We start from the raw sequence: 120,380 nt of genomic DNA, 5'->3' as shown, positions 1-120,380 counted from the left end.
CTGAGTACTGAGTGAAGACAAAGTGCATTGCTCCTTAGTCAAGGGTTGCACCCACAAGAGTTGTAACCATACCAAGGCTGGAGTTAACGGTTGCAGTGGTCTCTTCAGCGGTCAGCAGTATGCTAAAGGAGGAGCTGGAGCTCAAAATTGACCAAGAGTATTTTTGGACAGATTCCCGGGTAGTCTTGGGCTACATTAATAGTGAAGCCCGAAGGTTTCACATTTTCGTTGCAAATCAAGTCCAAAGAATAAGAGAAGCAACTGATCCAGCACAGTGGTACTGTATCAACACAGATCCCATTTCCAGAGGCCTCAGGGTGGCAGAGCTGAATGGTTCAGATTGGCTTACTGGACCCAAGTTTCTGTGGGAAAGAGAGACTGTCACACTGGCACTCCAGAGCTTCTGGTGGGCGATCCTGAAGTCAACATGGCACAAGTACTACAAACAAGGGTGGTAAAAGAGGACAATTTCTTGGAGAGACTTAAACGGTTCTCAAAATGGCATACGGCATTGAATGTGGTTGCCTGGATCCAGCAAAGGGAGCCAAAACAGCAAAACCCATAAATGTCAAAGACAGAAGAAAGGCCAGTCAAATTCTGGAAAGATGTCTTCACTACATTATCGGGTATTCTGAATCAGCACCTAGAACCAAACCCCTTAATTGCTCTGTTCGGTTTTTGGGGCGAGACAGATTTATGTCTGGGTCCGACCAAATGCCGAATACTATCCTTTGCCTCTCTCCTGGCTAGACGCTTGATCCTCCTTAGATGGAGAGATGTTGCCCCACCCACTCATGCGCAATGGCTTAACGACATTATGGCCTGCTTGGACCTCGAAAAAATTCATTATTCAGTTCTTAATTCGGATCTAAAGTTCCATAAGGTCTGGGGACCTTTTATCGAGTACTTTCATAACCTTCCTCTTGACTAGGGTTTTTTTTTCTTCTTTTCGGTCCCTTGCTTTCAGCTCCCTTTTTTTTTCTCTGGTAGTAGGCATTATTATCCTCTGTTGCTAAGTGTATTCACAGTCTGGGAGTTTGACTGTCCTGACCTATACTCTTTATATTGTGTTGTGGTCGGTCTGGAGTTGTTTTTTTTTTTCTTGTGTTGTGGGGCTTGGGGAGGACACTAAGCTTACTTGTTTTTAATTTAGGTGCTTTTTTGTTAAATTCTCTTCCTTTGTAGCATATTGTTATTGTATGCTTAATTTTGCTCTGTATTAATGCTCCTCATTGGGATTTGGGGTTTTTAATTTGTAAAATGTTTTGAAAAACTAATTAAATAAATTTTTTTTTAAAAGGCCAGTCTTGTGCTTGTAAAATTGGCACAACCCTTTGCCTTCAAAAAGAAAATGCAAATACTGAGTGGTGACAAACTGCCACACAGCCATCCATTGTTCCAACTTGACCCAGTATTGCAAGGGGGTGTTCTCAGGGTGGGAGGACGATTAAAGAAGGCTTCCTTACCTCTCTACTTGAAACATCCAGTAATCCTATCAAGAGATGGTGTGGTCACACGTCATGAAAAAAAACTCAGCACCAAGGCAGAGGACAAACCCTTAATGAACTGAGAGCAAATGGTTATGGGTTGTTGGTGGCAGCAAAGTTGTGGCGAACTACATTAAACTATGTGTAACGTGCAGGAAAGCTCGCAGGCCAACAGAAACGCAAAAGATGGAGGATCTTCCTGCGAACCGTGTTGATCCCTCGCCACCATTTTCAAACCGTGGAATGGATTGTTTTGGACCATTTCACACTAAGCAAGGTCGAAAAGAGTACAAGAGATACGGTCTCATATTCACCTGTCTGTCCTCAAGGGCAATTCACATAGAAATGTTGGAAGATCTAACAACTGATGCCTTCATAAATGCTTTACGGTGTTTCATAGCTATCCATGGAGCTGTGAGACAAATCAGATCGGATCAAGGGACAAACTTTGTTGGGGCAAAAAATGAACTGACAAAAGCCTTAAAGTAAGTGGACAAAGACAGATTGACTGCTTACCTGGCTGAAAAACAATGTGACTTCACCATGAATGTACTGTACCTGATGCCAGTCACATGGGAGGTGTTTGGGAACAGCAGATCAAGACAGTTAAGAGACTTAGGAGTCTCAAAGTAGACTTATTCCTTTTACAATGGATAATCAACTTTTATATAACTGGTTTCAAAAAGCGATCAGATATATAGGTGACTGTTTTGAAGGAGGAATATTGATGTCATTTGATCAATTAAAGAATAAATATAAAATATCAAATAATACTCTTTTCTGTTATTTTCAATTAAAGGCCTATTTAAGAGATAAACTGGGTCAACCAATGTTAATGGCAAAACCTAATAAAATAGAAACTTTAATTCAAACAGGAAAAATTAAAAAATTTACGTCTTGTATGTATAATTTGATTCAAAAACAGACAATTAAACCAGGAATTCATAAGTCAAGACAAAAATGGGAAACTGATTTTAATATTAAAATTGATGAAAAAAATTGGTCAAGACTGTGTCTTGATAGTATGACAAATACAATAAATGTCCGACTTAGATTAGTACAATACAATTTTTTACATCAATTATATATTACACCACAAAAAATAAATAGATTAAACCCAAATTTATCTGACCAATGTTTCCGATGTAATCAAGAAATCGGTACTTTTTTACACTCTACTTGGTCTTGTTTTAAAATTCAACCTTTTTGGATAAATCTAAGACTTTTACTGGAACAAATTATTGGAATACAACTTCCACATAGCCCAACATTATTTTTATTAGGCGATATTGAAGGGATAATACCGAAACCTAAATTGAATAAATATCAGAAAAAATTTATAAAAATTGCTTTGGCAGTAGCCAAAAAAGCTATTGCAGTTACTTGGAAATCAGATTCATACTTAACTATGGACCATTGGAATAATGAAATATATAACTGCATTCCACTTGAAAAAATTACTTATAATTTAAGAAGTGAATATGATTTTTGAAAATTTGGCACCCCTATCTACAAAAGATAGGATTAAATATATAGGTCCTTTGAAGATAAAATTATTAGTTATTTGGGGAAAAAAATAAAGATATATACTGAAGTTATTTTGAACTCCATGGAGCATGTGGGGATCCTCCGATATCTAGGCAATACTTCTTTCTTTCTTTCTTTCTTTCTTTCTTTCTTTTTCTTTTTTTTTTAGACAGGGATGTTAAGGGGGGGAGGGCTAATATTAATTTTCATTGCTCTATTATTCTATACATTGTATGCAATTCTCTTAAAAATTTAATAAAAAATATATTTAAAAAAGACAGTAGTGTCCTAAGCTGGGTCCTCTCACAGAGCGCTGGAAGATTAGATGATGCTTCTTTGAAAACCTTCTTCTATGAGGCCATGTCAATTATAAACAGCCGCCCACTCACCACTGACAGTATCAATGATCCCAAAGGCCTAGAGCCACTTACCCCAAACCATTTACTTACTATGAAAACTTCTGCCCCGCTGCCTCCACCAGGAAAATTTATGGCAGAAGATCTGTATGCCAGGAAAAGGTGGCGCAGAGTGCAATATCTGACAGAGCAATTCTGGAGTAGATGGAAGAAGGAGTATCTAGCAAACATCACCCTCAGACAGCACTGGCACTCTTCAAGACGAAATGTGAAGATTGGAGATAGTGTCATTGTAAAAGAGGAAGGGATTCCTTGTAGTGAATGGAGACTTGGAAGAGTGCTTGGTGTTTGTGAAGATGAAGATGGACTGGTGCGAAGAGTCACAATACAATTAGGAAATAAAAAGCTAGGAAAAGAGGGTCAATGACTCATTAATCCATCCATTCTTGAATGTCCTATTCGTAAATTAGTTGTACTTGTAGAAAACAACTAAAATGTGTTCCAATGGAACCAATTTCTAAACACCTACCTGTGTGGAGAGTTTAAAGTATCAGTCTTGATCTCAGAGTTTGTTAGACATTCCAACTATTTGGTTCTGGAAATTACTAATTTATTCAAATATTTGTATAAAGGTTATCATAAATCATAGTAATTTGGTGAGAGTGTCACTGTCTCAGAGACATGTTTCATTGAGATGTTTATTTTATATGTTTCTGTCATAAATTCATGATTGAGTTCATATAGCTGTAAAAAATTAAAAGTGATAAATAAGATGTTAAAAGGTAACATTGATAAAAAATTTGTCTAAAACATATCACCTGAAAATATTTTGATTAAAAATTTTGTGCTCTTTATGTAAGGTTTTATTTAATGTAGAGTGTAAGAGCTTAGTAAGAGCATGACTGCGGCATTATGGGTCAGAACCAACATGGATGCAGAGAAAGACATATGGCCAAAATAACCATATACTGCATGTGGTCCAAAAGGTGCACATGGTAATTGCTTTAATTTGTTTTATGTTGTGTATAATGTTGTTGATGTGCCTTTACATGGACAGTGTGATACGTTTTCAGTGATTTTATTTGATTTCAGCACACTTCTGTTGTGCAAACATGTTTTGGTCCTGTTTATCAGCGCACACCAGCTTGAGAGACTTTAAAAGACTGAGAGATGTATGCTTCAAACCTTTTATCTCCTTTATTTTCTTGTAGTTTTCAGCTGCAGAAAGAGAGAGAGAAATAAAAATAAATCTTCAAGGACATCTGTATGATGTCTGGCAATTATTTCATTGGACCAGTGTAACAGGCAGAAACCATTCAATGTTATCTCTCAGTATATGCCACCACATTCCACATTTCCTTGCAACATATTCTGCCACAGGACCACCAACTCCAATTTGAATTCTTCTAAGACTTAAGATTATCAAAAAATACAAGGGGATTTTGATCAACTGTGTAAATGCACCAAGGAATGGCAACTGAGGCTTAATTTGGGTAAGTGGGAAGGGTTACATTTTTGAAAGTAAAATCAATGTAAAGACTTTCCACAGTGAACAGCAGAGTCCAGGGAATAATGGGCCTTGGAGTACAAGCATATGGTTCTCAGAAAGTGGGTTCACAGATATCAGAATCAGTTTTAATATCACTGGCATACAGCATGTCATGAAATTTGATGTTTTGTAGCAGCAGTAAATTGCAATAAATATTAATTAACACTATGAATTACATTAAGTATATATGCATTTAAATTAAAGTATGTCGTGCAAAGAGTGTTCATGGGATCACTCTCCATTCAGAATTTGATGGCAGAGGGGAAGAAGCTGTTCCCGAAATGTAGAGTTTGTTTCTTCAGGGTCCTGTATCTCCTCGATGGTAGCAATGAGAAGACATCATGTCCTTATTGATGGGGGTCCTTAATGATGGATGCTGCCTTTTTGAGGCATCACCTCTTGAAGGTGTCCTCAGTGCTGGAGAGGAAAGTGCCCATGATGGAGCTGGCTGAGTTTACAAGTTTCTGTAGCCTTTTCTGATCTTGTGCAGTGGCTCCTCCGTACCAGACAGTGATGCAACCAGTTAGAATGCTCTCCACATTATGTCTGTAGAAATTTGTGAGCGTCATTGGTGACATACCAATTCTCCTCAAACTCCTAATGAAATACAACCACTGCTTTGTAATTGCATCAATCCGTTGAGCCCAATCTGGACCTTTAGAGATGTTGATACCCAGGATTTTGAAACTACTTTCTCTTTCCACTGCTGATCCCTTGATGAGGTCTGGTGTAAAAGGCTTCTGGCAACTGGCCATCATAAATTGGGGCATTGAATACAAAATTGGGAGGTCACGGTGCAGTTGTACAGGATGTTGGTGAGGCTGCACTGGAGTATTGGGTTCAGTTTCATTTGTTCTGCTTTAGGAATATTGTTATTAGACTGGAAAGAGTGCGGAAAAGACTTACAAGGGCTTTGCTAGGACTTGAAGAACTGAATCACAGGGAGAGGCTAGACAGATTAGGACTTGATTCCTTGGAGTGTCGGAGACTTAGAGGTGATCTTATAGAGGTGTATAAAATCACAAGGGGCATGGATTGGATGCATGCACTCAAAGACTTTTTTCAGGGCTTGGGGAATCAAGAACTAAATGGCATGGGTGTAACTTGAAAGAGGAAAGATTTAATCGGAACCCAAAGGGTCATATCTATGTGGAATAAGCTGCCAGAGGAAGTGTATGGAGCAGGTAATAAAACTTTTAAGACAGTTGGACATATATTGGAGAGGATTAGAAGTTTATGGGCCAAATGCTGTCTGGCTTAGATGGTGAACATTGACCAGTTGGGCTGAAGGACTGAGCTGGATGTAGGTAGGGGTAAGTTGTGTGAGGGCCTGAGTCGATCTCAAGGAAAGAGACAAGTGGACAGAGGGGGAGCAGGTGACCTGAACTTGGTGAATTAAAGTTTATTCTGCTGCGTTGTAGATGGCCCAAGTGAAATATGATGAGAATTTGTTTGCATTTGGCCTCACCTTGGCAGTGAAGGAGGCAGAGATGAGTTTGGGAATTGGGAGGCCAGTAACTAAGATTTCCAGGAGGTCTTAATGCAAGCTCTCAGCAAAGTGGCATCTGAAATAGCTGTGACTGTGTCTCTGTTTCATGTTCCCATTCACAGGTGGCCCAAGGACCAGGCACAAGAGGTTAAAAAAAGTAGAAGGCATATGAGGACCACCTCTTTTCACATACGCATTACAGGTCTAACTAGAACTCTCTACTACTAGGATGGTGCAGTCAATCCAAGGTTCCAAAAGAGAACTTGATAGGCACTTGAGTGAAAGTAATTTGTACAGCTAAGTGACTGGTGTTCTTTACAAGCAACCTGCATGGATTTCTTGGGTAAAAAAAACATTAAAAAGGAAATCCTCCTCAAACTGCATAAAATACAAGTCAAAGAGCTACACCATTCATCTCCTCCCTCATCTCTATTCAGGGCCCCAAACAGTCCTGCAAGGTGAGACAATACTTCACCTGCAAATCTTCTGGGGTCAGCTACTGTGTCGGTGCTCTTGATACGGCCTCCTCTACATTGATGAGACCCTTCAACGAACACCACCGCTCCATCCGCCAAAAGTGGAGCTTCCCAGTGGCCAAACATTTTAATTCCGATTCACATTCCTGATTTCCTACATGTCGGTCCATGGCTTTCTCTTCTGCCACAATGAGACCACCCAGGTGGAGGAGCAACACCTATGTTCTGTTTGGGTGGCCCCCAACCTGATGGCATGAAGATCGCTTTCTCCATCCAATAAAACATGTTCCCTCCCCTTACCCTCTTCTTCTATTCTCCACTCTGGCCCCTTACCCCTTCTCACCTGCATAGGGCCATTTCTCCTGTTGTCTACTTTCCCCTATCAGACCCCTTCCTCTCCAGCCCTTTACTTTTTCTACCCACCTGGCTTGACCTTTTGCCTTCCAGCTATCCTTCTTCCAATCTTTCCTGGCATCTTCACCCTTCCTTTCCAGTCCTGAAGATGGGTCTCGGACCAAAACATCGACCATTTATTCAGCATTTTGCGTGTGTTACTTTGGATTCCCAGCATCATCAGAATTTCTTATGTTTATTAATAAGATGACTGCTCCATTATCTGAAGAGAGGCGGATTGTGAACATCGATGCTTACAACTTTCTAGGTGCACAATGGAGAGCATCCTAACGTGCTGCATCACTACGTGGTACAGAAGACTGCGCTGTGGCAGACAGGAGGGCTCTCTACAGTGGGTAATTAACACTGCCCAACACATCACTGGCAACAGCCTACCCACCATCACAGACATATACAGAAAGGTGCCAGAAAACAGCAATACTAGATCAGGAAGGACCACCACCCTGCTTATGGACTGTTTGGCCCACTCCCATCAGGGAAAAGGCTACATAACAGCCACGCCAGGACCACTAGTCTCAAAGAGTTACTTCCCCCAAGCTGTCAGGCTGACCTCTACCTCCACCCATCAACCCACCTCACCACCACTATATATACATCATCCAGCATCACTTTATGTGCATACCTCAGTCTATGTACGTACCAGTTAACTGTACATTCTGTTTTATAGGAATACTCTTCTATTTATATGTAGTGCTTTTTGTTTTCATTATGCTCTGTATGCTTGTGTTTTTTTAATGCTGTATTGGATCCGGAGTAACAATCACTTCCATTCTCCTTTACACTTGTGAACTGAAGTACGACAATAAATAAATCTTGTATCTTCAAGGGTAGCAAACAAGGTACTGGCTCACATCCCAGAATAAAAAGCTGATGGCACAGAGTGGAAAAGGAGGGATATGACAAAGTTATTTCCATGGTAGGGTAGTCTAGCTCAAGAGGGCACGACTTCAGGATTGAAGGATGTCCATTTAGAACTGAGATGCAGAGAAATTAGTCAGAGGGTGGTAAATCGGCGGAATTTGTTGCCACGAGCAGCTGTGGAGGCTAAGTCATTGGGTGCATTTAAGGCAGAGATAGATAGGTTCTTGATTACCCAGGGCATCAAAGGGCACAGGGAGAAGGCAGGGGAGTGGGGATGACTGGAAGAATTAGATCAGCCTATGATTGAATGGTGGAGCAGACTCAATGGACTGAATGGCCTACTTCTGCTCATATCTTTATGGTCTTATGATATCAAAACATCTTACAACTTTGCGCCCCCCCCCCCCCCAAGAACATGATAGGCACACATCCACTTTTAATCAGGGTATGTCTTATACAGTGAATGGTAGTGCACCAGTGAGTGTAGTAGAACAAAGGGACCTGTATTTCCAGATCCACAATTCATTGAAACTGATGTCACAAGAAACGCAAGGAAGCTTTTGCATACTGGCCGACATATATCAAAGTATTGAGTACAGAAGACAGGATGTTATGTCGTACAAGACATTGGTGAGGCCTAATTTGGAGTATTGTGTGCAGTGTTAGGTCACCTACTTACAAGAAAGACATAAATAAGGTTGAAAGAGTACAGAGAAAATTTGCAAGGATGTCGCCAGGTCTGGAGGATGTGACTATTTATAAAGAAAATCTGGATAGGTCAGGACTTTATTCCTTGGAATGTAGAAGATTGAGAGGAGATTTGATAGAGGTATACAAAATTATGAAGGGCATAGATAGGGTAAAATGCAAGCAGGCTTTTTCCACTGGTCATAGGTTAAGGGTGAAAGGTGAAAAGTTCAAGGGGAACATAAGGGGAAACTACAGAGGGTCGTGAGGGTGTGGAATGAGCTGCCAGCACTAGTGGTGCATGTGAGCTCAATTTCAATGCTTAAGATCAGTTTGGATATCGACAAGGATGGTAGGGTTATGGAGGGTAGTGATCCTGGTGCAGACCTACTGGAGTAGACAGTTTGAATGGCTCAACATGGACTAGATGGGCCAAATGGCCTGTTTCTGTGTTGTACTTTTCTATGACTTTATGGCCCTCACTTCACTTCCAGTGATCTGCTGATGAAAGGGGATATCAAACAAAGATGAACTCTTACCTACATTTCTCCTCCCCAGCCTGATAATACTCCTGTTGCTGCCACATTTGGCAAAGGTAACACAGTAGATCAGAGATGCAAACAGGTACTCACCTGGTTTTCACTTCTTCACTACACCAAGCTTCAAGCTGATTTGCAAAGGTACTTGCAATATTGGTTGGTAACACTCAGAATTTGAGTTTTGCTTTGCAAGATTATTTTTAATAACTGTAAACACTGAACCTAAAAGCAGTCTGAAGGTTTGGGGAAAAAAAACATAGCCATTGGAAAAAAGGTTAAGCACAGGGTACTTAACTTAAAGATAATTACTTAAAGATACTCTGGTATCTTTGTTCACAAGCTGATGAATAGAAGCCTCATTTGGTTGTGTTGCTTATTTGTCTACTGAAATTTCTGTGCAAGTTTACTGTGTTTAAACCTACATTAAAGTTATAGTGCACCAACCCATTGGCACTTGGCTCTCAAAATGTTACTTTACGAATAATCACTCGAGATTCACCAATGCAAAGAAGTGTCAGCTATTCTGTTTATTCCTCATGATTGTGTTTTGAAGTTAGATACCATACCAAGAACATGCACTAATCGTAACATGTTGTTACAAGAACCTGTCCACAGTGTACAATGCATATTATATACTCCATAGGGAATATTCCAGGGGTAAACTCAATTTGAATGGCACTCCATAATAACAATGGAGTGATAATTAGCTCATTCCCTGCTGAAGGTTAACACTTTAGACAGGAATGTGCCTCCATCTTCAGTACTGGACAGAATTTTACTCTCAGATAGGAAGTGGAACCATAAATACTTAAGTAAAATAATAACTGACTTATAAACACACTCGAGCATTTGGCATGACATAATAAAATTATAGTGATGATCTAGACACACAGGTGTTCAATTTGGCAAGAAGACAAAACAGAAAGCCATAAACAGACAATAATAGGTCATAAGAATCTTACTTACAAGACCAATTACTTTCAGAGGCCATTCTTGCTATGAACATTATAACCTGCAAATTAGGACAAGTGCATTTCGTGCATGCTACCAATTTATCTTATATTAAGCTTCATCAGCTTTGTAAATGCTTCTGTAGGGTGCAAGCAGAATGAATTGGAACTTGTGTAGGTACATTTCATGTTGCAGAGTTCTGAACGCAAACAGCAACACTTGGACACAGACAAAAAGCAGGAAAGGATTTTCATTTCTTTACCTTCATAAAACTTGCTTAAAGTTCCACTCCCACCCTATCCCAACTCCTCTCAGAGGATCAAGTATTTGCAAAATAAAAACAATACAAGCAGAGCCCCTTGCTTTCATTTTCAGGTGCATTTCAGAAAGCACTGCAGTGTAGATAATTTAAATGATAGTAGTGCATGGTGTCCTCCATGGGTTCCAAGGCATTTACAACTGCTGAAACAATACTACTGTATACACATAGTGAGATGTGCATTAAGGAGTTCGTTTCGGCCATGCGTGATCACAGTGACATCCATCTCTATGCACCACATTATGAACGATCTTGGTAGAATATGGACATTATGAAAGATGCCAACACTTCACTCGCCAATATTGCAGCATTCAAGCTGAAGTACTATGGAGTACCTCAATAAAACCTCTCAAGGTCCATAAGAGTAATCATATAATCCATAAGCAGATTACGTCAAGATAACTACCGTGCAATGCCTGGTAATCGTGTATAATAAACAGAGCAAGTGCTTGTCATATTTCCATAGTGTTTAAAAACAACAAATATCAGGTATAGGAACTCCTATCAGGGTTTGATTGTAATCTTCCAACAAGAGTCTCAAAGCTGTACACTCATTAAGATGTTGGTTCATACAAGTGATCAACCTTTGCTAAAAATTCTATAATTCCCTAATTGTTGTTCCATCATATCTGCACCAGATTAGTGTTGCTTATGAGCGGAATCTCTCTACATGATTTTAAATGCTCAGATGATACTGTTACATATATCATTGGTCTATGAAATTAATAGATAATGACAGATTCTGTTAACTTCCCAATTTGATGAAGACAGACTGTTGACTTGGCTTCTGTGACGAATCGCTCAATGGAAAGACACAGGAAATGGCTACGTCCACTATTCCTTGACAAAGTTCAGCGTAGAGCTTCCTGAAAAAAGCAAGCACAAAACATTTCAAAGATACAGCTCAGAGAGTGAACTGGTTCTAGCCAAACCTCCATAATTGAACTGGTTTCTATATATATGAACTGGTTTCCTGTACAACTGTTTTTTTATATATATATATATATATATATATATATATATATATATATATATATATATATACACACACACACACACACACACACATACATATATACACACACACACACACACATATATATATATATATATATATAGGACAGTTGTACAGGAAAGGTTACAAATGTGCCATTAGATTTCCTATTTCATGTAACAACTGTGTTTTTGCTACTTTCCCCCACTTGTCTCACAGCTCGACTCTTCTCTACTCCAGAGAACCTTGACTTGCAGGTGACCTTGGATTGCTATCACATACATATACAATAGGAAACTCAAGACTCGGCAAAGCTCCTTCTGTGTCACCAAGAGGACATGGCCACCATCATCATGAGGAAATGTTGGAGATAGATTGGATATGCGTTGAGAAGCGAGTTCAACTCTATCATCAAGATAGTACTTCACTGGACCCCTGATCAGGCGAAGCAGGAGACCAAAGACAACTTAGTGCCTTACTGTAGAGGCAGAGATGAGAACCCTGAACCACACCAAGGCCAAGGACAGACAAAAATGGAGGGCCTTCATTGCTGCCCTGAACACGAGGTATAACAGGCAATAACTAGATATGACACAGAATTCCTACAGTACAGACGGAAGCCATTCAATCAAGTAGCTCCTAGTAAAGCAATTCAGTCAGCACGTAATCCCCATCATTAACTTTGTATAAATATATTTAATATTTGGCTGCAACTGTCTTTTAACAGCAGAGTATTCCACAAATTCACTGTTCCCTAGAATTTTCCATCTTAACCCTACATGGACTATCCTTACCCTCAGACTGTGACCCTTAGCTCTGGACTCCCCTACATAAGAAACATCCTTCCTGTTCAGTCCCGTTAGAATTTTCTACATTTCCATGAGATTAACCCCTCATTCTTCCAGAGCAAATAAAAATCTAACTGAGTCAATCACTCTCTCTTCATGCCAGTCCTGCCATATCAGCAATCAGCTTCCATAGCAAGAACACCCTTCCTCAGACAAGACCAAAACTGCACACAAAACTCAAGGTGTGGTCTTGGAATGCAAGATGCTGCCTGAGCGTGGCGTCTTGTTGCAAGCTGCTCTCTGCAGGTTTACCCTTGACCAATTTATCATGGTCATGTACAATTGCAGGAAGAGGTCCATGTACCCGTACTCAAATCCTCTCAGTATGAAGACCAGCATATAAACGTCGACTTGTTAAAACAAGCACTTGCAGGCTTACTTTCAGTGACTGATACACAAGGACACTGAGCTCCCTTTGCCTCGCTCCCCTTCCTAAGCTACATGCCCCACCCAAGTTATAAACACCTGATGCAGAGATACCCTGTAAACGTGAATGTATGGTTGGGAGACTAGTGGGATGGGTTTGCCTGCTACTGCAGGCCCCTTTCACCAAGTAGGAGCAGGGCATTTCCACCTTCCTTCTCTGTGCTGCCACAGCTACAACAATGGGGGACTGGGATGGCTGAGCACTGGATCAGCAAGCCTAGCCAACAGCTGCTATTCCTGCGTCTGCTCACTCTCCCATTACAGCTGTTTCTGTCCATTTCCAAACTTACAAACAGTTCACCGGAATGAAACCCTGTCGTAATCCAAGGACTGCCTGCAATAAGTTATGTCTCACAAGAGGGCATGCAATGAAGGTAAGAGGGGGTAGGTTCAAAGGGGATGTGAGGGGTCAGTTTTTTTTTACTCAGAGCCTGGAATACACTGCCTGGTAGAGGCAAATACATTACAGGCTTTTAAGAGATGTTCAGATAGGCACATGGATGTGAGGAAGATGGAGGGATATGGACATTGTGTAGAAGGAGGGATTACTTTTTGGTTTTTAAAAAATTTACTTTTTAGCTGCTTTGGTACAACGTTGTAGGCCGAAGGGCTTGTTCCTGTGCTGTACTGCTCTATGTTCCAAATTCAAGCAACTTCATTCTGGATACCGTGTTGTGAAAATGCTAACATAACTCGGGTTACAGATCACACCGCCAAGAGCACCTCTATAGGCCACTATACCGTAAAAGTTCACAACACTTTGGCTTCACAACATGTGCAGCACTGGGCCATTTCTCAATTAGTCTACTGAACATACAGAAAAAGCATAACTTCAGACTCATCATCATTTTTATGTGCCATGTCGTATGATGTGGGTGATCATGGTCATGACCTATGGTCGTGACCATAACTGTTCTTTGAAAATTTTACTACAGAAGTGGTTTGCCATTGCCTTCTTCTGTTCAGTGTCTTCACACGACAGGTGACCCCAGCCATCGTCAATACTCTTCAGAGATTGTCCGCCTGACGTCAGTTGTCGCATAACCAGGACTTGTGATATGGACCAGCTGCTCATACATCTGCTCCCATGGTTTCACATGACTCTGATCGAGGGGCAAAGCAGGTGCTGCACTTTGCCCAAGGGAGACCTGCAGGCTAGTGGAAGGAAGGAGTACCTTACACCTCCTCTGGTAGAGACATATCTCTAGCCTAGACAACAAGGAAATAAAGACTGCCAAGGAACAGTCTAGTTTGAAGATGGAAAAATACACCTCATCCCAAAATAGAAAATTGCACACAGAAATAAAGCTTTGTACACTATCATTTAACAATACTGGTACTGGAATATTTTTAGAATGATCATTGTACTTTCATGCACAAATTAAGTTCATGCACAAAGAGTTGACTGTTACTAAAATGATCACTATCTATCAGGTGTTTTAAAATATCTTGGTCATGAAAGTTATTGCTTTTTCCCCCAGACGGAACAACCTAGCTGCTATTCAAACCACAAGATAAGGCAGACTAAGACATATTTAATACCTCAAAGAGGACCACAACTTTGTGGTGGTTTGGAGGCTTGCATGCTTCAACGACCCAGAGAGCTATGTTGGCTGGAGTCAGGGCTTTATGCTTTGGCTCTTGGTCGAGTCACCCATGCCAAACAGGTCAAAGGGTAGAGACCAGACCAAGACTGGTTCACCAGAACTTCAGGTTTGGAGGTTCAGCTCAGGACTAACAACCCTGACTGGTAAAACAAAGCTTACAGAAACAGCAACAAAGAATTCTTCTACATCTGATTGAGACAGTATTCCTGAGTCTCCACCCGGGACTTGCATGACCAACAGTAGTGAAAACTGAGAAGAACCTTCTGACATGATGAAGGAAGCCCTGAACCTTGAGAGATGGAGGACCCTCATCGCAGCCCTAAACGCCAGTGGCATAATGGGCACTAAGTCATGACCTATTTAATAAATGCGATGCGCTAGAGTATCACTTTCGCCTAAAGGCAAACAAATTGAGTTCATGCTTGGCTCACTTAGAATGAAACGCAGCTATATGCCGACCTAAAAAATGTGCCAGAGATCAATGAAAACAAATTATACAACTGCCAACCCAGCGGCACAGATTCTCTTAATATTGAGCAAAACATTTTAAAAACTACATCTTCAAGGAAAACTTTAGACTGAAGGCAATTGATGTGTAATTATAATAGTGGGCTCTGTTCTGGGACCCCTGCTCTTTTTGAGTTTTATAAATGACTTGGATGAGGAGGTGAAAGGTTAGATTAGTAAGCCTGGACATGACACAAAAGTTGGAGATATGGTGGATAATGTAGAGAGTTGGCATAGGTTACGATGGGACATTGATAGGGTGCAGAGCTGGACTGAGAAGTAGCAGATAGAGTGTGTAGTGATAACTTTGAAAGGACAAACGTGAAAGCAGAATACAAGGTTAATGGCAGGATTCTTCACAATGTGGAGGAACAGCAGGATCTTGAGGTTCACGTCCATAAATCTCTCAAAATTGCTGCAAAAGTGCATAGGGTGGTTAAGAAGGTATATGGTCTGTTGGCCTTCATTTGTCGGGTACAGTACTGAATTCAAGACCGCAAGGTAATAATGTTACACTATACAACTCTGGTTGGACCACATGGAGTACTGTATTCATTTCTGACTGGCCCATTAAAGGAAGGATGTGGAAGCTTTAGAGAGGTGCACAGGAGATTTACCAGGATGTTGCCTGAATTAGAGAGCATGTCTTATGAGGAGAGGCTGAGCAAGCTAGGACTTTTCTCTTTGGAACAAGGGAGGAGGAGCTGTGAATTAATGGAGGCGTATAAGATAATAAGAAGCAAAGGTAGAGTGATAGAGACTTTATCCTCCCCAGGGCAGAAATGGCTAATATGAGGGGGCAAAATCTTAAGGTGATTGGAGGAAAGAATGTCAGTAGTTTTGTTTTTACACATAGAATGTAAGTGCATGGAACTCATTATCAGGGTGGTGATAGGGATGGGTACTCTTAAATAGGCACACAGGTCAAAGAAAAATGGACGGTTATGTGGGAGGGAAGGGTTAGATTGATCCTGGAATAGGCTGAAAGAACAACACAACATTGTGGGCCGAAGGGCCTGTACTGCGCTGTATTATTCTATGTTATACCATAGTAGTGAACTATCATGTAAAAACTGCTGCAGAAAACCTTCCTTAGGAAATTGTAACTCACTGGGCACAGGCTGGAGCTCCATTCACTTCAATAAGCCAGACTTTGAGATCTTCATCAACCATAAAGTCAAACCCAAACAGCTGAAAGCTGTGGTATGGGAGAAACTTGGTGCCAATTGCAGGTTCTATGCACATTAAGCAGCTCCTAAAGATAAAGGCAGAAAATATTGTACTCAAAGTCCACAAAACTTAAGGGATTGCACACAAAATTGAATCCACAACCGCTCCCCCATCCCAACCATCTCTTTTATGCCTTACAATAAAAGTCCAAGTGTTGGTAAAGGTGACAAGTTTATATCCTTAATTTGCTAATGTCATAGTGGAATAATGTTCAGCAAGTTCTCATCCAGACCTGGATTTGGATCCCAAAATATTAACTTAAATTCATCAAATTTTGAAGACTAATATTCTCAGTGTGCAAGTAACCCAGGAGAAACATCAGGAAGGAACAAAAATGAAAATATTGGAGACTGGGAAACTAGGGGGTGTGGGAGATATATTCACCAAATGTTTATTAACCCGTTTCTGTTACATTAGGCCTGAGGGACGGATCAGTGGCTGGAGCTGGGTGATTTGATGAGGGATGTCATATAATCAAATATTCAGGAACACATCCGACCAGAACTGACAATGCTCCCAGGCCCATCATTGAGAAAGCTGCCAATAACTCTGGATTGATCAACCAAAAGAATGAACTGATCCACATGAACTGCACGTCTCTCTAAAGGAAATTATGGAATTGCACCTTCGTTCTTCCTCCCCTGAAGACAGGGACAAGGCAATAGACTTGGGAAAGGAAAAGAACTCTGGACAGTAAATAATATCAGCCAAACTTTATTACATCAAAAGCTGTTCTACCAGGATGTGAAGAACATAAAGATGACCACAGTGAGGCTAGGACTGATCAGAGGAAGAAACATGTGCCTAGAATTAGAGGAGATAGGGGTGGTCCTTAATGAATACTTCGCTACATTATTCACCAGCAAGAGGACAGCATAAAACAGGCTGATAGGCGAGAACATGTTGATGTTTAGAAAGAGGATTTGCTGGAACTTTTGAAAATCATTAGATGTCCCTGGAGCTACATAGGATATAGCCCAGGTTACTACAGGAAGTGAGGGAAGGGATTGCTATGCCTTTGGCCACAGGAGTAATACCAGAAGATTGGAGGGTGGCAAATGTTATTCCTTTGTTCAAGAAAGGGAGTAGGGCTAACCCCAAGAATTATAGGCCAGCAATTCTTACTTCAGTGGTGAGCAAATTACTGGAGAAGATTCTTATAGACAGGATTTGGAGAAGCACAGTCTTGATTAGGGGTAGTCAGCATGGTTTTGTGAGGGTCGAGTCATGCCTCATGAGCTTGAATTAATTTTTTTGAAGATGTGACAAAGTTCACTGAAGGTAGAGCACTTGATGTGGTGTACATGATTTTAGTAAGGCATTTGATAAGGTTCCCTTTGGTAGGTTCATTCAGAGAGTCAGAAGGCATGGGATCCAGGGAAACCTGGCTATGTGGATTCAGAATTGGCTTGCCTATAGAAGGCAGAGAGTGATAGTATATTTTGACCTCCGCTAGTTGGGGCATTGAGTTCAAGAGCCACAAGGTAATAATGCAGCCCTATAAAACACTAACTAGCTCACACTTCGCATATTATGTTCAGTTCTACTCACCTCATTATAGGAAGGATATAGAAGCTTTAGAGAGGGTACAAAAGAGGTTTACCAGAATTCTATCTCGGTTAGAGAACACGTCTTGTGAAGAAAGGTTAAGTGAGCTAGCACTTTTCTCTTTGGAGAGAAGGACGACGAAAGGAGCCTTGGTAGAAGTGTAAAAGATGATAAAAAGGCATAGATAGAGTGGACAGTCAGTGCTTTATCCCTCCCAAGGTGGCAATGACTAATACAGAAGATTAGTTTTAAGGTGGAGGGAAGTATTGGGCAGGGGAACAATATCAGGAGAAGTTTCTTCCTTTTTCTTTAAAAAAGCACAGTGAGTGGTAAGTGCATGGAACACACTGCTTGGGGTGGTGATAGAGGCAGATACATTAGGGACATTTAAGTGACTATTAGATAGGCACATGGATAAAAGGAAAAACAGAGGGCTACATCAAAGGGGTTAGATTGATCTTTGAGCAAGTTAAAAGGCTGGTACAACACCATGGGCTGAAGGACCTGTACTCCGTACAGATTAGGAAAATGGGCAAAGTGGCAGATTGAATATAATGTAAGGGAAGTGTATAGTCATGCAATTTGCTAGAAGGAATAAAGGCATAGATTATTTTCTAAATGGGAAGCAAGTCAGAAATCAGAGATGCAAAGGAACTTAGGAGCCCTCATGCACAATCCCCTAAAGGTAAACTTGCAGGGAAGTTGCAAGTTTAGGAAGGCAAATGCAATTTTAGCATTCATTTCAAGATTACTGGAATATGAAAGCAAGGATGTAAGGCCGAGGTTTTATAAAGCACTGGTCTGACTACACTTTAAGTATTGTGAGCAGTTTTTGGCCCATTATCTAAGGAAGGATGTGCTGGCATTGGAGAGGATCCAGAAGAAGTTCACAGGAATGATGTCAAGAATGAAAGGGTTAACTTGTGAGGGGCGTTTGAATGCTCAGGGCCTGTACTCACTGGAGTTTAGAAGAATGGGGTGGAGTGGTGAAAATCTCACTGAAATCTGTTGAATATTTAAAGACCTAAACAGATTGGATATATGGAGAGGATATTTTCTAAAATGAAGGAGACTGGGTGCAGCCTAGGAACAGGAGAATTTCCCTTTAAAACAGATGACGAGGAATTTCTCCAGCCAGAGGATGGGTGGATTTGTGAAACTCATTGATTAGTTAAGGTGTTAAATGTTACAGGGAGAAGACAGGAGAATGGGATTGAAAGATAATAAGTCAGATGTGATGGAATGGTAGAGCAGACACAATGGGCCAAATGGCCTAATTCTGCTCATATACCTTATGGCCTTGTTTTCTAATAATTTAAATTCTCAGATTCTCAGTTAAAGAAAGCTAACAAGAGCCCTTAGAATGCTATTTAACAAACATGCTGGAATCAGAAGAGTTAAAAAAAATGCACCTTATGATTTGTTTGATTTGCGGTAAAATACTGTTTTCCAAGGTAACATTGTGAGTATTCATTAAGTACTGATTGAATTCTTCAAAGAACATTTCATTGCCTTCTTCGTATTTCCCATAATTCTTGGAGAATTCTTTCTGAATACAGTGATTTGTCAGGTGACTAGTTTTATCCTGAAAATCAGTGCTATTGTATGGTTCAGAGGAAGTTCGCAATACTCCTTCCTTGTAGAGGTAAATGTTATATTGATGGTCAAGAAGAACCCAGCTTCTGCAAACACAATGAAGATAAAAAGGAATCATACACACTATAAGGATGGTACATCAGGTCAGCAGTAGGCAATACAAACTAAGTTCTCTGAAAATGCTGGAAATAGAAAATCCGCAGCATGCACGAAGAGAAACGCAGAGTTAATCATTCAGATTAATGACCTTTCATCAGAATTTCCTATCTGCTACTCTCACTTATCCATATTTAATGCTCATCTATTACATTGCAGATCTCCAGGAAGGAAACTATATTTAATTTTTTATGTTGCTAGAATGCTCCAAAGTGCTTTACAGAGTCTTAAATGATTTCAAGAAGCTGTAATACAGCTGCCAGTTTTACACATTATTTTGCACCACAACTCATCATGAAATAATGACCTCCTATTTATTACAATACGGGAGAAAACCAGTCAACCCACCGGGTCACATGAAGCAATCCTATTAGTCCCATTCCTTCCACTTATTTCTCTATAATCCACACATACAACCAAATCCCATTTCATTCCTTTGCCATAGACTATATATAGGAACAATTTACAGCAGTCAAGTGGGGCACCATTGTATTGTAGCAGTTAGCGTGACAGCTTGGGGTGTTCCAGAGTTCAATTCCAGTGCTGTCTGTAAGAGGATCGTACATTCTCCCCATGAACGTGTGGGTTTCCTCCGGGTGCTCTGGTCTCCTCCCACAGTCCAAAGACATACCGGTTAGTAGGTACCATTGTAAACTGTCCTGTGATTAGGCTTCCATTAAATAGGTGAGTGCTGGGCGATACACTCTTTGGGCCAGAAGGGCCCAACCATAAGAGCAGATCTTTGGGATGTGGGGAAAAAACTGCAGCACCCAGTAGTAACCGACACAGATCGCAGGGAGAACAAGCAAACTTCACATGGACAGCATCAGCGGTCAGGTCTGGAAATGGGCTCCCTGGAGCTCTAAGTAAACACCACCAAGCATTGGGCCACCCTGCTCCCTGATGGTATAGACTGAAGAATTAATACTCTCCCAGACAAGGGGGAAAAGTCAGCTGCTCTGTGATAATGCCAGTATCTGGGGCAGCGTGGTGGCCCACAGCTCAATCCTGAGCTCTGGTGCTGGCTCTGCAGAACTTGCACAGACACGTGGTTTCCACTTCCTTCCACATCCAAAAGGAGCGCTTTGGAAGATTAATTGGCCACCTTTGATTGCCCCTAGAGAGCAGGTAAGTGGCAGAATCTGCAGGATGTAGATGGGAACACGAAGGGAATAGGATCAGTGCAAAATGATAGCACAGACTTTGTGAGCACGCCGTGCAAGTTTGACAACATCCGAGAGGGAAGGAGTAAAAGGTGCTGAACCGCCAGTGGGGTCTTTCATTCATTTACTCCTCTAATGCACAAGCTTAGACTTGATGCTCAAATCCTCTGAACTACCATGGAGTTTTGATTGTTGGAGGACAACTGCATTCACTTGAGTGGAGTTTTACAGGCACCCACAGCCCTCTGATCGCCAATATCCATGGTCGAGCCCGGTTAAAACTTGATAGGAAACCAGGCCTGATACTAGATGACCCCAAGCTCAGTAGATGCACAGTTTTCCATAGTCAATATAGAGAAATTAGATTAGAAACATAGACATAGAAACATAGAAAATAGGTGCAGGAGTAGGCCATTCGGCCCTTCAAGCCTGCACCGCCATTCAGTATGATCATGGCTGATCATCCAACTCAGAACCCTGTACCTGCTTTCTCTCCATACCCCCTGATCCCTCTAACTTCCTCTTAAATATTGCCAATGAACCGGCCTCAACTGTTTCCTGTGGCAGAGAATTCCACAGATTCACCACTCTCTGTGTGAAGAAGTTTTTCCTCATCTCGGTCCTAAAAGGCTTCCCCTTTATCCTTAAACTGTGACCCCTCGTTCTGGACTTCCCCAACATCAGAAACAATCTTCCTGCATCCAGCCTGTCCAATCCCTTTAGAATTTTATACGTTTCAATAAGATCCCCCCTCAATCTTCTAAATTCCAGTGAGTATAAGCCTAGTCAATCCAGTCTTTCTTCATATGGAAGTCCTGCCATCCCAGAAATCAATCTGGTGAACCTTCTCTGTACTCCCTCTATGGCAAGAATGTCTTTCCTCAGATTAGAGGACCAAAACTGCACACAATATTCTACGTGCGGTCTCACCAAGGCCTTGTACAACTGCAGTAGAACCTCCCTGCTCCTGTATTCAAATCCTTTTGCTATGAATGCCAACATACCATTTGCCTTTTTCACCGCCTGCTGTACCTGCATGCCCACCTTCAATGACTAGTGTACAATGACACCCAGGTCTCGTTGCATCTCCCCTTTTCCTAATCGGCCACCGTTCAGATAATAATCTGTTTTCCTGTCCTTACAACCAAAGTGGATAACCTCACATTTATCTACATTAAATTGCATCTGCCATGAATTTGCCCACTCACCTAACCTATCCAAGTCATCCTGCATCCTTTTAGCATCCTCCTCACAGCTAACACCGCCGCCCAGCTTCGTGTCATCCACAAACTTGGAGATGCTGCATTTAATTCCCTCATCTAAATCATTAATATACATTGTAAACAACTGGGGTCCCAGCACTGAGCCTTGTGGTACCCCACTAGTCACTGCCTGCCATTCTGAAAAGGTCCCGTTTACTCCCACTCTTTGCTTCCTGTCTGCCAATTCTCTATCCACATCAATACCACACCCCCAATACCATGTGCTTTAAGTCTGCACACTAATCTCCTATGTGGGACCTTGTCAAAAGCCTTTTGAAAATCTAAATATACCACATCCACTGGTTCTCCCCTATCCACTCTACTAGTTACATCTTCAAAAAATTCTATAAGATTCGTCAGACATGATTTTCCTTTCACAAATCCATGCTGACTTTGTCCAATGATTTCACCTCTTTCCAAATGTGCTGTTATCACATCTCAGCTTTTTCCCCACCACCGATGTCAGACTAACCGGTCTATAATTCCCCGGTTTCTCTCTCCCTCCTTTTTTAAAAAGTGGGGTTACATTAGCCACCCTCCAATCCTCAGGAACTGATCCAGAATCTAAGGAGTTTTGAAAAATTATCACTAATGCATCCACTATTTCTACTTCCTTAAGCACTCTGGGATGCAGACCATCTGGCCCTGGGGATTTATCTGCCTTTAATCCCTTCAATTTACCTAACACCACTTCCCTATTAACATGCATTTCCCTCAGTTCCTCCATCTCACTAGACCCTCGGTCCCTTACTATTTCCGGAAGATTATTTATGTCCTCCTTAGTGAAGACAGAACCTAAGTAGTTATTCAATTGGTCTGCCATGTCTTTGTTCCCTATGATCAATTCACCTGTTTCTGACTGTAAGGGACCTACATTTGTCTTGACCAATCTTTTTCTTTTCACGTATCTATAAAAGCTTTTACAGTCAGTTTTTATGTTCCCTGCCAGCTTTCTCTCATAATCTTTTTTCCCTTTCCTAATTAAGCCCTTTGTCCTCCTCTGCTGGTCTCTGAATTTCTCCCAGTCCTCAGGTGTGCCGCTTTTTTTTGCTAATTTATATGTTTCTTCTTTGGACTTGATACTATCCCTAATTTCCCTTGTCAGCCACAGGTGCACTACCTTCCCTGGTTTATTCTTTTGCCAAACTGGGATGAACAATTGTTGTAGTTCATCCATGCAATCTTTAAATGCTTGCCATTGCATATCCACCGTCAATCATTTGCCAGTCTATCTTAGCTAATTCACGTCTCATACCTTTAAAGTTACCCTTCTTTAAGTTCAGAACCTTTGTTTCTGAACTATGTCACTCTCCTTCTGAATGAAAAATTCCACCATATTATGGTCATTCTTACCTAAGGGGCCTCGCACGACAAGATTGCTAACTAACCCTTCCTCATTGCTCAATACCCAATCTAGAATGGCCTGCTCTCTAGTTGGTTCCTCGACATGTTGGTTCAGAATACCATCCCGCATACATTCCAAGAAATCCTCTTCCTCAGCACCCTTACCAATTTGGTTCACCCAATCTATATGTAGATTGAAGTCACCCATTATGACTATTGAGTGTTGAGGTGTAACCCTCAATAAGATTCATTGTTCACCGGGGCACTGCAGTCCAGTCTTATCTAAAGGGTTAAAATAGAGAATCCAAAACCATACTCTGATAATCTCTATTCAATTATTTAAAATTCCCGATGGGTCATCATCTGGTGCACTGGGTACCAATTCCAACACTCACTGTAGCTCCAGTTCCCAACTCAGCCCACGACCACGATTCCCAGGCTCCCTTTAAACTGTCCGGGGTCTCAATTCCCAGACTCCCTACTTGCAACATTCCTTATACATTCTCCAGAGGCCTGGTTTACCACACTAACTTTAAACTCACTGGGGCAGTGGAAGCTGTGGCAAGGCAATGTTAACAATGTTCAGGCAAGGATAGATTGCAGATAGCCCTGGAAAGAAAGATCTTTGAAGAGCATAGTTTCTCTTTGCACAGAAGTTTATGCTTTCTGGATACGATATACGAAAGGATGGGAAACACACAGACCTGGTATGATTTGGAAGTTTCCTGTACATTTGTGGGAGGTTTTATAGCTCGCTGGTCTCTCCGTGCCTCTAAGGAAATATTGCTTTACTAACTTCGAATTGTCAACTTAATAGTTTCTATTGACTCTATCCACCTCTATTGTGAATGTCAATTGATCTTGCCAGTAAGCATTTCAAACATGCAGTTTACCAAATGGCCAACATGCGTTAACTGCTAGTTAATTCTGTATAAAAATGGCTTTTTTCTGTTCTGACTTCAGAACAGTGTGGTTTCAGGGGCCATGCTGTTCCCCTCAAGCACAAGTAAAATAAAGTACAGTTGAGAAATGAGTGCTTGTGTCCAGTTAATCAGCGACAACAAATCCCCTTTCCTGCACTCCCATTGAACTCACCGGGACCCCAATTCTCATACTCTGAAAATTTATCAGGCACACTGGAAAACCGTGATACTACTGCCACAAAAAAGTGAATTAAAATTGTGTTGGGGTATTAATTGGAACAGTATCCAACAGCATGAAAAATCTGGCAGTATGTCACCACCAAAGTCCTGGGCATGCGGATTAACAGAGTTTTACGTATTCTACATATTAACGACTGAGACAATGGTAGAAAGTTTGCTTCTATATAAATATGAATTGGCAGTTGATGATTCTTTTTCTTTATATATATATATATACATACACACACACACACACACACACACACACACATATATACATATACATATATATATATATATATATATATAAATGATGGTAAGACGTATTGCTCCGGAGGTTGATTCCTAATGGGTTTTTTCCCTTCCTTTTTTTTGTAGTCAGTGGGTTTTTTTTCTTAATTAGATGGGGTTCTTTTTTTTCCTTTTTCTTACATATAACATTTTTTTCATTTTTATATATTACAGTTTTTATTTTCTTCAGCTTTATTAATTGTATATTTGTATATATATTAATTTGTTGAAGTTTTGTATCATTTTATAGCTGTAGAAGATTATGTACCAATAAAAAGATTCTAAAAATGAAAAATTAAGAAAGTTTGCAAATAAGAAAAATCACAGTGTGGATGACAAGGAGGACACAAGCTTTTGACTTTGGGTTGATGTATACGGTCTGGTCAATTTGACAGAGATGTTTATGGAAACATCATTCAAGAACATACACAATAAATGGGAGGATTTTTGAGAGGCCCTGAGAGACTGGAGAGCAATAAAGCTTCCCACAGATATAGAGGAAACATACAAATCATACCAGGGTTGGAGGAGGTTTACTCATAAAAGTTAGACAAACAGAAAACAGTTCATCACCTACTACTGTGCACAGTCAGAGCAATGGGAAGCAAAGCCATTTTTAATTTCAGAAGCTGACCTTATATCAAATTTGCGGTGACCTGGTTCTAACAGTAATGGTCTCTCGAGGTATTTTTGAATCACATGAACTTGACCTTGATTATCTATATAGTCCAATAATTCATTGGCATCAGAAGAAATCAAAATTCCGGCACCTGAAGAAAGATTTTAATATATCAGTTCCAATGGAAACATATGACATGTAGAAACAAAACATTTCTTGTTCTGATCAGGACAAGGAAGAATCTATTTCAAAGTTCAAAGTAAATTTTATTATCAAGGTACATGTACAACCCTGAGATTCATTTTCCTGTGGGCAATTTCAGCAAACCTATAGAATAGTAACTATAGCAGGATCAGTGAAAGATCAACCAGAGTGCAGACGACAAACTGTGCAAATGCAAGTATAAATAAACAGCAATAAATAACGAGAGCATGAGATAACGAGATAAGAAGTCCTGGAAGTGAGATAATTGGTTGTATGAACATTTTAATGACGGGGCAAGTGATTATTCAAGAGCCAGATGGTTGAGGGGTAGTAACTGTTCTTGAACCTGGTGGTGCAAGTTCTGGGGCTTTTGTACCTTGGATTATAATCAGAGAGTTCTCAGAACATTCAATACCAAGTAAGAGTTTGGCCTTCAAAATAAAGTGGCAGAGACAAGTACAACTGCAGCATTTACAGATACAAGCATAGAATGGTTTTGAGGGAAATGGGCCAAGCACCAAGCACAGGCAAATGGGACTAACTCACTCAGGCAATTTAATCAGCATGGACAAATTGTGCTGAAGGGCTTGCTTTCATGCTGTGAAACTTTATAGCCAATGATTACAGTAGACAAAGTACACACAGTCAGAGACACACGTGCAAATTAAAATCTCAGCATTGACAGTATTTTCGTCAATGCAGCGTTCAATGATGGACTATGTTTTTAATCTAGAATATAGGTTATAAATATATTATTGAACTTTGAATATAGGATTAAATCCAAAATAGATTGTGAAGCTTCAGAGGTAGCTAAAAGCATCCTGCCTGGACTAGAGAGCCTAAGTTACAGGAGGAGGTTGGCCACCTCCTTTATTCCTATGAACATAGGAGAATGAGAGCTGACCTCACAGAAGTTCATAAAATCATAAGGGAATGGTTAGGGTGGACAGGATAGTCTTTTCCCCAGAGCTGGAAAGTCCAAAACTAGATGACACAGATGCCGGATGAGAGAGGAGATACTTTAAAAAAAACCTGAGAGACAGCAAGTACCTGGAATGAGCTGCCAGAAAAGTGGTCGAGGTGAGTACAATTGCAACATTTAAGAGGCATTTGAATAGGTACGTTCTAAGATCGAAGTCTCTGGAGGGACACTGAACCTGGTCTTTGTTCACTCAACAAGCAGCCATTCTCTTGGAGACACTCTCCGTAGAGGCTCACAAACCAAAAGGCAGATCACATTTTCAGACCCTTAAGATCAATAAGTGATTCAATACAGTTTCAATTGTTACAATAACATTGCTTAGTTCAATACTTTGGGTTGACGAAGCTTCCTTTGAACTGCATATCTACAGTAGGGGACCTGAATGTTCATATAGCTTCCCTGAATTTATTTATAAGGCTTCACTGTTACAATGATGCAAATTCCTTAAACCCATAGTTGATGTGGGGCAATTAAACCCATTGCCTTAACGTTTGGCTGATGCATGCGCAATCTTTTAGTCTGTGGGCTAGTTTAACTTCAAATTACAATAAGAACTGAGGACTAGTTCTTGCTTGAATTAATATCTGCTCTATTCGTGAAGCTCCAAACAAGGTAGCTGGAGGGAAAGGGCTTGGAGGTTCATGGGCCAAACATGAGCAAGGTGGACTAGCAAAGACCAGTTGGGCCTAAGGGTCTGTTTCCCTGCTGTAGTACTCTACTCTATGACTCATGTTAAGAGATAGTTCCACACTGCTCACTTTCCAAAACTACAGGTAGTCATGATTAACACAGAGCAAAATTTCTTTGCAACATCCCTTTCAAGGACCACTGCAAGCCTGCTACAACCTGACACTCATTTTTGTGGGACAAAAGCAGGCAAAATGCTGATGGAATGCACACAAAATGCTGGACGATCTCAGCAGGTCAGGCAGCATCAATGGAGGGGAATAAACAGCCAAAGTTTCGGGCTGAGACCCTTCATCAGGACTGGAAAGGCAGGGGAAAGAAACCAGAATAAGAAGGTGGTGAGAGGGAAAGGAGCAGGTGAGACCAGGTGAGGGGTAAAGTAGGTGGGTGGGAGTTGGGGGAAAAGTAGTAATAAACTGGGAGGCAATAGGTGGAAGAGGTAAAGGGCTAAAGGAGGTATCTGCTAGGAGAGAGAAGAGGGGGAAAAAAGGACGGAGTGCCAGAGGAAGGTGATGGGTAGGTGAGGAGAAGGGGTAAGAGGAAAACCAAAATTGGAAATGGAAAAGAGAAGAGGAGGGGGGGGAAATTACTGGAGGTTAGAGAAATCAATGTTGATGCCATCAGGTTGGAGGCTACCCAGACGGAATATGAGGCGTTGCTCCTCCAACCTGAGTATGGCCTCATTGTGACAGTATAGGCCATGCACCAACATGTAGAACATGTTTGATGAAGCAGTTCCCCAATCCATGTCAAGTCTCACTGACGTATAGGAGGCTGCACTGGGAGTGCTGGATACAGCAGATGACCCTGGCAAACTTGCAGGACAAGCGTCACCTCACCTGCAAGGACCCGGAATGGTGGTGAGGAAGGAGGTGTAGGGGCAGGTGTAGCACTTGTCATGCCTTCAGTAAGCTCAGAGGGGAAGGATGAGTGGACAAGGGAGTTACGTAGAGAGTGATCCCTAGGGAAAGCAGAGAGATTTTTATAGAACATTGCTGAAAAAAGGCCCCAAGACAATTTATAGTTTGGGTCAGACTATATGAGATGGTGACAAACAATGGGCAAGAGTTGGACTAAGAATTTTTAAGGAGACAAACTGTAATCAGACAGAGCAACTGAAAGTCTGGGTGGTGAGTAGATAGACCGTATTAGAAAGCTGAGCAGGGACGGGGCACAGTGCTGTAGCAGATACTGTCACAGCCTCTCATTTTCAGGGACCTGGCTTTGACCCTGGCTTCTAACAGTGTGGGAGTTTGCACGTTCTCCCTGTAAACTCCGTACCAACATCTCTCACCGCCACCCTCCCCCCTCACCCACTGCACTACACTCTGGCCTCCTCACAAGCATACCAGCTGATGAGTAATTTACAGTGACTAATTAATCTGAGTAGCGGTGGGTGGCAGATGAATTGGAGAACTAGGGTGGGAGAGGGAGAAGGTTACATGGAAATTACTGGTAAAAATGGGGATGATGGGCTTGCTCAGAGAGCTAGCAGAGATCCAATAGGCTAACTGGCCTCCTAGGTTTTAATGAAATATGAAACAGTACAAATTACGATCTGGAATCAGCACATTTACCTGAATTCTTGCCTTTTAAGTTTTTAAAATCAGACTGTTTCTAATATCAACTAGTGACGTTAAACTCGATAACTGCAGCACCTTAGAGCCAGAATAAACCTCTCTCCCTTTTGGAGCAATTTTTCAGTTCCGCACCAGCAACTTACTTGTCTTCCCCAATTAATTCTATCAAACTGCGGCTCATTAAGTTCAAAGACTTTGTTTCCACTAGTAAGGGAATGGAGACTGTCCAAAACAGAACGTGGTTCAAGCGGCCTGTAGCCTACAGAGCGAAAGGCCTTGTAATGTCAGCTGATCCCACAGCTAAGGAGATGTTCATCACACTGCACGAGCCAGCTACCAAATGGCATGTTAAAAATCCATCACTATTAACTTGTAACTGATTCTTTCTAACGCCTTGGTAATGAATGAACCCAAATCCTTTCCAGTCCTGAAGAGGGGTCTTGGTCCGAAATGTTGACTGTTTATTCACTTTCGTAGATGCTGCCTGATCTGCTGAGTTCCTCCACCATTTTGTGTGTGTGTGTTGCTTTGGATTTCCAACATCTGCAGACTCTCTCTTAGTTATGATAATGTAACAATCCAGAGAGGTAGGATGAAGAGTATAGGAATGTGGATGTAAAAGAGGTGAATGAATTGAGTTAAATTTGAATTTGAATTGAATTGGTTCAGAAGACTGACAGCAGTGGGAAGAAGCTGTTCTTAAGGCTAAAGGTCTAGGCTTTCGAGCTCCTGTATCTCCTCCTGGACAGCAAAATGTAGAAAATGGAAGGCCAAGAATGGCAAGCATCATTGACAATACTACATACTGTATACTTTAAACATGACTTTACAGATCTTTATCCCCTTCCCAAAAACTGGGAAGCTCCCAGCAGTGTAAAGTCAGATCTAAGAAGCCGGAGCCTGTAGCTAGCAGGAAACATCACAGATTGGATTGTTAATGAAGGAGGTTTGGGTAATTGGAAGTTTTGGGAATGCTGTGATGTATATTGGGATGTGGGGCAGAGAAGGAGGATTAACTTCATACTGCAAATTCATTGCAGATTTGCTTGACGAAACAAAAAAAAACAGGCTGCTGTTCCACCCTGACCGCTGGGAGCAGCACTCACATGCTGACTTGGACACTCCCGTATTTCTCCAGCTCTCAGACTTAAAGGAAGAACACTTTGACATTATTTCAGATCCACCTCATCAGCAGATCCAGATAACCCAAATCCATCAAGGTGAAATATACTAACTTAAAATGTACTTTTATGTCCACACATCTCATTGCACGTCTGAAAGAAGTAAAAATTCTCTGTATTGAATTCTTCTCAGTGATTTAGTTCTAGCAATCCAGACACAAAATCATCACACAATAATCTAACAGAGATACAGCAAAACCTCCTTTCTCCGTCAACGTTACCTTTGGCTCCAGCGGAAGATTTGGCTATCCACACATTCCTTTCTCCATTTGCTTGCCTCTTGTGGTAAGATGCTTGGAACGGTTCCCGATCATCTGTCCTCACGTTATTTCTTTGTGCTTTTATTCCGTTCTGCGTGGGACTTGCTGTGGTTTGCAGCCCCATGGGATAGATGACATAGGATTCAGGAAACCAGGTGCATGATTCTATCAGTTCTGGAATTGACTTGATGAGCCTGTTTTTTTTTTAAAGAAAGCACATCAATTCCGTGAGAAGTTATGAAACAGAGTACAATCTTCACTTGTGAAAGAGAAAGTTTCACATATCACTTGGCTAAACGATGAACTTTTGATCTCCCAATCTACTTCGCCATGGCCCTACACTTTCCCTGCAACTTTAACACCATACCTCAATGTACTTATGTACAGAATGATCTGTCTAACAAACAGCAGTCCACTATTTCAGTACACGTGACAATACTAATAATCTAATTCCTGAAAACTCATTTCCCATTGCACTCTAGTCTTGACATTCATCACTCTCATATCAAGACAACCATCCAACAAATTTGTCTCTTCCTCACAAGTTTTACAATACTAACTTCCTTTTTGATATTTTTCTACCAGCTTGACAGTACTGACTTTTTACTTGAGTTGCAGCTGTTTATGCAGTACCTCTGACAAAGGTAGCAGGAATGATCTTTTTTAAAATGACAGGGAAGATAGGTTTACAGTCCTTCCAACATGTCCTAGACTTGACCAGTACCATTTAATTAAATACGTCATTTAATCAAAAGTTGGTCCGCTGCTCCCTTGGAATGGTGGCTGCAAAGTGCATCAGATCGTAAAATGCTTTTACTATAATTGGAACAATATTCAAGTTGAGTAAAACCCAACTGAGGAAGTCGAGCATTTCCCCAAGAAATGCACAAGTTACGTTGCTTATGGTTGTTGACAATTTGGAGCCAGGATGTAGTTCACCCAATCCAACATGACAACTGGGGAATTTCTAATGTTTGTTTGTTTATTGAGACGCAGCGTGGAATCCGGCCTTCTGGCCCACTGAGCCGTGACACCCAGCAATCCCCAATTTAACCCTAGCTCAATCACAGGACCATTTACAATGACCAATTGACCTGCCATCCACCAAGTCTTTGGACTACAGGAGGAAACTGGAGCACCCGGAGGAATCCCACAGGGAGAACGCAGCAGGAATTGAATCCAGGTCACCTGTACTGTAAAGCACTGTGCTAAACACTACGCTACTGTGACACTCCAGCTGATTTAGCCGAAGCCAGAAATCAAGTCGTGTTCTTTCCAGTTTGCACTGCTCTGTTCTGGTTGGTCCATTTAGCAACAGTGAGATGGCAAGTGTGGGTGGTGCAGATGGGATGGGAAAGAATCAAAGGAAAAAGACAGAACACGAGAACAACCTAAATTACTACAGGAATAACACACTGCACAAAATTGCACACACACAGTTTAGGAAACATCAGTTACAATCAGGTTACTGCAGGCTTTCATACATTTCCCCAGACAGATGCATCGATATTCACAGTAGGGTGCAATAACAAAGTGAGGTCACTTTACCAGACCAGCACTGCAGAGATGTGGTTAAGTGACCAGGACAGACAAATTCAAATCCTGCACAATAAGTTACATTCATCTGGAATCTAATAAAATTCAACTGAAAACCCCTATTAGACTACCATCTTGTTCTCTTAAGTCCTTCAGAAAAGGCAATCTACCATTCTTGTCTGACAGATCTACATGAATCTAGGAGTGTGTGGGGGAGATGGGGAAAACCAGAGTCCTCCCAAGAAAAACAAGTAATTAGCAAAAATAAAACCTACTGAACATGAAGTCAGAGGTAAGCATTCTTTCAACCCATAACATTAAGGACGTGCACTTGCGTCCTTTAAAAAGGTGGCAAATTTAATTCCTCTGCAGAGTGGTATCGTTGAGCTTTACTCTCTATGAAATACGCAACACCAGTTTATGTTTAAAGAGCTGCATACATTGAACTATGGTCCTGCACCTACGCTATTACCAGAGTTTCAGTAACAGAGCTTTGGAAAAAATGTGAAAACCTTCCAATTCATGGCAAACTTTTCTAAAGAAGCGTTAAGAAATATGATAAACAGAAGTGAGAGTTTTAATTTTCATTCCCACCGGCAACTTGCTCAACTTTGAGCTCGTAAGAAACACAATGAAGGTGGTGCAAGAACTGAAGGGGAAGGGGAAACCGATCCCCATTTCTGTATTGCCTTTCACAACCTTAGAATATCCCAAGTGCTTTTCAGACAATGAAGAAGTTCTTGCAATGTAGGTGGTACTGTAATTAGGAAACACTGCAGGCAATATGACCTTAAATACTTCTCACAAACAATGTTAACATGAATAATTTTTCGTTGAGTTTTCATCAACAGCCTCAACTTGCAGAATGAAAATCCTGTGACTCAAATGAATTCTGCCGTTTGTGCCCTCTGTGTAACAGGCAATGAGAGAATGTTTTACTTACTTGACTAACGATGCCTTGCGGCAGAGCTTGTCAGCTCCCCGATAATAGTTCACAAGCTGTGCGAGTCCTGGTTCATGACCTGTAAATAACCAGAAAATCTATTATTAGATCATTCACTGATGAACAGCATTGTGCAAAACAAGAAGGCACAGTAGTGCTTCCACTTCCTGAGGAGATTGAGGACACACACACACCCCACCCCTTAACTGGATTTTATAGGAGCACCATTGAGAGCAACCTGACAAGCTGCATCTCCATCTGGTATGAGAGCAGCCGAGCATCGGACCGGAAGTCCCTACAAAGGACTGTGGGGACAGCTGAGAGGATCAAAAGGGTCTTTTTACCATCCATCGGGGACATTTATCAGGAGAACTGCATACTCAGGGCCTTTAGTATTATTCAGGATCCCACTATATCTAGCATCCTCTTTGACTTTCTACCATCAGGAAGGAGACTCCGATGTATAAAGACAAGTATGGTCAGGATGGGAAACCATTTCTTCCCTCAGGCCATGACGCCACAGATCTCCCTGCATCATTGCATTTGAAATATCACTAGTTAATTTGTTCTGTACCCTACAATATTTAATTTATGCACTTTAGTTTGTTTATTTATGCATAATTCATTAGTAAATTTTATTCTTACTTTTCTAAGTTATTGTGTGTTATGTGTACTACAGTGCTTTACACCCTGGTCCAGAGAAACATTGTCTCATCTGACAGTATACATGTATTTAGTTTAAATGAAAATAACATTGACTTGACTTGACATATGCAGAAAGTCAATCTATAACCGTGGACAGCTCAAGGGGACCATCCATTGTTTGTGGCAGTGAGATGAACAAGCTGGAAATGTCAATACCCATTCCAGAATTCAGCCAATGGCTTAATTTCAGTCCATGTCCTATAAAGGATATTGTGAAATATGGGGGGTGCCTGTAAGGCTTGCTGTCTACTAGAAACCAAAAACAAAACCACTGGAAAGAAAACACACCATCAAATATAAATTTTTCAATTATAAGCCCCTGTCGGTACTGAAAATAGAAATCACTGAAATTTACTGCAATAGTGCTTTCCTTGACCTCAGGATAATCCAAAGCACTTCATAGTCCTGAAACACTATTTTCTTTGTCACTGTTATGATAGAGGTAGGGTGCCAGGCAGCCAATCCACACATTAGATCCCACAAACAACAATGTAAATTGTATTGATTACTCATCAATCTGCTGCAGTAATTCTGCTTTCCCATCTCTCCACATAGACGCTGCCTGTCCTGCCAAACATTTCCAGTGTCTATGTTCACCTCTGCTTTGTCATCAACTAAGAGATAAATATTGGCCAGGAGAGAACTTTCTCTTTCAGAAACAGTATTTGGGCATCATCATCAAAGCCGGTATTGATGCCCGCTCTTAATTACCCTCGAGAAGGTCATTGCTTCCTTCTCTCATGACAACCAATGTGAAGGAACAGTTGACAGTGCAGTCCAGTAGGGAGTTCAGAGTTCTAACCCAGTGCCAACAATAACAATACATTTTCAAGTCAGTACGGTAAATAACTTGGAGGGGAACTTGCACCTGAGGGCATCACCTTTCTCCTAGTTACCTTGTGCTTCCCTGTGGCAGAGCTCGTAAGTTAGGAAGACCCTGTCAGAGGTTTTTGCGGTTTAATCACCTCCTGTGAAGTTGGTCAATGTCTGACACAGAAACAGCACAAATACATTTGCTATTTATCATGCCCCTAGGAAAAACAAATCTACTCTTCTTTAAAACAATGCTATTGGATGGTTTAAATCCACCTGTAAAGATCAATGGGGCCTCAATTTAATGTGCTTCATCCAGTATTTAGAATGGAGGAAACCAAACTTTTTTCTTAAATTTAGTAGTTAGAAGCAGTTCCTATTAACTTTTAAACAAGCCTGATGGTTACTTAATTACAGACACTTGGATTTGATGCACAATGTGACTATGTAACTGCATGGGGACCCTAAAGGGAGATATGATGGGATTTACAGAGTTTTCAGAACAGGAAATCCAGGCAAGTGAACTCGACTGAAATTGGTGTGCATTTATTCCATCCATCACAAAACCCATTTATTATTATGAACAGACGTGCTAACCAAGAGAACCTTTAACTAACCAGTATGACAACTAATATTTTGCCCTAGACAGATTTACAAGAGGAAAAAAAAGAATCCTGGTTTCTACCTCAGGATTATATTTTGCTCCCTCTTGCTTAAAATAAAATCACTATCTTAAACTGCTTGAGACGTTTAGATGGCCCCTCAGTAAGATGACTCAATGTGCAGACTTAATATAAACTCACCCTTCTACTCGTTTCATCACTAATCTGGATATTTTCATTCCTGTTCCCACCCCACATTAAGATTTGCTGTAAGGGTACTTGCAAGATGAAAAGGCAATGCCTTGGCATTTCTGCAGAGTGTAATGCAGCAGCACCACTCTGCCCCACCCACGAGGTAACACCAGATTTTTCCAGCACTGGCCCCTACCCATCACCAGGCTTGGAGGCATCGTCAACCACAAGATGGACATGGGTGCAGCGACGTGACTTACTCGTGCAAATCCGCAGGGCAGACCTGATCCCGTGTCTTGTCACACTGCAATTCTGGACTGCAACACCACCCCCCCCCCACCCAATCAATTCACAAACAGAAGGTTGGTGGGAAGCACATGGAAAAGGTCACTGAGCTCAATATTATATGGAACCTCCTACGACCCTGGATTTCTTTACCTCCGAGCTTTTACACCGGGCATCTCCTGGGATTTAAGTGATTTCACGTTGGAAGTACTGCCTGCTTGAGGAGGTAGTGCCTCAAATGATAAGCAACCATACCCTTTCTGATGTCAAGTGGGGTGCATTAACTTTTCCAGACCTGCCTTTTACCCCACATAGCCTCATTAATACCAACTGTGGGAAAAATAACACTCATAAGTTAGAAGCCCTTTGTAGCTCTCTGCAAACCTGGAGATGCAACAAAACACCGGACTTGGCTTCTAGCAGGATACAGGTAGTAACGATGCTTCAAGTGACCTGAAGTACATAATGCAGCCCTATCTCAAGGTCTGAACACACCCAGTATTTGTCAGGGAAGAGGGGATGCACAGACCTGCCAGTGCAAAACTTATACATGTCTAAGCGCCACATGGAGATGGCAATGCAAGTCATTGCTTCAGCCAGCCCAATAAGGCATCAAAGCCTTCAGGTGAAGTTGTGAGATTAGGGAGGGCAGGGGCGGAATGAAGAGGATAAAAAAGTTAAAGATATATACAAGATTGAACACCTCAGTGTAAATAGAAATTAAAAGAATGAAACTAACTAAATACTTCCCAGAAAAGCACCGGTTGAAATCAAGTTTGCTCTGAAAACCTACGTCACGAAAAGCACTGGAGGTATCTTTGCTCATCTTAGTGCGGTGAATGGCAGCGGCAAGATTTTAAAAAATAATAAAATGTCCACTATCACTTTAAAGTTATTTCAATATTAATAATAAAAACAATTCTTCCCTCCCCATACTATTTATTGGATTTATTAACAATTTTGTAAAGAGCATGGGGAATGTTAATTATGAAGCTGAGAACATTTGACCCCCCCCCCCCCCCCTACATTTGGGGCAGTGGAGACTGCCCTCCCCAGTGTCCTGGTTTTGGATAATGTACATAATATTTAAAGAGATAATCAAGAGAAGACAACGCCCAGATCTGCAGCGCAGCCCTGCACTGATCTGGAAGGGGGTGACAAATTATAATTCCTTCTAAAGTGCATGCGCCCTTTAAAAAAAAAGTATAATCTTCAATCAAAAAAATTAACAATCAGAAAGATGCGTGCATGCAGTCTCTCCCTCGTGAGCTGGTCTTACCCAAGGTCCCGAATGGCAGTTTGTTTCTCTCCCCCAGCATCAGGTTGAACCTGGGATTGTCCCTCTTGAGTCTCCGCCATTGTCCCGTGGAGATCAGCACCTTGCCAACTTCTGCGTAGATTGAGCTGTTCCGATCCCGCAGCACAAACGTGTACATAATAGAAACGGGAATAGACCTAAGCACACAGCTGGCACCCGCCTGATACTGCCAGTCTCACAATGGGCACCCCACAACTACCACCCCAGCAGAGGCACTTCCTTGTAATCTTGGTGGGCAGCGACTAACAAACCATTGGGGTACCGAGGAGCATGCCAACGCCAGATACCAACTAGCAACCTTCCCGGGCGTTAGTGAGCATTCTCCGCTATAGGCACTGAACTGTAAATCTAAGTATAAATAAACATCCCTGCGATAGCCACTAGCTAGCAAACACAGGCACCAATTAGCAGCCCACAATAGTTACTAAAATGGTAACTATGAACAGCGGAATAATGATCCTGCCCCGGCCGGCCACTCCTGCCGCCGCCCCACTTGCTACTGGAGGGGAACGCAAGGAGACCGGCACGGCTGAGCAGACATCGGACACTGGGAGGAGCAGTGCGACGTTTCCCTCTCCCTCCGGGGAGGTCTCCTCTTTGCCGGGTTTACTGCTCTTTGTCTGCCGGGCTGCAATCGCCGGGCCGGCCCGCTCGCGGGACTAGCGCCTTGGGTTTCGTGCCAGCTTTGCGGCAGCTGCTCCCATCCCTCGCCGCGCCTAGCGCCGCCTGACCCCTGCGAGGCTCAAGTTTTTGCCGCCGCCCCTCCCTCGCCTTCTCTTCGCGGTCTCTGCTTCTTCATCATCGCCGCAGCTGACGCCTCACATCGATCCCAACCGGAGGGGCGGGGCGGGGCCGGGCCGGACGCACTGCGCACGCGTCTGCTGGCGTTCGCCCAAGGCCTCCTGGTAATTGTAGTTTCATTGCGTTTACACTCCCCCCCCTCCCCCCGGCAAAACGAGGTCCGGATTCTTAACGGGAGGGTTCACGGTTTTGTTAAGACTTTGTAATTGTATCATGTGCAGATTTCATGTCCTCTCATAATGACTCGTGCAAAAGATTTCCAGTCGATACAATGTAAATGCAAGTTTTTTAAAAATTAAGGAACACGCTACAAGAATTGGTTCTGGCACCACTGCTGAAGTTGACAACCCTGGAAAGGATGTCCTGCGTTCTTCATTCGCGAGAAAAGTATTTTTAAAGTGTGCATTTAATCAGGGCCTTAACGGAGAACGCGTATTCCATGCGGCGGCTGCTGGGACCCTGGAGTCGGTGCTGTAACTGCTGTCATGAACCGTGTGCTTTATGGTGCTGCAGCGTGCTGTGGCGATCTGGGATGTACTTGCTTTACTGCAAAGAAGGCCGAAGGATGCTTGATTTGCTCAAAATCGTAAAGAGTCAGTAAAGGAAAATGAAACCGTTCCCCCTGGCAATAAGGTTGTGAACCAAAGGACAGTTATCGAAAAGTATTGGTTTAAAAAAGTGGGCATGGTGAATGAAATAAGGGGGGAGAAAAGATTGTGAGAAGTCATGATTTGGGATTGAAGACTCGATCATTCTTCTGGGCACTACCTAGCAGCCCCCCCAAAAGGGTGGAATTATTATTAGTAGGTTTGCAGCTTTGGAATGAATAACTCTTCCAGCAAAAGCTGGATGTTGTAACGATAGAATTAATTTTCTTTTGCCATTCTCATTAAGTTCTTTTCGAACTACCAAATCAGGATTTCAGGCTTTTAGCCAATCCAGAGTTTAGTTACACAAGGTAGATGAATAAGCAAGAAATACACAAATGATACAAAATAAATTTGTCTTCACGCCTCCATTTTCTTCTTTTTCTGTAATGTAAGCTTTAAGGGGGAGATATGGAAAAATTTAATTGATTCTAACTCATTTAGGCAATTGAAATGTTAGTTAAAATACCAGAATTCTGGTAATACACAGCAGGGCAAAGGTGCTGGAGGAACTTAGCAGGTCAGATATCATCAGTGGAGAGAAATGGACAGTCGACGTTTCATATGGACTGATTTGGGGAATTGCAGTCTCTTGTGCCTCCAGGGTCCAATGCGGGGGCTCCCAATCTGGGGGCCATGGACCCGTCGGTTAACAGTGGGAGTCCATGATATAAAAAAGGTTGGGAACCCCTGGTCTAGTAGGAGATAGCCATCTCAAGTCTATAGCCATTCATCAACATGATGAACTTCTTTGATCTCATTAAAAGTCTTCAACCTGAAGCCATCATCCTTGCTTCTACAAACATTCTGAATATTTCCAAAATATATATATATTTATTTTAAATTTCAGAGTCATTGTACATTGCTTTTAGATCATTTTAAGTATTTCAACAACTTACTGACTTAGTAATGGGACACAATGACAATTTCCAGTAATTCTATACAGCCTTTAGTATAGTTACAGTTGTGAGGGCATTCCACTTTATTTCAGTGGTAATTGAATTTGAATTCAATTGACTTTATTACCTACATTCTTCACATGCATGAGGAGTAAAGATGTTACGTCTCTGTCTAAATGTGCAATTTATAGTAATTTATAATAAATAATCTGTACAACAGGACAGTCAGTATAACAGAAATACAATAATATCAGCACGAATTGATCAGTCTGACGGCCTGGTGGAAGAAGTTGTCCCAGAGCCTGTCGGTCCTGGCTTTTATGCTGTGGTACTGCTTCCTGGGTCGTAACAGCTGGAACAGTTTGTGGTTGGGATGACTCAGGTCCCCAGTGATCCTCCGGGCCCTTTTTACACATGTGTCTTTGTAAATGCCCTGAAGAGTCCTGCAGTTGAGGGAAGTTCAGTTCCCATTAGAGGCAGTGATGCAGCGAGTCAGGATGCTCTCAATTGTTCCCCTATAGAAAGGTCTTAGAATTTGGGGGCCCACACCAAACTAATTCAACAGTCTGAGGTGAAAGATGTGCTGTTGTGCCTTTTTCACCACACAGCCTGTATGTACAGACCACGTGAGATCCTTGGTGATGCTTATGCCAAGGAACTTAAAGCTGTTCACCCTCTCAACCCCAGATCCATTGATGTCAATAGGAGTTAGCCGTCTCCATTCCTCCTGTAGTCCACAACCAGCTCCTTTGATTTTGCAACATTGAGGAAGAGGTTGTTTTCTTGACGCCGCTGAGTCAGACTGATGACTTCGTCTCTGTAGGCTGCCTCATTATTATTTGAGATTAGGCCAATCAGTGTAGTGTCATCAGCAAATTTAATTAGCAGATTGTAGTTCCACCTGTTAAAACTGGCACCACCTGACCACTAGGAAAAAAAGCAACATTTATAAGAAGAATGTTGATACAGATTTAGCATATATAATGTTTTTTAAGAGCTGATGATATTTGGAAATATTTTTGATTATGAGATGAATATATTTGGTTTTCTGCCAATGAGTGAGTGTCCCTATCTGCTATTGTTATCCTGCATGCTGCTAGAACTGGCTATCAGAAGAAAATCTGATTAGCCAGGGTTATGGCTAATACGGTAAATACTTAAAATTCAAAACTAATGATAAAGCACAGAAAGCATTCTAACTGGCATCATCACTGTCTGGTGGGGGGAGGGGGCACTGCACAGGATCGAAGTAAGCTGCAGAGTTGTAAACTCAGTCAGCTCCATGATGGGCACTAGCCTCCGTCGTAATCAGGACATCTTCACAGAGCAATGCCTCAAAAAGGAAGCATCCATCATTAAAGACCCCATCACCCAGGGCATGCCCTCTCCTCATAGCTACAGTCAGGGAGGAGTTTCAGAAGCTTGAAGACACACATTCAATGATTCAGGAATAGATTCTTCCCCTCTGCCATCTGATTTCTGAATGGATGTTAAAACCATAAACACTACCTCACTACTTTTTTATTTTTATTTTTTAACTACTTATTTAAAGTATTTTATATATTTACTGTAATTCACATTTTTCTCTATTATTATGTATTGCATTGTACTGCTGCCGCAAAGACAACAAATTTCACGACATATCAGAGATTACAGCGGGACATTAATAGGATGCAGAACTAGGCTGAGAAGTGGCAGATGGCGTTCAACCCAGATAAGTGTGAAGTGGTTCATTTTGGTAGGTCAAATTCGAAGACAATATAATATTAATGGTAAGACTCTTGGCAGTGTGGAGGATCAGCGAGATCTTGGGGTCTATGTCCACAAGACACTCAAAGCCACTGTGCAGGTTGACAGTGTTGTTAAGAAGGCGTATGGTGCATTGGCCTTCATCAACCATGGGATTAAGTTCAAGAGCTGTAAGTAATGTTACAGCTATATAAGACTTTGGTTAGACCCCACTTGGAGTACTGTGTTCAGTTGTGTTCACCTCGCTACATGGAAGTTATGGATACTGTAGAGAGTGCAGAGGAGATTTACAAGGATGTTGCCTGGATTGGGGAGCATGCCTTATGAGAATAGTATTGAGTGAACTCGGCCTTTTCTCCTTGGAGCGACGGAGGATGAGAGGTGACCTGATAGAGGTGTATAAGATGATGAGAGGCATTGATCGTGTAGATAGTCAGAGGCTTTTTCCCAGGGCTGAAATGGCTAACACAAGGGGGGCATAGTTTTAAGGTGGTTGGAAAAAGATACAAGGGAGATGTCAGGGTTAAGTTTTTCCACACAGAGAGTGGTGGGTGCGTGGAGTGTACTACCAGCGACAGTGGTAGAGGTGGATACAATAGGGTCTTTTAAGAGGCTCATAGATAGATACATGGAGCTTGGAAAAACAGAGGTCTATGCGGTACGGAAATTCTAGGCAGTTTCTAGAATACATGGTCGGCACAACATTGTGGGCCGAAGGGCCTGTAATGCGCTGTAGATTTCTATGTTCTAAACGCCGGTAACCTTAAGTCTGATTCTGGAATGATAAAATCTCATTTTTAACCAGAAGATACCGGGGGAGCCACCAATGGAGAGGGGAACAGTGTTGGCAATTCAAATAAGAATAGTTGTACTCTTTTTTTTAAACAGAACGGCAGCAGTATGACCTGCCATTTCCGTTCAGATAACCCTTCATCTCCCTCTCTGTTCCGGTCCATTGCAGGCAACGCTGCGGCACCCTGGCGCGTCACGTGACGGCCGCTCATCACCATTCAGAACATCGCCCCAAGTTGCGCGGCAAGGTGATTGGCTGTTGCTAGGAGATGCGAACGCGGTGTTACCACGGGGTTTCACCTACAAGTCCGGTTTCGGCAAAACCTCACCGAAAAGCGCATGCCCCTTTGTTGGCTGGTGCCCAAAATTAGTAATTAGAAAAGTAATTTAGTTTTGCAAAGCAAGCGATTTTGGTAACGTTCACAATTTATTTGTCCACTGCGTCGTCCACTTTCTTATCAGTACTTTCATCCCCGTTACCATGCGTAGATCTCTTGCAGAATTTGTAACTCATTTATGAGTGTTCGGCCAGTTATCAGATCCAATCCCAGTTATTGTTTGAATCCATGGAAAATATCACTATACGTTATGGCAGGTTTTTAGTTTGATGTTTATATTAATTCCGCGAGAGTTGTTCAAAGTTCAAAGTAAATTTATTATCATATATGCCTCCATATGCAACCCCGAGATTCATTTTATTGCGGGCATTCTCAGTAAATCTAATAACCATAATAGAAACAATAAAAGAATGCGCCAACTGGATGTACAATCAGTGCGCAAAAGACAATAAAACGTGTAAATTCAAAACATAGTAATAATAAATAAATAAGCAATAAATATCGGGAATATAAGATGAAGAGACCTTGAAAGTGAGTCGACTGCTTGTGGGAACATTTCAATCATTGGGCAAGTTAAGCTGAGTGAATAAAAAGATTCTTGTCTGGTTGGTTGCCAGTGACTAGCGGTTTCCACAGGGGTTAGTGTCGGGACAGTTTCTTTTTATGCTGTATATCAATGATTTAGATGATTGTTGCCAAGTTTGCAGATGATACAAAGATTGGTGAAGGTGCAGGTAGTGTTGAGGGAACAGGTGGGCTGCAGAAGGACTTAGATAGATTAGGAGAAAGGGCAAGAAAGAGGCAAATGAAATACAATGTTGGAAAATGCATGGTCATGCAGTTTCATAGTAGAAATAAATCTGCAGACTATTTTCTGAACGGGGAGAAAATCCAAATATCTGAGATGCAAAGGGACTTGGGAGTCCTTGTACAGAACACCCTAAAGGTTAACTTGCTGGTTGAGTCGGTGGTCAGGAAGGCAAATGCAATGTTAGAATTCATTTCAAGAGGCCTAGAATACAAGAGCAGGGATGTGATGCTGAGGCTTTATAATGCACTGGTGAGGCCTCACCTTGAGTTATGAACATTTTTGGACCTCTCATTTTAGAAAAGATGTGCTGGCATTGGAGAGGGTCCAGAGGAGGTTCACAAGAATGATTCCAGGAATGAAAGGGTTATCATACAAGGAACGTTTGATGGCTCTGGGTCTGTATTCGCTGGAATTTAGAAGGATGAGGGGCAATCTCATTGAAACCTTTTGAATGTTAAAAGGCCTGGACAGAGTAGATGTGGAAAGGATGTTTCCAATGATGGGGCAGTCTAGGACAAAAAGGCACAGCCTCATGATAGATGGGCCTTCATTTAAAACAAAGATGTGGAGAACTTCCTTTAGCCAGAGGGTGGTGAATTTGTGGAATCTGTTACCACAGGCAGCTGTGGAGGCCAGATCATTAGGTATATTTAAGGCAGAGCTTGATAGGTTCTTGATTTGACTGTATCAAAGGTTACAGGGAGAAGGCCAGGGAGTGGGGCCGAGGAGGAGAGAAAAAAGGATCAGCCATGATTGAATGGCAGAGCAGACCTGATGGGCCAAATGGCCTAACTCTGCTCCTATGTCTTATGGTCTTATTCGATATACGTACAGTATGAATATGTTGGGGTTAAAATGCAGGATATAATGTTACAGGTACTGAGAATGTACTCGAATATTTTTTAAAAACAAGTTTTTGTGTAAGCTGTGCAGGAAATCTAGAATTGTAGCTCCATGTTGAAGTGAATTCTTCACTAATTACAATTTTAGGAATAGGTCTGCTGTGGTTTAATTGAAGTACAGAACAGGTTCAAGGAACCGAATGGAAAATGCCTTTCCCATGTACAGTTCCTCACTGTCAGGTGACTTTGAACTCAAAATGCCATGTCTGTTTGCTCACTAGATATCCTTGTCACCCTTGCAAGGGGATAACATATAGTTTTATTTTGATTTTTCTTTTCATCGTACCAATGATTTAGTCATGCACTAATTATGATGTGAACACACAGAAACCAGTCCTTTAGCTCACCGTGTCCGTGCTAATCATTTTCCCCCAATATATACTAATCCCATTTTCCCACATTAGGGCTGATTCCTTGCCTTGCCTTTCTAAGTTTCTGTCTAGGGCATAGTATGCAGAAGCCTGCGAATTTGAACCACCAAGCTCAAGGGCAATTTCTATCTTACTGTATCAGACTCTTAGCCAGACCTCTCGTACACTAAGCGTTCTAATTTATCTCACTGTGGGCCTTGGATTGGATTTATCTCCATGCACCGCACTTTCTCTGTATCTTTAACACTACATATCTTCATTCTGTTTTCCTTTTTACTACCTCAATATATACACATATAGAATGATCTGTCTGACTAGCTCTCCAAGTTTTTCATTGGATATCTCATGACATTAATAAACCAGCAGCCAATTGCATCTGATTCCACTCACCACCTTCGTTTCTGATGAAGGGGCCTGAAAGGTTAATTCTGCTTTCCATCGCCACCTCACCAAGGCGCTCTAGGGAAGAAGTATTGGCACCTAAAATAGAAACAGAAAATGCTTGAAATATTCAGCAGGTCACGTTGCATCCGTGTGAGGAGAAACAGAAAAGCTCTTCTTCAGGAATGAGAAGGGGGCAAGATAAACTTATAAAGCTGCAGGAAAGAGGATGTCTCTCATCGAGTAAAAAAAAATGGGATAATCGTAGAGGCAAGGTTATCAGGTCAATGAATGTCTGGGATCAAAGGGTGAGAACACATACAAAACAAGCAAAAGAGTGGCAAAATGCCGACCAAGAGGACAAGCTGGGTATGTTGTCTACTTCCAGAGAGAAGAAACAAGAAACACACAAGCTGAGCCAATATCACACATGGATGAAGGATAGTGTTAGATGGCACTGTGGGCACGGTTAATTTCACCCTTGATGTCTGCCTTTGTGGGAAGGTGGCATCCGACGCTTCACTTTTTCCAGGGTCTTGCCGCAGATGTTGGTTGCCTGAAGGTATTGTTATACAATGGGGCAGGTTGGTAGAGGGCCTTTGTCTTGTATGCATTGAGTGTAAGGCCCATGCTTTGTGTTAGTGAGTCAACTGCATTGAGCTGACTTACATTTCTCAGAGCAAACACTTGAAATGGATGCATTGTTTGTCCTGAGCTCTGTAATGAACCTGGAAACTAGAACAGCACCACATAGGAACAAACCCTTTGGCCCATGATGTTACGCTGAGCTAACTAAACTAGTAATTAAACACCTAACTAAGCTAATCCCTACAGCCTGCACATACCTCCATTTTCCCAACGCTCACGTCGCCGTCTAAGAGCCTCTTAAACATCTCTGCTCTATTTGCCTCTACTATCACCCTTCACTGTGCATTCCTGGCACCCACCACTGTGTGCAAAACAAAATGCCCTGCTCATCTGCTTTGATTGAACTCTCCTTAAATGCATGCCCTCTACTGGTAGACATTTCCACTTTGGGAAGAAGATATTTGCTGTCTCTCTGTGCCTCTTATAATTTTATATACTTCTATCAGCTCTCCCCTCAGCCGCCGCTGCTCCAGTCTAAACAACCCAAGTCCATCCAACCTCTCTTTGTACAGTCTGATCCAGGCCGCATACTGGTAAACCTCTTCTGCACCCTCCCCCAAAGCCTCAAGTGATGGGGTTATCAGAAATGAATGCAATATTCCAGAAGCAGCCTCGCCAGAGTTTTATAAAGTTGCAACATAACTTCCTTTCTCTTGAACTCAGTGACTCGACGAATAAAAGAAAGCATGTCCTTCAGATACTAGAGAAAGAGTGCAGAGGAGATTTACAAAGATGTTGCCTGGATTGGGGAGCATGCCTTATGAAAATAGGTCGAGTGAACTTGGCCTTTTCTCCTTGGAGTGACAGAGGATGAGAGGTGACCTGATAGAGGTGTATAAGATGATGAGGGACATTCATCGTGGGGATAGTCAGAGGCTTTTCCCCAGGGCTGAAATGGTTAACACAAGGGAGCATAGTTTTAAGGTGCTTGGAAATAGGTACAGAGCAGATGTCAGGGGTAAGTTTTTCACACAGGGACTGGTGGGTGCATGGAATGCACTGCTGGTGGTAGCGGTGGAAGCGGATACAACAGGGTCTTTTAAGAGCCTCTTAGATAGGTACATGGAGCTTAGAAAAATAGAGGGCTATGCGCTAGGGAAATTCTAGGCAATTTCTAGAGTAGGTTACAAGGTCGGCACAACATTGTGGGCCGAAGGGCCTGTGATGTATTGTAGATTTCTATGCTCTATGTTCTATATGACTTCTTTAACATCCTATCATTTTCAGGAAGCTATGGATTTGGAACTATGACTGTGTGGCTAAGTACAGCTCCAGCACCATATACATGTTTGCTAATGACACCACTGTTGTGGGCTGTATCAAAAGAGGTGATGATTCAGCATGCAGGAGGGAGTTTGAAAACTTGGCTGAGTGGTGTAATAACAGCAACCTGTCATTCAATGTCAATAAGACCAAAGAACTGATAGTAGACTTCAAGAGAGGGAAACCAGAGGTGCACGAGACAGCAATCATCGGAGGATCAGAAGTGGAGTGTGGTAAACTATGTATACCTGTCTGGACACGCCCCTCTGCTGACTGCTCCTGTGGCTCCTCTCACAGACCCCTGTATAAAGGTGATTGGAGGCACTGCTCCTCCCTCAGTCTCCAAGATGTCATGGTCCCTTTTGCTGCTAATAAAAGCCTATCGTTCACCTCCCGTCTCCGAGAGTTATTGATGGTGCCTCATGGAGTGAGCCAGTAACTTTATATTCCTGGGTATCACTATCTCAGAGGACCTGTCCTGGACCTATTGTATAAATATTATTGTGAAGAAAACACAACAGTGCCTCTGCTTTCTCAGGAGTTTGAAATGTCATCGAAAACCTTGGCAAGCATCTATATGGTGGAAAGTGTGCTGACTGGAACGCCAATGCCTTTGAGTGGAAAATCCTACAAAGGGTAGTGGATTCAGCCCAGTACATCACTGGTAAAACCCTCCAAATCATTGAGCACATCTACATGAAACGTTGCTGTAAAAAAGCAGCATCCATCATTAAAGATCCTCACCACCCAGGCCATACTCTCTTGTCACCGCTGCCATCAGATAAAAGGTACGGGTGCCTCAGGACTCACACCACCAGGTTCAAGAACAGTTACTACCCCTCATCCACCAGCCTCTTGAACAAAAGGGGATAGCTACACTCATTTAAGGATTCTGTTATATTATTATTTCATGCTTGTTATTTATTGCTATTTACTTATATCTGCATTTGCACAGTTTGTTTACAGTTGACAGTTACTGTTCTATAGATTTGCTAAGTATGCCCGCAGAAAAAGAATCTCAGGGTTATTTGTGGGGACACATATGTACTCTGATAATAAATTTTACTTTGAACTTTGAGGTCAGATTGCCAGGAGGATTGGTTATGAGGAGGATAGAAGAAATGATGCAAGGATGCACTCAAAATCACTTGTGAAAAAAAGAGCTTCTGCAGCTGAGAATGAGATTACAGGATGACACGTTACCTTCCTGCTACCAGGGTCAAGAATGTCCGAGGGTGATTGCAAAACATTCTTGAGGAGAGGTCACTGTAAACGTTGCTAATGACATACTGCAGATAGAAGAAGTGACAGGGTCCTGCAAAGTGGAGATAGGGGGTTCGGTTAAACATCAGCACATTAAGGATTGTAATCTTTGGATTGCTACCTGTGTCATGTGATAGTGAGAATAAGAATAGGAAGATAGGACAAATGAATTCATGGTGCCTGTGGGAGAGTTCAGATTTCTTAGACCATTGGGATTTTTTTCCGGGGCAGAGGTGACCTGTACAAGAGGTGATGGCTTATATCCAAAATGAAGGGAGACCAAATCTCTGGTGGGAAGATTTGCTACTTGGGAGTTTTTTTAACTAGTATGACAGGGAGATAGTAGTGTAGTAGATGAGCAAGTTAAATAAATATAGAAGTTAAAGCAAACAAATTCAGTAGGCAGGAGCATGACAGGAAGCGAGGAAGGCCAGATAGGTAAACGGTTTTTATTTTAATACAAGAAGCCCGATAGGTAAGGTACAACTCAAGAGTATGGGTTGGCACATGGGATTATTATATTTCTACAGGGGCACAATTGAGAGCATCCTGACTGGCTGCATCACTGCCTGGTATGGGAACTGTATCTCCCTTAAATTGCAGGATTCTGCAGAGGGTGGTGTGGAAGTTATGTGAACTTCCCATAATTCAGGACATTTACAAGGACAGGTGTGGAAAAAGGATCCGTAGGATCATAGGGGACCCAAGCCATCCCAAACACAATCTATTCCAGCTGCTACCATCCGGGAAGCGGTACCACAGCATTAAAGCCAAGACCTCCAGGCTCCGGGACAGCTTCTTCCACCAGGCCATCAGACTGATGAACTCACGCTGATCTGAGTGTACTCTATATTACATTGACTGTTCTATTTACTATAAATTATTATAAATTACTATGATTGCACATTGCACATTTAGATGGAGACGTAACAAAGATTTTTACTCCTCATGTATGTGAAGGTGTAAGAAATAAAGTCAATTCAATACCATAGTTATTACAAAAACACGATTAAACAATGAGCAGGTCTGTCACCTTGATGTTCCGCTGTAAAGATGGTACAAGCATGATAAAGATGGAGGTAAGAGACAAGGGGGATCACAATATTGATTCGGGCGAATATCATGACATTATAATGACATGAGGATATTCCTTGAAGTATGTCAAGTGAGGTTATATGGGTAGAACTTAGAAACAAGAAAGGTGTGATCATTATAACAGGATTATACCAGAACCCCATCCCAATAATCCACAGGAATTAGGAGAACAAATATGTTGGGATGTTGCAGATAGGTTGTGGCAGTAATGGGTTTGTAATAGTAGGTGATTTTGACTTCCCTGATACAGTATTGACTGGAACTGTCAAGGTGCTAAGGGCTTGGATGGGGTGTCCAGGAATGTTTTCTAAAGCAATATGTACAGTAGATGACCCTACTACAGGGGGACAAAACCCAAAACAATCTCTTAAGAAATGAGGATGGGCAGGTGGCTGATGTGTCAGTGGGGAAGGACTTTGGGACCAGTGACCATATTTCTATTAGTTGCAAGGCTGTTATGGAAATAGATAGAACTGGTCCATATCCATCTAACCCTTTCCTATTCATATACCTGTCCAAGTTCCTTTCGAATGCTGTTAATCAGTTCAACTACTTTCTCTGGCAGTTCATTCCAGATACAGACCACCCTCTGGGTGAAAAAGTTGGCCCTTGGCTTCTTAGTAAATCTCTCCCCTCTCACTCTAATTCTTGATTACACAAACCTGGGAAAAGAACTGTGTGCCTTCACCCTATCAATGTCCTTCATAATTTTATACACCACTATAATATCTCCCCTCATTCTCTTGTGCTCCAAGTCCCAACCTTTTCAGCCATTCTCCTTAACTCAAATCCTAGTGTTTAATTGTAGCCAATGAGGGGAAAGTTAGTGGTCAGGGTAGCCAGGAGTGCAGCAAAGGGGAAGGAAAGATCACTGGTTTCCATGCAAGAGGCTTAATAGATAAGGCAGATGAACCCCAACTGTGGATTGCCACTGGGAACAGGGATAATGTTGCCATAACCGAAATGTGGCTGAAAGAAGGACAGGACTGGTGTTCCAGGGTACAGATGCTAAGGTAAGAGAGGAAGAAGAGTTGCCTTTTTGATGATGGAGGATGCAACAACTGTGTTTTGAGAGAATATTCTTGGGGGAGTCATCAGGTGAAGCTATGAAACAAAAAAAGGATAGATGCTATGTTGGGACTGTATTGTGGGAATGACTTCCTCCCCCCACCAAATTGTCAATGGAAATTAGAGGAGCAGTCATATAGAGAGATTGCATGTACAGTAATTGTAATTAGTGAAATGTTTTTTACTTTACTCTTATTGATTGTGGGTGGCAGGGCGGAGATATATCTCCACCAAAGGAAGTGTAAGACACTCTTTCCTTCTGCTAGCCTGTAGGTCACCGCTGGGCAAGGTGCAGCACCTGCTTAGCTCTCCTTCCTCTCCCCCATCCTGATCGAGGTCACGTGAAGCCATGGAAGCAGGTGGTGGATGGTCGTATGAGCTGTCGGTGCATATCACAAGTCCTGATTATGCCACCACTGACATCAGGCAAACAATCTCTGAGGAGTATGGATAATGGCTGGGGTCCCCTGTCTTGTAAAGACACTGCCCAGAAGAAGGCAAGGGAACACAACTCTGGACCTCCTTTTGAGGAATGATGTAGGGCAAGTGACAGAAGTCTTAGTTGGGGAGCACTTAGCATCCTGTGACCATAATTCTATTATTTTTAAGATAGTTATGGAGAAAGATTGGAAGTGGTCTACAGGTCAAGGTCCTAAACTGGAGCAGGGCCAGTTTTGAAGTTATTAGGTGGGATTTTGCAGAGGTCAATTGAGTGGGACCATTTTCTGGTAAAAGGACAACTGGCAAGTGAGGGACTTATAAAATGTCATTATCAAGAGTCCAAGAAAAGCATGCTCCTGCAAGGGTGAAGAGCAGACCTGGTAAGTTTAGTTGAACCATGGCTGATGATGTTCTGGTTAGGAAAAGTAGACATACATTTCTGCATCCTACATAGAGAGAGTTAAGTGCACCAAGTTCCTGGGAGTTCACATCACAGATCACCTCACCTGATCTCTTAACATCACCTCTCTGAACAAGAAGGCACAGCACTTCTAAGAAGATTGAGGCAAGCAAGGCTCCCACCCCCCTCCCTCCATCGTAACTGTGTTTTACAGGAGGACCACTGAGAACATCCTGAGAAGTTGCATCCCCATCAAGTATGGGAACAGCAGTTAACTAAATTGAAACAGATTATGAATAGGATCGAACAGCTTAAGTCAAAAATAATTTTTCTTCAAGAAACCCATCTGACAGTTTCAGATATTAAAATGGTACGGAATGGATGGCCTGGCCAAGTAATATATGCAACATACAACTATGTTAGAGGTGTACTTATTCTTATTCATAGAATGATACCATTTCAAATTATGAAAACACTCCAAGACTCAGCCGGAAGGTATGTTATTACGCAAGGTAATATCCCCTCTTTCACATTAAACCTAGTCAGTATATATGGCCCAAATGAGGACAATCCTAAATTTTTTGAAGATTTCTTCCCTACTTTGTCCACTTTACAAGGCTTTTATATCATTGGAGGAGACTTTAATTGCACTTTAAACCCAGTAATGGATCGCTCTACAGGCTGTGATACCTATAAGACACCAACTAGAAAATTACTAAAATAATACGTTGTGGATATAGATTTGGTTGAAGTATGGAGAGAACAGAATCCTGGCAAAATAGAATACTCTTGCCATTCAAGTATATGTAAATCTCATTCTCGTATTGATTATGTTCTTGTCTCAGGAGAGCTCTTATCAAAGATTAAAAGTTGCTGGTATGATAGCATAGTAATAAGCGACCATGCTGCTATTTCTTTAAATGTTCATATAGAGAAATTTATTCACAGTCCCCCTAACTGGCAATTTCAGGTGAGATGGCTAAAAACCCAGACTTTATTAAATTTGTGGGAGCTAGGATAGATACAGTAGTTATTTTGAGTTATATACAGATCAGACTAGTGCCAGCACGAGATGGGAGGTGTTCAAGGCATATATTAGAGGAGAAATCATCAGTTATACAAGCTCCAAGTCCAAACAACAAAAAATAAACTTTGGAAAAACAAAAAAAGATCTGCTACTTTTGAGAGCCAAATATAATAAATTATCTGCTGATAAAGCTGCAAAAAGTTTAATGTGTCTGAAGCAATCTTATTATGATCAAGGAGAAAAAACTGGGAAACTTGGCATGGAGAATTAAAAAAATACAGTCTGATAGAGCAATTAACAGTATAGTAACCTCTTCAGGAAACCTAGCAGTAGACCCATTGGAAATTAATAACAGTTTTAGAGAATCTTATGAACATTTATATAGATCAGAATGCCCCCAATCTTCAGAAGAACGGGACATATTTCTTGATCAGTTTCAATTCCAGACACTGACAGAAGATGCAAAAAAGGAGTTAGATAGAGGTTTAACAATTGAAGAGTTATCACAGGCTATCCAAAATACTAACAGTGGTAAAATGCCAGGGCCTGATGGAGTATCAATTGAATTCTACAAAACACTTCAAGAATAATTACTAGTCCCACTCTTAAATATGTATGATGAATCTTACCGGAATAAAACTCTCCCACCCTCTTTAAGGCTGGCAATGATGACGCTGATCTTGAAACCAGGCAAACCTCCTACAGAATGTGCCTCATTTAGACTGATAAGGCTAATTGGATCGGACACAAAAATACTTTGTAAAGCCTTAGCAAGAAGATTGGATCTTTGTATCCCACATCTAGTTCATAATGATCAGAATGGTTTTGTGCAAAAACCCAAGGATTCCATATTAGAAGAGTTCTTAACATAATTCATGAAAAATTTGACACCAAAGATACAGCAGTATTATCACTGGATGCTTGGCAGGCCTTCGATAGAATAGAATGGCCATATTTATTTAGATAGATAGATAGATAGATAGATACTTTATTCATCCCCATGGGGAAATTCAACTTTTTTTCCAATGTCCCATACACTTGTTGTAGCAAAACTAATTACATACAATACTTAACTCAGTAAAAAATATGATATGCATCTAAATCACTATCTCAAAAAGCATTAATAATAGCTTTTAAAAAGTTCTTAAGTCCTGGCGGTTGAATTGTAAAGCCTAATGGCATTGGGGAGTATTGACCTCTTCATCCTGTCTGAGGAGCATTGCATCGATAGTAACCTGTCCCTGAAACTGCTTCTCTGTCTCTGGATGGTGCTATGTAGAGGATGTTCAGAGTTTTCCATAATTGACCGTAGCCTACTGAGCGCCCTTCGCTCAGCTACCGATGTTAAACTCTCCAGTACTTCGCCCACGACAGAGCCCGCCTTCCTTACCAGCTTATTAAGACGTGAGGCGTCCCTCTTCTTAATGCTTCCTCCCCAACACGCCACCACAAAGAAGAGGGCGCTCTCCACAACTGACCTATAGAACATCTTCAGCATCTCACTACAGACATTGAATGACGCCAACCTTCTAAGGTAGTACAGTCGACTCTGTGCCTTCCTGCACAAGGCATCTGTGTTGGCAGTCCAGTCTAGCTTCTCGTCTAACTGTACTCCCAGATACTTGTAGGTCTTAACCTGCTCCACACATTCTCCATTAATGATCACTGGCTCCATATGAGGCCTAGATCTCCTAAAGTCCACCACCATCTCCTTGGTCTTGGTGATATTGAGACGCAGGTAGTTTGAGTTGCACCATATCACAAAGTCCTGTATCAGTGTTAGTGTATTGCCTAGATTTGGATTTGGAAAGAACTTCCGTAAATAGATTCAGATTTTATATACAAACCCAATAGCCAGTGTCTTAACAAATAGTATAGTTTCTAAACCAGTCACCTTGGAGTGATCTACTCGCCAGGGATGTCCTTTGCCACCGATGTTGTTTATACTGGCCATAGAACCCCTGGCTGTGGCAATAAGAATGCAAACAGGCCAGTCGGGCATCCAGCTAAGAGAACAGGAACATAGAATATCCTTATATGCTGACAACATGATTCTTTTTTAAACAAATTTATCCATCAATATTCCAAACTTAATGCAACAGATTGAATTGTTTGGGCAGTTCTCTGGTTATAACATTAACAACTCAAAATTATCAATACTATTTTTGAACAAAGAAGAAAGACTGAAACCAGTCATAAAAACCCCATTTATAAATGCAAAGTAAGGATTTACCTACCTCGGTGTCAAAATTACCCCTTAAATTAAAACGATCGTCCCAACAAACTATGACCCACTAGTGGACTAAGTGAAAGAGATGTTGGATGGATGGATAACAATGCCCATATCAATGACTGCCCGTATAAACATGATCAAAATTAATATATCACCAAAATTTCTATACCTCTTTCGATCACTTCCTCTCCCACTACCAAAATCATTTTTTTGATAAGCTTAATAGTATTGTTAGTAAATTCATTTGGAATAATAAAAAATCTAGACTGAGACTTGGGCTGTTACACCTGCCTTATGAAAGGGGAGGGCCACGTGTGGTGAACTACATATACCTGTCTGGACACGCCCCCCCTGCTGATTGCTCCTGTGGCTCCTCCCACGGACCCTGGTATAAAGGCGATTGGAGACACAGCCCCGGTCTCAGTCTCCAGGATGTAGTGTGGTGGTCAATTGCTGCTTGTTCTTTCTTCCAGCCAATAAAAGCCTACATCTCGCCTCACGTCTCCGAGAGTTATTGATGGTGCATCACCACGGCTCCCAAACCTGAAATGGTGTTATTGGTCTGCTCAGTTACGTTCTGCAATGTTTTATTTCTCAATGGAGGCCCTTCCAGCCTGGGTGAATATTGAACAGGCATCAGTACCAAACCTCCCATTATAGCTCTACCTATACTCTGCAGACCCGAGAAATCTGAACAGAACAACCGAGAACCCTTTCCTCAAAAATACTATTGACATCAGCATATTAAAGATACTCCTCCCATCTCCTGCTTCTCCCCAGTATGGGGCAGTACATACTTCAAGGCAGGAAGAGCAGATGGTGGTTTCAGAATCTGGGCAGACAAAGGTGTGCAGAAAATAGAGGACCTTTATATGAATGGTAATCTTATTACGTTTGATCAATTATGTCAGACATACCATATTCCTAAAAACACTTTTTTAAATATTTGCAACTGAGACATTTCATACTATCAAAATATAAGCATTTAATATCTGAACCACCACTATCACATCTTGAAAATCTTACTCTTCTAAACCTAAAGGGGAGGAGTTGGATTTCTTTATTCTATACAGCTTTGATGTCATATGATAAGGAGTCCACCATTGACAGTCTGGAGGCATGGAGGCTGGATGTTCAAGAGGACATACAAGAAACTGAATGGGAAATGGCACGCTTAAAAGCCCAAAAACAATCGATTAATACAGGAATGAAGCTATTACAATATAAATGGTTAATGAGAATTTACATTACCCCAGTCAAACTGAACTGTTGGACCCCTGACATCTGGACACTTGTGGTAAATGTTTGGAAGAAATGGGTACTCTGTTTCACTGTGTATGGGACTGTCCAAAATTTTAAAAATACTGGAAAACAGTTGTTCAGACTATATCTGAGATTGTAGGAGTAAAGGTACCTCACCAAGTAAAATGTGTATACTGGGTATATATTCAAAGAACTTTACTGTTAGTCCAAAACAGTGAACTTTAATTGACTTTGTACTCCTACAGGCCAGGAGGATGATAGCTTTATCTTGGAGAAAAATGGATATACCTTCGATACATGTAAGGGTGAAGGAGATGGCATCTTGTATTATATTGGAGAGACTGACTTACCTAACCAGGGGAAGGGCAGAAGAATTTGAAAATGTGTAGAAACCTTTATTGGAGTTTCTTGGACATCAAGGTGATTGTGAAAAACATGAGGACATGTCTCACTATTTAGTTTAATTATTATTGTTTTTTTGTATATGTGAAATATATGTAAAATTCAATAAAAATATTGTTTTTTAAAAAATGTATGGGAACAGCCGAGCATCAGACCAGAAGTCCCTAAAAAAGACTGTGATCACAGCTGAGGGGATCATATGGGATCTTCCAACCATTCAGTGGGGACATTTATCAGGAGTGCTGCAAATAAAGGGCCCTTAGTATTATTAAGGATCCCACACATCCATCCAGCATCCTCATTGACTTTCTACCATTAGGCAGGAGACTCCGATGCATAAAAACAAGAATGGTTAGAATGAGAAACAGTTTCTTTCCCCAGCCTATTAAGTTTCTGAACTCCCTGCCGCATCATATTCAAAGTGTCACTTGGTTAATCTGTTCTGCATGTTAACAATATTTAATATTAATGCACTTTAGTTTGTTATTTAAATGTGATTCATCTGTAGATGTTATCCTTGCCTTCATAAGTCATCATGTGTAATGTGTGTTATGTGTCCTACTGTGCTTTACACCCTGGTTTAGAGAACATTGTCTCGGTTCTATATACGTCATATGGTTATATACATACATATAGTTAAATGAGAATAACTTGACTTAATACAGAGGAATTAGGCAATCAGGAGCAAGTGAATACCTCAATGATGAATGTAAAAGTACACTTGAGAGAAATAAGGAAGTTACAAAAAAATATGAGATGGATCTGGCAGGCAGAGTTAAGGATAACACCAAGAGGTTTTATAAGTTTATTAAAAGATTGGCTAGGAAGGAAATAGGACCTGTAAAGATCAACATGGTCATCTATCTGTGGAGAAATGGATGAGATTTTTAATGAACAGTTTTCTCCAGATTTTACTGAAGAGAAATTATGTTTGCTAAAGAATTGAAGGAAATAAGTAATGATATCTTGGACCGCATGCAAATTACCGAGGAGATATTGGTGGCTTTAAAGCTAATTAGGTTGGATGAACCTCCAGTTCCTTGAACCTTGGATCTTGTGGGAAGCTAGGGAAGAAAGTGTGGAGACTCTTACACAGATATTTGCTTCACCTATGAAATGAAATGCTTGAAGACTAGGGGTAGCTAATGTTGTACTGTTATTTAAAAGCAGCAAACTGAAGCCAGGGAACTACAGGCCAGTGAGTTTAACATCAATAGTGCTTAAGCAACAGGAGTGAATTCTGTGGGATAGGATCTATCAGCATTGGCCAGACAAAGTTTGAATAGGGATGGTAAGCACAGCTTTGTTCATGGAAAATTACATTTGACAGATCTTTTAGAGATTGGTTGAAGGTAGGGCACAAGACATTGTCCATACAAATTTCAACAGGCTAGTCAAGAAGCTTAGATTGCATGGGATCCAGGCAGAGATGCTAATTGGTTTCATAATTAGCTGAACAGCAGGAAGCCGTACTGGTTTAACACACATAAAATCCTGATGAAATTTAGCAAGTCAGGTAGCATCTACAGAGGGGAATAAACAGTTATCATTTTAATCCGAGACCTTTTGTCAGGTCTGGAAAGAAATGGGGTAGACAAATAACAAACAGGAGAAAATCTGCAAATGCTGGAACAACTCAGCAGGCCAGTCAGCATCTATGGAAAAAGGTACAGTCAATGTTTTGGGCCAAAACCCTTCAGTAGGACTGGAGAAAAAATGCTGAGGAGTGGATTTAAAAGGTGGTGGGGGGAGGGGGAGGGAGATACTCCAGGTTATAGGTGAAACCTGGAGGGGAAGGGATGAAGTAAAGAGCTGGGAAGTTGATGAAAGAGACAGAGGGTCATGGAAGAAAGAAAAAGGGTGGAGGAGCACCAGAGGGAGGTGATGGGCAGGCACAAAAGATGTGAGGGGGTAAAAGAGGATGGGAACTGGTGGGGGGGGGAATGGCAGTGGTGGTTGGGGGCATTACCAGAAGTTTGAGAAATCGATGTTCATGCCATCAGGTTGGAGGCTACCCAAATGGTATACAAGGTGTTGTTACTCAAACCTAAGTGTGGCCTTATCAGGACAGTGGAGGAGGCCATAGTAGAATGGGAATGGGAAATGGAATTAAATTGGGTGGCCACTGGGAGATCCTGTTCATTCTGGTGGATGGAGTGGAGATGTTCAGTGAAGTGGTCTTCCAATCTACGTTGGGTCTCACTGATACACAGGAAGCCACACCAGAAGCACCAGACACAGTAAATGACCCCAACAAGCTGTCAGGTGATTAGTGAAACTGGGTAAGGTGAAGGTGGGTAGAGAAGGGGGAGGAGGAGATGAAGCGATAAGCTAGGAGGTGATTAGTGGAAAAAGTGAAATCCTTGGGGAGGGATGTCTGGGGGATCCAAGTGTCCCAGGAAGTATTAAAGGAGTTGGAAGAGTTGGGGGTTGGGTATGGAGATTATATGGGAAATCGAGAGGGAGGGGTGAAGATTCCTTGGAAAGTGATGGGGAGGGAGGGTGAAGATTCCTTGGGAAGTGATGGAGAGGAATAGGTGAAAATGTGTGCGTAGGCCTCGATAGGCCACGTGTGCTTTAGTCTCGATAGACCATGGATTTGCGCCTTGGAAACTTTCCTGGGCAAGGTTTTTTTTATGGAAGACCGGCAGTTGCCTATGCTGCAAGTCTCCCCTTTCCACGCCACCAATGTTGTCCAAGAGCTCAAGGCACACACGCAGCCTCAGCCAAGGCTTGAACTAGCGATCTTCAGGTCACTAGACCAATGCCTTAACCACTTGGCCACATGCCAGCACAGGTGAAAATACTGTAACTGTATCTCATTATTCTGAAAGAAAACCAACAGTATGCATGAAATTTGAGTGTTATATGGCAGAAATGAGTGTCACTATTATTATGGAAAAGGTGCTTGGGAAGCTGAAAGGTCTGAAGGTAAATCTGGACCAGGTGGACTACAACCCAGCATTTTGAAAAGGTAGCTGAAAAGATGATTGAAGCAGTAGTAGTGATCTTTCAAGAATCACTAGATTACAAGATGGTTCCAGAGAACTGGATAATTGCAAATGTCATAAGAATATAAATAGGAGGAGGAGTAGGCCATCCGGCCCATCAAGCCTGCTCTGTCATTCAATAAGATCATGGCTAATCTGACCATGGACTCATCTCCACCTACCTGCACTTTCCCCATAACCCTTAATTCCTCTACTATGCAAAAATCTACCCAACCTTGTCTTAAATATATTTACTGAGGTAGCCTCCACTGGTTCAGTGGGGAGATAATTCCAGATTCACACTCACTGAGAAAAGCAGTTCCTCCTCATCGCCATACTGGATTTACTCCCGCCAATCTTAAGGCTATGTTCTAGTCTCACCTACCAGTGGAAACAACTTTTCTGCCTCTGTCTTATATATCCCTTTCATAATTTTATGTTTCTATACAATTTCTCATCCTTCTGAATTCCAGTGAGTACAGTTCCAGGTGACTCAATCTCTCCTCATAGTCAAAACCCCTCATATCACTCTACTCCTCCAAGGGAGAGAGGCAAAGAAAGGAAATTTATAGGCCAGGTAGCCTGACTTCAGTGGTTGGGAAGATGTTGGAGTCCATTATTAAGGATGTGGTTTTGGGTACTTAGAGGCACATGATAAAGTAGGCAAAAGTCACCTTAAAGGGGAATCTTACCTGACAAATCTGGTTGGAATTCTTTGAGGAACTAAAAGTCAGGATTGTCAGTGAATGTTGTTTATTTGGATTGTCAGAAGGCATTTGACAAGGTGCTGCACATGAGCCCATTGTAGTACAGGAAAGATACTAACATGGATAAAAGTTTGGATGACTCTCAGGCAAAGATTCAGAATAAAGAGGGCCTATTCTGGTTAGCTGTTGGTGACAAGTGGTGTTCATCAAGGTTGCTTTTGGGACCACTTCTTTTCGGATATATGTCAACATCTGAATGACAGAATTGATGGCATTACGGCCAAGCTTGCCTATGATATAAAGATAGGTGGAGGGGCAGGTAGTGTTTAGGAAGCAGGGAGTTAGCAGGAGGACTTTGACAGATTGGGGAAATGGGCAAAGAAGTGGCAGATGGAATATAGTACAGGGAAGTGCATAGTCATGCACATTGGCAGAAAGAATAAAGGCTTAATTTTCTAAGTGGGAAACTCAGAGTTGCAAAGAGATTTGAGAGTCTTTGTGCAGGATCCTGAAAAGGTACAGGTTGAGCTAGTGTTCAGGAAAGCAAATGCAAAGTTAGCATTCATTTTCAGAGGAAGAGAATATAGGAGAAAGGATGTGATGCTCAGTCTTTAAAAAGCATTGGTCAGACTACACTTGGAGTATTGTTAGCAGTTTTGGGCCCCTATTGAAGAAAAGATATACTGGTATTGGAGAGGGCCAAGTCATTGAGTATATTTAAAGAAAAGGTTAATAGGTTCTTGGGTAGTCAGGGCGTCAAAAGTTACAGGGTGAAGGTAGAAGAACGTGGTTGAGAAAGGTAATACTCGCATGCCTTCTGGCAAACTCTAGCCAGATTTCATGAGACCCCCCCCCCCACCATGACTTTCTCTTTGCCACTCTCCCATAAAGCTGTGACAGTTGTTGGTTGCGTAGTCTCTCCCATCTCAGCCACTGAAGCTTGTAACTCCTCCCCAATTGTCATAGGTCTCTTGTTGGCCTCCCTCACTAGTCCCCTTGAATAGTCATTCAGTTTTTGAGGTAGATTTTCCAGGCAGATTACAGCGATGCCATATTCTTTCCATTTCTTTATGATTGGCTTAACTCCAAGGGATATTCAGTAACTTGGGAAATTGTCTTGTATCCATCTCCTGACTTGTGCTTTTCAATAACCTTTTCACGGAGTTTCTTGAAATGTTCCCTTTGTCTTCATGGTGTAGTTTTTGCCAGGATACTGACTCACCAGCAGTTGGACCTTCCTGATGCAGGTGTATTTTTACTACAATTAAAGAAATGCCTTGACAGTACACAGGTATCCAAAAACCGATCTCCATTTAATTGATTGTGACTTCTGCACCAGTTGGGTGGACCAGTGATGATTTAGTGCGTCATATTAAAGGGGGGGGGGGTTGAATACTTATTGCAATCAATTATTGTTTTATAACTGTAATTATTTCAATCACTTTGTAGAGATGTGTTTTCACTTTGACACGAGAGTCTTTTTCTGTTGATCAGTGTCAAAAAGCCAAATTAAATCCACTGTGATTTAATGTTGCACAACAATAAAACATGAAAACTTCCAAGGGAGGTGAATACTTTTTATAGGCACTGTACATTAAAAGACTTACAACATTCACAAAAAAATTAAAGAATATTCAGTAATGAACAGCTAACCAATTAATGGAGATAGAGCAGTACAGCACAGGAACAGGCCCTTTGCCCCAGAATGTTGTGCTGAACCAATTAAATGCCAACGAATATCTTATGCCTATACAATACCCAGAGTGAGTGAGTGAGTGAGTGAGTGAGTGAGTGAGTGAGTGAGTGTGTGTGTATATATATATATATATATATATAAACACCTGCCCCACACATCTCCCTTGAAATTAACCCTCACCTTAAATGCAAACCCTCTGGAATTAGACATCTCAACCCTAGAGTAGACAGAAAATATCTTTCAATCTATGCCTCTCAATCTTATAAATCTTAATCATATCTCCACTCAGCCTCAGTGATTATAAAAAGTAGATGAGTTTTGAAAATTGCTTTTCAAAAAGAATGGTTCCCATCATCATTTTCCAGAGAGAACAGCATCTCCACCAAGACTAATACAATAATTATCTTAGTAAAGTGTGCAGTTTGGTTACATATCAGTATTAAGATATAGATGAGTTAAACTGAAGACTACTTAACACTACATAATTAATAATCAGATACAAAAGATACATTAAAAGGTTTTAATACATTTGTACAAAAACTTTTACATTAGGCTTTGTTTATAAAGCTCTCAGTAGCTCAATATGAAAATACGGTGCCATACATAACAAGTTCATAAACTTTTATTAATGCACAATAATCCACCATTAGCTCCTTGTATTGCATGGATGAGTAGCTGTTCAAATTTCAGATTTATTCTAGATCAAATAAAAAGATTCTCACTAATGTTTTATAGATTGTGTACATTGATTTTCAGTAAATTATGACATGATTCAGGTTGATTTTTCAATTTAAAAACAGATGATTAGCTAAACAAAATTAAATTGAAGTACTTTAAGATGTACAGTGCAATATTTGAACAGTGTAACTGTTATGGTTCCACACTTGTGACAAAACTTCAAAGCAACTTAAAAATTGCAGTGCGAGCATGACAGCATTAATAAACAATGAAACAAATTGGTTAGGACTTTGACTAAATATACCATCACTGAAGTGGTACTATTTAACTATACAATATAAAAGTGGCAGTCATTTTTCTTTTAAGATTAACTCTGAAAACAAAAAAAAGTAATTACTTAAGGTACTAAAAACAATACACATTTTTTTTCAGTGTACTACTTCGATAATACATAATCACACAATACCCAAGCAGGAAATAACTTAGAATGCAAGAACTGTACAATAGGTTTTAAGCAATTTCAGTACACGGAAAAACAATTACTTCACCGGGAAGAAGTTTAAATGTGGTCACAGGTATATTCTCTCTATACATACAGTATATATATATATCATAAAAAATAACTCATTCAAAATGTAGTTCTTACGTACTCAGACCAAAAGAAAATTAGCGCACAGCCTGGCATGTGCCTCTGCATGCATTTCTTTGAACAGTTAAACAGACTGTACATCGTAAAAAAATAAATAAAACACTATCAACAAGCCAAATAAGTTAAGAACCAGGACAAGCTACAATATACACACTGAACATCAGTCTTTCAGAACTAAAATTGGATGCTAACAGAAGGGTGATGCTGTTGGATCGAAAGTCTTGAACATTTCCTTCAGTGGTTTTTTACCCTTTTTACTGCTTAAATCATCTTCCTCCGCTTGGTTAGAAGGTCCAGAATGTTTAGTTTGTCTTGGGTCACTGTACTGTGGTCTGATAAGGCCAGCTAAAGCCTGGATTGGTAGGTTATGCACCGCAGGAGCAGAGGCAGTAGATGCTTGGACAGCTCCCGTCTTTGACTGTGATCTGTATATGTCTGATTTCTCTGGACCAACATCAGTTATATCCTCTGCACCAGTGCTTTCCTGCACCACTGAAGATTTATGCAATGATGATGTATCAGACTGAACAATTTCTGGTTTTATGGGATCTTTAAGCACATTAAGTTTTTTTACTTGCTCTCCTTCCTTAGAGGAATCTGCTTGTGTAGTTAAAACTGAAGTCACTAGACTTTGAGAAGTCTGCGTCCGTGGATCATAAAGACTAATGCCGCTGAGCAAAGTGCTTGGGGATCCAATCCCAATGCCACCTGCAGATAATTTGGGAGCATATGGAGGAAGTGTGGTCTGATCTATCTTAACAGAAACTTGTGTTAAACTGCTACTTGCTTTCGATAAGCGAGGATCTACTCGTGTAGAATGGGATTCTCTTGTAGCAGTGTCGGTGTTGTTTTTCTGCAGTCTAGGATCTGACGACTTTTGTAATCGTGGGTCTAAAGGTCTTTCAGAGGAAGCCCTCACGTCCACATTCTTCTCTGTACCTTTTATTGCACTATTCTCCTTAGACCGTGCAGACAACCGTGGGTCAGCAATTTGTCGAGAGTCACTTGTAATACTCATAGCTCTATTCAGGCGTTGATTGGCTATTAGTGGAGGGAGAGGCAAATTTATTGAAGACACCGGATCTGGTTTTGGCAAAGGTAGGGGAAGGAGATCTTCAGGTGTCCAAATAACAAGTTTTGCAAAGTTAGGTTTAGACAGAGTTATGTCCATCTTGATGTGGCTAAACTGCTTCAGCTGACAGCGTGGATCCCGCAAGGTTGCACCAGGAATAGTCTCTAAAGGTATTATGGCAGCTTTTTCCCTCAGTTCTCGTTCTGTGTCTTCATCATCATCCAGCCCTTGTTGCTTGTTTGATATAGGATGAGACTCCTGTTTGGGACTCTCACTGACAGACAAACTTACACTGGTATTCTCATGTACTTTAATTTTCCTTGGATCTCTTGCTAATCTTGGATCAGCAGAGACTTCTGAAGATTTCTTGACTTCTGCCTTACCCTGACGCAGATCAGGTCTTGATCGAAGATCTGTGTGTTTATTTTCAGAGGTCTTATCTTTCCCAAGTCTTGGATCCATGTAAATGTAAGATGATTGTTCTGCTGTAGGAAGCTGTTGGTTCTTCATAATCTCACTTTGTTTCTTCAGTGTTTTCAATATAGATTTTACACTGCTGCCATCCTCCTCTTCATCACTCGAATACCAATTTACAGTCTCATCTGAAATGATTTAGAAAGAGAAATTCTACTAGGAAGCTTCAAATACTTATGATTAACCCATACCAAAAAAAATATACAAGCAGCAATTTAGAATAACTCTGCCACTTTTGAACTTGATAATGCTGCTCCAAACGCAGCCACAAGGAGGATCATAACAAAGGCAACAGTTAAACAGCCAAATGTTGTACTTGTGCATAAATGCTCATACCAATAGAATCAAAATGAATAAAGATTTTAGTACAGCAAATTTAACAGTATTGTAGCTAAATAAGAAATCATAAACACAACATCTTGAATTTCTGTCTTGAAGGCAGAAATCTTTCCACTCCTTTAAATGTTTTTATTAGGTTAACTTTCCACCTCTTCAAGAAGAACCCTTGTAAAATAGTTACAAACTTTCAGTTCTGCATCACTTCATGCCTCATGCCTTTAAATCTTTTCTTTATACTAGATCATAACACAGTACTCCAAGTAATTTATGTAATTTATGGCTGAAATGTCAAAACAAATATTTTGCATGTACCTTTACTAGAGACAACAAAAAAAAATCTTAAAAACTGGGAAGAGGTAAATTGAGTGACGAACAAAATAAATTTAAAAATAGCAACAGAAATTACTGGGACTAAAAATTAATTATCCAGTTCCACTGGAATTGATGATCCCAGTACAGAGATATCAGAATCCTTCACTCTCAGATTCTAAAACAGACCTAGTATTTTTGGAGGTAATAAATGCAACAGCTGGAGCCTAGACAACAGCTCCACTATCTGTGCCTGTGTCACCCACTAAAATATTTTTCAATTTTAGAATGTTGTAACCATAAAAGTAGATGGAGCGGGATCCGGCAGCAGTAATAAGATACCTCACAGTATTGTTTCACAAATCAAGAGTCCTTGGGGTTAGAAGACATTATCATATACAAAGCCTATGGAAAGGACAGAAGGTTGTAGAAGCCATACTTTTCAGGTTGGTAAGCTTTTAGTCCTGTTGGCTATAAAGATTAACTACCTACATTGAAACAATATACATTTATCAAGTATCTTCATACAAATGTGGGCAGAAGGACCTGTATTGTGCTGTAGGTTTTCTACATTTCTAAAGCTGGGAAATTATGAGGATGGCACAACAGACTTGTTAAGCAAGTTGGAAGAAATAAAATGGCATTTTAATGGGGGGGGGGGGGAAGGAGATGAAATGGGAAGAAATCATTATATCTATTGTTAGAGATCTGGGTGTGTTTGTACATGAAGCAAAGTTAACCTTCAAATAAAGAAGGAATATATTGGTGAATATACAGGTTTATATTATAAATGGTTGCTTTTAAATAGTGCCTTCCACTACCTTAGGATATTCTGATAAACCCAGTGAACAATGTAATTGGGGTTGAGATATGGTTACACTACAACAATATCTCAATCCCAAACAGTGCAATGTGATAACAAACTTGCAAGAATCAGATAAATATTAATGACCAGGCCAACAAAGATAACTGCTTTTGTCCTCCGTGTAATACTACCTTGGGATCTTAGTATCACGTTACATCTGAAAGTTAACACTTCTGTCTATGCAGATCATTTTCAATACTGCACTAGAATATCTGTCTAGATATTTATGACAAGATTTCTCAGACTTGTAGCAATGACAGGCAGCAATTTAGAAGTGGGAATACTACCCACTGTGTTAGGGCTACTAAGTGGAAGTCTTGCTTTTAATTGTACAGGTCTTTTGAAAGATCACACATGGAAAAAGATGCAAACTTATTGTCTCCTTACCCAAGGTACTTGCTAGTGAAATACAGAAATTCACAGAAACATGGGGATTAACCCATGAAGAGAGTGAGGATACCCTAGATTCTCCATCATTAAGAATGAGGCAGTCAGTAAACAAGTGATAGTGGGTGAAAGGCTAAGAAATTATTTCCCCTGGTCCAAGATGCTAAAAACCTGGCTGAAATGGTACACTACTTAGGACAAACAAGAAATTTCATCACTCAGAGGGATGTGAATCTTTGATACTCTGATAATGGGTTGAGGGTGCAACTCAACTGTTTAAGGTAGAGATGCATGCTAATAATTTTAAAATTCCTTAGATAAGATCATTGTTCAAATTCAGTTGCAAGATGTAGATGTTGCTCATCAGGCCATTATTTATCATCCATCTACAAATAGCTACTCAACTCAGTTTCTTACTAGAACAAGTAAGTGGACAGACAAGAATCAACAGCACTCAGGTCAGGCTGGATAGATGCAAATGTTCTTCCCTTCCTAAGTGCTTAATAAATCAAATTAAGGCCCTTGATCATAAACAAAAGACTCAAGTTAACAGCATCTGTTAATACTAACCTTCATCTCTGTTCTGTAGCAACTGTGACTGTTTATTGTCAGAACCTCCCTCTTCCTGCTGCTTTTGCTTAATTCTGAGAAATAGAGCTTTCTGTTTGGCTGGAAGGAAGTCTGGAACATTAACAGTAGGCTTTCGACCTGTTGAACTGCTGGCATCAGATTCAGTGTCACTTTCTTTTGAATCATCTGTGCCCAAGAAAGACTGATGATCTCTCTGCTCAGATGCTGAATTTGATACTCCATCTGCATATTTTTAAAAACAAGTGTTTTTGTAAGTCAGTAAGACATTGCCAGTGGATTACTATTTTATGTACAAACATCTTTTGCAGTTAAATTATTCAGATTAATAGTTAAAATTGGTTGCCTTCATATTTGTTTACAAGGCAGTGAAGGCACGCAATTTGAAAATAGGATTCTTTCTTCTATACAGTGGTGCACCACACCCTCACAATGCGGAATTAAGAACAAACTACTTTAACTTAAATCGCCTTCCTAAAGGGCTGAAAGAGATGTATCAAATTGCAAAGATTATAGAACACAAGAACATGCTATTCATCAACAACATCCATGTTATTCATACTCCACCTGAACCTGCTCTCACCATAAACCTTCATTCCCTCTCTTTCATAACACAGGAGTTCAAAGCAAAAATAAATCACATTAAATTCTAATTGTTTTAATAACTTTTGCTAGAGCAATTATCCCAATGGCAAAATTTGTTTCAACTGTAAAAGAATCCCAGTATTTAGTTGAAAGCAGATTTATACAAAAACATTTTGCTCTCTCAACACATTCTGAAAAAAGGCTTACACAACATTTTCAATTATGAAACAATTTATACCGTACCTCCCATATGATTTTCTTGTTCTACATTATGCATTGATGGCTGCGAATAATAAGAGCTATAGAAGTCTCCAGGGTTTTGGATTTGCTGGTATGGGATGTCTTGCTGATATGCCACATCTTGTTGGTATGTCATATCTTGCTGGTAACTAACTTTTTGCTGCATTTGTTGAGATCCATCAGATGTAAACTGTGGGTGAGCTTGACTTTGTGATGGTGGTGGTACCTGATGCTCCATGGGCATGTTCATCATCGGTCCCTGAAATCCCATCTGACCTGGAGCTCCATTTGGTCTCTGATTTATTGGTGGACCTGGAAATCCTGGTGGAGGAGGCAAACCTGGATGTCCTGGAGGGAGTGATGCTTCAGCTTGGTCCTGTAAAACTTGCTGTCCAGATACATTTGGTGGTACAATAGATCCAGGCATACCTTGTGTACCTGACATATTATGTGGAGCTGCAGGGCAAGAAGGACCAAAACCACCTGGAGAATCTGGAGGCCCATTGGGTCCCGGAGGCATCATGTTTTGATCAGGACCTGGACCTGATCCATACATCTGAGAGGGAGGTGGTTGGTCTTCGTCAAATGAAGCATGGGTGGGTGATGAGCTATTATAAAACTGGGGCCTAGAAGAAAATGATTTAACAATTAGAAAGCATTCTTCGCAGAAACAAGTAGTGATAACAATTTAAACTACTGATTAGTATCTTTGTTACCATCCATTTCCACCACACTAATTTCTTAATATTTCATTCTTGTAGATTATAGCAATTGCATCACATCTATTCTGAAAAAAATATTTTCTTCAGCATCCTCAAGAATAATCTAGTTTACTTAGCACCACCCCATTAAAAAAAATACACTGATAGTATATAATTGTAAGCTCATACACAGAAAATAATTTGCTGCAGTTTTAAAATGAATGCACACCGGGATACCCAAATTGTGTGACTTCTCAGCTTTTCAACTTGATGAGGGAAAACAAGAAATTTACATAAAAACAAACCATATCCAAAATTGATCATTTCAAACTGCTCAACGAACAATTTAACAAGCAATGAGGGTAGGTGCTTCCATTACAGCATTTAAATTCTAAAGCCTAGTGTTTTCTAAACAAATATACACTGCACATGATAGATTTTATAGAATGAAATATGGTAATATGACATCAGTCATTAATATAAACTACAGAACATTTTCTCTACAAAACAATTGGTTGATATTTTAAATAAAGCTACAGAATAGTTGAGGTAAACAACTTTGATCTTGCATTACGTAAAAAAGGAATTAGCCCCAATATATTCAAAAGCAACATTATTTCAGGGCTCCCTGCTACTTTGTTTCAAAGTTAAAATGCATTTTAATTCCCAATTAGCTAATATCTATACAAAATCAATAACTGAATTAATATGAACTAAAACCACTTCTAGCACTAATGTATTAATCTTGGTAATAAGCTGGATAACACATATTGGAATGAGGATACCTTTAACTCATGCGAACAATTACACACAAATGATAAACTGAAGAGTTTTGTACAGCTCTTAAACATCTATACAAATAGGTGTACATATCCAGAATGTAAGAGTTGTAAACTCTTGATCCAAATCATTGGCTTATATTTCAAGCTTTGACATCTTAAAATATACGTACCTCAGTCCCATCTTATGAGCAAAAACATCAGTTGGTTGTACAACAATATCAAAGATGGAGGGAATCTTTCTCCCTGGTGAAGAGGGCGGTTGTGGCTGGTTGTTAGGTGGACCCATTGGTAATTGGCCAGAAAAGTTTGGTGGCTGTGGAGGAGTTGGTAATAAACCAACCCCAGGTGGTGGTTTTGGGAGAGGACTAATGCCTTGTTTTCTAAGCTCTTCTATTTCAAGTTTGTCATCATCTTCGTGATATACATAATCATAATCATAATGATCAAAGTCATTGGTATTGCTGTGGTCTTTGTTGTCATCATAATTTACATTTTCATTGTTCAGCACCTGACAAAATGCAGTGAATATTTAGTCATGCAGGCATGGGTTCATGCATGTAATACATAAGCATACTTTTCCAACAGTTAACTTAGGTTAAGAATACACATTTAAGAAAAATATCTCCAGAAATTAATGGTATTGCAGCAGCAGTGGAAAACTTCAACCACTACTATCATTCCTTCTGGGTATATAATGTACAACCACAAAAACATAAAACAGGCACCTCTTTGGAATAGACAATGAATTAGTTTTCAACTTATCCACAATACAGTTAAAGTAGATAATGTAAATGAATCAGCAACTCAATTTTAGCTGAAAAATTTTAGTTGAATATGGAATTGATTCTCTCTACCCCACTCTCTGCTATCCTGTTTGGTATTTAATCACTCTGACAATTCAAATACAAAATATAATACTTAACTATTCTAGTGTTCAATCAAGTACCAGAAAATAAGGACAGCAATAGAAATCAAAACTGTTCTGAGACTAGCTTTAGTATTGTTATTACCATTGAATAACTGAAATGGCAATTTATGATACATTTTGCTTTTAAATTGACACTAACCTTATCTAACAATTCCCTCGTTTCTTCAGTTAGTGGAGCATGTGAGAACTTGCAGTTATCACCTTGATAGCACTTTGCTCCTGTATGGTAGAATTTACATGGATATTCACGTACATTAAAATACATTAAGGAATGTAATTGAGTGAAACAGAACATAAGAAAATGAGAATTTTTTGTACCTGAAGTAAATTTGCCTATTAATAAAGCTAAATTGAACAATGGTATGAAATATGTTTACAGAAATTACATTTTAAAAGTATAAATTTTTTTAAAAATCTGTTAAGTACACTCAGACCTTGCATAATACCACCCCGCACTGCGTTGATTGTTGCATCACGGCTATTCAATTGTTAACTGAAATTTTTAAATTGACAAAAATTCATTTGAAACAACTGGTGAGAGCCTTAATAATGAAGAACTTCAAGAATCAGTGAACCTGAGGACACAGATGGAGAAGAGCAAGACACCTCACCACAATATTTCTCTGCACGAGCATCACCACAATTACACACATCATGGACCAATTAATTGATAACGACCTTGACTGGGAACAAAGCAATAAGACAGAGGTGTTCTTGACATGATTTCCTGCTACCGGGAACTGCTTCATGAGAGGAAACTCAAGGGCAGTCAAATCTTGACACCTACTTGAAGAAGCCAAAGTTAGAGGAGGACCCACAGCCTCCTCTAAGATGTAACCACCACCCACTTCCCTCCACTGCTGCTGTAATGTGTTGCTGCTCCACTGATGTATGGGTTAGGCCTATTTGCAGGTTTGTTACTCCATGAATTACTGTGTATACATAAAACATCATACCTTTCCGGTTTGATTTTTAAAAAAAAATCACACATCCAGTTATGTAATGTTATAATGACCCCACATAGCGCTGATTTACATTTGTCTAGATGATTTCAAACTGCATTTTTTGAGAATTTGGAATTCAGAGCCAATGTATATTCAATTTCCAAATGGAATGCAGGGGTATCAAAATACAAATAAAATATGAAGCATGTGGAATACAGTAAATGATAAACTTCAGTTTCAGCACACATTTATCTTATTGAGTTAGTTAAAGCAGGTATTTAAGAGTACGAAGCTAAATAAGAAAAAATGAATAGGATCACATTTTATTCAATACAGAGATAAAAGGATATCATGCATGAAAATGCAGTTGTCTCCCTTGGTGCAAAATCCATTAAGATAGAACTTGCAGATATCCTTCTTCTTTTGTATGACTACATCATGACTGTATCTGCATTGATCCCCCTGTTTTATAAAGTCAAAATTACATACATAAGTCATGGCTGGAAATGATTGAAAAAAGACTGAAAACTAGACAATCAGAAAAATAACAAATTTGAAAAATATAGGAAAATTTGAGACAGGAGCTGTTCTAAAAGTGTAATTATGATAATTCAGAACCATTAACAACCCCCATAGCCCCATTCTCCATTACTCTGATCTATTCTTCACCAGTTATAGTCTAATCATTTATTTTGATAACACTTCTGGAATTGTTATATTTCAGTATTAAAATTGAGTCAGATTGAAAACCAATCAGGAAGCCCTTCTCTTTAATAAGAGAATGCCATTATTAAGGAGTTTTAAACTAATCCTCAGCTATAAAAATTCAACACATGAAAAAGTATGACATGGGTGTATGAGAGATCCTGTCTCTTCCAAAACACTTAACAGCCAGTTCTTCCGAAGTGAGTCAATGTTACATAAATTAACTGGAAATTGTGTTGTCTACAGAACTGAATTTCTAAAATGCAATTTTTATCCACTCCAGAAACTAGGTCACACAGAGTTAAACTCATCGAATGTTTTAGTTTATAAACAAACCTCTAATGGCACCATTCCTCTTGCTATACTGTGTAAAATTCCTTACTTTAAATTACAAAGTTGACAGTTTGGAATTTAACATTTAGTGGATATTGCAATTGATGCTATTAACTCAACAAGTTATATTGCCAATTGTAGAATGCTAAAACATTCATCTTCTCTGGATGCTTTAAATTATATTTCTATTCACAATGATGAAATTTTGTTATGAACAAAGTTTGAAATTTTTTTTAATGTAATGATCATGCAAGACAAGAATCTACCTTTGTAGGATTAAGTGGGTAAAGAGGAGGATAATGAGGTTCCTATATGCTTTATATTTATTCTAATTAAACCCATCTACAAGAACATCCAGAAATTTTGTAAAGAAAACATACCCTGGTACAACGGCCCTCCAGAAAATATTTGCATATGCCTCCTTTCCTATTCTTTTCACCTGTGCTAGGATATGAAAAATCTTGATTCTTCCTCTTTTTCCGGGCAAAATTCACATTTCCATAACCGTCCTGCAAGATCAACAAAAGTGCTTAAGACAATTTTCACCCCTTGTTTATTACTTCTGAATCAAAGTATTCAACAACAGGGTGAAGCAGAAGTCTCAATCTATAATAAATTAAGTTACTGTTTAAATAATTGCAAAATTTTACATTCATTTAAAATAACTGAATTGACTATTTCTTACATACTTTGGACATAAGTAAAAATCTTTATATCATGTCTCTATCTAAATGTGCAATTATAATAATTTATAATAAATACAACAGTCAACATAATATATAGTACAGTCAAATCAGCACGAGTTCATCAGTCTGAATGCCTGGTGAAAGAAGTTGTCCCCGGAGCCTGTTGGTCCTGGCTTTTATGCTGCGGTACCGCTTCCTGGATCGTAGCAGCTGGAATAGATTGTGGTTGGGATGGCTTGGGTCCCCAATGATCCTACGGGCCCTTTTTACACACCTATCCTTGTAAATGTCCTGAATCATGGAAAGTTCACAACTACAGATGTGCTGGGCTGTCCACACCACTCTCTGCAGAGTCCTACGATTAAGGGAGGTACAGTTCCCATATCAGACTGTGATGTAGCCGATGAGGATGCTCTCAATTGTGCCCCTAATGGAAGTTCTTAGGATTTGGGCATCCATACCAAGCTTCCTCAACCGTCTGAGGTGAAAGAGGCACTGTTGTGCCTTTTTCACCGCATAGCTGATGTGAACAGACCACGTGATGTCCTTGGTGATGTGGATGTCGAGCAACTTGAAGCTGTTTATCCTCTCAACCCCAGATCCATTGACGTCAATAGGAGTTAGCCCGTCTCCATTCCTCCTGTAACCCACAACCAGCTCCTTTGTTTTTGTGACATCGAGGGAGAGGTTGTTTTCTTGACACCACTGTATCAGAGATGTCTTCTTCCCTGTTGGCCACCTTGTTATTGTTTGAGATCAGGCTAATCAATGTAGAGTCATTGGCAAATTTAATTAGCAGATTGGAGCTGTAGGTGGCAATACAGTCATGGATATACAGGGAGTAAGGGAGGGGACTCAATATGCATCCCCGAGGGCTCCTGTATTACTATTCAATATGCAGTGGCATGCAAAAGTTGGGCACCCCAGTCAAAACTTCTGTTGCTGTGAATAGCTAAGCAAGTAAAAAATGACCTGATTTCCAAAAGGCATAAAGTTAAAGATGACACATTTCTTTAATATTTTAAGCAAGATTACTTTGTTATTTCCATCTTTTATAGTTTCAAAGTAACAAAAAAGGAAAAGGGCCCGAAGCAAAAGTTTGGGCACCCTGCATGGTCAGTACTTAGTAACACCCCCTTTGGCAAGTATCACAGCTTCTAAACACTTTCTGTAGCCAGGTAAGAGTCTTTCAATTCTTGTTTGGGGGATTTTCACCCATTCTTCCTTGCAAATGGCTTTTAGTTCTATGAGATTCTTGGGCCATCTTGCATGCACTGCTCATTTGAGGTCCATCCATAGATTTTCGATGATGTTTAGGTCGGGGGACTGTGAGGGCCGTGACAAAACCTTCAGCTTGCACCTCTTGAGGTAGTCCATTGTGGATCTTGAAGAGTGTTTAGGATCATTATCTTGTTGTAGAAGCCATCCTCTTCTCATCTTCAGCTTTTTAAAAAATTTACAGACGGTATGATGTTTGCTTCCAGAATTTGCTGGTATTTAATTGAATTCATTCTTCCCTCTACCAGTGAAATATTCCCCATGCCACTGGCTGCAACACAAGCCCAAAGCAAGATCGATCCACCCCTGTGCTTAACAGTTGGAGAGGTGTTCTTTTCATGAAATTCTGTACCCTTTTTTCTCCAATCATACATTTGCTCATTGGGGCCAAAAAGTTCTATTTTAACTTCAATCAGTCCACAGTACTTGTTTCCAAAATGCATCGGGCTTGTTTAGATGTTCTTTTGCAAACTTCTGACGCTGAATTTTGCGGTGAGGACGCAAGAAAGGTTTTCTTCTGATGACTCATCCATGAAAGTCATATTTGTGCAGGTGTCGTTACACAGTAGAACAGTGCACCACCAATCCAAAGTCTGCTAAATCTTCCTGAAGGTCTTTTGCAGTCAAACAGGAGTTCTGATTTGCCTTTCTAGCAATCCTACGAACAGTTCTTCTCAGGAAGTTTTCTTGGTCTTCCAGACCTCAACTTGACTGTTAACTGCCATTTCTTAAATACATTACGAATTGAGGAAATGGCTACCTGAAAACGCTTTGCTATCTTCTTATAGCCTTCTCCTCCTTTGTGGGCATCATTTATTTTAATTTTCAGAGTGCTAGGTAGCTGCTTAGCGAAGCCCATGGCTGCTGATTGTTGGGACAAGGTTTGAGGAGTCAGGGTATTTATAAAGCTTTGAAATTTGCATCAACTGGCCTTTCCTAACGATGACTGTGAACAAGCCATAGCCCTAACAAGTTAATTAAGGTTTGAGACCTTGGTAAAAGTTATCTGAGAGCTCAAATCTCTTGGGGTGCCCAAACATGTGCATGGTGCTCCTTTCCTTTTTTTCCCCCACTCTAAAATTGGACAAAACATAAATAATACACTAATCTTGCTTAAAATGTTGAAAAGAATGTTTCATCTTTAACTTTATGACTTTTGGTGATCAGTTCATCTTCTACTCACTTAACCATTCATAGTAACAGAAATTTTGACCGGGGTGCCCAAACTTTTGCATGCCACTGTAAATGTTTTTACAATGCAATATCAACACAATGAGACAAATTTACTTAACACTTGGAGAAGAATGAGCTGATAAACCAAAGTCAACCAAGAACACATTTAACTAACACATTTTGAAGTAAACAAGGGTAGAGAAACTGATTTTTAAAAGGTGTTTGATAGCCTATGACACAATGAGCTTGCTAGCAAAATATTAATCTCGTTCAATTAAAGGGCCAGAGTAACGAGGGATAAAACATTGAGCGCATTAGTAAATGGTGGTTTAGTCAGATTGAAGGATGATGTACAGCTACAATTCCTAAACTTTGTTCCAAGGGCAACTGCTCCATGTAATGTATATTAGTGAATTTTTACAGCTTAGTAGTAGTTATTACATTTTCTGTTAAAACATGGTAACAGATTTTAAAAGATCAGTCAGAAAGAATTTAATTCAATAAGACTTTTTCCCCAAAGCAGCAGAACGCATACTCTGAAAAAATAATTTAATAGAAACATACAAAGAAAATGCTATAAATAATTGAATAAACATTTAGATGGCTCGGTGACTAATCAGATGGGTCTACTAAAGACCCAACAAAAATGCAACTTGACTTTTCACGGTCAGTTCTATATCATATGATCCAACAATAAAAGTCGTAAAAGTGAACACTGATCTAATTAACAAAAATTATGCCTTCAGTATTTGAAAATAATCTGCAAAAGATTTTGTGTTTTCAGTTAGGAATTAGCAGATTGAATCATTAGCTGACAAGACCAAAATTTTTAAGGCAAAGCATTAATTAATTGCTTAGGAAGTACAATAAAATCTAAAGGTTAAGGTTTCTTCTATTCTCAACATGCAGAAGGAACAAACAAATGCCACTAACGGTGGTCATTTATTCCCATAATTATATGTAAACAAATTAGTTCTGCACAATAAATTGAATTTTCTTATCTTTTCTGCATGAAAGATACAAAGCAAATATGCATTGGTATTCCTCATCTACTCTTATTTTTTTCATAAGATTAATATTAAACTTGGATGCTAATTTCAGTAAAAATCTGTCAGAATGCAACCAGTATGATGAACTCACAATCTGAACAGGAGTTATAGAACAGTGCAACTTAAATTTACTTCAAGGGTGGAATCCATGCTTTAACAAGGAATGATTAGCTTTCATTTCTTTACCTCATCACAATCATCCATCCCACCACCATCAGATCCTCTTCCAGGTCCCCAGGTTTTGCGCTTCTGTTTTGGTTGTCCTCGTATAGCACGGCCACGGCCAATTCCTCGTCCTCTGGCCTTTTGCATAATACCTGGAACAATTTCATAACAGTAATTTTTTGTTTTTAGAACTGCAAATCACACACCTCTTGCCAGTTAAAGTCCTGCATTAAATATAGAATTTCAGGCTCTGATTTCCCCATCTTATGGAAGATCTGGGCAGAATCTCATGGAGGCGAGGGAAGAAATAAGAAATAACAAGCCTGATCGTGTATTTCAATCATGCTCAAACCTTCTAAGAAACTAGCCTAATTAGTGACTATCAATTGGGAATGCAAGTGCAAACCACTTACAGGCTATTCCCAGATTATGTACAATATTAAATATTTATTAAGGATTATACTGATTACTAATTATTAAGAATGACAATTCTTATAAATTAGTAAGCTCATATGTGGGGTGCACAAACACTTAATAAACATACTAATTTATTAAATGCAAAAGTGATACATGGACATGCATTTGTTCTACAAACAGAACTCACTCTCTCTCAAGAAGACTGGCAACTCATTCTGCCACAGTAACCTGTGACATCTTGTGGTATAATACTGAATTCTCGAACTTCAGGTATGCTCCCTCTGTCCCTTTTGTTCTCTTGACCTATCTGGCTCTCCCTTAACATAACCCTTTCTCTTCCATCTGCCCATCACCCACACACTCCTCCCATTGTTTCTCATAGCCTTCTGCTATCCTCAGTTCTCTGCACTTGTTCAATGCTCCTTCTTTTATCAGACTCCACCATCTCGTCAGCATTTTGTCACTTCTACCCATCATTTCCCAGATTTTGGTGCCATTCCCACTTGCCCCCTCCTGCCCATCATCAACCTTCTCTTACCCCCACACAGATTCATCTATCACCAGCTCCTGCTCCACCCTTTTCTTTTAAACCAGCTGTCTCATCTCTGTCTAGAAGGATGTCAACCCAAAACATCAATTTTTCATTTCCCTGCATAGATGGATGTTGTTAACCCATTTAGTTCCTTCAGCATGTATTTTCACCTATGTTTTCAAATCCTACAGTAGTTTCTTCTATCCCTATCTTTTATGCAACCAAATCTTAAGATTTCTGAATTGAACACTTTCTTCTTTCCACTTTTCAATTATTTCAACTGTGTGGCTCGTAGCCTCTTAAATATCTCCATCTGCTTGTCCAGCTAAGATTCCAAACACAACTTCCTATTGACCAAACTTTTTACCAGCTAATTCAAGATAAATTTTGTTCTATGAAGTATCTTGCATCATTAGACCATGTTAAAAGGTATAGAAAACAAGTATAAATGTAGAAATGGTCACCAAAATTTAAATGTTGCACACAATTCTACAAAACCTGTATGTAACGTTTAGAGTACAATGATGTTTAAAGATATCTTTACAGAACTGATCCATCTAGATACCTTTCATGCCAGGTTTTCTCATCTGTTCCATTGATGGCCCTTTCGATGCCATAACATTTGAGGCTTCCTTTGCCTGTTTGTACTGTTTCAGTTCATTTGCAAAGTCATCACACTCTTCCTCTTCATAGGTATCATACTTCTCTTCGCTATAGTCACTATAATCAGCATAATCACGATTATCAGCATTGTTATTGTAAGATTTCTGTGCAGGGGATTTCATGTAATTCCCAGGTCCTTGTGCATGCTGAAACCAAACAGTTGCCAAATCAGTTGCAAAGAGTTTCATATCAATTTCAGCTTAACTTTTAATCATCAGTACATTTCATCAACAGAGCAGAAATTCAGACCAGAGATTTCTCAACATGAAGGGTTTTCTTCAAGTGTGTTCCAGGTATTTCTATTCAAGCCACAGTACACAAATTGAAATGAGTAAACTATAACATGGTACATAATACCATTTAGTACAAAATTCATCAACTTCATCTTTAATTGTGACAGAATACAGAAAAATGGAAAGAAGCAAAGGGCGACAAATATAGTGATCTGTAACTATTGTTCACTGATTGGTTGGAACTCTGTACTGCACAGCAGCAAGCGCATCTTATTATATCATTAAAAGAAACTAGGGGAGATATTACAATATTCTATTGCATCCTCATCAATATAACTGTGTCTGCAATGAGATATCGTTTTCCCAGTTATGAACAATAATCCAAGTTGCAAGAACAGGGATCAAAAACTACTAATTAGGATACTGGACTTAACAGTGGTGGGAAAGAGGTATAGGGAGAGGCAAATGTTTAACAAACCATTATACCATTAGACGTGAGACAAAGCCAGCTACTGTTAAGTTATATAATTTTTAAAATAAATTTGTGCATTGAAATTGACAAAGATTCTGTAATCTTCATTGTATTTACGATCAGTTCCTGGTCATCTTAGTACAAATTTTCAAGCTTATATGCTTTGTCACTTTCCAGAGATTACATACAACAGGATAGTTGAAGTAACTATTCTATAAAAATTAGTATTAGAGTAAATTATGCAATAGAATCAGAGGAAAAAAATTAGAACTTTGGAAGCACCACCTTAACTATACTTGGTTACCTACCGGAGGGAAAGGAGCATCATATTCCCTATAGGGTACAGGACCTTTCTTGTATGATCGCTCATTATCAAAATCAGAATCGTAACTGAAATCTGAATCACCACTGGAAGGAGAATGCCTCTGTAAAGGAATTGAAATACATTCAGTATAATATGGCCCTACATATATATATATAAAAAAAAACACATTTGGGAAGCCCAGTAAATGGCAGCACACTCAAATGCAGCAGCTTCTTTGGGGCCAACCAAAGTGATTGTCTTTTTTTTAATGTGTATTTTTTATCATCACTAGACTCTCCTGGACATTAAGAACTTAAAATACTTCAGGTCTACCTCATCAGAGCGTTGCTCTTTGGCAGAGAACCTGAAGGAGTTGGACTTGGTACAGACTGTGCTGCAGCCTGCTACAGACAGCCGTCAGTAGATGAAGGAGAAGTGCAATCTAATAGTGAATGGTCTTAGTAATTTTGTAATTTCAAGACACTGATGGACTTTGTTAATGTGGAATGCTTCAAGTCCAATTAATTTATGGCGAACGGCAGGGGCTGCATGGCTTCAGTTGTAGCAAGGACTAGGTCTCAAACCACAGAATCACGTGTTTGCAGCTGTCCAGGAGAGAGGTGGAGTGGGGTGCTCCACCAGAGTGCTGGAGGCAGTGTGGAGTGGCATACATGCTGGAGTTGGTGTTGCTCTACAGTGTTCACTCAGAAGATGTATAAAGTTCAACTGTAGAATGCTACAACATTCATGGACTCAGGGACTCAGATAATTTTTTTTGTGTGATGGCATTTTAGTGCTGTCTTGTGTGCTATGTATACCTTGAGCTGTATATATAGTGTTGTATTGTGTTTTGCACCTCAGACCTCTGAATAAAACTTTTGTTTTGCTATATTCATGTATGTTTGAATGACAATTAAACTTGAACATGTGAACATGTATTTTATTCAAGATAAACATTATAAAACAGGTCAAAGGCACAAGTTAAATATTATCTATTCATAATACCTTGTGCTTCTCTTTCTTCCTCTTTTTTGTTTTTTTCTTTTCCCTTTCTTTCTCTCGTTTTCTCTTCTTCTTTGATCTTCTATGGGAAGACTTGTCCTCTTTCTCACTCTCTTTTGGTTCTTTCTCTACTTCATTTCCTTCAAATCCATCATCATCAATTTCTCCATCTTCAAGTTCCCCATCCTCCCTGTACAAACAATTATTAGCAGCATAAAAAAGTCAAGCTATAATTAAGTTTCCGCATTGCTCACACAAGTTTTAGCTGGGTAGTTTTCCTTGTCATTTTAAGGTTGGCTTTTTTAAAAATGTCAAACCTTCTTCCAAAAAACATGAAGAGGTCCATTATACAAAGATCAAAGACTAATCACTTGCAAGTCAGAAATTAAATGTACAAAACTAATGCCAAGAGACAAAACAGTATGATTTGTAATGAAAGTAGTACAGCAAAACAAAAGAAAAATAGTAGACCTGACAAGAACTATGAATTACCCATGGGAATAAATGCCCAGAAACTAGCACGAGGCCTTTCAAGCTTGCTCTGCCATTCAATGACTGACCTACGCTGACCTCAATTCCTCTTCTACATCAGTTTCCCATAATTCTTAATTCGTTGATTCTTCAAATATTTACCTCACTCTACTGTAAATGCTTCTAATGATCTTAGTATTAAATCTTAGGCACTCTTTTTGGCCCATGAACTTCCCAGTTCCACACCCACCAATGCTTTTGAAAGAAGCATCTCATAATTCCAGTTATACATGCAGAGTAGCTCACCACCAGAATGAACCAGCCAGTGCATTTATCAAGGAGTTTGCATGAAATACTTTGCTAAAAATAGGTTTACACTGACCAAAGATTCTACTGAAATGAGTATAGCCATAATTGCCGCAAATCTGGTAACCAGAATCAAAAACATAAGAAAATGTTGGATTTTGGTGAATTTAGGATGTGATGGTGATGAAACTGTATAGTCTGGGAATAGCACAGAATTCCATTCAGTCATTTATGGGTCAGTACTTTTGTGATGAAAGCATGCTTAAATTTAAAAAAATCATACAAAATCTCATGAATATTGGCCAGTTGCCAAAAGCCTTAACTGTTATGACTGTGTATAAGCATGTAGTCTATTTCCATTGTGTAACAACCAGTCTAGAGGCTCCAACATACCTGCCAAATAGTGTATGGGAGTAACAAAAGATTCAGACCCAAAGTGACAAAATTGATTTTGAAAAAAACTTACTCTGTCAATTAAAGTGATAATTCATGTAAACAAACCCATTATTTGCGAAGGATAAGGGCATGGACTTTCCACAGACGAAAGTAAAAAAGATTGCTGGCTATGATTCTAGAAACGTAATGGCATACAGGTGTCAATAACAGTGACTTTCTGAAGTTGCAATTTCAGCTTATACATATTTATGTTCCTGGCACACACTCCACAACCGCAACACACTGCCCCTCCAGCCATAAGGTTAACTACATTCTTCTGTACATAGACCCATACGTGGTAAATCAGCAGATAATGAAGTCCTAATGTCTTCATTAAAAGGTGGGGGTGTGTGTTTCATGATAAACTCTGTGGTGCTCTGATGTGGCAGTTTTGCCTTGCGTGTTTCCCCCAGCCTGGAATACCTAACAATCAAATGTCCACTGTTCATTTACCGAGATCACCTTCCTCTATGATCCTGACTGCAGTTTACATACCACCATTGGCTGACTGTAATGAGGCACTTGAGTTACTGCAGCTGCCATCACCAAACAAGAATGAATCCACCCCAATACATTTCAAATCAGTCGGGGACTTCAATTGGTCGTTTGAAGAAATCTCTGTTTAATTACCATCAGCATATAACGTGTAGCACCAGAGATCTCAACACACTAGACCACAGATATACTGTACGACAATACGGAATGGCTACGGTTCCATGCACAGACTGCACTTCTAAGAAATCTGCTCATGCGGCTACTCTTTTCCTACCTTCATACAGGCAGAGGCTAAAGACCAAGGCTCAAGAGTTAAGAACAACAAAGAGGTGGTCAGGGGGGTGGGGAGGGCGCAGAGGAGCAGCTGCAGGATTGCTTTGAGTCAGTGGAACTGGGATGGGGCTGTGTTGAAAGATTCATCAGGAATCTGAATGAATACACCATGATGATTGTTCCAGACTTTATAAATGAGTGTGTCCCCACAAAATCATTCATTGTCTTCCCCAGTCATAAGTCCTGGATGAACTATGAGATCCACAGACTGCTGAGGGCCATATCAGAAGCATTCAGGTCTGGCAACCAAGTAAGATACAACAGGTCCAGGCACAATATCCTGAAAGCCAGCTCAAGGGTGGCAATTCCAGACTAAACTTGAATCAATGAAGGATGCTCAACACCTGTGTGCAGAGCCTGAATGCAATTAGCTCTTACAAAGTGAAATCAAGTGACAAAGGTGACAACAGGACTTTGCTCCCAGATGGGTTCAATGCCTTCTACGCTTGATTTGACCATCAAAACATGGAGGAACTTGCACAAACTACCTCTCTCTCCGGCAATCCATCCCATAGGATGACCATGGTTCCTTTCAGTCAGTTAGTGGGGTTTGATATATGCATCCTGGAGTGGCTGTACAGGCCAATCCTTGAGAGGCACTGCTTGCCACATACTTGGCAGGTGAGGTCTGGAGGGGCAGCAGGGGCAGAAGCTCTGTGGTGCTTCCTGTGCCTTTCCTCTGAGCTTGTTCTCAGCAGCTTCCGCCCCTTTTCTGATGGCGTCCCTCCACTGTGAGTGATCTTTAGCCAGATCTTCCCATGTTGATGGGGCAATGTCAGCTTTCTTGAGGCTCCTGTGCAGAACAGCCTTGTAACATAGTTGCTGGCCTCCTCATTTTCGGGTACCACTGGACAGTTGGCCATACCAGAAGTCCTTGGGAAATCTTCCGTCAGACATTCTGACAACATGTCCTGTCCAGCGCAGTTGGGCTAACATCACCAAGGTTGAAACTGCTGGCATTCTGAGGACCTCAGTGTTGGAGACCTTGTCTCGGCAGGTGATCTTCATCAGAGAACGTAGGTGACGCTGCTACAGTTGGTCCAGCTGGCATAAGTGACTTTGATATGGGCACCATGTCTCATATCCGTATAGCAAGGCTGATATGACAACGGCCCTGTATACCTTGCACATGGTGGCCAACCTGATGTTCTGTGACCAAATTCAATCTTTCAGCTGACTAAAGGCAAAGCATGCTTTTCTGGTTCTTGACTTGATTTCTACATCCAGAGAAGCTGAGGAAGTTGTTATGCTGCCCAGGTAGCAGACAGCATTGAGATGAGTTTCATCAATGAGGACAGTTGGTTCTTAGTAGCTTGAGCCAGGAGCCGGTTGGTACAAAACTTCCATCCTTTTTCAGGCTGATTGTCAGTCCGAAGCTTTTGGCTGCACTGGCAAAGCGACTGGTGATCTCCTGCAAGTCTTCGAGACAGTGGGCAACCAGTGCACAGTCATCAGCAAACTGTAGCTCATGTGCCACAATGCCCCTGACTTTTGTTTCTGCTCTCAGTCTTGCGAGGTTGAGGAGCCCACCATCAACCCTTGTTTGTAGGAAGACCCCTGACTTCAGGTCTGATGTGGCATCCTGAAGGACAGCAGCGAAGAATAGTCCAAACAGAGTAGGAGCCAAAACACAAACCTGTTTTACGCCATTGCTGATGGGAAATGGTTCTGACAACTCACCAAACACGTTGATGCAGCCTTCCATGCCTTCATGGAACTAAACTACCAGAGCCCCCAATAACCGTGATTTTTTTTTTAACCTCGCAGTTAAAAATATTGGTAAATATTGGTTAAATTTATTTAACCAATAAATTTAACGTCACATTTTCAGCAGTTTGAGGTACCCACCTGCTTCAAGCAGGCTTCAGTTATATTGTTGCCTAAGAACCTGGTAACCTGCCTCCAGTAGCACTTACATCCACATCATTTTGAGAGCTTAGTGATGAAACACATCAACTCCTGCCTGAGAAGCCACTTGGATCCACTCCAATTTGCCTACTGGCACAACAGGTCCACAGCAGATACCAACTCACTGGTTCTTCACTCAACCCTGGAATGGATGGCATCCGTTGAGTCTCGCGAGACCATGGATCTGCGCCCGGAAAGTCTTGCTTCAGCCTCTCCAGGGCGCAGGCCTGGTTAAGATTGTATGGAAGACCGGCAGTTGCCCAAGCAGCAAGTCTCCCTCTCCACGACACCGATGTTGTCCAAGGGAAGAGCAAGGGCCGATACAGCTTGGCACCAGTGATGTCACACGAGTTGTCAGAGCGAGGTTGAAGACAACATCGGACTGCCTTAGGGATTCCAGCTCCAGATTTATCCTCAGGGTTTACTCCCGAAGCCTTTTCCATAAGTGGGTATGGCTGCAAGGCAGCAGAGGTTTGAAATCAGAGTTTTCCCTCTCTTAGATGGACTGCCTTCCCAGGCTGACAAGCTCCGTCCACTTGAAGCACTAGATTTAAGGCACCAGGACCCGCCTTCACCCCTTCTCCTGTCAGTAGAAACAGTTCCACCGGGCTTAGAGGCTACGCCACACAAGAAGGCCAGGAGTTGGACTTGGTTGTCAGAGGCTATTTGAGGCACATGCCGTGAGGAGCACTTTTAGGTAGTGGGAGCTTGTCCCCACTACCACTGCTCGGCTTGACAACTCTGGAATATCTGGACAGCAAAGATGCTCTTCATTGACTACAACTCAGCATTCAACACCATCATTCACTCAAAACTAATCAATAAACTTGCACTCATTACCTCCTTGTGTAATTGGAAAATCAACTTCCTCACTTGCAGACCCGTCAGTTTAGATTTGCAACATCATTTCCTTCACAATCTCCATCAGCACAGGTCCACCATACAAGGCTGTGCGCTTAGCTCCCCCCCCCCCCCCCACTTTTCTAGTTGCTTTATGATTGTGTGACTAAGCACAGCTCCAATGCCATACTTAAATTTGCTGACAACACCATCATCGTTGGTCAAAGATAGTAATGAATCAGCATATAGGAGGGAGATTGAAAATCTGGCTGAATCAACCTTCCACTCAATGTCAGCAACACGAGAAGCTGATTATTAACTTCAAGTGGAGCAAACTGGAGGTCCATGAGCCAGTCCTCATTAGGGAGATCAGATGCGGAGAAGGTCAGCAACTTTAAATTCCTTGGCACTATCATTTCAGAGAATTTATCCTGTGCCCAGCACGCGTGCAATTATGAAGAAAGCATGGAAGTGCCTCTACTTCCTTAGAAGTTTGTGACAATTCGGCTGACATTTAAAACTTTGATAAACTTCTATAGATATGTGGTGAAGAGCATTACAGCCTGGTATGAAAACACCAATGCCTTGAACAGAGAATCCTACAAAAAGTAGTGGATACAGCCCAGTCCATCACGGGTAAAGCCTTCCCCACCACTGAGCACATCTACACAGAGCAAGAAAGCAGCAGCACATCAGGAATCCCCACCGTCCAGCTCATGCACTCTTCTTGCTGTTGCCATCAGGAAGGTGGTACAGGAGCCTCAGGACTCTCACCACCACATGAACAGTTACTACCCCTCAACCATCAGGCTCTTGAACCAGTGGAGATAACCTCACTTGCCCCATCACTGAACTGTTCCCACAACCTATGGATTTACTTTCAAGGACTCTTCAGCTCATGTTCTCAGTATTTATTGCTGATTTATTTATTATTACTTCTTGATTTTTTCTTCTGTATTTGCAGTCTTTCACTTTTGCACATTGGTTATTTGTCCAACCTGTTTAATGTGGTCTTTCATTGATCCTATTATGGTTCTTGGATTTACTGAGTATGCCCGCAAGTAAACAAATCTCAAGGTTATATATGATGACATATATGTACTTTGAACTTTAATGTACTTCTTAAAAATAGAAGTAGCAAGTGTTACTATGCAGTAAATCCTTGTGCTGGTGTCACAGCCGGAAGAACAGAAACAAATACACAAGCTACAGATCCTGAACAGAATCCAAACAATTTATAAACTGTCCTGTATAAGTTTACTCATATAATCATTTCTCCTTTATGTGCCAACCATGTAACCTACCCTAGAAACTGCCTAGAATTACCCTACCGTATAGCCCTCTATTTTTCTAAGCTCCATGTACCTATCTAAGAGTCTTTTAAAAGACCCTATTGTATCCGCCTCTACCACCGCTGCTGGCAGTGCATTCCACGCATCCATCACTCTTTGCACAAAAAACTTACTTCTGACATCCCCTCGGTACCTATTTCCAAGCACCTTAAAACTATGCCACCTTGTGTAAGCCATTTCAGCCCTGGGAAAAAAACTCTGGCTATAAACACGATCAATGCACTTCATCTTATGCACCTCTATCAGGTCACCTCTCATTTTTCGTCACTCCAAGGAGAAAAGGCCAAGTTCACTCCACCTATTCTCTTAAGGCGAACTCTCCAATCCAGGCAATGACCTTGTAAAACTCATCCGCACTCTCAATAGTACCCATATCCTTCCTGGAGTGAGGTGACCAGAACTGAACACAGTACTCCATGTGGAGTCTGACCAAGGTCTTGTATAGCTGTAACATTACCTCACAGCCTCAGAAATTCACATTTGCCTGTTGTCATTGATGGCCTTTATTAAGTTTTGATAGCAAATGCTAAACTAAGATGGACACAAAAGTGGGAAAGGTATGGGAATAAGCCAGTTGTCAAGGGGTGTAGAAATCCAGCTAGAACATTATCCAAATTACACACTGATCGATAAATAAGTACAGCATTTCTCTACAAACCAGTTCCAACGAGTAAGCCCAAATTTAGTACAATAATGCTTTGCTGAATTACAAGATAATTTATTGTCAATTTACCAAAGGGAAAGCTGTAGTCAAATTAATAAATTAAAATCAAGTTATTCTAAATATCCAGAGACTACCATTTCAAGCTATTCATCAGAATTATCATTGTCACGAGACTAACATTTATACACAGCATATATTGCTTTTGTCAGTTGACTGCGTAATTCCTCCATACATTTCAGCCTTTCACTTTTTATCTTGTAACAGCCAGAGTCACAAATAATAGATCTTCTCCAATCTATACCGTTATCCCTCGTGTCCCACAAGCTATCTTTTGTCACCCTACTTTACCATCTGTTGCCCAAATATTAACATCGAACAAGTAGTAATTTAAATAGAATCACCATTCCTGTGGGCTAAACTTCCAAAGATATCTCCAGCCTCACCCTTAAAATAGCACTCGAATCATTTAAGCGCTGATTTTAATGCTCAATTAACAATGAGATGCCAATCTCAAGTGTAACACAGAACAGTAAAAGTAGCATGCAAAAAAAAGTTAAGCAGCTTCATAACCAACAGGTCAGATTGAAATTCTGCAACCCTACCAGCTGAAATTATATTCCACTGTTTATGATTGAGCAGTTAATGGAAGGAGGCAGATCTCCAAGAACATCTGCAACCTCAACAATAGTGCAGTCAACTGATGAATAGGCTGTATCTACAATCTGCCAGAAGTATTGAATGGATACTATTTTTGATTTCTTCTGACATCGCTGACTGCTGTGGATACAGCAAAGGCAATGGAATCAGATAACATTCTAGCTATACATTTAAGAACTGTGCTCCAAAAGACCCACCTTCAGATGATCTGTTCCTGTGCAGTTACAGCTCTTGGCATCTACCCAAAAACACAGAATATCTTGACACACATTTTCACTAAAAACAGCACAAATCCAATCCATCCAATCGCAACCAAAGCAATCTACTTTCCAACAAAGTATAGGTGACTATTGCATTGTGTGTGGGGGGGGGGGGGCAGAGGAGAAAAGGGTGCCTATCCCCAGAAAAAGATCCATATCAAGATTTTCTGTAATGCGTCATTACCACACATCAAGGCATCAACATATTCATTTACTTTGGCCACAAATTTCATGAGTGAATTTTACTGTATCCCAGATTCTTTCAGTCATGACACAAATTCCATAAAGCCATATTTCTATTACTTAAAACTGCTGTGACATGGGGGTAACCTGTAATGGTGCCTTTCTCAACAGTGTAATTAAGCAGCATCTACTCACCAATATCTTGTTCACTGATTCCTAATTTGAGTTTCAACTTCCCTCCTTAGAGACTTGGTCCAAACACAGGCCAAAGAAATGAATGTTCCACAGCTTAAGTATGAGTAACCTTCCTTAACATCAAGGGAGAATTTAGTAACATATGGCATCAAAGGCCAAAGAGCAAAACAATCCCATTTCTGGAGTATGACCTACCCAAAGGAAGCTGGTTATCGTGTTGGATGTTAAACTCCCAACAATATTTATTACAAGAGGATTTAGGTACAAATGTAGAGTTGCCTTGAACCAGTTTTATTGAGATGTGGTGACATCAGTGTGCCCATCTACTCTCCCAAATGATATAATTGCAAGAGAAAGAACATAGTGAAGATGCACTAGACTCATTCCTTGGATGGTAGATGAATTGAGACTGGTCCATATTTTTATCTTAAAAATGTAAATAATCTACTGAAACACAAGCTTTTCATTGCTCAACAGGTATCATGCAGATACCCTGGTCTCAGAATTTCAAAACAAAGGTCAGCCATTCCAGAAAGAAGAAATTCCAGGGTCAATCTCAGGAATTTACTACCCAAGATCGCCATGAAATGTCAATTACTCAGTCTTTTTTCACATCAGAGATTAATGTATTTTTATTTAATGAGGGAAATCAAAGAAAACAGATAACACAAAAGAATACCATTAAGATTAGTCATTCTTGGCAGAACTGGCATTAGGAACTAAAAAGCCTATTTTGGCTTCCACCTATATAATTATGTAAGGCACGTACAGCTCGAATATCACTTGACAAGAACAACCCCATTCAGGATAAAGTACACCCTCTGCACTGAATCCCAACTACCATGCTAAACATTAATTCCTCCACTGATTCATCGTGACAGCACAATAATATCCAAGAAAATGTCCTGTGGTTATTTCAGGGATATTCCAAAATGAGCACTTCCCAAAGTAATGACTTGTACAACAAAGAAGCAGCATCACTTGCTGACTTCCTTCAAGTCACATCATCCTGACTTGGAAGTGTATTAAGCTTCCTAAATTAATGACGAGGCTAAATCCTAGAAGTCCCTCCCAAATTGCCTCAATCTTCACCAGCATACCTGCAGTTGTACGAAGTGCTTATCATGTTTTTCCAAAGGCAATTAGAGATGCAGAATAAATACGGGTCTTGCCTGTAATGCCTACAACCTGAAACTAATACATAACATGAAAATATTTAGTCTGTTTACAAGAACTTGTATCATGTACAAGGTATGAATTAAATACATTATTTGATTATTAATTCTCTTTTCATCTTCAGTCAACCTTAGTTATTTTTTTTCTTCTACTTATTTCCATCGCCCATTTCTGTGTAAACTGACAGCCAAGAACATAAGGTGAAGAAACAAATAAGATTAACTGAAGAATCGCCAAATATTTATTTTTTCCATCCATATATTTCCTTGCCAAATTGATTGCTATCAACAGCTGTATTATATCTATCATGCCATTAATATACTCAGTCAGCCTACTATACTCCTGAAAGGTAGCCCTAATTCTTGTCTTGATGCCTCTGTGGCTGAAAAGACTGATGTTAATTACTCAAATAATTGTGATGTGGGCAAGATGTACATGAACTTCTAAGTTAGAAATTCCATTATATATATTTTATCTCCTCAGACTGCTTATACAAATCTTGCACTTGTTTCCATAAAAGAAATCCTGACTGTTGTAGCTGATAGTTTCTCTGTTCTCACTAGTCCTATGCCAAGTTATTGTTAAGCATAAAGGCAAACAAAATATCAAGTGCCATACAACAACTTTACTAGCAATAAGTGAAATGCTGAAAATACGATTCAACCAGCTACTGCGTAGTTATTAGGTATTAATAGAATTGTACTGCAAAACGTACTTACTTCTTAAGAACTGAATAACACAAGTTCCAAATGAAATGTACATTGAGAGCTGGCATATTTTCTGGTGACTACTATATCCCAAAGGGAAAAAATTTATTGGCTCAAAAACAAAGTTTCATTCATTACACGTCTACATTAATAAACAGAGACCTGCATACAACTCTGTTGTATTTTCCTATTCTCTTCTGCAAGAGAGCAAGGAAGATTATCCTTTGGTTGAAGTGCAATCTTTCACAATCTTATTTGCTGCCACTATGCAAGAGATCTGAGAACAAAACATCAAAGTCACAATAATTTTTTTATTGAATAGTGTACTCTTAAGTATTGCCTGTGACAGGCAAACCAGGTAAGTCAGACGATGTACAAAATGAGATGAAATTTATACCATGAAGTAAAATTCAAAGAAGATAAATGGAGAAACAACATACATGTAAACTAAATGTGTTCCATTATCGAAATGAAGTTAAACAGTAGGGACTCGAATCTGTAGATTGGGCTCCTGCAATATCCAATCACTTGAACAGGATGCAATACTTAAGAGTACACTATTCAATAAAAAATTATGCTGAAACGGTGTGGCAATTACCCAGCAGGACCATGCCTCCAGAACCTCAAAGACTGAGATAAAATTTACAACACAAAGCTCATTTCCCTCATTGTGTCCACTATGGTTTCCAACTCTTCCAAGAAAAATGGTTTTCCTATTTACACTAGTTATAATTTTATATATTAAGCCTACTCAGTGTTTTATGAAGTTGCAATTTAACATTCCACATTTTATAATCCATTTCAAAATCTAGGAAGACAAGCATGTGATCTCCCCAACTATCCTATCCACTTTGAAGGAATTATTGGCTAGTCACAAGGCCCCTGTTCATCATCATTCCTTAATATCCTAACACTTACTGTTTAAGTCCTATCTCTATCTGACTTTCCAAAATGCATAATCTCATACTTGTTAGGTATAAATTACTTCTATCAATGTTCTACTCAACTTTCTAGCTGATCTACATTCTGCCTCAATATACACATTTGCGAATCTACTAATAAAACCTCCTACGTTCCATTTCGGAGTCATTAACATAGACCATAAATGAGGATCCCAACACCTATCCTACTGGGATCCTTGTTCACAGACTCCCAATTCAAAAAGCAGCCTTCCACCATAAGCCTCTCTGCCTATCATTAGGCCAATTTTGGATCCAATTAGCCAGATTGCTTTGGATCCCATGTGCCTTAATCTAGATCGGCCTACCTCATGGGACCTCATTAAATGCTTACTGAAGTCCATATACACATCTACCATCTTGCCATGGAAATATACCCTAACGTTTGGCCATACCACTAATATTCTTCCAGTAACTATGTAGGCTTGCTCACCTGAGGCAAAGGTAGAACAACTAGTCAGAGTTTGAATTTAGCAGACTTGATAAACAGAGGCTTTCAGCCCTTAAAAGAAAGGAAGCAACCCAGGGCAAAATTGTCCAAGTAGCTAATATAGGAAATCAAACTTGCTTGACTTGTAATTTACGACTGCAGACTGTAAGACTCTGGACTCCATCTCCAGGGATAAACTGCAGAAAGATTAGCTTTATTCGTCACATATACATGGAAACATGTGCATCAGGGATGTGCTGGGGCAGCCCACAAGCATTGCCACACTTCCAGTGCTAACATAACATGCCCACAATGTACTAACCCTAACTTGTATGTCTTTGGAATATGGGAGGAAACCCACATGGCCAAAGGGAATTGAACACTGATCTTACAAATTGCAGCAGGAATTCTACACTGATCTTACAGCTTGCATGCTGTAAAGTGTTGCGATAACCACTACTCCATCGTGCCACCCCTTCACTATCTTCAAGAAATTTCTACACACCTGTTTTAAATTACAAGCTCTTTATTTTGCAGCAATGTTCCCATGTTGTTGACTTTTCCCATTAGTGTAAACATCTCAACATCTACCTCGCAAACCCTGAGGATCTTATATGTTTGAACAAGTTCATGCTCAGTTTCTTAAACTCCAAGGAATACAGGCAAAAAATTACTGAAAGCGGGAATATGAAGTACAAGCAAAAATTGACTACTACTGGGCATACAAAAAATCTGTTGCACATTCAACAACCTTAGTATTAGTGTAACAAATATCAGCCTAATTCCTTACATGCAAAAAATCTTTACAAAAATATTGTGAACTTAAGTAGAAGTGATTTAAAAGGTATAGACATTCTATAAACATTCAAAACAAAATTTACTTCAGAATTCAATATTGCAAATGGTGGAAAAAAAGGATATGTTCTGATAGGTGATTTGATTGATAACATCAGATACTGATGTGTATTTATTGTAATATGGTACACTGTGATCAAACAATGGCGTGATTTTATAAGGAATCCTAAGCAATTTAAAGCTTACAGTATATTGTATACACAGTACATTCCGTTCTATTGGGTGACAGATCAAACAAGAGTCAGTTTCAACTGATGGACTGCAAAATAAAATTCATGCGATAGTATGCATGGATCTATTTACAGCATGGCTGAGTTAGGTGTGTTTCCATGCTGTACAACTCCATGACTATATGAACAGTTAAAATGAACAATTAAAATATTATTTGACCCGTGTCCATTATTCAGTGACATTCATTTAAAGAATTGAGGGAATATAATCAGATAGCATAAGCTACTACATCAGTTGCATGTCAGTTAGCAACCTTTCTGATTGGGATATCAGAAATAAAAAGTGCTATCATTTGCAACTGCTATTATACAAATTAACTCTCCATATATATAAAAAACCTATATATTTGGTATTCATACATTTATTGCAGTATAGGTGATAGGTCTAAGGCACAGTGGGACTCAATGAGGCTTTAAGAGCAGTGCTAATCTGAATCAGTAGATTCAGCCCTTAATCCTTCCATGATTTTCTATTATGGCAGGCACTCCCAACTTGGGGTCCACAAAACCCCTTGCTTATTGATATTGGTCCATGGCATAAAAAAGGTTGGGAACCCCTGCATTAAGAGATATACCCAAGTCAGAGAAATATATCATGGAACAGGACCTTTAGCCCAATAAGTGAGCACCACCAAAAGCACCCATTGTTACACTAATCCTACTCAAAGCCATATTATTTTCCAACATATTCCCATTAACTTCCCCCAATTAACCCCAACAATGAAAACAGACTTGTATCACTTCCAAACTTCTGGCCATTATCCAGTTTCTATTCAAGTGATTTCTCTTAAAGCAATTTTGACCGGTTAGTCACAAGAATGGTCAGATGCATTAAGTAATGATTCCAACCACTCTAATTCTGCCCTCAATATGCAAGGCTTCTAATTACAAGGGATACTGGCAACAGGGATCCGAAGCAAAAAAAAGAATCTCTTCTCCATGCTGAGACCAACTGTTTTTGCCCAAGAACTATGAGAATTCAACAAATTAAGACACAAATTAAATATAGCAGTTTAGTAAAGAATGTCACTGATTAATTTAAATGGAATGGTGGAATTCAACTTACTGGCCCTTGCATATTACATTAAATCTTGAATTGATCAGTGAAATGTGATAAAGTTAAATAAACTTTACTTGCAAATCAAAACTTTAACCTTTCTACACTGCTCAACAAATCACAAAAGCACATCTGTGACTAGCTAATTTTCTACGTGGGCAGTCAAGGCAATGGAGGCAAGCACTCCTGGGAATATGCACTGATTCCACTAAGCAAGTCATACAAAAGCAGGTGGTGCCACCTCATTACTTCATCTGTTGTTATACTAAAGAAAGCATATAAGGCAGCAAGTTTTGGGTAGGTAAAGTGTTAATTTCGATCAAGACCACGTCAATACTGCTGCTTTACAAATCTCTCAGTTGTCAACTTGTACATAAATGAAATAAAGAATGGCTTTAAAGTCATTCAAATTGGAACTGGGTAAAATTATTCTGACAAAGCTAATGAGTAAAGATTCCTCAGCAGCATTGGGCCCGAATATCTATTAATATCAAGCCATCTGATAAGTCAACAATAAGACAAAAATAGTTTGAATGGGAGCAATGATGCAGGTGGTATTGTCATACACTAAAACCTACATCAAAATTTGATACAAAGTCTACCATATTGTAAAGTGGCAGGGGCACCCACATCTGTAAATGTAAAATTTATATACTAATGACAATGTATATTTAAATGTACATTATGCTTTGCAAACAAGATAGAATGATTCTAATTCTACCAAAGAATTAGGGAAAACTTAAAAGGTTCTTGATTTGCAAAGGTGTCAATGGTCATGGGAATAGGCAGGAGAATGGGATTGAGAAGGAAAATAAATCAACCATGATCTAATGGTAGAGCAGACTTGATGAGCTGATTGGCCCAATTTTACTCCTACTTGCATCTTATCATTTGTAAATGCATAAATTGTTAGAAAATATCCATCCTACAGTTTTTGTTGCAGTCTACATCCACTAGATCAGTTTGATCATTCACATCTAAATACATGACTAATGTTCCAGACTTTGATTACATGATCTAATATTATTAGTTTGGAAGAATTAATGTTAAACTTTATTGCAGATTTCATTAAAATTACACAAGGAGCTAAGTGCAAAAACTCTATCATTTTCTTACAATGGTTGGTCATGGCAATTTCTCTATGCCAAGGACATCTCAAGAGTTGATAATACCGTATTTTTAGCAAACAGGCTGAAAGTCAGTTCACTATTGGTTTTTGGAAATTGGTTTTATGAATCCATGCAAGGCCACTTTCAAATAATTAGAATTCTGCACTACTGGATGATTTTATACAACGGTCAGCAAGTTATGCCAGGGGTTTTCAATGTGGAGAATATGGCAAAAGTTTGGGTTGAAGGGCACAGCTAAAGAAATTTGGTGTCATCATCTTCATAAAAAGGGATTGGGAAGCACTCAAAAATGAAAATCCTTAAGCAGGGAAGTAAAACTAGTTGGTCTGAGTAACAAGGGGACAATCAGACTTATCTCTTAAAAAAACTAGCTTGCTATACAACAGAATTATGGAAAAATGGCCATAATCTACTACAGTAGTATAACTTTCTAATCTCTATTCCATTACTGACAATGTTCAATCCCACAATTTTATTGCAATTATAAACTGAATTTTTTTTCATGTAATACCTGCACTAGAACTCATTTAAATGTCAATGTGAAAATACTTTAAATATACAATATATTAAGTTAAATTCTACAGGAAGGACCATTAAAAAGGAATTTTTGCAGATATTCTAGCTGAAAATCTATCAGCGTGGACTTGATTGAACAAGTGGCTGAAGTCCATTCTATGTTATAATCCAACTCAATAAAAAAAGACCTCTTATTGCAGGCCTAACAATTTGGCTACAAACTTGGAAGTAGGTTGAGAAAAATGTTTTCCTAAATTAACATTACTCCATCTAACTTTGCAGAGTGAGCCAGAATGATACCAACTACGAATATCGGAAATGTCCTCCCCACTACTCACTTTTAGAAGAAACACTGGTGAATGATTAAAAAAACATGTTACATTTTATACAATTAAAAAGGACAAACAGAAGACAAAGGGAATGTCCTTGAGGCATGAACAAATTACATTGATCTCCTATTTAGCAAGTAGCTGGTTAAGCCTCCTCAAAGGGCATTAAGATTCAAATATGAGACTGGAGGCACATCAAGCCAGATTCTTTCTCAATTAGGATGCAACATTTGCATTTTTAAATAATGGCAGGGCAGTTTGTTCTTCAAGGCTGAACAATAGCTAGATATATCTAATTCAATTCAGCACAGACATTGAGGGACTAAGGGGCTGTTCCTGTGCAGTGTGCTTTTATGTTCTAACAAATCCTAGGAAAGGAAACTAACATCTAGTTAGGGTTTAAATCCCACCATGTTAAGTCTGTAAACTGCATGAGCAGATAATCAAATTTAAGGTACATTTCACTATCCTCCCCTACCATTCACATCAGTACTCATGCAAGCTCACCATTTAAGTATTTTGCTTTCTATAAAATATGAATTTACTGCATTGACTACTGAGTCTATGCAGATCATGAATGACACTATTCTGCTGCAGTTTTGAAAATGGTAACTATTGAGATCAATTATCCTTTTACATTACCAATGCCATATTCAAACAATGCAAGATTCTCAAATGAAGTCAACTTACTTTCTCTGCAATGACTACAATGAAGCTACTCAACTGCACCACTGGGAAAACTGCTCACATTTGAAACTTAAGTTTAAAGTGAAAAATACTCACTGAATCTCATGTATCGTTTACAAGAGAGGGAGGTGAGAAGGGAAAGGCTCGAGAATCAAAGTTACTTAATGACTTATGCTACTGGGTTCCAGTAGCCCACACCGTGTAGTACAAAAGCAAATGTACTGAACACAAAATACCTAAATCAAACTGCCAGATGTCTACAGCACGGGGAACGTGAAAGCAACACAGCTATCTGCATATATACTTAAAAAACGACGCGAGTTATTTAAACCGATTATTTTTAAATAGTTTTCTTGTTGCTACAGGGTTGCTTGCTGAAGGCTTTCCCCGTTTGTAATAAACCTAACAAAAAGGAACAATACCAATGCTGCTTTCGGGGCATCCTATAAATAGCCCTGCGATAAATTTAATGCGACGAGTCTGGGAGTAAACAATTCAAGGTTAACAGTCGGATCGCTTTAGTTCTCCCCAAATTAAACCGTGTTTAGGTAGTGTTTGTTTTCCTTTTGGAAATTTTACGTTTGGGGAGGGAGGCAGGAACTTCTTTTCTCTGTGCTCATGGGTATTTCAGCGTGGCAACAAGCTGCAAGTTTAACATGTCGGTCACGCCATTGATTTACATAAAGGTTCACTGCCAAAATGGAGGATCTAATCCGATGAGACGACATGAAACCGGATCCACCCCGACTTCGAGAAGAGGCTTCATCGACCCAGAATAGACAAAACAATTCAATCTCGTTACTACATAGTAAATCAAAATGCTCTTTCCCTCCCCCCCTCAACGGAAAAACTCACTTATTTGAAAACTTACCACGATGAGGTGTTTTAAAAATGGACAAATGAATATTGTTTTATCTATTTTTAAAAAAGCCAAGCATGCACAACTGTTTATATCTATTTTAAAAAGGAGAAAAGCCCTACCCAGCATACATTTTTAAAAAAACTGTTAAAAAAAGAGAAATACGAACTGTATAGTTATTCACCTCCCAGGAGCTAATTTTTCCCCGGAAACAAAGTTAAAATTAAAGTAGGTAGAGAAAGAAAGAGCGAGAGCGAGAGAATGGCAATGTTAAAACTTAATTTTTAAGAACTGTTGATATACAAGAATGTTACTCGACCTTTCGTTCCCTGCAAGCTCAGATTCTGTCATATTTAGAACATCATTTTTGTCAACTGGGTTTGGGGGGTTGGAGAATAGGCTTTCAAAAGCCATTTTCCCCACACAAACAGTACAAGACTGGAGAAAGTCTCAACAGAGACGTTGCTGGTGTGACTGTTGATAAAAAAAATAAATAAAAATCTCACGATAAATTTGATGAGAGTACAGTATTTTTTCTTTTTCCAAAAAAAACACAAGAGCGTTCAACCTTACGCGAGTTCTTATTTGGTTAAACTGTTTGCGTATTGGTTCTAAAGAGTTTGATACCCCTCTTTTTCCGTCGGTTTTGTTCTTGGTGATATTGGTTGGCGAGAGCAACAAAAAAAGAAAAGGAAAATTTTCACACGCTGTGGTTACTCCTCACAAACATGGCGCTCGATGCTTTCTAGTGCAGCGACGGAAACAGGGTTCTTTGCCGATTTTACAAGAGAGGAAACAAATGAGCCCCGCGCCCAGTCGCAACCGAACCCACTAGGCGCCCGGCCCCGCCCCCGGCCCGCTTCTAGTGGCGGGCCGCCTTTGACTGACGCCGCCGCCGCCACTCACAGAAGCGGAGGGTGGCCCAGCGCCTGATTGACGGCATGTCAATCAGCCTCTGGTCCCCGCCTACGCCTGACGTAGAGTTCCGGTAGCAGGTTGGGTTGACAGCGAGGTCGGAGGACTCTTCTGGAAAAGAAAATAGGCCCGCAAACCGCTCCGCGCGGACTGATATCTCCGGCAGTGATGGCGGTGCGGGGGCGGGACTAGCGACTCTCCGGCTTGCACTCAATGGCCACTTTATTAGGTACACCTCTCTGCCTTGCTCGTTAATGCAAATATCTAATCAGCCAATCATGTGGCAGCGACTCAATGCTTAAAAGCATGCAGACATGGTCAAGATGTTCAGTCCAAACATCAGAATGGGGCGGAATTGTGATCTAAGTGCCTTTGACCGCGGCATCATCGTTGGTGCCAGGCGGGGTGGGTTGAGTATCACAGAAACTGCTGACCGCCTGGGATTTTCGCGCACGACAGTCTCTAGGGTGTACAGGGAGTGGTGCGAGAAGCAAAAAACCTCCAGCGAGCGGCAGTTCTGTGGGCGAAAGCGCCTTGTCAATGAGAAAGGTCAGAGGGTAATGGCCTCCCTGGTTCAAGCTGACAGGAAGGCGACAGTAACTCAAATAACCTCGCGTTACAACAGCGGTGTGCAGAGGAGCATCTCCGAGCGCACAGCTCGCCGAACCCTGAAGTGGATGGGCTACAGCAGCAGGAGACCACACCGGGTTCCAAGGTGTACCTAATAAAGTGGCCACTCAGTGTGTTTATCCGTGCGTCTTAGGTCGTTGTGCATCTCCCTCTTTCTTTTCTCTCTTTTTTTTTTAAAAAACAAAGAATAGCGAGTTGCAGTTTGCTGGTGATTGCGAGCTGTGTTTTTGTGTAAGATGCGAGTCGGGTGACGCTTTGTCATTGTGCTAACAAAATGGCGCCGGCAGGAAGCGGCTCGAAGTAGACGATTTCAATTCGCAGCCTTGCCACCGAAGGGTAGTGTAAGATCACTTCACCTAATGTAATTGATCTGTCTAAGCAGTGTTAATTTCGGGATTCGAGAGGCAGGAGCATTTCTCGTGTTCTGTGAATCGATTCTCTTTCTTTTCTCTCCCCCCCCCCCCCGCCCCGCAAATATTCCTTTTGTTAGTGACAAAAGGAACGCGCCAGATTATTTACTTCCATTAACAAAAAGCACATCTCTAGATGAGAGAGGGCCAAATGTGTTTGAGGAAGACGCAAGTACATGATTACACAGCTATTGCACAATGAAGATCGACATCTCCCTTTTCCCCATACGCACAAATGTTGAGAGGGTAAATTTTATTTGCCGCTGTTTGCGTTATCCTGCTGTATATTGAGCAACGCCTTCACTATTTGCTATACTTTTAAACAAAAATAGCCCAAAATACAATCACAGCTCATTTTCGTTAACCCCTCCCCTTAAGATGTCTGTGATTCTCACTTTCACTGGCCCCACTTCATTTACCTCGTGAAGCCCTCTGGGTAGTTTTAAGAACATCAAACTTGTAAACGGTTTAACACTTTTAATTTTCATTGTACAGCTTTTTTTTATATATAGTTTATCATCAATCAGACTTCCCTTGCATGGTGAACGTGTTGCTTGAGAACCTCGATGCCCTTTTTGGGTAGATGTTAAATTATACAATCATTCAAAAATCATGTCGTCTTGGCTTTATAGCTATTATTTAATTCTGCTCCAATAAGCAAAAAAAAAGTAGGTATTTCTGGTTTTTTGCTCAGACTTCACTGCTGGCTTAATTTCCCAAGATTTATAGTAAAGATTGTAATACAAAAATATTTGTTTTCTTATGAGCTCTCCTATTCCTGAAAATGGAGATCGAGTTTCTTTTACAATTGACAAGTCATTTGCAAAGTTACTAATGCTAACTACATGCAAAATGTGCTGGTTATTAAATTGTCAGGAAGGATGCCTTGTCCAAACTATGCTCGAAGTGCCAACAAAATTCAGTAGCCCGTACTAAACTGAATCAGAGGTGTGAGTACAGTCAGTGGTATTGAGTATTTTTCATTACCAAATGGCCTGCATTTTGATTAAATATTTATGTGGATATTAAATATTCGGATTATCAATGTTCTAGTCCTTGTTACTCCGTCCACTATGCCAACAAAAACAGATTAGAATTTGAAGGTAAAGGGTAAGGATCAGTCTAAGAGGGGTTCCCAACCTGGGGTCCACGGACCCCTTGCTGAATAGTATTGGTCCATGGCATAAAAAAGGTTGGAAACCCCTGCTCTGAGGTAAAAACAGTCAATTAGTAAAGGGGAGCTTAAATTGCAATGACAGCAGGTCTGGTTAGTTAGGATCGAAACAAGAAATGCTCAACAGATCAGACTGCATCCTGTGAAAAAGTGTAAGAATGAAAATGTTTTGACTAATTGCTTTTTATAAATTGGAAAAAAAATAGAATGCAGAATGAAATTGCCTGGGGAATTGAGTTATGGCATTCAGACTCAATGTATTTAAAATACAAAAAAAGTAGAGCTCACAAGAAAGGATAGAGGAGTTGGACGAGCTGGTCTGCTCTTAAACAGCTGCACTACAGACTCAATGAATGAAATACCCCACTTCTGTGTGGTTTGTTACCTTTCCATGAACTAATTGTTCATCTGACTAAGTCTTCACAAATCTATCAGTCTGCTGTTTGAACATAATATTGACCACTGTCTTCTAGAAGGCCTTGACCTGAAATGTCAGCTGTTAATTTCCTTCACAGATGCTGCCTGAACTACTCGAGACCTTCCAGCATCTGCAGTCTCTTGAGTCTCACCTGTGGTGGTAGCTGTCTAAGTTTAATATCTCCAACCGTGCTTTATTATTGTCACATGTACTGAAATACTATGGAAAAACTTGGTTTTGCAAGTTGGGCATACAGATAATTTCAATAATATAAAGATACAAAAAGCTTTTCAGATGTATAAAAAGTAGAAGCAAGAGTGGGTAATGGACCAGATTGACTAGATCCCAGGGTTCTGAAAGGTAGCTGAAGAGATTGAGGCATTAGTAGTGATCTTTCAAGAATCTAGAATGGCTCCAGAGGCTCATTGCAAGTTACATTCCACTCTAAGAAGTGAGGGAGGCAAAAAAAAAGACAGGAAATTATAGGCCAATTAGCCTGATTTCAGTTGGTGGGAAGATGTTGGAGTCCATTATTAAGGCCGAGGTTTCAGGGTATTTGGAGGTATGTGATATAGTGGGCCAAAGTTAGCATGGTTTTCTTCAAGGGAAATCTCTCCTGACAAATCTGTTGGAATTCTTTGAAGAAATAACAGACAGGATATATACAAAGAGTCACTGGATATTGTTTACTTGGATTTTCAGAAAGCCTTTGACAAGGTGCTGCACATTAAGCTGCCAAACAAGATGAGAGCCCATGGTATTACAGAAAAGATATTGGCTGACTGGCTGGAAGCAAAGAGTAGGAATGAAAGGGTCTTTTGCTGATTGGCTGCTGGTGAATAGTAGTGTTCTGCAGGGAATGAAGTTAGGGCCATTTCTTTTCACGTTATGTATCAACAATTTGGATGATAGAATTGATAGCTTTAGAGCCAAGTTTGTGGGCGATACAAAGATAAGTGGACAGGCAGTTACTGTTGTAGTAGCAGGGAGGTTGCAGCTGGATTTAGGCGGTTTAGGAGAACAGGCAAAGAAGCAGCAGACGGAATACAGTGTAGGGAAGTGTATGGTCATGCACTTTGGTAGAAGAAATAAAGATTTAGACTGCTTTCTAAATGGGCCAAAAATTCAGAAATCAGAGGTACAAAGGGACTTGCAGGATTTCCTAAAGGTCAACTTGCAGTTTGAGTCAGTGGTAAGGAAAGCATGTAATGTTGGCATTCATTTCAAGAGGGTTGGAATATAAAGCCTCAATAGCACATCTTTGCTTTATAAGACTTTTGTCAGACCGCGCTTGGTGTATTGTGAGAAGTTTTGGGCCCTTATCTAAGAAAGGATTTACTGGCATTGGAGAGTGGTCTGAGGAGGTTCATGAGTGATCCCAGGAATGAAGGAGTTAACATGACGAGGGTTTGATGGCTCTGGACCTGTACTTGAGTTTAGAAGAATGTGTGTGGTGGACGGGGTGGGGGAATCTCATTGAAACTTATTGTGGATGGAATGCATGTGGAGAGGATAGAGAAGGAGTCTGAGGGCACAGCCTCAGAATAGGAAAACATCCCTTTGGCGGAACTTCTTTAGCCAGAGGGTGGTGAATCTGTGGAATTCGTTGCTGCAGATGGCTGCTGAAGCAGTGTCGTTTGGGTATATTTAATGTGGAGGTTCTTGATTAGTAAGAGCAGCGATGGTTACTGGGAGAAGGCAAGAGTTGTGTAATCAGCTATAATGGAGTAGCAGAGAAGACTTGATGGCCTAATTCTACTCCATTTTGGTATGAACTAAAAACATAAGTCCTTTGAAGTAGAAACGCAGTAACAGAATACAGAACATAGTGTTAGTGCTGTGCAGATACACAATAAAGTCCAAGGGCCATGATGTTGTTGTGAAATCAAGAGTTCGTCTTCAGAGTACAAGAAGTTTATTCAAGGGTATTATGGCTGCAAATAGTTCTAGTTTTTAACCAGTTATTACCCACTTTTTAACCAAAAATTACTTATGAGTCTTGGCAAGGCTAATAATTCTATTGTTTTAAGCTGGAATCGCTGATTTAAAAAATGCATGAACTTTTCTGCGATCTGTGTTCGATATGCTTTCTTTAAGTCTCTTGGCTTCCTAATCTTGATTGTCTTGTGAATTCTTAGCTACAGAGCCTGTTAATCTGTGTTTTTTGGCAACCTTGCTAATTCTAACTAGGAATTCAAGACATCATAGAGGAAGTCAACTGTTCCATTCAGTAAATTATTAATAGAAAGGCAACACATTTATTTTTTTATGTTGATGATTTTCTCCTGCTGCCCAAGATTTACCCTTGGTTGTATGCTTAATACGTCAGCTCATATAGTAGAGGCCTGATAACAGACATTCACTTACTTAAACATTAGATACTCCCTCAACCTCGATTTCACTTTAAGATTTTATTTTAATATTAAAGGTTAGATTTTGTGTGAAAAGATGATAATTTCCAGCAAACAAATGTGAAAGTTATGAAAAGCTGCAAAGATTAGTTTTATGACCATATTTGTGCATTGTGATAGTCGTAATGGTGTAGATGATCAGATTCTGTTACTCAGAACTTAATTTATTGGTGCTTCTATATCCTGATTGGTACTGTTTTTAATAGAACAATGTCGTAATGGTTTTTGTCAGGTACTTCCTGAGGAGGTGGAGCTGGTTCTGTTTGAACTGTACCCATCAATACCCTTGAAATTTTCTTATTTCCTTGTTAATTGATAATGACTGGGCAAAGTTAATAAAGCAATTAATAACTATAATAATGCTTTGGTTTAAAAAAAGGCTTTTGTAAATTAGAGGAATGATGGGATATGAGGATAAGATAGGAAATTGGCATTGTGCCTTGATTTTGTTGACTTGTAGTGCAGGTTTGAGCAGAATCTGCTCCCCTCTCCATTCTTCTTGTGTGTGTATGAGTGTGTTTCTTGTTTCGCTATTCTCCTGTTGTGGCTTGTGTTGTTCTGTTGAACATGTGGGCATGCTATGTTAATGCTGGAATGTGTGGAAACACTTGTGAGTTCCCCCAAGTCATCCTTGGATGTGTTAGTTGATAATGTAAACAATGCATTTCACTATGTTTCAATTTATATCTGATGCACATATCTAAAACCAGTAGTCAGGTGTTGGTACTTAAGATGGCTGATACGCTGTCAGGGCAGGCAAGAAAAGGGGAAGGGAGCTAAGATGGTAAATGGGAGTAGATTTATCTCATAAGTTAGTAATTGCAGAATTACATGCCATGTCACACTTTGCCCTTGCTCGGGATCTGAGCTTTGAGTGGTGCTGGAGGGAGAAATTAAAATTGTTTTACGGAAGGTGTGGTGGAACAAGTCACTGAGCTGAGGACGTATGCTTATCTTGGTTGACCAAACAAATGCGGGATGTTGCATTCTGCTCAGTATTACTAGAGAAGAATTTGCATAGTAAATGGTAGGGCCCTGGAGTTGGAGAGGAACAGGGAGATATAGGAACACAGGTACTTAATTCCCTGAAAGTGGCGACACAGACAGGGTGGTGAAGAAAACGTTTAGCATGCCTGCCTTCGTGAGTCAATAATTGATTGCTATAGTTGGAATGTCATATTACAACTGTACAAACCATTGATGAGACCACACCTGGGATATTCTGGCCCCCCAGCTATAGGCAGGTAACTGTTGAAGTGAACAAACATATTGTGTAAAGCAGTGATAGTGAAGGAGTAATAGCGAAAGTAAGATTAAGGAATCTGGTTGTGATCAATAAGTTTTTTGTTTTGTCAGTTAGACTGAAACAAGTCTAGTTTGGTCTTATTTTGCTGTGTCAGAAAAAGGGAATATAGAGCTAAAACCAAAGTAGACTGGAAAAACATTTGCTGTTGTACTCTTGGGTCTGTTTTGAAAGTCTTCTGGATAACCAGATGTGTATATAGAAGACAAAAAGTGCTATGAAAACGTGATGAAACTAAACAAAATGTGGAAAATTAGATGGTAATTTAAAATACAATTGAGGGGGAAATTAAAAATGCAGAACTAATCTAATTACAAACAAAAAAATCTGCAGATGCTGGAAATCCAAGTAACATACCCAAAATACTGGAAGAATGCAGCAAGCCAGCAGCATCTATGGGGAGAAAAAGTTCGGCAGGTACCCTGCCGAAGGGTCTCGGCCAAAAGCGTCAACTGTACCTTTTCCATAGATGCTGCCTGGCCTGCTGAGTTCCTCCGGCATTTTGTGTGTGTTGCTTGTCAAGAATCTGATTGTTGTTCATGTTCTTAAGTCAGACTCTGGTGCAGGCCATCAAAGGAATAACATTGTACTCTCTAATAATATTACTGAGCACAGATTAAGGGCAAATTTGCATTTATGTAGTAACTCTAAACCAGGGGTTCCCAACCTTTTTTATGCCATGGAACACTGTCATTAACCAAGAGGTCCCTTTACCTCCTGCTCTAAGCCGTAAGGCATCGTAAAGAGTCTTAAAGCCATAAAAAGATTTTACAGTGTAGTTACTGTATAAGGAATTTAAAATGCCTTAGCATTCCCTATAAAGTCACTATACTCATAACTTGCCGATGCCATATTTCGAAGGCTGCATTTGTGATTTTCCTTCTAATGGGAATGTGGAATTTTTCCCGTTCTCTTTTGAGGAGTTCATTGTGCTTTTTTGGTAAAACATTGGTATTTGTGTTCTCCTTGTTGCATGTCTCTTTTTTTAAAAAGCACCAGAGGTATTCAAAAGCTATTCAGCCTCTTTGTGAGTGCTATGAATGGCTGCTGACTTTTCTATTAATGCTACTCATTAAGGAGTGGTTTAAACTTTTGTGATTGTTGCAGCTGTCCGCCAGCCTTTATGCAGTGCTCCCTGGTCTTTGTGTGGTGTCATTTGGACTTCCAAGTAATACTCTGACATCCAGTGTGATTCAAGGCTTTTGCATTTTTCCCACAGTGATGGAAATGAATGCTTCAGCTGTAAAAACTAAGTATTTGCAAAGTTAATGATAAATTATGATAAAATATGCACACTGAAAGCTAAGCTGGTTATGAAGTTCCAGATTGTGAAGATTGAGTTAACCTATGCTTTATGGCCTTCCTAATAATTTAGTTGCCATAAGAGTATTTGCATAAGCATAGATTATAATTTCCTAAATTTCACTTTAACTTTGGTAGTACAGAATTTATTTAGTGAATATCCCTTAGCATTGTTTATAGTTTGATTAAATAAGTATTGAGCTTTTGAGAATGTTTTTCTGGTCCTTTTTTTGTGCTCTGGACTTCTTCATGTACATCATTTTCCTCTGTTAAATTGGCTGATAATTCTTGCCCATAGCTTGCCTTGTACTGTATATTATAAGGTAACTAAACTATGGACAAGATGTGGAACAGTGGAATAATAGGTGTGGGCAGCAGTAGAATAGTGATTAATTTCCTGCTGGACTAACAGTCACAGATCTGGGCTATTGATCAAGAGACAGTTGTGCATTCCACAGTAGCAGAAAGGGAATTTAGTTGGAAAAACTTGCAATTAAATTAAAATGTACAAGCTCCTTGATAATGAGTCCTTATGATTGGTGAAAATCTTATTTGCTGTCTTCATCTGATCTGGCCAGAATGTGATTCCAAATGCATCTTAACAGCTGCTTCGATTCAGTGGTAATTGGAGATAGTCAATAAATGCCAACTTTGCCAAAAACAAATGAACAAACACATGGGAGGGGAGCTGATCCAATACAGAGCTTCCTTTCATGATGCTGTAGGTATTCTGGTTCCCTTAGCTGCAAGAATTCCTGCTGTCAAAGGGAGCTTAAAGGAAGTGCAAGAATAATAAAACAGAGCAGAAAAAGGTGGTTGGTTTATTTTGTAATAATAGATAATTAACAGGCTGCATAGCCCAAATGGTGTGGAGAGGAATCTTATTGGTTAGTTTATGCTAGATTGGAAAATAACGTAGGATGTGAAAAGACTAATGAATATGGAAAGTTTGCTTATGACATTATTTGAAGATTTAAGAGGATTAGTTTCAATGAACCATCTTACTGTGGAAGTGATTGTGTGGCTTCATGGGCAGCCATTGTATTTCCATTTGGAGTCTTGTATAGGCTACAATAAGCAATAAGTTTTAAAGACTGAGTAAAAGGGCTATAAAGAAAATTGTAGATAGGGAGCCAGTTACTGGAAATAATACAAGGTGAGGACAGATGGCAGTGCTTTCAGAAAAGTGTTGTTAATAGGAGACTGGCTCGATTGGAGGATGAAGGCAATGAAGCAACAATACTGGTTATGGTTCAGAAGCAGAATTGCAAAGTAAACAAAATACATCAAACTAAAATAGCTTCTGAAAGACTATTGGGAAGAAAATGCATTTGTTACTGTTGATTTCAAAAAATTCAATAAAAATAAAAAATAAAAAATCTGATGGGATAACGTAGTTATATCTTACCATGCAGAAGTTTTCATAGTGTCTGAAACAGATACTATTGTTTTGTCTCTCTACAAAGGGAAAATAGTAGATCAGTTTTTAAAAAAAAAAAAAAAATTTTATCCGTAAAACTATAGTTTTCTTCCCGGATGATCAGAAGACGAAAGTATAATAGAGTGGGTCTCGGGATATTAGAAAGAAGTTGATAGCCCAAGTAGTAGATGTGTGCAGAAAGATCCCACAATGCTAACCTGATTTTTTTTTTGTCAGATTGGTTGAGGGGTAAAGCAACAACAAAACGGTTAGTCCTGACGAAGGGTCTCGGCCCGAAACGTCGACATCGCTTCTCCCTATAGATGCTGCCTAGCCTGCTGTGTTCTACCAGCATTTTGTGTGTGTTGTTGTTTGAATTTCCAGCATCTGCAGATTTCCTCGTGTTTGCTCTAACAAAACTAGAATCTCCTTGGTTATCTTCAAAATAAATTTAGCAAGAGCATGAATGGACCCTCAACTCTAATTCTGAATTTTAGCTAAAAGCAATTCCCTCTTACAGTTTAGAACAGCCTCAGTACAATTCTAAAGTAACAATTTAGATGTTAAGTTCAAGTCTCTTGCATATTAATTGAATCTACCTGCCTTCTGACTAAAGTTGAGGATGACACTATAAAGATATAATAGAAAATAACAATTAATAAATCAGTTAACAAAATTTTTACTTTGCCTTTTAATGAAGGACAGACGAACAGAAAGAAAAAGAAAAAATGGCTAGTTCTGCAGACAAGCCACTGGAGGGCAATGTAAGTATGGATCCCATTGACCAATTCACTGCATGATCCATATTTTTGTTTTTTATTGTTCAGAGATACAGCATGGTAAGAGGCCTTTCTGGCCTAATTACTCCTATGTGTCCAATTAACTTACTATCCCATATGTCTTTAGAATGTGGGAGAAACCCGGAGCACCTGAAAGAAACCCATGCGGTCACGGGGAGAATGTGCAAACTCCTTACAGACAGCGGCGGAATTGATCCCGGGTTGCTAGCGCTGTAATATTGTTGTACTAACTGTTTGTCTTCATCTGATCTAGCAAGAATGTGATTCCAAATGCATCGTGTCAGCACCCCTCTCCTCTTGCCCCCCTCCCATGACTGATCTGTACTTTCTCCATGAAGGCCACTAATTGTGTATGCTTGATCATTCCACATCATTTTCAGCTTTTAAAACGTGCTAGTATTTTGAATTGAAATATGTAAAAGTACAGTAAAGAAGGAACATACTATTCTAAAACCGTTTTAAGAGGATTTGAATGAAGAAACGTTGAAGTGTTCTTTTAATCTATTCTCGTAAGTATCTGTAGCTGCCAAATATTATGCCCCTGTGATCCAAAATGGTTTTATAATTAGTAGTACCAAATTAATATGCTGTCTAAAATTAGTGATCAGAACAGCCTTTCTCTATTTCTGCTGGTTTTGTTTTCCTTTTGAAAGGTTTTGAAAAATACATGGAGTTGTCTCAGTCAAAAAGTAGTCATCTGAAAATAAGACATTGAGCAGGAACAATTTTAAGTGCTCTGAACATCTAACAACGTCTTTTCATTGGTAGCTACAGGGCTTTAAGATCTGTTATGTGCAAGGTGATCTGTTCTCATGCCCAGAAAAGGATGCACTGGCACATTGCATCAGCGAAGATTGTGACATGGAGGCAGGAATAGCAGTCTGGTTCAAGTGGAAATATGGAGGTGTCGAGGAGTTGCAGAATCAGAGTAAGAAAACTGGTATTATTTGAAATGACCTTTCATCGTAGGAATAGACAGGCTTTCCCTTTTTTCTCAGATCTATTTAGTTAATTCATATTTCTAAAGTCAGTTAAATAGTGATATTTCAGATGCTCCATGTTAATTCTCAATCTAATCTCATGTTTTATTTTCTTGTTTCTTTAAAATCCTTACTTTTTTGAAACACTTTTTAAACTGTTAAATGTTGGTATTGTTTTTATTTACCTCTATCACTAATTGGTAACATTAACTGCATAAAATCTTTTTTCATTTGGTTCTCCTAAAGTTTCTGCTTTAAGTCTACTATACAAGTCCCAACTATCTTAACCACATGATAAATGATAGTACATTTTTACCTCGAATTTTTAAAAATAATTATTTTGAATTTCTCTGAAAGTACAATAGGGATTGCCTGGATAGTTTTGAATTCTTCATTCAGAAATTGCAAAGCAAACAAAAAAGTGAAATGCAAAATACTGGAAATTGAATTAATCAAAAAACATAACTGAAAATAGTTCAATGAACATTGGAAAGACAGACATTCATTGGGATTTCATTTCAGCATTGTGAGTTCTGTTAACCTGTAGCAGAAAGTAGTTATTTGGAGAAGTAATTTCTGAGTAATTTGAATAATTTGCTTCCTATGTAAAACGTGTTGCATTATGAAATCAAATTTTACAATTGAGGAACTAAAAGGAAGTGGGCTTATTATTGGTTTAGTGGGCAGTACAAGATTTATTAATTTTAACAAGGCTGAAGTAGATTCTGAATGTCAAAAAAATAGAGTTTGAGCCCTTCGCTGCGCTGTTTTGGTTACTTTGGAAAGATCATAGTTTAACATCTCTTTTGGTAAGAGGAATAGATGCCCACTGGAGAAGGTGAGAGAGTGAGTTGGAGTTTTAACCTAATACTAATTAATACTGTCCTGATTGCTCAGCTATAGGAAGAATGTCATTAAGCTGGAAAGATTGGAAAAGGATTCACAAGGATATTGAGGACAGGAGATAGAGGGTTTATGGAACTAGAGGAAGTGGTAGAAGTAGGTACAAGCACAGGTTTAAAAGACATTTGGACACGTACAAGGAGAGGAAAGGTTTCATCGAATATGGGCCAGGCTCAGGGATATGGAATTGGCTGTGGCTGGTCAGCATGGACAGGTTTAGCCTAGGGTCCTGTTTCTGTGCTGAAAAACTCTATAGCTTTATGACTTATTTGACTTGCATAATAATTTACAAAAACTTTTGGTATCTCCACCATATACCAAGCCGAATGTATTATAAATCTAAAGTAAAAGAGAAGGAAAAGCCATTCAAAGATGTATATCAGATTTCATTCATGAGGTTTATAGAAGGAAACTTTTGCTAAATCTTAGCTTGACTGACTCATTCAGACCCATTATAAGAAGTGTTACATGTTATTGTTGGATATGTGTATTCCCAAATGTGAATTTCATATGTGACTCTTAATTGCTTAATTCATTTAAGATAGGTTAAAAGCTTCAAATATTTTGCTAATAATTCACTTAAGATTGTACACTATAAAATAGGACTCCAGTATAATGCATGGAGATAAATAACTTCATTTCAATTAAAAGTACATCTTTATCTTATTAGTGATGGAAAATGTTAAATCTGCTTTCACTTGTACAACCTGACCTGAGTACTTCCAACGTTCTCTTTCAATACTAATTTCCAGTTTACTTTTGTACTACTTCATCTGCACAATAAATGTGCCTTCAATACTATCTCAATTTGTGTTGAACTGTGTTGAACAATCATAATACAGAAAGTGGAAAGTTTTATAACAAAATTGAAAATGGATGCCACTATTAAAACCTATGGGAGTCAAACTCGTACCTGCTCACGTAATATGATTTCACTCATGTTGGTTCATTTAATTCACATTAGCTAAAAAATGATATTTAACGGGTATCTTTCTTTACAGAGAAAAAAATTGGGGATGTTGCAGTGCTAAAGAAAGATCAGAGGTGCATCTATTATTTGGTAATTGATCTAATTTTTTTATTAATCAGTTGTGAACAGAGATCTTAATTTATTTAGGTATCTTGGTAAGATGCAGAATAATTTGGAAATGTAGATATTTTCATTGTGTTCCTTTTGATACTCTATTTTCTCTGAGTTGTAATAACCTGGAGATGCTGAAGATTCTTCAATATATTAATCAGATGAAACCGTAATCCCTCTTAAAAATTATTTACTGCTAAGTTAGCTAAGATTCATTCCAGACTTAAACAAATCCTCAAAGGCCCAACTCCTATTTACAAATATGATATTCAAGTGTTAATTTAAACAAATAGGAACAGAAATGGGTAATGCCTCTCCTGCTATTCAATATGACCGCAGCTAATCCTTTTACAACAATGTTACTTTCCTGTCTCGGTTTCGTATCTTTTCATTTCATTAATATCTAAAATTTATCTCTTGGATATCCTAAACTGAGGCTCTATAGGCCTTGGGTAAAGAATTCCAAAAAATCACTATTCTTAATGGCTAGCTCCCTTTTTAAAGCTGTGACCACTAGGTGTAGATAGCTAACCAAGGTGCATGATCCTGCATCTGTCAAGCCTGTAACAGTTTTGAATGTTTTAATGAGAATTTTCTTGATGCCTGTTAACTTAATTTTGCTAGTGGTTCTAGGTGGTTCAATTTATTTGCATACAATTCCTAGAAAATATTTTCTTCTATACTTCCTGATCATAATTACCTATGTAGATAGTTAATGGACATTTGACTGATATTGAGTGATTGAATATTTTTATAGATCACCAAAAAGCTGGCATCAGATAAGCCTACTTATGATGCTGTACAGAAAAGCCTCAAGGCCATGAGGGACCACTGCTTGGCTAATGGAATTTTGAAGATCTCAATGCCTAAGTAAAATGATGGTCACATTTATTGCTAGTTTGAGCATTGTGTTTCTTTAAGTTGTGTGTGTGTGTGTGTTTGTCCATCTTTTCTGGCCTATTCTCAACCCTAACAGATTTGGGAGAGTAGGATACATTGGAGGCCAGTTTTATGAACACAAGCACCCATCAGGTTATGCAGGTAGTGGAGGATAAGGCTCCAAAGTTATTTTGACAAGAGGAAAGACATATTAAGATTCAAGATTGTTTAATGTCATTTTCAGTACACAAATGTAAAGGAGAACAATAATTGTTACTCCGGATCCAAAGCAGCACAAAAAAACAAGATAAAGAACAGTAATTTAAAAGAAAAACACAATAAATATAAATATAAAAGATAGCTTGTATGTAGATTGATTTTATGTCCTAGGTGCAGGAGTGTTGGTACATAATGTGACTGACAGGAAATTATAAGGTAGTGGTGTTGGAGGTGTTCATCAGCCTTGCTGTTTGGGGAAAGTAACTGAATTAGAGGCATTAGTACTATGTATCACTATTAGACCTAGAGATGGGTATTTCACAGGATGATGTGACTATGCACAAAAATAGCGAAGAAAGATCACACTCTCTACAAACTAAGTGACTACATAGTGGCTATTTAAAAAAACTCTTCAGAACCAGCAACTCTTATTTTGTTCACAGGAAGGTGATAACGTAGAATGTAATGAAAATGTATAAAATAACAGCACGTTGAGAGCTGATAGGTGCCCTCATACAGGCTGAGCACTGATGATGCAGTGAAACAGTAACTAGTTAAGAGCATTGTAGCTTAAAGAAAGTCGGATGAAATAAAATTTCAAAATGAGAAACCACCAGGAGTTATTTGGTTCTGTTATTTCTTATTTTCCTTAAAGATGTAGTTCTGTTCACAGATATGAATGTAATGAATGCATAATTAAGTGTAATGAAACAACAGCTAAAGCTAATAGAGCTGCTTGTCATGTCAGTCTTTTGTTATGGCAGATATGCCATAACATTTTAGCATTTCATATTAAAATCTTTTTGTTTCACTCCATTAAGACCCAAAGATCCAAGGTTATCTTAGAATCAGGAAAAAGTATGGCATTGAAGTTACTTGGTCAAAAATGAGCCATTGAAGTTATTCTGCTTCCCAGCTCTGTCTGTTGCCACTTCTCAAGTGATGAGGGTTTCTGCCCGTTTCTCAGCCAGTGAGTTCCATACTTCCACTCGGGTCAAAATGTTTTTACCTCAACTCCTTGCTATCTCATCCATCAGTTAACTTAAATCTATGTCCCTATGGTACATAATTTTTAATCGTCTTAGTGGGTAATACAACAAACATCATGTCCTCACTTGTTTTATACATTTAGATTCAAGAGGTTTTTTTTCATTCTATTGATTTCCTGCAACAAAATGGGAAGATTTTTCTGGTTGCTATCCTCAGACTTGGCTTCCCTGTCTAAAGTTGAATCAGGCTACCTGCTGTTCTGACTTTAATTCCTCTATCACTGGCCACAATTGTGGGAAACTTGGCCCTGCGCAGTGGAATTCTCTTCCTGCACTTCTCAGCTAGCATCTCATGCATCATTCAGAAGCCCTGTGGTTATCTATCCTGATATTTCTGAGGCTCAGTAATAGGTGGCAGATGTTATTTTGTTTGCTTACTGCTTTTCATTTCATTACATGTGTAAAATGTGTTTGTTAACTTAGTATCTGGGTCTGTTAAGAACTTTGCCATTTACTCTGCAGGATCGGATGTGGCCTGGACAACTTGGAGTGGGACAAAGTTTCTGTGATCATTGAAGAAGTCTTTAAGAGCACAAGTATTGTAATCACAGTGTACTCTTTGTGAGAATAGCTTTGTTATATGTACAACACTATAATTAGTATTCTTTACTCACTGTTGAGGAAAGGTAAGGATAAAATGTTGACAGGTATTTTTGTTGGGTACCTGTTTGATTCCTGTTATTTGATGGTTTACATTTTTTTGATTCTATTGGCAAGTCTAAGTTTCCTAGTGTCCATGCTAGCAAAGCCATCATATTCAAATACAAATTTCAATGCAGTGTCTCCTCATAATTTCAATAATGGATTGTCATTTATGGGGAAAGATGGGCAGTTCATTTTTGTTCAGTTTCATATCAGAAATGTGAGGCAATTCAATTTTCTTCAATCTGAGACTTATTAATGTAGCAACTGATTTTGCATGAGTTCTGACTTGCAATGTCAATGACCCTGTTCACATGTTCCCTACTGTATAAATTTGAGAATTAAATCTTTTTGTTGAAACTGCTGTTGCCATGGAATTATTGTGGTGATAGTTTTATTTGTTATTTAGATTCGGTTTTATTTCACTTAAGCAGGTCATTTTACCTAAACATGTCTTGTTGGTTTTATGAGGGGTGATTGATATGTTTGTGGCCTAAGGTAGAAGGAGTCAATTTTAGAAAACCTAGCACATTTATTTTTATTATTAACTTCAAACTTTCTGCATAATCACTTAAAGAGTTGAACTGCATGTGCATGTAATGAGAGCTGTATAACTCGTCTCCTTCTAACTTAGGCAATGAACTTCCACGAATCACCCATCTGTGGACACTTTCTGGAAGTCCAAGATCCGTATGCTTAACGACTGCTGGACTAAGTGTGTAAATGTAGGAGGGGACTATAAATATAAATGTGCTAGGTTTTCTAAAATTGACTCTTTCTACCTTAGGCCGTAAACATATCAATCACCCCTCGTAAGTGCTGAGCCGAATTAGAAAGGATGAGTATGGGCTGAATCGAGATGGCAGGCTCCAGGCCTGAGAGCATATTGAAACAGCAGGTCCCAGGTCTGAGGGTGAGGAACGACCCACTGTTTGACTGATTTAAGTGCCAGGGCAGATTGAAAAGATCAGGGTATTGGGTCTGGAGGCAAGAGGCAGCCTGGTGTTAAGCTTACTGCTCCGCCAGGTTTACTTGTCTCTGCATTGATGTAACCAGTCTGAATGCCCGCCACCATACACCTATAGAAATTTGCAAATCTTGTCGAGCTCTGAATGAAGTAGAACAACTTGCATGCCTTCTTCATAATTGCATAAATGTGTTGAGTCCAGGATCAACCATCAGAGATGTTGAAAGTAGGAACTTGAATCTGCCCACGCTTTCTAATCAGCACACACAAAATGCTGGAGGAACTCAGCAGGCTAGGCAACATCGCCAGAAACGAGTGCAATTGATGTTTTAGGCCGAGAGGACAAAAAACAGCTGAGGAATAGATGTTAAAGGTGGGAGGGAGGGGAGAGAGAACAACCAGGTGAAAGGTGGAACTGGGAGGGAGAGGGATGAAATAAAGAGCTGGGAAGTTGATTGGTTAAAGAGACAAAATGCCATGGAAGAAAGAAAAGTGGGGAGGAGCACCAGAGGGAAGCAATGGGCAGGCAAGGACATAAGGTGAGGGGGGGGGGGGGGGAAAGGGTTGGGAAATGGTGAAGAAGCGTTGTGGGGGGGCATTACCAGAAGTTTGAGAAATCGATGTTCATGCCATAAGATTGGAGGCTACCCAAACGGAATACAAGGTTTGTCCTCCAACCTAAGTGTGGCCTCAACATGACAGTGGAAGAGGCCATGGATAGACATATCAGAATGGGAAGTGGAATTAAAATGGGTGGCCACTGGGAGATCCCACTTTTCCTGGCAGATGGAACTCAAGTGCTCGGTGAAGCGGTCTCCCAAACTATGTTGGGTCTCACTGATTATACAGGAATCAGTTTTCAATGCCACACCCTTTCCAATGCTGACTCTTTAATTAGGACTGACGTGTGTTCTTCTGAGTTCTCCTGCCTGTAGTGAAGTCCATAATCAATTCCTTGATTTTGCATAGGTAAAAGTGTGAGGTTGCTGTTGCAACACCACTCAACCAGTCAATGTACATTGAGTGTTCACTATATTGGGTATATCTGCTCATTATTGCAAATATCTAATCAGCCAGTCATGTGACAGCAACTCAATCAAAGCATGCATAGTCAACAGGTTCAGTTGTTCAGACCAAACGTCAGAATGGGAAGGAAATGTGTCTTCGACAGTGAAATGATTGTTGGTGCCAGACAGGGTGGTTTGAGTATCCCAGAAGCCGCTGATCTGGGATTTTCACAACACGACTCTAGAGTCTATAGAGAATGGTGCAAGTAGAAAACAATCCAAACAGCAGCAGTTCTGAGGGTGAAGATGCCTTGTTAATGAGAGAGCTCAGAGGAGAATGGCCAGACTGGTTCAAGTTGACAAGAAGGTAACAACAATTCAAATAACTCACATTACAACAGTGGTGTGTAGACCAGCATGTCTAAATGCACAGCACCTCTAAACATCTAACTTTGAAGTGGATGGGCTACTGCAGGAGAAGACCACACTGTGTTCTACTCCTTTACCTTACAAAGTGGCCTCCCCCCCCCCCCCCCCCCCCCACTTTTCACCATCTGAGATTCTACCAACAACAACTGTAGTGTCAGAAGTGAATTTGTAGGTGGCATTTGAGTTATGTTCAACCACACAGTCACGAGTGTAAAGAGCGGTGGACTAAGCACACATCTTTGAAATGCACCTGTGTTGATTGTCAGCACACCCTTCCTATGCAATTCATAACTTTTTACCTCTATCAGGTCACTCCTCAACCTCCTTTACTCCAGGGCAAACAAGCCCAGCCTTTCCCCATAAACTGTCATCCAATTCAGGCAACATCCTTACAAATTTCCTGTACACTCTCCAGCATAACCACTGCTTTAGATCAGACAAGTCATTAATTGCAATCTTCTATGCTTAGAAGAATAGGAATTCTGCAAGTAGAGAAATGACACACTTTGAGGTAAAAGGTGACCAAAAAAATTAAGACTTAAGGTGAATTGTGTTTGCAATTGAAGCTTTAAGAGGCCAGTCCAATTTGCTAGGTGAGCAAATTTGGTTAGCCTCATCATTGCTTGTGACTGGAATTAGTCATGGCGAGCTTCATGGAATGCAAGTAGTCAGGTTTCTTGTTGTAGACTCTAGAGATTCATTAAAAGTAACAAAGCATTTTTTTTGGAGGACTAGAATTCATGATCAGAGTTCATGTTAAACTTGCATAGAACCTTGGTTTGGATACATCTGAGAGTAATGTGCACATTTTGTACTCTCCATATTAGAGCAAGGACAGAGCTAATGCACAAAAGGTTTAAAAATATGGTGCCAGAACCAGGAAAATATAGTATCAGCAAAAACTGGCACTCTGGAAAAGACTCAAAGATGATCCAACAGAGATCTTTAGAATTATGAAGGGATTTTTTAGGATAGTTCAAGAAGCTTTTATTGTGGCGCATGCTTGAAATAAAAGCTCTGATAAACTTGACATGGAAAAGTATGAGAAATGAATGAACTGAAAGCAAGGTCGAGAGGGTGCAAAGTGATGGGATGGGAGAAAACCCATGTTAAACATACGAGGGGTGATTGATATGTTCGTGGCCTAATGTAGAAGGAGTCAATTTTAGAAAACTTAGCACATTTATTTTTCAACATAATCTCCTCCTACATTTACACACTTAGTCCAACGGTCATGGAGCATACGGGTCTTGGACCTCCAGAAAGTGACCACAGTGTGGGTGATTGATAAGTTTGTGGCCCAAGGTAGACGGAGATGAGTTATACAGCTCTCGTTACATGCACATGCAGTTCAACTCTGAGTGATTATGCAGAAAGTTTGAAGTTAATAACTCATCTCCTACTTTAGACCACAAATTTATCAATCACCCTGATGAGTGAAATTGAAATTGTCCGTTGTCTATTGTACACAAAATGCACTGCAGTTACCCAGTAAAGCAACTATAGATATCACTGGCATGACTTATCACAATGGTGAATGGGCACATGGGAACTCCAGCTCCTGTAGCTGCCTCACATACTGCGCAACATTATAACTTGGAAATTATTACTTTCTAAATGCTGGAACTTCCTTCTGAACAACACCAAAAGGATGGCGCAAGTTCAAAAAGTCAGGAAATCAGCTTTTGTGTTGTTTGGGTTGCTCATGGAGAATAAATGCTAACCCTATAGGCAGTGTCCTGATGAAAGACAATCCAGTGGATGCTGTGTTCACAAATTTTCTAAAGAGTTTGATGGACTTGTGTAGAGTTGAAAGGTGAGCAGTCCAAAAAAAGGTGTGAGAGATTGTCATGTGATCGCAAGACCCTGCTGGACATTGGTAGTGTAGAATGCTGCAAGTCCAATTCACTGGTTCATTGGTGAGACAGATGATGGGGAAGCTGCGTTGCCTCAGTTGTGGTGAGGTCTAGGCCTAAGCACCAGGGTCAGCAGCTGCAGTCGCCCTCAGTGGCAATACTCAGGCAGTGTAGGAGAGGCCTCTGTGGGGGCACTAGAATCTGTTATAGGTTGCGTGGCCCCCTCCTGGTGGTGCTGCCATCCCAGTGTCCACTCGGTGCTGCTCCCTGGTGTTTGCTCAGTGCTGCCCTCCAGTGTTCCCTTAGTGGAACAATAAGCTGAACAGCCAAAGGCTTGGGCTATATTTTTTCTCTTTGTGACTGTATTGTTACATTTTGTAACTCCAGAGCATAAAAACCAATTGGGAATAACTCACGTACATTCTTAGCTTTACTTTTAGCGAGACGTGCCTGGATGACATGGGTGTGATGATGTATCCCATTCATATTAACATATAACCCTTAATGAATTATTTAAAAAAAACAAATGCTTAATCAAACAAAATATTTATAATAATACTCAAATATAACTGAAATATTAAATACACATGTTATGTTTTTCTGAATTAGTAACCATATGTGCTATTAGTGCTTTGTACTCTGTGAGATATGGTATGCTTTATGCTGTTGGTAATGTAGTTTTCACTTTGGCCCTGGAAGAAAACTGTTTCGTTTGGCTATATTCATTCATGGTTGAATAATAATTGAACTTGAACTTGAAATGCCTCAAGGCTAATGGAAAAAATGTATGATGCAAATGGAAATGCAACTAACTGCATGTTTCAAAGATTAGCTCATGGATTAGACACAAAGTTGTTGGGTACATGTATTCCTTATGCTGGATGTATTGAAGTCAAAAGAAAATAAAACAAGTGCTGGAAAGCTGCAACAAAAATGTTTCTGCATCTTTTCAGGTTGATGACTTCTTGTCAGAACTAGAAAATTGAGGAAGCAAGTGTGCTTTAAACTGCGAAGCAGGGGTGAGGGCGACGGATGGAAAGAACAAAGGGGGAGTGCCCGTGATGAGGTAGAGACTGGGGAATCCGGAGAACAAATGCAGTTGGAGATATGAGAGGGCAAGTGCTGGGACCTGGAGCAACAAGCAATCTGCTGGAGGAAAGAATTGTCGGCGTTTCAGATGCAGCTCTGACCTGAAATGGTGACATTTCCTTTCCTCCAACAGATGTTGCTCGATGCGCCAAGTTTCTCCGGCAGATTGTTTGCTGAACAAGTGCAGTTGGTGCTTTCTAATCAAGGCTGGTAAAGGCTCATTAATCAAAGCACTTCTGTGTGGAGAAGGAATTAACAAAAAGGCAAGGGAGAGACAAAAATCAAATAAACAACGCTGGAGATATGCAGCAGGCCAGATAGTATTTGGGATAAAAAGGAAATTTTGTTTTCAGTTGTTGGATCCCTTTTTGGTTTGCCCGGATAATTTAAATGGACATGGGAAGTAATTTTCTTACATCAAAAATTGAAGTTTTGTAAATTAATTTACATTGCAAATTGAAGTGCTGAAAGAGCAGGTGGAATTTGGTACTTTGCATGGATATGTGAAGTAATGTGAAACAATCGAATCGTGCTAAATTTGTGTGAATGACTAAGGGCTCCTTGTATTTTCTGTGTTGTAAGCTTCCATTTCACAAGGTCAACACTTCTCACCAACACAAAGACATTGATACAGGTATTATGTGGTAACATTTCTGCAGAATTAACTTGTTGCCGCATAGACGAGAAACTACAACCTTTTACAGGATGAGAATTCCATAGTGGCTTGTTCTGATTTGGCACCAACGTCCATCATTCCTTCACGGAGACACAAGAGACTGCAGGTGCTGGAGTTTGCAACAGCACACAGAGGGCTGAAGGAACTCAGCAGGTCAGGCAGTATCAATGGAGAGAAATGGACAGACGGCATTCTGGATCAAGACCCTTCATCTGCACCCAGTCAAGCACTACCAGTCCAGCTGAAGTCTCCATCGGAAACATCCACTGCCGTTTGCCTCCATTGATGATGCCTGACCTGAGTTCCTCCAGCTTTTTGTGTGTTGCATTAATTCTGAATGTTCATGAAAGTATTGCTGTTACATACACTACTGTGCAAAAGTCTTACACACACACGTGTATATATATAAAATAGCTAGAGAGCCTAAGACTTTTACACATAACTGTAGTAATTTTCTGTATTGAACTGGTCTGCTGCAAAAAAAAAAATCCTGACATATATGAGTGATAATAAACCTGATTCTGATATGGTTCTCTATTGTGGACTGGGATTGGGGAGGAGGCAGGGAGAGGGGAATCTCGGTTGGGAAAAGGAGAAGGGAAAGGGGAGGGAGTGGGAAGCACTGGATCAATAAACCACTTTTTTTGGAATCAAATTACCTTGCCTGGTGTCGCAGGGCTGGGTATGTCTGCACCCGTGCCACCCCCTGCCCCTGGCACTCCTCTGCCACCTGTCCCTCACCCCTCCTGTGCCAGTCCACCCTCACCATTCCCACCATCCTTTGCTCCCGCCACATTAACAAACTCGCTCTCTGCTCCACAATGACAAATACAATACTGAGCAAAAGTCTGAGGCTCCCTATGTATGTGGGCCTAGCAATAAAACAGTGGTCCACATCAGAATAGAAATAAGCAACTAAAGTATTTGAGTTAGAGCTGGAATCTTGAATTTCCAAGTCCGTTAAATACCATCCTTTATTGTACCAGTAAAATATACTTATCAACTTTTGCATTTTTTGACTTGTGAAAAGTGAGGCAAATGACAGAGAAAGAATGAGGCTGCTTTAATGATCTTGTTTGAAGAATAGATGTTGTTCAGGCATCATGGGGATATCATTCTGCTTTGTCTTGAATCGTTGTAATGGGATCAAAGTAGAAGTTTAATGCTTCATTCAAAATGCTACAGTGTTGATAGTATTCTGTCCATTCCTCATTTAAGAACTTGTTGATCTATGCACGAAATAAAACATACCTCATATTCATTATTGAGGAAGCCATTATAATGTCTATCATATGTGTGCCATAGAATTCAAAGGTTCAAGGTTATTTATTCTCAAAGTACATATGCAGAATATAACTCTGAGATTTGTC

At 40.0% G+C, this 120,380-nt stretch overlaps 3 protein-coding genes across 20 annotated transcripts; 1 reads left to right on the top strand and 2 right to left on the bottom strand.

The window, feature by feature from the left end:
• Positions 1 to 9,893: 9,893 nt before the first annotated feature.
• ttl (tubulin tyrosine ligase) lies at positions 9,894 to 37,495 on the bottom strand. Its single transcript, XM_073055992.1, has 7 exons — positions 36,638 to 37,495; positions 32,762 to 32,840; positions 30,244 to 30,476; positions 25,404 to 25,539; positions 19,228 to 19,497; positions 16,149 to 16,292; positions 9,894 to 11,521 (listed from the first exon to the last, which is right to left on the bottom strand). Exons 1-7 carry the CDS (start codon positions 36,792 to 36,794, stop codon positions 11,401 to 11,403), a joined length of 1,140 nt encoding a protein of 379 aa, XP_072912093.1. The 5' UTR covers positions 36,795 to 37,495; the 3' UTR covers positions 9,894 to 11,400.
• Positions 37,496 to 61,369: 23,874 nt separating this feature from the next.
• Positions 61,370 to 97,239, bottom strand: zc3h6 (zinc finger CCCH-type containing 6). 3 transcript variants are annotated; one of them, XM_073055988.1, is made up of 13 exons: positions 97,019 to 97,239; positions 96,770 to 96,924; positions 79,420 to 79,606; positions 78,419 to 78,535; positions 77,308 to 77,551; positions 75,815 to 75,945; positions 71,823 to 71,951; positions 70,755 to 70,866; positions 69,600 to 69,709; positions 68,703 to 69,040; positions 67,053 to 67,675; positions 66,207 to 66,449; positions 61,370 to 63,864 (listed from the first exon to the last, which is right to left on the bottom strand). In XM_073055988.1, exons 2-13 carry the CDS (start codon positions 96,862 to 96,864, stop codon positions 62,378 to 62,380), a joined length of 3,816 nt encoding a protein of 1,271 aa, XP_072912089.1. In that variant the 5' UTR covers positions 96,865 to 96,924; positions 97,019 to 97,239; the 3' UTR covers positions 61,370 to 62,377. The 3 variants fall into 3 exon arrangements, with proteins under 3 accessions (XP_072912089.1, XP_072912090.1, XP_072912091.1); XM_073055989.1 differs by having other exon boundaries at positions 97,024 to 97,239; XM_073055990.1 differs by having other exon boundaries at positions 97,078 to 97,239.
• A 217-nt stretch (positions 97,240 to 97,456) lies between these two features.
• Positions 97,457 to 113,346, top strand: LOC140733113 (ADP-ribose glycohydrolase OARD1-like). 16 transcript variants are annotated; one of them, XM_073055974.1, is made up of 7 exons: positions 98,531 to 98,651; positions 100,095 to 100,156; positions 107,134 to 107,197; positions 108,002 to 108,161; positions 110,118 to 110,176; positions 110,955 to 111,067; positions 112,807 to 113,346. In XM_073055974.1, the coding sequence occupies exons 1-7, from the start codon at positions 98,604 to 98,606 to the stop codon at positions 112,907 to 112,909; spliced, it is 609 nt and encodes a 202-aa protein (XP_072912075.1). In that variant the 5' UTR covers positions 98,531 to 98,603; the 3' UTR covers positions 112,910 to 113,346. The 16 variants fall into 16 exon arrangements, with proteins under 16 accessions (XP_072912088.1, XP_072912084.1, XP_072912079.1 ...); XM_073055975.1 differs by having other exon boundaries at positions 98,626 to 98,651; positions 107,139 to 107,197; XM_073055987.1 differs by lacking the exons at positions 98,531 to 98,651; positions 100,095 to 100,156 and adding an exon at positions 97,457 to 97,594 and having other exon boundaries at positions 108,008 to 108,161.
• Positions 113,347 to 120,380: the final 7,034 nt, after the last annotated feature.

Source organism: Hemitrygon akajei, chromosome 9 (genome assembly GCF_048418815.1).
Source record: "Hemitrygon akajei chromosome 9, sHemAka1.3, whole genome shotgun sequence".
NCBI classification, from domain to species: Eukaryota; Metazoa; Chordata; class Chondrichthyes; order Myliobatiformes; family Dasyatidae; genus Hemitrygon; species Hemitrygon akajei.
The sequence above is the reverse complement of the archived record's forward strand: the minus strand, read 5'-3'. Positions and strand labels throughout refer to the sequence as shown.

Excerpts from the sequence above, each read along its gene's own strand:
- ttl (XM_073055992.1), bottom strand. The coding sequence starts at position 36,794 with ATGTACACGTTTGTGCTGCGGGATCGGAACAGCTCAATCTACGCAGAA. Across the intron at positions 32,841-36,637 it reads ACTGCCATTCGGGACCTTGG|GTCATGAACCAGGACTCGCA; the intron begins GTAAGACCAGCT and ends GGTTATTTACAG. Across the intron at positions 30,477-32,761 it reads CGCAAGGCATCGTTAGTCAA|GCTCATCAAGTCAATTCCAG; the intron begins GTAAGTAAAACA and ends AAAAAAAAACAG.
- zc3h6 (XM_073055988.1), bottom strand. The coding sequence starts at position 96,864 with ATGGCTTTTGAAAGCCTATTCTCCAACCCCCCAAACCCAGTTGACAAA. Across the intron at positions 77,552-78,418 it reads ATGATGCTCCTTTCCCTCCG|CATGCACAAGGACCTGGGAA; the intron begins GTAGGTAACCAA and ends GTTTGGTTTCAG. Across the intron at positions 75,946-77,307 it reads GAGAAAACCTGGCATGAAAG|GTATTATGCAAAAGGCCAGA; the intron begins GTATCTAGATGG and ends AAATTGTTCCAG.
- LOC140733113 (XM_073055971.1), top strand. The coding sequence starts at position 97,680 with ATGGTCAAGATGTTCAGTCCAAACATCAGAATGGGGCGGAATTGTGAT. Across the intron at positions 98,081-107,133 it reads AGACCACACCGGGTTCCAAG|GACAGACGAACAGAAAGAAA; the intron begins GTGTACCTAATA and ends CTTTTAATGAAG. Across the intron at positions 110,177-110,954 it reads AGAGGTGCATCTATTATTTG|ATCACCAAAAAGCTGGCATC; the intron begins GTAATTGATCTA and ends ATATTTTTATAG.